General features: G+C 34.4%; 14 protein-coding genes, 1 long non-coding RNA gene and 2 pseudogenes across 27 annotated transcripts; 8 read left to right on the top strand and 9 right to left on the bottom strand.

The window, feature by feature from the left end:
• The first annotated feature begins 2,324 nt into the window (after nucleotides 1–2,324).
• Nucleotides 2,325–7,577, top strand: LOC102624731 (cysteine--tRNA ligase 2, cytoplasmic). Of its 2 annotated transcripts, XM_006468661.4 has the most exons (10): nucleotides 2,325–2,675; nucleotides 3,034–3,271; nucleotides 4,075–4,138; nucleotides 4,645–4,806; nucleotides 5,207–5,377; nucleotides 5,458–5,739; nucleotides 5,835–5,960; nucleotides 6,453–6,659; nucleotides 6,784–6,900; nucleotides 6,993–7,577. In XM_006468661.4, the coding sequence occupies exons 2-10, from the start codon at nucleotides 3,066–3,068 to the stop codon at nucleotides 7,269–7,271; spliced, it is 1,614 nt and encodes a 537-aa protein (XP_006468724.1). In that variant the 5' UTR covers nucleotides 2,325–2,675; nucleotides 3,034–3,065; the 3' UTR covers nucleotides 7,272–7,577. The 2 variants fall into 2 exon arrangements, with proteins under 2 accessions (XP_006468724.1, XP_024951397.1); XM_025095629.2 differs by lacking the exon at nucleotides 2,325–2,675 and having other exon boundaries at nucleotides 3,127–3,271; nucleotides 4,010–4,138.
• A 7,891-nt stretch (nucleotides 7,578–15,468) lies between these two features.
• LOC102625220 (zinc finger protein GIS3) lies at nucleotides 15,469–16,743 on the bottom strand. Its single transcript, XM_006468663.4, has one exon. The coding sequence runs from the start codon at nucleotides 16,377–16,379 to the stop codon at nucleotides 15,639–15,641; it is 741 nt and encodes a 246-aa protein (XP_006468726.1). The 5' UTR covers nucleotides 16,380–16,743; the 3' UTR covers nucleotides 15,469–15,638.
• A 6,549-nt stretch (nucleotides 16,744–23,292) lies between these two features.
• On the bottom strand, nucleotides 23,293–30,295 carry LOC102625496 (chaperone protein dnaJ 15). The gene is made up of 12 exons (XM_006468664.3): nucleotides 30,129–30,295; nucleotides 29,651–29,892; nucleotides 28,394–28,517; nucleotides 27,160–27,242; nucleotides 26,971–27,082; nucleotides 26,789–26,893; nucleotides 26,601–26,651; nucleotides 25,286–25,375; nucleotides 25,060–25,168; nucleotides 24,816–24,964; nucleotides 24,674–24,727; nucleotides 23,293–23,972 (listed from the first exon to the last, which is right to left on the bottom strand). The coding sequence occupies exons 2-12, from the start codon at nucleotides 29,776–29,778 to the stop codon at nucleotides 23,733–23,735; spliced, it is 1,245 nt and encodes a 414-aa protein (XP_006468727.1). The 5' UTR covers nucleotides 29,779–29,892; nucleotides 30,129–30,295; the 3' UTR covers nucleotides 23,293–23,732.
• Nucleotides 30,296–32,492: 2,197 nt separating this feature from the next.
• LOC102625966 (LEAF RUST 10 DISEASE-RESISTANCE LOCUS RECEPTOR-LIKE PROTEIN KINASE-like 2.1) lies at nucleotides 32,493–35,810 on the top strand. The gene is made up of 3 exons (XM_006468666.4): nucleotides 32,493–33,878; nucleotides 34,337–34,368; nucleotides 34,512–35,810. The coding sequence occupies exons 1-3, from the start codon at nucleotides 33,064–33,066 to the stop codon at nucleotides 35,675–35,677; spliced, it is 2,013 nt and encodes a 670-aa protein (XP_006468729.1). The 5' UTR covers nucleotides 32,493–33,063; the 3' UTR covers nucleotides 35,678–35,810.
• A 509-nt stretch (nucleotides 35,811–36,319) lies between these two features.
• On the bottom strand, nucleotides 36,320–45,946 carry LOC102626254 (zinc finger protein BRUTUS-like). Of its 3 annotated transcripts, none has more exons than XM_006468667.4 (13): nucleotides 45,382–45,946; nucleotides 43,575–43,784; nucleotides 42,169–42,689; nucleotides 41,477–41,702; nucleotides 41,122–41,290; nucleotides 39,753–41,000; nucleotides 39,423–39,594; nucleotides 39,102–39,323; nucleotides 38,887–39,024; nucleotides 38,116–38,350; nucleotides 37,942–38,001; nucleotides 36,744–36,815; nucleotides 36,320–36,664 (listed from the first exon to the last, which is right to left on the bottom strand). In XM_006468667.4, exons 1-13 carry the CDS (start codon nucleotides 45,682–45,684, stop codon nucleotides 36,521–36,523), a joined length of 3,720 nt encoding a protein of 1,239 aa, XP_006468730.1. In that variant the 5' UTR covers nucleotides 45,685–45,946; the 3' UTR covers nucleotides 36,320–36,520. The 3 variants fall into 3 exon arrangements, with proteins under 3 accessions (XP_006468730.1, XP_015382781.1, XP_024950374.1); XM_015527295.3 differs by having other exon boundaries at nucleotides 36,517–36,664; nucleotides 36,744–36,846; XM_025094606.2 differs by lacking the exons at nucleotides 36,320–36,664; nucleotides 36,744–36,815 and adding an exon at nucleotides 36,862–37,104.
• Nucleotides 45,947–55,719: 9,773 nt separating this feature from the next.
• LOC102626745 (hypothetical protein) lies at nucleotides 55,720–65,106 on the top strand. 5 transcript variants are annotated; one of them, XR_369533.4, is made up of 13 exons: nucleotides 55,724–56,161; nucleotides 56,302–56,449; nucleotides 57,186–57,340; nucleotides 58,037–58,219; nucleotides 58,866–58,941; nucleotides 60,251–60,328; nucleotides 60,815–60,900; nucleotides 61,710–61,783; nucleotides 62,582–62,627; nucleotides 63,221–63,330; nucleotides 63,673–63,847; nucleotides 64,382–64,516; nucleotides 64,781–64,930. XR_369533.4 is itself a non-coding variant. In XM_006468669.4 (12 exons), the coding sequence occupies exons 1-12, from the start codon at nucleotides 55,910–55,912 to the stop codon at nucleotides 64,964–64,966; spliced, it is 1,569 nt and encodes a 522-aa protein (XP_006468732.1). In that variant the 5' UTR covers nucleotides 55,722–55,909; the 3' UTR covers nucleotides 64,967–65,106. The 5 variants fall into 5 exon arrangements, 4 of the variants coding, with proteins under 4 accessions (XP_024950956.1, XP_052291167.1, XP_006468732.1 ...); XM_006468669.4 differs by lacking the exon at nucleotides 64,382–64,516 and having other exon boundaries at nucleotides 55,722–56,161; nucleotides 64,781–65,106; XM_052435208.1 differs by lacking the exons at nucleotides 64,382–64,516; nucleotides 64,781–64,930 and adding an exon at nucleotides 63,541–63,596 and having other exon boundaries at nucleotides 55,722–56,161; nucleotides 63,673–63,817.
• Nucleotides 65,107–65,305: 199 nt separating this feature from the next.
• Nucleotides 65,306–67,547, top strand: LOC102627718 (glycosyltransferase BC10). Its single transcript, XM_006469027.3, has 2 exons — nucleotides 65,306–66,193; nucleotides 66,847–67,547. The coding sequence occupies exons 1-2, from the start codon at nucleotides 65,603–65,605 to the stop codon at nucleotides 67,489–67,491; spliced, it is 1,236 nt and encodes a 411-aa protein (XP_006469090.2). The 5' UTR covers nucleotides 65,306–65,602; the 3' UTR covers nucleotides 67,492–67,547.
• A 524-nt stretch (nucleotides 67,548–68,071) lies between these two features.
• Nucleotides 68,072–70,118, bottom strand: LOC102627713 (uncharacterized). Its single transcript, XR_369536.4, has 3 exons — nucleotides 69,227–70,118; nucleotides 69,011–69,101; nucleotides 68,072–68,591 (listed from the first exon to the last, which is right to left on the bottom strand). It is a non-coding gene; the product is annotated as an uncharacterized LOC102627713 (long non-coding RNA).
• A 5,065-nt stretch (nucleotides 70,119–75,183) lies between these two features.
• On the top strand, nucleotides 75,184–78,189 carry LOC102627900 (hypothetical protein). The gene is made up of 2 exons (XM_006468672.4): nucleotides 75,184–76,209; nucleotides 77,371–78,189. The coding sequence occupies exons 1-2, from the start codon at nucleotides 75,652–75,654 to the stop codon at nucleotides 78,010–78,012; spliced, it is 1,200 nt and encodes a 399-aa protein (XP_006468735.1). The 5' UTR covers nucleotides 75,184–75,651; the 3' UTR covers nucleotides 78,013–78,189.
• Nucleotides 78,190–78,597: 408 nt separating this feature from the next.
• On the bottom strand, nucleotides 78,598–81,807 carry LOC102628193 (probable leucine-rich repeat receptor-like protein kinase At1g68400). The gene is made up of 2 exons (XM_006468673.4): nucleotides 80,339–81,807; nucleotides 78,598–79,549 (listed from the first exon to the last, which is right to left on the bottom strand). Exons 1-2 carry the CDS (start codon nucleotides 81,681–81,683, stop codon nucleotides 78,876–78,878), a joined length of 2,019 nt encoding a protein of 672 aa, XP_006468736.1. The 5' UTR covers nucleotides 81,684–81,807; the 3' UTR covers nucleotides 78,598–78,875.
• A 3,173-nt stretch (nucleotides 81,808–84,980) lies between these two features.
• Nucleotides 84,981–88,963, bottom strand: LOC102630601 (LEAF RUST 10 DISEASE-RESISTANCE LOCUS RECEPTOR-LIKE PROTEIN KINASE-like 2.1). Its single transcript, XM_006468681.3, has 3 exons — nucleotides 88,075–88,963; nucleotides 86,623–86,667; nucleotides 84,981–86,278 (listed from the first exon to the last, which is right to left on the bottom strand). Exons 1-3 carry the CDS (start codon nucleotides 88,877–88,879, stop codon nucleotides 85,146–85,148), a joined length of 1,983 nt encoding a protein of 660 aa, XP_006468744.1. The 5' UTR covers nucleotides 88,880–88,963; the 3' UTR covers nucleotides 84,981–85,145.
• Nucleotides 88,964–92,457: 3,494 nt separating this feature from the next.
• LOC107175647 (uncharacterized) lies at nucleotides 92,458–96,366 on the bottom strand. Of its 3 annotated transcripts, none has more exons than XR_003063845.2 (3): nucleotides 95,011–96,366; nucleotides 94,160–94,340; nucleotides 92,458–93,250 (listed from the first exon to the last, which is right to left on the bottom strand). XR_003063845.2 is itself a non-coding variant. In XM_052435070.1 (3 exons), the coding sequence occupies exons 1-3, from the start codon at nucleotides 95,212–95,214 to the stop codon at nucleotides 92,800–92,802; spliced, it is 366 nt and encodes a 121-aa protein (XP_052291030.1). In that variant the 5' UTR covers nucleotides 95,215–96,365; the 3' UTR covers nucleotides 92,458–92,799. The 3 variants fall into 3 exon arrangements, 1 of the variants encoding a protein (XP_052291030.1); XR_001507169.3 differs by having other exon boundaries at nucleotides 94,160–94,306; XM_052435070.1 differs by lacking the exon at nucleotides 94,160–94,340 and having other exon boundaries at nucleotides 92,458–92,912; nucleotides 93,202–93,250; nucleotides 95,011–96,365.
• A 4,221-nt stretch (nucleotides 96,367–100,587) lies between these two features.
• Nucleotides 100,588–104,193, top strand: LOC102630299 (rust resistance kinase Lr10-like; annotated as a pseudogene).
• Nucleotides 104,194–104,793: 600 nt separating this feature from the next.
• On the bottom strand, nucleotides 104,794–106,198 carry LOC102628006 (probable protein phosphatase 2C 3; the record flags this gene model as incomplete). Its single annotated transcript, XM_006469028.4, is given in 7 exon segments — nucleotides 104,794–105,069; nucleotides 105,194–105,319; nucleotides 105,476–105,571; nucleotides 105,696–105,749; nucleotides 105,751–105,769; nucleotides 105,846–105,999; nucleotides 106,120–106,198. Coding segments are annotated over 7 exon segments (789 nt in total), but the record flags the coding sequence as incomplete, so codon positions are not given.
• Nucleotides 106,199–106,344: 146 nt separating this feature from the next.
• Nucleotides 106,345–109,341, top strand: LOC102628299 (rust resistance kinase Lr10-like; annotated as a pseudogene).
• A 786-nt stretch (nucleotides 109,342–110,127) lies between these two features.
• On the top strand, nucleotides 110,128–117,358 carry LOC102630003 (rust resistance kinase Lr10-like). Of its 2 annotated transcripts, none has more exons than XM_052435068.1 (3): nucleotides 110,128–110,799; nucleotides 115,914–115,952; nucleotides 116,097–117,358. In XM_052435068.1, exons 1-3 carry the CDS (start codon nucleotides 110,499–110,501, stop codon nucleotides 117,215–117,217), a joined length of 1,461 nt encoding a protein of 486 aa, XP_052291028.1. In that variant the 5' UTR covers nucleotides 110,128–110,498; the 3' UTR covers nucleotides 117,218–117,358. The 2 variants fall into 2 exon arrangements, with proteins under 2 accessions (XP_052291028.1, XP_006468743.1); XM_006468680.4 differs by lacking the exon at nucleotides 110,128–110,799 and adding an exon at nucleotides 114,287–115,520.
• Nucleotides 117,359–117,470: 112 nt separating this feature from the next.
• Nucleotides 117,471–121,336, bottom strand: LOC102629522 (probable protein phosphatase 2C 15). 3 transcript variants are annotated; one of them, XM_006468678.4, is made up of 9 exons: nucleotides 120,867–121,336; nucleotides 120,063–120,295; nucleotides 119,398–119,569; nucleotides 119,124–119,277; nucleotides 118,984–119,047; nucleotides 118,752–118,859; nucleotides 118,472–118,597; nucleotides 118,097–118,329; nucleotides 117,471–117,864 (listed from the first exon to the last, which is right to left on the bottom strand). In XM_006468678.4, exons 2-9 carry the CDS (start codon nucleotides 120,270–120,272, stop codon nucleotides 117,645–117,647), a joined length of 1,287 nt encoding a protein of 428 aa, XP_006468741.1. In that variant the 5' UTR covers nucleotides 120,273–120,295; nucleotides 120,867–121,336; the 3' UTR covers nucleotides 117,471–117,644. The 3 variants fall into 3 exon arrangements, with proteins under 3 accessions (XP_006468741.1, XP_015382749.1, XP_015382748.1); XM_015527263.3 differs by having other exon boundaries at nucleotides 120,063–120,502; nucleotides 120,867–121,335; XM_015527262.3 differs by having other exon boundaries at nucleotides 120,063–121,335.
• Nucleotides 121,337–125,227: the final 3,891 nt, after the last annotated feature.

The raw sequence follows: 125,227 nt of genomic DNA, 5'->3' as shown, positions 1-125,227 counted from the left end.
ATCCCCCATTTTCCTTCCCCTTCCCTAGGGTTTTTATAGGAAATTATAGTGGTTTTTATCCTCTCCCCTAGAATTTTTAAGAAAACTACTAATTTTCAGCCCATTAAGAATATGATCCTTAATATTTCGGAGAAAATGTTTTGACTAAGTCGTGCTTCCTGGTAACCTCTTGGTCGGGATGATTTGCTTGAGGTGACCAATAACATCCTGGTCGAGGTGATGTGCTCGAGGTCACCACATATTATTTTGGTCGAGGTGACCAATAACATCCTGGTCGAGGTGATGTGCTTGAGGTCATCACATATGATTCTGGTCGAGGTGACCAATAACATATTAGTCGAGGTGATGTGCTTAAAGTCACCAAATAACATCTTAGTCGAGATGATCTGCTCAACCATTTGCTCACTTTTACTTTGAGAAGAGCACGATAATGTATGAGTAAACACCTTATCTTGGTCATCCTATTTCATTCCTCAAACATAAGCCATTGCATGTAGAAATTAGTGGTTGTTATGTGATTTCTGTGTCAATTTAGCTCTATAATCACAAATACGATTTCAAATTTATGTGATTTCTGTGTCAACTTAGCTCTGTAATCGCAAATACATTTTCAAAATTTTTAATAAAATTAATAAAAAAAAAGAGAAAGGAAATTTTTTTCCCAAATTTTTGTGGCTACGGTTGTACTTATCAAACGTATATGGCTAATTTTACACAAATACAATGAAGAGGTGTTGGATGATGTTCGTACAGAAGATTTAAGTTGTTTGTGTTATTGAAGATATCTTGTGTTTTCATTTGCAATTTCACCATTGAAAGGGCTCCGTAACCGATTAGAGGTTGAATGTGTAAGAAGAAAGCAGTAATGGCATTCCTGAGTGGGATCCATGGCATGTAATTTCCATTTTTGCTATAATTGAAAGCTATGAATCCCAGGTCTCTTGAACACTTACTTAATTTTGGGCTCCGGATGTAAAATGACATCATTTCCATCTATTGTGACTATGGCAACGCTTTAAATGAAAGGTGGCGTGGTTTTTGTGAAAATATTTTGTTGAGCACACAATGAAATGATTCCATTTGCATTGAATATACGGAAGTTCCTACATGAATAATTTGTGGTTTCATGTTATGTTCTTTCGGATGTTGCTCTCATAGAGGTTGAAAAGGAAAAGCGAGTCCTTTTTCATCAAGGCATGGGAAGAGAGTGAAAAATCAAAAGTGGAGAACAAGTAAGGCTTTTCGCTAAATTGTCTTTCTCTTAGAAAGCATGTTAGGCTGGTGTACAAACCACATTGTTACCCTTGGAGCACAAGTCACCTTTGTTTGCGACAGAATGAGTAGAAATATATTTTTATCCTTGTCCTACTGATATGTGAATTTGAATCAATTGTGCTGAAAATGTTGAACACAGCTCAAAATAAATTAGCTGCAGGTAGCGCTACCTGCAAAAACAACGCGTTTTTTTATATGGCCATAAACGATTTGGAGATCTATCTCTTTCTCGTATTTTTCCTTAACATGTAAAGACCCGTGGATGTTCGTTCATTCTGTCTATATTATGTAATAGAAAATGAAAGATCCACGGGATTGTGGGTGATGGAATTACTGAATAGCCACAACTTTCTCTTACTGTTCGTAAAAGCTAGCCGGCATACCTTCACTTGTGGATAAAATTTATTCCTGCAGTGCGTGCAGTTATCTTCATTCTTCAACAAATTTTATCATAAAATGTAAATGGTTATTTGCTCAACCTTCCTTTTTTAGGTTGGATTTATGAGAATAGAATGTGAATTGATATCATGTTATCGAATAAGCTATCAAGCGAAAGTAAAATTAAAGTGGAATTGGAATTGGATGATGATTGATGAATTTCGATAAAGCTCAAAAGTTGGTAATGGAAGTTGTTTTTAGCTGCCGACTGGGTTTTTATTGTAGAAATAAACAATCTGTAAATTAATGCCGGCAAAAATAATCAATTTCTTTTATATAAAGTGGGTGTAAATAGAATAAATTTAAAATTTTGATAATATTTGTAGTAATTGGATAAACTTAGAGTATCACTGATAATTTTTCCAAAAAAAAAAAAAATGTACTGCTTTTTAAACCCTGACGACTAGGCGTCAATTATTTTCCAACCGATTCAGCCAGTTAAAGAGTGACCCTTACACTTGCGCGCCACTGTTTTTTTAATTCACCTTAGATTTTATATAGCATTGCATAAATTTTATGCTCATCTAAATCATATATTCGCGTATCAGACAATTCTGGAACATATTAAGAAAAATGTAAAGCAAAACGAAACAACTTTTTAATATGAAATATAAAAATTATACCAAATCCATTGAATATTTGATGACCCCACGACGGAATTTTAACTAATTAGCGTACTGCGTACACTTTGAAAAAGTTCCTTACTCAAGATTGGAAATTACAAATCCCCAAATCTGGCCAAATTCAGAACCACAGACTGACAGACACCCAACAGCAATAACTTTTTCCCTTACTGAAAATTTTCCTTCTAGTTTTCTCTTAAGTCCAGCCAGCCGCATATTCCACCGTCGTGCCTGAAAGACACATTCCGAACGCTCTTCAAATTTCCTTAAAGATCGCCTCCATTGGACAGCGCATTCTTCCTAACGTGCTAGCGGAAGAAACTGTGATAAATAAACTTTGTGAGAACTGATATTTTTACTTTATATTTGGCTTATTTATTTTTTTCTTTGTTTGCGATAAATTTTAATTTCAGTAATTGTTTAATTATGGTTTGGCTTTGGACAAAGAATTAAATTTCAAAAAATTTATTTTCCGACATCGGTTTTTTTTTTTTTTTTTTTTTCTGTTATAACGGACGGACTTACTCCACGGCCTTCCCCACCTCCCCACCCCAAATATGAGGGTAAAATGGGTAATATATGAAATAACAGGGAAAAGGGTAGGCTTCTACTCTAGACCCGGCAGCAGTAGATTGTATACTCTCTTCTCAGCACAAGTGTAACGTTGAGTCTTTTCGGTGCGTTTCTGCGTAATCAGGTTTTTAGGGTTAGGGTCTCTCTAAATTCATAATGGAGGCATCGAAGGAAACCGGGACTGTTGCCGCTCCGAAAATGGACTTGACATTGAAGATTTACAATTCGATGACGCAACAGAAGGAGCTATTCACGCCGATTGTTCGCGGCAAAGTTGGCATGTATGTCTGTGGCGTCACAGCTTACGATCTCAGCCACCTCGGCCACGCTCGCGCCGCCGTTTCATTTGACCTTCTTTACAGGTATTCTTCTTTTCAGATTAATAAGCGCACTTTTTTTCTTTTCAGCTGAATTGAATTTTAATCGAATTATGATATTCATTTATATGTTAACTCTTTTGTTGATTCAACACATATAGTGAATTATTGAATAAAAGCTAATGCTACTCTGTTATTGAATTTATGGTACTTTAGCCATTCAAAAACAAAACAAAAAATTGAAACTTGATATACTAGATAAGAATGTAAAAGAAATTAAATTCTAACCCTACCATGTTATAATGACACATGAAACAAGATCAGGCGAACTCAGATAGGGAGCTGATACAATGTTACTGAACGGTTAATTATCTTTTTATGTTTCAAATGATATAAATGTTAAGCTAGAAACAATCAGGATTATGTTGTGTCAAATTATGAATAGTGTGTAAGTGGACATTAAATGGTATGATTTTGGTAGATTATTTCTGCATGGAAATGTATGCACAATTTTGGAGTTGTAGATTGCTGTGAGTTTGGTCTTTGGTGACAACTTTTATTCTCTACTTTTGTCAACCTAAAAATGTTCTTAACTTAGGTTGAAAGAAGAGCTTTTTTGGATGATTTCTTGTTGGAAAGATGTGGACCCTGAGGCTTTGAGTTCAATTCAATACTGAATTTAGTTTCATTCCTTTTTTGGGTCATTATCTGTTAGTGGATTTGTTAATTGAGTCACAATTGTTTTATCTTACTCTTTTTTTCTTTTCCATGCACTGGCAATAGTTTCAAAGGGTTTGGTGTTGATACGTGAAACTTCATCCTTGCTTAATGTGAACTGAATTCTGCAGATACTTAGAACATCTAAAGTGTGAAGTCACTTATGTTCGGAATTTCACTGATGTAGATGACAAGGTGAGAATCTCCATTCTATAGAATATGCTGGATGATTGTGTATTGTGGTTTTAAACCGAAATTTTACTTGTGGCGATTGCATGGTTTGTTCTTTGTTAATTGTAAAGAATGATTCCAGTAGGTGGTTTACATAGATTGTGACTTGAATAAATTTTGTTTATTTGTTTGCATTATTATGGAAGAAGGATACATTGTTACATGTGAAATATCAATTATGTTGTAAATGTTCGAAATCAAAGAAGATAATGTGCATTTGATGCATTAATACCATGAATATACTGAGAAGCATTTGTGAGACACTTGAATAGTTGGATCTTGCGATGCATTGACCATGCATTACCATTTTCCAATTTAAACAATTCACGGAATCCACTTTTGTGATGCATATAGGTGCTGTGCTAATAGGCACTTTTACATTTTGGCTAGGTTAATGTTCCTGAGACACTCCTCCACTATCCTTTTTCTTGATTCTTTTGTACAGATTGCTAATATCTGTAACTATGCAGATAATTCGAAGGGCAAATGACCTTGGCGAAAATCCTTTAAGTTTAAGTAACCGATATTGCCAAGAATATCTGGTTGACATGGCTGATCTGCAGTGCCTCCCTCCCACCTATCAGCCACGCGTGTCTGATCACATGGAACAAATCAAGGATATGATAACCCAGGTTTTCTTCTTGCTATTATGCTTTATTTGTCTATGAGAAATATTTGGATAATGGGAATCTAAAATTTGTAGAGATGGAATCGGGCAACAAGTGTAGAATAATACATTACTGAGTTGTTATTTATTGTAGTAAAGTATAATGCATATAAACTTTGCCTCCCCATAAACAACACGGTATGTGGAACCAACTTGGTCAGCATAGCAGTGATGTCTATTCATATGTTTGTTACTGTTTGTTTATTCTTATATTTTAGGTAAATTGTTCCTGTATTGAACTATTTTTATGTGAATCAAGAATCACAATGACTAATAATTTAATAGTCCTTCGATTTTGGGTACATAAGTCTTAAATTAATGGCATCTCAATCTATGAAATGTTAATCACCTTTTGTATTATGCAGATTATCAACAACGATTGTGCATATGTGGTTGAGGGAGATGTTTTCTTTGCTGTTGAAAAGTCTCCAAACTATGGTCGATTATCAGGACAGAGGCTGGAAAACAATAGAGCTGGTGAGCGTGTGGCTGTTGACTCTAGAAAGCGTAATCCTGCTGACTTTGCCCTGTGGAAGGTGTGAATTCCTGTTGAAGCTACTGAATGTTGACATTTTTGACATCTCACTCATAATCTGATCTTTTTCTAACTTTGCAGGCAGCGAAGGCTGGGGAGCCAAGTTGGGACAGCCCTTGGGGTCCAGGAAGACCAGGGTGGCATATAGAATGCAGTGCAATGAGTGCTCATTATTTGTCTTCCAAGTTTGATATTCATGGTGGTGGAATTGATTTAATTTTTCCGCATCATGAAAATGAGATTGCCCAGAGTTGTGCTGCATGCCAAGATAGCAATGTGAGCTACTGGATGCACAATGGGCATGTTACCAACAACAATGAGAAAATGTCAAAATCATTGGGCAATTTTTTCACAATTCGCCAGGTGAGATGGATTCCAAGGGTCTCCTTGGTTTGTTCTTTATAGCGAGCCACAGTACCGTGCCAGTATTTGTGTTTGATGCATCTCATATCTTGTAGATTACTGAACGATACCATCCACTGGCCTTGAGGCACTTCTTAATAAGTGCTCACTATCGTTCTCCCCTCAATTACTCAGTCTTGCAACTGGATAGTGCATCGGATGCTGTTTTTTACATATATCAGGTTCGGAGCTTATTTTCATTCTGAAGACTTTTCATTGGATGGTTTTTCCACTTTTTCTGGCATGTTAATCTTTGTGCACCCTCTGCTATTTTCTCTTGTGGAATTTGTAGCTGTCCTCTCACCGAGTTTAGACCAAACTGCATGATGAGTTAGTTACTTAGTGATATCTGTCTGTTATTTTGAGGTATCTGTGTGTTATTTTGATGGTTATAATTTTTAAGTGGTAAATATCTGTTGGGTGAATTTTACCGAAACTCTCCTTACTAGCAGATTTTGTTTCTTCTACAGTTCAATTTATCAATGGCTATAATATAAGAAATTTTTAATAGGATCTCTTGCTTTGTTTTCATCAATTACCACTTGATTGCATGAACAACTCATTTCCGTCTCTGAATTTCCTATTACATAGAACTGAGGGAGTAAACAAAAATTGAAATATTCGTATGCATTTTCTATCTATATTTATACATTTGAGTTTGCTGTACTTGTTAGACTTTGCAAGATTGTGAGGTTGCTTTATCACCATTCCAAGAACATGGCAAAACAGCCCGCATCAATCCTGCTGCAGAGGACTGCATCAACAAGCTACGAGATGAATTCCATGCAAGAATGTCAGATGACTTGAACACATCACATATATTAACTGGTGCCTTCCAAGATGCCTTGAAATTCATAAACAGTTCTTTGAACATGCTCAAGGTATTAGTTTGATGCCTGCTTGGACATGCCTCTCTACCCCCATCTCTCTATCTTTGTTTTTATGTGTGGAGTAATTTTTTTTTTTTTAATAAGTTAAAAAAATTCGTTTGGTTGATAATTGCAGAAGAAGCAACCCAAACAACAACAATTATCGTTGATTGAGTCTCTTCGTAAAATAGAGAATGAGGTTAAAGAAGTACTGCGTATTTTGGGATTGCTACCACCTGGGGCATACTCTGAGGTTAAGACGGCCTTTCTGGTCCTGTTGCATGTTTTCTTTGATGATTCTCCATTTGATTGAATTTAAAAGCAGAACAAAAATGTTTAAAACAGGTTTTGCAGCAGTTAAAAGACAAGGCACTGAAGAGAGCAGAACTGACAGAAGAGGATGTGTTGCAACTGATTGAGGAAAGAGCAGCAGCAAGAAAAAACAAAGATTTCTCGAAGAGTGATCAGATCAGGGCTGATCTAACCAGAAAAGGCATTGCACTCATGGACATGGGCAAGGAAACAATTTGGAGACCATGCGTTCTAGTGGAACAGGAACAGGAAGCACCTCCAGCTGAAAAAGAGAAAAAGCCAGCTGCAACTGGGGAAGAACAAAAGGCTTGATGTTGGATCTTGGAAGCCTTTCTACCGGCCCTGGTTACTTAGTCTGAATTACTACCAGTCAAAAGAATACACAAATTTTGGTTCATATATATCTACTAATGTTGTAACAAATGAGATTTGCTCAGATTCTGACCCTTTGAAGCTGTTGGGAAGTATGGGGTCAGCATTATTTAGTGGCCATATTTTCGGGTTCCAAACACAGACAGTAAGTGTACCAGAAAATTTGCATGTTCAAAAATTTTATTGCACAGGATTTTAATTGTAAAATACAGATATTCTGTTAAATCTCTATGTTCTTTTTGACTACTGTCATAGCTGCTACATGAACTTCTTGCAAATGTATTAATCTTGAGTCCAATTGTACCGGCATTTTTTTCACACCGATTGCATATTCTCGGCAGATGGTTATTAGTTGACATCTAATACATCAATCAATCTGGTAATGGTAGTGACCAAGCAAAGATTTAATTATAATCTGGTGGATTTGGGGTTTCTTTGATTGAAAGTTTGCCTGGACTGAAAAGGACTCTTCAAGTGTTGGTAAAATGCAGTTCACGGTTTAGAAAAGATGCCTGGGTCGGTTGGATTTCTTGTTGCGGCCGTTTGGGTTGATCTTTGAGAATTTGAAATTCAATCATTTCCGTGCAATTACCAAATCACTCAGATTCATCTGAAATTCAACAACACCATATGGAAAGGTTCATGATGTCAGGCCCAATTGCCCTTGAAAATAGGATGTCCGCTGTACTGTTATTGCATGGGGACGACGAATTTTACTTGTAGCAATAAACTTCCCCCGAATGCGGCCAAAACTGTAGCTACATCATCGTACTGGCTATACGTAATAATAATAAATGGGTGTACATGTTACTGTAGTATCACATGCCTGCAATATATCACGTTCATCACATGGAGCTGGCTAAGTTACAGATTCTGTAACATACAGATCCAACTTAGCCAGCTCCTGATTGGTTAGCTAGCTACCAAACAAAAACAATTGCATGCTTTTTCTCCATACGCAGGATAGGTGTGGTGCATGCATTGGGTGCGTATGTTACAGAATCTGTAAGGTAGACAGGTCCCACATGGCATTAATAGACCAGAACCTAACCTATCTTTATGTACTTGTTGCGAACGTATCTAGGAATCTTGCCAAGTAATATTGCAACTATTACAATAATTCAAGCATTGTATTTAATAACACAGAGACTTTTCACAATTAAACTTGATTGTGAAAAGTCTTGATTGGTACAATTCTTGAACTTGATTGGTACAATTCTTAAACTCGATTTAACTTGATTGGTACAATTCTTGAATTATTGTGACCCTAACTCATAACCATACTCCTTTACCTAGACTTGCAATCAACTTGTACCATAACACATCAATCAATCAGTTACAGACAAAGACTCACAGCAAAGGGTACTGGTTCGCTGCATGAGTCTATCCATTAAAAATCCAATTTGAATTGCACTTTTCTACATTGATGTAATATATCATAGTTATAAACAGAGGCAAAGGACCACACGCACTGGCTATCGTTTAAAAAAAAAAAAAAAAAAAAAAAAAAGTGATGCCCAGTTAATGTTAGGCTTTTCTGTCTCCTTTGGTTAAGGCTGATGCAGAGCCTAGCTAGCTAGCTAATTGCTTTTGTAGCACATGGACATGGCTACGGCCATGGCTGCACCTGCACGAGCAAAAAATAAAGAAAAGCCCTGATTGTGGGGACTTGACGTTGCTTGAAAAGGAACAAGCATGCGGGTTGTTCTTGCATATAGGATCTCTGAAACTTGCTTGCTTACAGATTACAGGCTGTGAACTCCCAACTTTAGACTGATCTTATCAGACAAAAAAATATAGTATTACTCTGGTACAATCTTGTTTCTGTCTGTGTTGCTGTTTCTACAATCAATTCAATTAATGTAACTCGTTTTCAACTACTTTAACAATGACTTTTCATTGGATGCATACAAAATTACAAATGTTACGGGATATTTGAATCCACTTTTTTTTTTTTTTTTACACCCACTTTCTATTTAAAAATTTTATTATCTAAATAATTTTTACAAAAATTACTTGATAATTTTGTCTGCTCTTTCTCTTCTTCATTTCACAAATTCTCATTAATTTATTTAAATGTATTATTTTAACTATAAATAATTGATATCACTAACTTAGAAGAACAAAATCCACCATTTAAAAGTAAATATCAACTAATCTTTATTAGCCAAGAAAGTTAATAAATATCAATAAATTAACTTTTACCAAATACAAAAGCTAATGAATATAAAAAAAAAAAATCTTATATAAAAAAATGAAATTTAGATAATGATCTATTAAGGTAGCGTTTACATTTTGGATTGGAGTGAGAATCCTAAAATTGAGAATGTGGAGTGGGAGTGAGAATATGTTGTTTACTTACATTGGAATGGGAGAATGGAATTGAAATTAGAATCCAATTTATGTGTTTACATTGTCTTGGATTGTGAGTAAATAGTTTTAAATTATAATTTTACCCTTATTTAAAGAATTATAATTTATAATTAAAAAATTAATAAAAAATATATTTAAAAAATAAAATAAATATTTTATTATATTTTTAAATTAATAATAATTAATAATATTCTTAATTATGTAAATAATAATTTTTTAATTAATTTTAATTTAAATAATGTGAATAAAAATTATTAATAATAGCAACACAAATGAAACAGTATTATTGATAATATAGTACAAAATTAATATTTATTATTATTAAATAAATAATTAATATTTATTAAAATTAATGTTTAATATTATTATTTTTAATGAATTTAATTTATAAAATAAATATAATATTATTATTTAAATAAATATAATATTTATTTTATTAAATTTAATAAAATAAATATGTTTATAATTATTATTATTAATAAATATGATATTATTTATTTATTTTAATTATGAGGGTAAAAAGGGAAGAGGGGGGAGTGGATTCCCACTCCCACCTCCCCCCATGGGAGTGGGAATATCCCACTCCCCCCTTAAAAATGGTAAGTAAACACTGGAGTGGGAGGAATCCACACTCCACACTCCTACTCCAAAAAGTAAATACAACATTAAGAAGAGTAAAAAAAAAAGAATTTAAAAGTTAATGAATATCAATAAATTAATTTTTACCAAAAATAAAAGCTAAGCAATATAAAAAAAATTCTTATATATATATATATATATAGACAATTATTGAGTGTCTAAAATAAAGTAAAATTGAGTATCTAGTTTATAAAATGCGAAAGTAAAGATATCTTGTATTATAGACAATTATTTATGACACAATAGTCTATTAAATCAATGAAATTAATTTGTTTAGCTGCATAACATGGATCATCCAGACCGCTTGATTTTGGCTCAACAAAATTCATAGGACATGAAATTAGAATCAGATGACTTTAAAGCAAATTAAACATCAAACACAGGAATGAGGAGTGGAAAACTAAATAATTGACGGGTGAGTGATGCATACTTTATTATAAATTTTAAGAGCAATGTTAGACATGTTTACAAGAGATGAAATATATCATCCCAATAAATGAGTGACACATAACATTGGAACCTAATTTTTTTTTTTTATGAGACTATTGCTCATAATATTTACAATTATACAATTACTGAGACTAGTTTACATTACATCTTATATAGCATCGTCCATATTTTAACCCCTCTCAAATATTCGAGGGACGTCAAACTCCACTTCTAGGAGAAAAACTATTTTTTTTTTTTTTTATAAGAGTATTGCTCATGATATTTACAATCATATAATTACTGAAACCAGTTTACATTACATCTTATATAACACTGCCTAGACTTTAACCTTCTCGAATATTCTCACTTATAGAGCTACTCCCTCACACTTGTGAGGGAGTGACTCTAGCCATTGGGGCAAGCCCTAGTGGATAACATTGGAACTCAAGTTAAAATTCAAATATCGGGATTCTTAATATTATTGTAGAATTTAAGGCTATGTTAGGAAGTAAGGATTAAGTGTTGGATTGAACTAATTTTTTGGGACAAAATGTTTTTTCCATGTTTGGCATGCTTATTTGGATTGAACTAATGGACTAAATTCAAATTTTAATCATAAATTCATAGGATTTTAGTAATCCCAATTTTCATGTGAGTTTAGTTAGGATTAGACAATAAGAAGAAAAATGTTTGTCTATTTATGATATTTTCTATAATTTATTACACTATTTTTATTTATAACTTAAAAATAATTTATTTATTTATTTATTGTTTTTAAATAAGTAATTTATTTTCTGTTATTCATGATTTACTTAAAAAATATGATTTAATTTATTATTTGAATAGTTTTATTTATTTTATTTAATGAAATGATATAACCATATGAAACAACCTATAATTTAAATAATTTATATTTCTTTATTATAATAATGACTACCCTATAACTAATTGAATATACTTTTCTTATTAGTTTTATTTTTAATTAATTACAATATTTCTTACTAAATATCCATAAATAGTTAATATCTAAATTTAAATATTAACTTAAACACTATTTAATTTCATTTTAATTTAATTTAATATAATATAATCTAATATTGTACCAAACATAAGTCAATAATATATATAATTCAAACTAATTTACTCCAATCTAATTTAGTTCAATTTTAATATTTAGTCCAATAATCCTGCGTGCCAAACGCGGCCTCCTAAACACTCATAAGTCATAAGCGGTAGTTTTCATAGGACATGTGAACTTGGAAAGAGCTAAGTTCTGGGGTCCCCGTGTTTGTTCCTCCTAGAAGGGGAGGCATCTTTAATCTTTTAATGCAAAGATCTGTATAATCTCTATGGTTGGCCCCGGAGCTTTTAACTCTTTTAACTCATGCCTCGCTTTATCTTTTGTTTTTCTTTGATTAATGGAATATTATGCCGGTTTTGTCGAGGCAGAAGATTGATTGAGATCAAGAAAATTGTGATTCCGTTACATAATTTTGAACTCAATCACGTTCATAAACAAAAAGGCAAAACAATTTCAATGTGTTTTCACATGCTTTTGCTAATATCAGTTCACATTTTCAACTCCTTTTCTGGTCTTCGACATATTTGTTCTAGTTAAAATTAACCAATTTCATGCAATGCAAGCCCACTTAAAAATTATTGCTCGAATAATATGCTTAATGAAACAAAGAGTTTCTTGCTTTAAAAAAAAAAAGTAATAATAATAATAATAATAATAAAACATTGCTCAAACCTTTTTGACCCCTTTTTTTGGTTCTTCTCTTTTTGTTATAACCACACACTTGTATCAATTTCAATATCATTATTCACGGTGCTTAAGTCTTAACTTTTACTAAAATTTAGTTATTCCAATGAAGTACCAAAAATTGCTAGCATACTAGCATCGCTATAAGAGAATTATACATGCATATGCATATATATATATATAGACTGACTAACCAGAGGAACTCCAATTAAATCGTGGTTTTGGGATAACTAAGGAAAACAAATGGGGGAAAAAAAAGGCGGCTTTGAATTGTTATTACAAAAAAAATCATCATATATTCTGTGTCCAAGTTGGAGTGAACATTATTAATAGTGGACAAAGCTTGTATATGCCAAAATGAGAGTTTCAATTGGTTATGATGTATCCCCCACAGTGCTCACATTTCCCTGTCTGAAGCTAGCGCAATTTAATTGGAAGTCTAATGAACCAACGCAATGTGATTGCTTCTCTTCTAATTTTCTCCATCAAGCTCTAGCCATTTGGCTGATAAAACAAAATTGACAGCAAAAGTCCGTAAATGGTCTCATGGCAAGTTGATTGTAAATCAATGTGCTACTAATGAATGATAACTATGTCTTCAAATTTGATTGGATCATGGTGATCACCAAGGACTGAACAAGCAATAAAAGACTCTTAAAAACCCCCATCCTGTGGCTTTAACTTTATAGAATGATCATTGATCATTGGATTCATTCCCACTCCCCACTAAGTTATTTAGAAAGAATTTGATTTCATTGGCTATGGCCTCAACGAAGTGGATGTCAACATCAGTTTCAATGGCAGTGACCAGTGAGAAGCAAAAGATTGGGACCCAATCCCCCCTATGATTTGAGGCAAAGTTGCGGGAATAAGTCTTTGATTTTAATTTCTTAATTCTAGTTTCTGCCTCATCAACCACTAAGAATTGTATACTTTCTGATTTAGTTTGTTCAGTTGTTTATGTACTGATTCATATGTCGAAAAAGGGTTTTTAAAAAGAAGAAGAAACCCTTTTCAACAAGCACAAGTTTTCAAATCGTATACACGATCATGATTATGCTTTGCACACCTTACACTAATCATTTTCTTTCTCCCTCACTTAATGAAACCAATTAACACCCATATTTGTTTTAAGCATAAAAATGGAAACTAAAGCATCCCAATACAATATTAATAATAATTCTTCTTTGTGTTATAGAATTTTCGAAGTGTCCTCAACAGTCAGAGAGCAATAACATGTACAAGAGGTGATGACACACCGACCTTTATAATATATATGATATATGTTTTAACGCTTTTATTAGATTCACTTTTGCACCGAAAAGAGGTGCAATTTTGGGGTTGCCACCTGCCCTTTTGACCATTTTTTGAGCTGTTTTTTTTTAAAAAAAAATTTGCGGCAAACCCTAAAATGATAGGCAATTGGCGCTTGCTTTTCTATGCCTTATCTTGTTTAAGTGCTTACACGTAAGCTTCTTTTTAACCCACAAGTGTCCAGCTAGCCAGTTGCTGTCGCTGATCTGCAAGAATCACTTTTCTAAGAAGCCATCGCTTGTTCACATTATTTTCTCAACAAATTCTCTCTCTCTCTCTTCTGCTAATCAATGTTTTGACAGCAACCAACCCATCTGATCACAGTATGAAAGCTTTCGTGTGTATTGACACTAAATTTGACTCGAAGACTCGGGTCCTAGTTGCATATTTTCATCCAATCAAATTGTTGCTTTCAAACTGTGAAGAAAAATGGTCTGCATGTGATTGGCCCCCATATTTTCCATAAATGCTATCAGATACAAGCCGTTTAGTCAAATATGACAAGAAGCACCAACAAACATCATGCGATTAGTTGTTGTTTTGAGGACAACGAGTCTTCAATTATAAGATATCCCGGCCCACCTTCCAGAAGCAAAATTATATATATATATATATATATATAACCAAATTAACAAAATAATGAAATACATATACACAAACTTTCTTCAATTAAGAAATTATGCCCTATATTTCTCAATCTGTCTTCTTCATGAACTTTATTTACCATTGACAAACTGAATTAACAGGTTAAATTTAATTATTCCTTTGTCATAGAAACTGATATGAAACCATCAATGCCTTTTTATATAAATAAAGTGCAAAGACGACATGAGACATAACATAACCCACTTCTTAAAGTTCTACAGAACTTTGATGCGATAAATTTGTAAAGTCTTAAATTAAATAGATAAAATCATTTATACATACATGATAACATAAACAACATGACGGAATATATTATTTTTTAAAGCACTATAAAAACACAAACATTGCTTTAAAATTCAAATTGTTTTTAATCCTTTTTACTGTAATTAGTTTTTGTTGGTTATCTAGAATTTGTGTTTTACAAAAATTTGGACATGTTTCTTCAGAGACATCAAAATAAAATTTGAACATCCGCACCTAATAATTTAACTTGAGCAAGTTTGCTCCTAAAGACCGAAAAAAAAAGGAACTCAAGCGAGCTTGCAATAGGATAAGCTCAATGTAAGCTTAATTGGCTTATTTAAATATGGTACTCGATGCATTAAAATTTGATCATGCTACGTCTTAATCCACCTACCTATAACATTAATTATAATCAAGATTGGGACTTGACATATGGGACAGTCAGAAAATTATTAGTTGGGTTGCTCAGGAAACTATTAATTAAGAGACGATCGTTTCCATTCATGCCTGGATGAATTAACAAACAACTCAGTTACGAATTAACATTGCCGAAACGTTTTACATTAACTGCTCTAGTTTTATTTTCCCATTCCGACTGAAACAAGAAGAACACTTTCGTAATTCAAAATCAACTTGCAAGTCGTATAGTTGACATTTTTAACTCAATTTCACTAACGCATACACACAGTCGTAAGAGTAAATAAGTCTCATAAAAGAGTTATATTAAGAAATTAAAAAAAAAAAAATTCATAAGGGTTGGCACTTAGCAGTAAGTAATCAATTAATGTCAGTGTCAGTGAAGAGTGAAATTTCTACCTTGGGAAAAAAATAAATAAAATAAATAGAAATGTACAAAGATCAGATCGAAGTGGCATTCACGCTAAACCAAAGAGCCCAACTCAAGACCCAGCAGGAGCAAGACTAAGATGCAAGTCCAAGCCGAATCCATCGTCAAAGCTGGGCCCACCATCACCTTTAGAAAACCTACTCAACGAGGGCCCGTCAACCCCTCTCCCGTGGGCCCTACTTTGTGCCCCCATATTATTAATGTTGTTCACATTGTTCAAATCCCCTGCCCTGGCACCGTACGGTAACCCCGCTGCACCCGCGCCTCCGCTTCTGTCATGCGGAGCGCCAGCGATGACACACCCATGCGACACGTGAAACGGAGGAGCAGCGGTGCGTGGCAAGTAGACCCAAGAGTGACCCGAGGGTGCAGCGCCGGTGGGGACCACGAGGGGGCCGGAGTGCGGGAGGAGGTGCGGCGGGGGTGCAAAAGCTGAGATGATAGGGTTTCTGGCGAAGGAAATGGCAGCGTTTCTGGTGGCTTGTAGCTGCGCTCGTTTGAGCTGCTGGCGTTCTTTCTTGTGAGCGTTTTGGTGGCCGCCGAGAGCTTGTGAGTTGGCGAATTCTCGGCAGCAGTACTGGCACTCGTACTTGCGGTCAGTGGAGGAGGTAGAAGGCGGAAACCCGTCGGGAGAACCCGATGGAGGAGTCTGGTTATTGTTATTGTTATTTGACGTTGATGATGATCTATGGTCTGATGATGAAACGTCGTCGTTGTCTTCGGAGACGTCGAAGCCAAAGAGTTTTAAGCGTGTGGCTGTTGGCTTGCTCTGGTAGTCAAGCAGCTCTGCCATGTTAAAAGTAGTGTTGTTCACAGAGAGAGAGAGAGAGAGAGAGAGAGATGAAAATGGGGAATGGATGTTGCAAGAGGAAGTGTCGGATGATTGGGGGGTATATATACAAGATAAAAAGGGATTGTAAAATGTGTACAGTAGATAGATAGATAGATTCTTAGTATATAAATAATTGTATTAGAGAAAACTAATTAATTAAAGTGAGTGATTATTGTGTCTTGTGATGATGAGAAAGCAAGAGCCAGAGAGAGAGAGAGAGAGAGAGAGAGAGAGAGATGGTTGCGGTTGCGGACATCCAAAGAAGAAGAAACTTGAGAGTTTAAATCTTGGGAACATGATCGACCACCCAACCCAAGCCAAGAAGTGAACGAATGCAATACAACATGGGGACCCTAATTGAGGATTTGCACTTGTCTCGGGTTAATTATCTTGTACATGCTTTTCTGTGTGCTGAATTACGAGAATGCCCTTTAGTTTAGACTAATGGTCAATTGCCCAATTATATTAGTTTATGATTACGATTTATGTTATTTTTTTTAATTAGTTGATTTTGCCTTTTTTTTCCTTAAAAAATTGGAGATTGAAAATGTGATGCATGTGATGAGAGTAGGAAACAGTGTTTTCATGGGATCCCGCACTTTGTTGCTTTCTTTATTCTGTCATACTATCGATAAGATAGTGCATGAATTTGACACTTTGGAGTTTTGGGTGCCCCAAATTTCTCATGAGTCGTTGATTTTGTTGATGACTAACTATAACTGTCATTGTTATTGTATACAGCTACAAGCAAGTTGAGGGACATAGACAGACAGGGATTGACTCATGGGTGATGATCATTGATCATGATCCAATGAAATAATGCGCATCTTTTGTACAAACTTGTCAAATTGATGTAATTAGGTTAGAAATCGAAAACTAATTAATGTTGTCGATGGGTAATAAAATGGTTAATACATGATCTGGGACACTTTCCTTCCACTCGATCTACTTTGATTATAAATTAAGCTAGCTACAAGCTAGAGAGAGCTGTACTACTTCAACCGACCAATCATGTCTCAACAAAGATTTTCTTTAATTAATTTAATGTACCAAATTAAACAAACCTAGCTACCCATCTTCAATTTGCCTCAACTCAACTCCCATTATGGCAGAGCTTTAAGTCCTAACCACTGCATAAACTACACGTAGCTGGCCCTTCTAAAAAATGCTCTTTGCCAGCGCCTGGGTTTCTCCATCTATGGCATGCACTCAACAACATTGTTTATAAATTAATCATGATCCACAAATTTAATATTCATTTACGCATAATGATGATCGTGTTTCAAGGGGGGCAAAATATTCTTTTAACTAAATTTATATGTAGTGGAAGTGGAACGAGCCCCAATGAATTGAATTGATCAAGATCCATTCAAGCACCTTATTATAAATTTTGAAGCTCATGTCTCTTTGCTTCCAGCTGGCCGATCGAGCTGCTATAGATTGTAAATGCCCAAATTCTCTCAACATAATTTTAATTAATAATTTCTTCCCATTTTTGGCTCTCTTATCTTACTATATATTTCTCTCTCTTACACTTCATACGTATACATTTGCTTTAGCTCAATCTATGGAGCCGACACCATAACCCACCTTTCTTAATTTTGTTTGTTTTTTTTTTCCCCTCTCTCTTCTAAAAAGTCAAAACACACATTTGATCTTTTAAACTCATGCATGCAAACAGGTCCATAATATCCACCAAGTACTACAACAACTAGATACATTTAAGATCTAACACCGTTGAGTGAGTCCCACTCATCATAACTTGTTCATGGCCCACGTGTCACTGTCTTAATTATCTTCCAAATCCGGCATTAGATACGTATGTTTCATATTATACAACCTTCTCTCTCTCTCTCTCTCTCTCTCTCTCTCTCTCTCACACACACACACACACACACAGAGAAATTATGGCGGCAGCAGCAGCCAGCAGTTTTAGTGAATTTTCAAGTCAACATGGGAAGCTAATTAAGTTAGCTTGCTTGGAAGGGTAATTTAAAAAAAATTAAAATGAAATGGATGTTCAGGTGCTTACAACTATGAATAAGGTCCCCACCATTACGTGTTGATGATGAATAATTGTTCAAATGTTTGCGTGATTGACGTTGAAATTTATATTACTATATAGTTTCTTTCTTTTTAGAGAGATCTCTCCGAATCTTACTAACTACAAGAGAAAGAGAAAGCAAGAGAGAGAGAATGAGTTTGGCTTTGTAAATTGTAATCTTCGCACTGCAAAAAAAAAAACAGCTTGATGTGTGCTAATTACTCAATATTATAATTATAATAAATAAAGTAATTATAATTATTAGTGTGTGCATGTATTATATTATTCAAAAGCTCTTAAACAAAGTCTTCATCACAACCCCAAACATGACCCACCATGTCTCTTCTTTCTCCTAATCTCATGTGTGTTCTATTCAAAGGGTTTCTATCATTTTATTAGTCAAATTTTTCCATAGAAGTATAATTAATCTTATCGATCATATATACATCTTTACTTCCAAAGCTCATATTCTTTTTCGACCGTTAGATTCGGTTTATATGCTAATCATGATTATTAGGATAAACATGTGGCGATTTTTAAACCATATAAAAGCAGATGTAAGTATCTGATCGACATGGGAGACATCAAAAGTCAAGGTATAGCTAGTTGATCATAGCAAAAGTTTGATAAAAAAATGATGGGCCCTATTCTTTTTTCCATTTTTAAACAAAGTTTTGTTATTCTTTCTTGTCATCAACTTATAGACAAGATGTGTAACCGATGAGATGTTTGTATTGAGCCAGTCATGAATCATTTTGTATATATGGGACCCATAGTATACCTCTAGCTATTAGATAACATGGGTTGTATAGCTTGTAGCTTATAGGAAGCCTGAAATAATTGTGCACATAGACTTTGGGGCACTTGGATTAGCGGATCTCCATAAATAACTCCAATATTAGTTCAGAAAAATGTTTTTACTAAACCTAACCACACCTTTTTACTCTATTAATAATTATGTGTGGATCCAATGATTTTTGTCTTCGGGAAGGTTAGAAAAACCTGCAGTATCGGGGCCACCATCACCCCCACGATGGGGCTCAAAGGAGTTTGTTTCACTCAAAAAGAAAAACTGTACTGAAGTCACCTTCTCAGTTTCAACATGAGTAGTCTTACTCACAAAGGTTCAAAGAGTTCACATACGACTGCTTGTTGGGACCAGTGGTGGCCACCAAAACTTGAAATCACAGTAGGGTTTTCATTTGCATATTAAAGCAGCAATCAAACCCTAATCTTAAACTCCTGGATTTATTTATTTATTTTTCGAAGTTGGGCAAATGTTTATATGCAAACCTAAGTGTTGATAAAAAGTTGAAACATCATAGGAAGAAAAGAAGAGGAGACTAGCTATAGGGCAATGGCTTATATATATCAAAAAGCTATGAATTGCTAGAAGGTGGGTGGACATAGGCACAAGTTTTGCTCCACTGATGAAGGATCAAATTAAACATGTGAGATGATGATGATGATACATCTAATTGGTCTCTGAAGTGTTTGATCAAACTTCGGTAGGACCCGCCCACGTTTGGGGCAATATTAAGGGACCACATGTGCAATATTTTGTGGCAAATTTTGTTCCATATGAACAACCAACCTCTCTTTGAAGAATAAATTTATTATATAAGCAAAGTAGCTAGGGTGGTGAAAGATTAATTGTCCAATCACACTTGACGAAACTTGTTGATTAGAGTAAACAACTGTCCTCTTAAGAGTGGCGTTTTTTTTCCTGTTGTATGGTTTCCACCATCTAATACTTAGAAAAGAATAAAAAACACTTTGAAATAATTAAGGGCCATAATCATGCTTTTTCTTTCATTGTTGATTGAAGTGATGCCGATAATATCGTTTTAAGATCGCCCGAATCAACACCATGGCCCACCAAGTTGTGCTTATCAAGGAAATTTAACCAATGAAAGCAACTTAATAACATATTAAACAAAAGGATTATTACGGAGACATGATACTAGCATATTAAAACTCCCCCATTAACTTTCTAATCATCTTTTGTTTCTTTTGTGAACCACATTACTTTGGAAGGATCCAAAAAGGATATAAAAGATGAATATAACCAAAGTGTGACTTAGTTTTCGAGTCGAAATCCCTTTTATGGATATGTTCAAAAGCACTTTTTTTTTTAATTAAATTATTTAATAAGCAATTAATCCCAAACAATGTGGGTGTATGCCTCAATTAATAACTAAGCTATAAATGTAGGCAGCCCCTCCATGCATTCCAAGTGACACTTCCTACTTCTTTTAATTAAAATATAAAATAAGTTGGGTGGAGTTAGCTTTAAGTCATGTGAAGTGACTTTCCCTTCTTCTCTCTAGATTAATTATATGTATTAATTATGTATAACACGGAGCTATATGGGACTAAAATATATTATTAGAATATTATAGCTTAGAATGTGTATCTACATATATATTATTTAAGAATTAGCAAAGCATATGCATTGATATGATAATTCCATCAAACTTTTGATGAGTTTAAAATGCAAAATAGAAAGTCCCGTGAATTTGGGTTAATTTGGAGAGAGGTGAGTTTGGTCAATCAATAAGACAAAATAAATGTGGATTGGTTGCTGATAAAGCGAGACACTTAGATGCCCACATAACATCTTACCCAAATAAACATTTAATTAGTCGGGGCATGTGCACATGATATGACTAACAAATTATTTTGAGATCACAATTTGTATTTGGTTCGGATTTCATCATCAATCTCCTCTTATCACGCACCATGTGTTCTAACAACATAGTCATTTGTGGTTAGCCTATGCATGTTGTCCATTTGAATTAAATTTTAGTTTTTTTTTTTAAATCCTCTCTAAACCAAAATTCTCTTAGTTTTAAAATGATTTTGTATTACATACATTTTTTTTTATATATGGTCAAATTTTCATTCATTTATTGCTGATCATATTCTTATGTAGTTGTGTTTACTTATATAAAAACTCAAATGGAGAAATTTTTTTCTTTTAAAAAAATGAATCTTTTATTTATCTTGTTACTTAAAATTTGACACTTATCAAGAAACACTATTGATTGTTTATATTAAATAGGATCATTTGATATAAATTTTTTTTTTTCAAGTTAATGGATCTAAGAACTTATCGTGTGGGAGGGGTTGCCCATACTTGACCGCCATAAGTAAAGACAATGTGACTATAATTTCACTTAACCTAATCTAACCAAAGAGAGGAATCTACTATATATAATAAAATTTCATAGCTAGAATAACATATGCATGTGGGACTTATTCTTACAAGAAGGGTGTAAACATTGCTTAATCTACATGATGTGCTTACTTTAACAATAGAGCATTAGATAAACCATGCCTTAAGTTCTGGAGGAATTTGTCTCTTGGAAAAAATCCAAGTAGATATCAGTTCTCTTAAGTCATAATAAATTAAAATAGTTCTTAAACAATTCATCATCTTCGGTCAAGACAAGTTTTGATTTAAAGTGATATGTAGTTCCGCAAGGAAGTGAGTTGTGTGTGTGCATTAAGTCATCCCTAACCTTTTTAATAAATAGTTGCCTGATTCGTGGTGTTTAAGCTTAAACTAGTCCAAAGACAGATAACCTAAGACTGTTTTCTGGTCTATTAATTATTTTCTAGTATACTAGCAAAGCATTATTTGCTCTTATCTTTGTTTGTTTGAATCATAATAGCACGTGATTCTATGCTCATTAAGTCCTCTCTCGCCATCACAGAATAAGTTGTTCTTGGAATTAATTGTCGAGCCAGAGAAGAAAAATAGGTGATCCAATAGATCTTGACCTCATGAAATGCCCCTTTCAAAACGATAAATTAGAACCTCAAATGAAGTTCAAAGATTCCAAATTATTATTAGTTTTTTTTTTTGGGATAAAAAGGACCAGGATTTAGCTTTTGGGTTTTTTTTGTTCCTTTAAATCATATTTTTCCTTTTTCATGAATTTTTTTATTTATTTTAAGTATAGAGGACAATGAAAAAGATTGATTTCTAAATGTTCTGCATAAGTTAAATGTTGATTGTATAATAGGCATGAGTCTCAAATTCTTATTTAGTCTCTTTGCCTGGACAAGGGGTGGGTACAATTTGGTTCGGTTCTGAATTGAACTGAATCAATCAATTATATATATATTAATCTGAACCGAATTTGATTCTTTGTTTGGTTAGGTTTTTTTTTTATTTTGTACCGTAAATTCTTTTGTGTTTTCTAATTTTTTCAGTTTTTCTCATATAAATCGATCATTTTTTTTATTTAATTTTTTAAACCAACCCTAGTAAGGGCCCTATCTTATAATGATGAGGCTTGGGTTTCTTGTGTGTTTATTTTACGTTGTCTTTTTTCTAATTTATTATTTGCTTATCATGAATGAGAGGTCATGCTCTCCATATATGTCTTAGGATAAATATCTCCCAACTAATCGTGAGAGTAGATTTATGAACACTATTACTTGACATCTTTTTAAGATGTACTATAAATGTAGGTGACTAAACTCCAAATAACATTTTCAAATCATAATATATTTTGGATGCACTATACTAAACTCCTAGTAAATTTCAAATCACAATATACCTATTAATGTAACAATTCAAAAAAAAGAGATTTATTATTGGCCCAAGTGTCTAAAGCCATATCTCCATTGTATCACAGATGCAGCAGGAAGTACAATAATTGTGATTTATATAATAATTGCAAATTTATTAACATCATTGAGGTAGTTGAAGATCTAGTCACTGATCATTATATTTAAGCCCTTAAAGAAAAGACAAGTTGTTTTACACTTAATAATAGAATAGTCGTAAATTAAATAAAATACATCATGCAACAATAATTTTACAAAACTGAAACATGCATCCTCTGCTTTTTCTTATTGGCATGTTCAAATCAACCACATTTGGCAAAAAGATACAGGGTTTAGAAGCATGGGTTACTAAGAAGACAATTTTTTTTTTTCCCTATCAAAATAAATTAAGCAATAAATTTTGTTACACTTAACAGAAATACAAGTATGTTTATGTTGCTACATGGACCTAGGAGATGACCACACTTGAATGGAAACAAGAATATGAAGACATACATACAAATACCTTCAAACTGGGGATGGTCTCTAAAAAGAACCTAGTGTCACCACTGAAAACCCTTGGCAACCCAAGAAATAAATAAAAGAAAAGGAGAAAAAAGGAAGAAGCAAATAATACAAGGCAAGCTTTTTGCAGGCTGCAAGTAACCCTAGTACAAATCTAATACAAACTAATCCAAAAATCTTTTCAATCAGACAGCCTTTTTATCAGATCCTTTAAGGTTCAAGTTGAACCATTTCTTTTTAGCAGATTTATCCTTTCCGTCCGAGCTTCCATCTTCAGCCGGACTCTCACCCTTTGAATCTTCACCAGGAACTTTGCTACTACTTCCATTACTTAGATTGTTACCACTCACACTACTGGTACTGAGAGTCTTGGTTACGGTGAATGAAGAATGGATAGCGTCACGTTGTTTCAATAGTTCATCCACCTAAGTTACATAAGAAAAACTTAAGTCGAATAAACAATTAACATATATGATTTCAGAGATGGTTTGTTTGTTACAATTGACAATAAGATCATGAGAACCAGATAGGCAATTGTCATTTCTGATTTCACTTGGAGAAGGATGCTGGGAGAACAAACCTTGTAGATTTGGGTCATGTTTTCCAGTTTTGCTTTTACATTTGAGGAAATATATATAGAATAAACCATGAAAGTGTGAAACTAAAACTCATTAAATGAGTATTTCTCTCTAAGAAAACTTATTTATTCTTTCAATAGGTAAAGTCTGGGACATCAACAACATCCTCATTCCTTGATGGTCTCATTATCACAATACCACACATCCGAAAGATGACCTTATTATACTCAACATAAATCCAGCTCAGACACTAAATTGCCCAGGCATTTTTTTCATGTTCGACGCATATGTGCTTCCTCACAACATAGTAAAATGAACTTGTGCATTATTATGTATGCATGCAAATCCGTCGGTATTGTGAAGGGAATGGCCCAATTGGTCTGGCCTCTTGTAATGGAGGTCAAAGAATTGATCCGCCTCACACCAACCTTGAAGGGGATTTATTTAATTTATGCTTGTGCAAGGGGTGGGCAGGGTGTGTATTAACCTTGTTAAAGAAGGAAAAATGTAAGTCAGTTGAAAAGAGACATTAAAGTTTCAGAACATACAGATTGCTTCTCCTGACTATATCTATTGGTCGCTTCTTGAAAACGTGCCAATGCCTACAAAACATCAGAAGAGAATTGTAAGAGCAATTTCGTATTACTGACAATCTAAAATTACAGATACCTGCAAAATACGGAACAATACCTTTCTGTACTCTATCTCAAATTCCCGTAACTCCTTTCTCTTTCTCAAAATCTGAGCCTCAATATCCTTGAGCTTTTGTGAGTTATCTTCATATGACTTCGCACAAAGTGCCTCAATCGTATAGGTAGCAGTCTTGAAAAAATTATCTCCTGAGAAAATTATGGCAGATGTCAGTAAAAGCAATTACATTAACCATTTCTGTTATAGCTCTCAAAGGTGAAAATATAAAATTTACAGTTCAGACCATAAACAGCGAATATATGAGTGCCAGCTTTTAGTTCTGAAACCTCACAAGGTTGTAGACCTTCCAATCGTTTAAAGAAAGCAGATTCAGGGTCTTTAGCGATTGCAATCTGCACCACAGGCATGTGGATAAATCACCAGTTCTTGGGTCATAAGAAAATGCAAAATATGTAACCAAGGAAAAAGGAAGCTAGAACAAAAATAAAGAAGTGAAGGAACTGGCTTACCGCATTCAGTGTTGAATCCATTCTGTAAACTTGAAAATGTAAGAAATACATCCCCGCTGATGTCACCTTGCCTGTCTTCTCACTGTCCTCCTGTATTGTTACATCCATAAAGATATATCGCCTTTATTCATTCATACAGATTGGAATATTCCAGAGTAGTTACACTGGATAGATGCCCCCGCAGCTGAGAGGAAAGTTAAAATAACAATACCTACTTGCATCATCTTCAATAGAAAATAAAAGCAACAGCGTTGGCCTACAGTTATTTTACAGGGCCTTTTTTTTTTTTAACCCTCCAAAATAAGTAACTAACTATTTCAATCTCACTTATGCTTGAAATCATTGCTAATAAAAAAGCTTATTCCACATTTTGATGCTTACTGTAGCAGAAATAGAAATTAACTCAAATTTTCGATATAGTATTTGAAGAATATATGTTCGTAATTGTAATAAACCCTTTATTCTATTAAGTTTTTTGTTGTTTTTGAGTAGAAGCAAGAGGTTAAGGGCTCGAATCTCTCTATTGGACCAACTAAGCACTTGCCCCAAACATTATAGTTTTGGGGAGTGTTAGCAAGGTTCAAGCTATATGCATGTTTCCAATTAGCCATTGTCACAAAACAGACTTGCCTTGGTCTATGGTGCATGTCACTTACTCTAGCATATGGGAATTAAGTGCAGGTCAATTTAGCACATCCTTTTAGAGAAATGATTTGAAAATGTGAAAATGTGTATCATAGTGGTATATAGAATGGAATGAGATACACAAGGTGCAACGATTATCAGCTATATGCAATACACAAGGCAGTAAAACATTTCAGGGGCTCTAAAAGCAGACACTTTGCTTGAATGACCTGAGAGTACATCTGCTAAGTACCCGAATGAATTTCATTTAGTTTGGCCTCCAAGATGCAAAATAAGGATCAAGATGCAGGAGATGAAATTTTACAAAAGGTAGCAGTAGATAGTGATGGATTGAACCTAAATACTAGGTGCAGCCGTACTTGATCAAATCCCAACTTAAGTCCATATTGAGTGACAATGTTATAGCTAACTCATGAAGTTCACTTATAATTGTAGGACTCTGTCATATGACAATAGATTCAGCATCCGAATCTCATTCTGGTAACGAACCAATACACAAAAGAAAAGCAGCAAATAAAGGACATTGGTAAGAAGTATTAAACCTAAATTTAGCTTCCATCAATCTCTTGAACCAATGAAACAAAAAAAGGTAAAAGCATCCACTTCAAGTAAAAGAAGTTACATATAAGGAAAGTAATAAGGAGAACTGTCACAGAAGAATGCACATCACCTGCAAGGCCAGACCATAGCCACCATTGGTATCTTGCTCAAAATAAAGTAACTGGAAAGTCACAGAAAGATTTATATTGTTTAGTAGAAAGCAGAAGAAGAAAAGTAAGAGGGGGCAAATAACAGCCTCATATTGATTACAAAATATAGCTGAAATCTTCAGAACAAGGTTTTGACATGCAATATTACCTTAAATTTGCTTTGTGCAGTTGAAGTCACTCTCACAACAATCCCTGCCTCAGCTTGTTGGTCATTTATTGTTACGCCAAAGAAGTGGGCACATTGCTTCTCTACCTGCAGTGAAATAAAAAGCAAGTTTTAGGTATGTACCTCAAAAGTGTGGCTATGTGAAGTAGAAACCTTGTAGGCACCTTTCCACTAACTGATGTTCCAATAGGGAGTGGTCTGACTGTGACGGTTCCATTCAAAGCTTCTTCAAGAACATTAGCAGAAATTGTAGTCTTGATAGGTACTCCCAACTTGCTATGGAAAATAGAATGGAGATTTAAAAATAGCTTAATGGCACTAAATGCCCCATGTACAACAACTACAATATTTACCTGAATAATGCCGCAAACATTGTATTGACTGTTCCCAGATTTGACAAGTCTATCTCCATATCCATGCCTTCAGCATCAATTGCCTGAAAAGATTTATAATTGAATATCGACAAATCAAGATGCCTCGACATGAAAGGGAAAGAGTATGTACATGGGAAACAAGAAAGAGAAAACAAATAGCATTGGCAAAAAAGAACTCCCAACTTGTATGCATGATAAAGATAATATTGCAGAAATTTTGTGAGAATCAGATTGTAAGAATCGAATTAGCACATGCCATGGTAAGTACAATGGGGACGGATAAAATGAAAGTTTAATATCTCAGTCATATGCTTGTGAGATGGCAAGTGTTTTCATGCGTGAGAAAGGGGAAAGCCCAAGACCAAGCAATTAGGTGATGTTACCCATCCTCCTTTATACGCCAAAGACCAACTCAGTTTCTAACTCGTGTGGAACGGTGAGTTTCTCCCCCACCCAATCACATGACACTTTTTTCACGTTAGGCCCGTTCCCGGAAAACCAACATCCAACATGGAAAACCCTTAATAGGGCGCATAGCACAAGTTCTTGGGCACCCAAATGCGAATAAGAACCTGATCTTCTATAGATGGAATTTTGTGATAATCCAGCATCACACGGAAAATAGACAACAAATGCCAGTCCACAATAGAATAATGCCCTGGTGAACCTCAGAGCCCATCTGACCTTACAAACTAATCCAATGGTGTAAGACTTTTATCTTGAAAGTTAAAAAATACGTCAAGGAAATGCAGCTTACGAAAAGTGATAAAATGGAAAGAGTTGCCAACTGTTTCTCCCAAGGAGCAACCTAATACGAACTTAAACTTGGAAACATGCAAACCCTAAGTTCCTATCAATACACAGGGCAGGACCATTAATAGCAACACTGATATTTCAATCCAGCTTGTACTTCATGGTCCTTTGACATTAATAGCCTAAAAAGTTTAGGGTGCAATTTATTGTGACAGGTTTTAACCCCTATGTATTGGTCAATTATTGAGATTTTGACATCTTTTATCAAACAATTATATTATAGTTTGAATGTCTTCAGCATGAAATTTTAGTTTATATAAACACAGATTAAAAGTTCAAACAAATCGCCACAAACTCTGGATTGTAACTTTGACTTTTACAACACAGACAGCAATAAGTTTGATCTAACACATAAAGGCATGATGTCAGAAAGAGAGAGGCGGGGAAGGAAGAGACGCACCTCAAACCCTGCATTGTCATAGTGCCTTCTCTTCTCAGGGTCAGATAAGATGCTATAAGAATATGCGACCTCCTTAAATAGTTCAGCGGCTTCAGGATTGCTGACATTCTTGTCAGGATGATACCTGTCCAAGATTAAGGATACATCAGTGCACAAATGATTAAGCAAACCCAGTAAAAGAAGGAAGCAATAATGCAACAGAACAAAGTGACATAAATGCAATGATGAATCAGACATATAAGATTTATGGCTCAGATTGAATTTTCTTTTTCCCCTTTTCAAATGAAACAAAAGAAAACTTTATCCATGTACAAATCAAGGATAAGGAAACATCTGCATGTCAAATAACAAATTAAATGATTCCATTTCAATTTTCGTAGCTTTAAACCTATAATCACGATTGGTCCAACAGGAAACAGGCAGTGCAACTGCTAAAAGTGATGGTATTGATTCTAAACAGACTTTTCCATTTTGGCTGCCTGTATTGCAGTGAACTTAGCTTAGAAGTTGGATTTAAACACAAAATTATTTGTAAGACAGAATTGAGCAATTCAATTCCAATGGGACAACGAAACATACATTCAAAACGGCAGGTGTCGTATGCAGTAGAATACTTCAACACTAGCAGACTCAGCAAATTAAATCCAAATTTAACCAACAAACAAATGAATATAACAGAGCGAGCAAACTTAAACTAAGCATCTGCCTTTAATTGATTTTCGACCCCACCGATACTAGTACATGAATCATTTGAAACAGAACTTCCCATACTGAAGTGAGCTCTCCACAATTGCAGCTCAATATGCCATATCATACCAAGCCCACTGCAGATCCAAGAAATCCATTTCACAATTCACAGGCATATTTTCTTTTTAACACCAACAACCTCAATGGAGCTATATATTCAGCTAGAATCCCAACTAAATTTAGCAATCCTTGAACAAGTATACAAATTTAATAACACCCATTATTCTTGCACAACAAAGAGAAGCTCAAACACAGCGGCCATCAGACAAGTCACAAGTCATATCCTCTTTTCAACACCAACAACCCTAATGAGCTATGATTCAGCTAAAAACCCTACTAAATATCTCAAATTTACTAATCATAGAGCAAGTAAGCAAATTCAGCAACACCAGTTACACCAAAATACCAGCACAGCGGAAAGAAGCTCAAACAAGCACCAAATTCTACCATTTCCAGCCCTAACGATTGGAAAAAAACAAAAAACTTTAATCTAAAGATAAACAAACTTACTTGAGAGCAAGCTTTCGATAAGCCGTTTTAATCTCCTGATCAGAAGAATCCCTTGACACGCACAAAACCTCATAAGGGTCTCTTCGAATTGTTGGAGCCGATGAGCCCTCCATCTTGTTTGAACCCATTAAAATTTAACCAAAATTTCTCTCCCTACTTCTCAAAGACCTTTCTTTTTATCTTCAACCTCTCAATGAATGAACCCACCTGGCCGCAATCACAAAGAGCCTCCCTTTCGAAATCTATTCAATCAAAATAGTCAAAACTACACACAATTCAAAATTTTATCGGATCCCTCTACATAACGTAATCCTTTAACCTTGGGAAAAACAAAAATCTATCATAAAAAATGAAAATAAAACCAACCCATTTCATCAAAAGCTAAGATCTATCTAACAAAGCTTGAAAAAAAAACGTTAAAATACATTTTACATTCACTTAAAAATAAAAAAACAAAGCTTATATTTTTGAAACTTACAGATATTTCTTGCGAATGTACAAAATGATGACGAAAAGCGGCTGTTCCTTTGATTCCTGTTCTCGTCTTACGCTCTGTTCCTCTCCCGTCGGTTTACGTTATTTTTATTTTTTATTTATTGTAATTATTGTTGAATTTTTATTTGCCAATCATATTAATGTATACTGCTTTACAGTTTACAAATTGAAATTTTACGAACCTTTTGGTTCACTTTTATTTTAAAAAGGAATATTATTTATTTAGTTTTATTTATCTATTCTGTTTCCTAAATAAAAGAAAATTTCGAACAGAATCTCAAAGTGTCCTGAAGTGAACTGTACACGTCAGTTAAACTCATAAGTTTCCTGCATGTCCGAATAGCAATGAGTTGGTTAAATAGATAATATGCACTAAAATTACAATTTTATTTTATTTTTTTTATGTGTACCAAATTTATTTCAGATAAATAAAATAAGATAATTTGAATTTATGTTTATATTTTTAAAAAAAAGAAGAAAAAATAGCAACATATTTTAGTAAACACCTTGATTTTACCAGCTACGATGATTTCAAACTGTGTCTTCAATTAATTAGACAAACAAATACGTATTACTAGGTGACACTTAAGTAGGCCAGCCCCGAATACATAGTGGAACAATAAAACAAATGGGTTATTTTTAGAGACCTCCCCTGAGGTTTGGTGTATTGACAGTCTAATAGAAAGTATTCACGTAATTACAGGGACCTCCCCTGACGTTACTACATGGCTAACTTGACTGTTAGTGGACTGATGAAAAGCCAAAACTGCCCTTGGCCTCAAAAATGCTTTGGCAGTTAACAATTTCTTTAATGATAGTAATTACAGTTTGGCGTTAAACATCACACTAAAACACTAAAAAGTCTAAACTGACCATTTAAAACAAATCATTGACATTACATAATATTAAAAAAAAGGAGAAAAATATAAATTGAGAAAATCAACAAAGCTATCAATGTAGTGAATATTTGCAGCAACATTGGCTGTAAATACAGCCATTGTCAAGTTAAAATCACCATTACAACCATTGCTTCTTTAGCTTTCATCTCACAATTTCTTCCTTCATTATTCAACATCTCAAAAGCTCAATAATTAGTAAGCTGCTTCAATAAAACAATAAACAAACCATAATTCACTTTTCAATGCATTCAAAATACACAACCAATATTCCTTAGCCATTTAAATTGAAGCCAAAGAAGAAAAAAAAAATCTTCCTTTGTTATTCCAAGTTTCACGCCACTAGCCATATGAAGAAGGCAGACTAGAGCGTAAGAAAATGCTACTACCACAGCAAAAGTCTAGATCAATTGGGTAATGATACCTGCCATGCCAATTTCAAGGCAAGCAAAAATCAATTATCATCCCCATACCAAAATACAGCAAACCTACCTTTTAAATTTAAATAATAAATAAATAAATCAAAGATTTCAACTCATTTAAGTTTGAAATCAATTAAAATAACCAAAAAGAAATAATTTCTTTTTCGTCCAACATAACTTATCCAGCAACTTCTTCAACACATATTTTCATTCTTAATCATCACAACAATTAAAAAAGAAAAACAATGAGCCCATGTGACTGATCTTGCCATAATGTACTCCTACCAGCAACCGAAGTCGAGCATACATACGATGATCTTCGTGCGTGAATAGCCGGGAGGATAGAAAGGGCGGTAGATGATAATGAAAAAGATGCGATCGAGGTTGCGGTAGAAATTTCGACTCTCCGATTAGACCCAAAGCTTGTTCAAAAGGGTCTCCTTTTCCTCCGTTGAGATCAAATCCCTACCGCCGAGCTGCCAACAACTAACAAGGGTCACTACGGATAGCTAACAGCTGCTTTGCTACTACTGGCTCACTCTGAACGAGATTCTGATCCCCTTTCTCATGAGCAAAGCCTTCGATTCCTTCACGTAGGGCGGGACGGATTGGTTCAAAACTCAAAAGCTTCTCCAGAGCTTTTCAACCTTGAAAATGGTTGTGGGTTTCGTTTAATGAGAGAGAAAATAGCGTTTTGGTTCTTTGATTTTTTTAATTTATGAAATCACTAATTTACCCTCATATACTAACATATACGAAAACGTGTACTAACGTTAGGGGAAGTCTCTGTAATTACACGAATACTTTCTATCAGACTGTCAATACACTATAGCTCAGGGGAGGTCCTTAAAAATAACCCTAAAACAAATATAAGTAACTGAGACAAGACCACTTATGATAGTACTCCTCCTTTCATTTGTGACTTTAAATGACAATATTATTCTATTTTACAGGACATCCATTTTGTAGGGAAGATTTTCTAACAACAAAACGAAAAATACACAGACGCAGTTGCTCTTCCGACTTGGTGGCAAAGAGACCGAGTCAAACACGGTACTTACCGTACTCTCCAGTTTACAAGTCGTCGCAAAAGCTGAAATATCACCTTTTTTTAAACGATACGATGAGCTTGCACATCATTAAGAGATAATGGAATGGTGGTGACCATTGATATTCCTGCTCCTTCCTCCATAATATCACTCTCAAAAAGAATTAGTACTCCTAAATGTTTTGGTTCTTAAATTGTCATCCCCAAATGGAACTATAAAAAGAATTAGTACTCCTCCTTTCATTGGTGACTTACTTTATAATGATAACATTATTCTATTTTACATCCATTTTGTCGGAAAGATTTTTTCTTAAATGTTTTGGTTAAAATAAGTTGTTGCATTACAGAGTTTTTTTTTTTTTGGTTGAGAAGGCATTACAGAGTTTCAAACAACAAAACGAAAAATACACAGACGCAGTTGCTCTTCCAACTTGGTGGCAAAGAGACCGAGTCAAACACGGTACTTTCCAGTTTACAAGTCGTCGCAAAAGCTGGAATATCACCTTTTTTTAAACGATACGATGAGCTTGCAGATCATTAAGAGATAATGGTATGGTGGTGACCATTGATATTCCTGCTCCTTCCTCCATAATATCAGTCTCACTTATGATCATCGCCATGGGCATGGCTACCTTCCCGGACTTTATCCACTCTCAGAGTCAGAACGACACGTCGTACGAAGATTGCTCTCCATTCAAATGCGGAAACCTCACCTTCTCCTTCCCATTCTCGTCGTCTTCAACCTCTGGTTACTGTGGCCTCCCTAACTACCAAATCACCTGTGACTCTTCCTCTGTTCCCAAGCTCTTGCTCTCCGGCAGACTCTACCAAGTCAGAAACTTTTTCTCTTCTCAAGACGATCGTTTGATCACCGTCGTTGACACTCAACTCATCAAAGACTTGAGTTCTGGCTCATGTGAATCTCTCTACAATCTGTCTGTTGCCATTAATTCTTATTCTATAGGCTCTCTCACCCTTCCTTCAGGGAACCTTAACTTAACATTTTTCAAGTGCCCCCGTAGGTTATCTCTTTCTCAAAATTTCACTGATAAGGGTGTGAGCAATGTCAGTTGCAACGATGGGCATGTGCTGTATCTCTGGAGAAATAGAACTCAATCAGGCAGGCCTTCGTTCGATCCTGTTTCGGCACCAAGTGGATGTGACTCAGTGGTGGTGCCTGTGTCTAGCGTCACCTCTTTGTATCTGGGCGCTGATGTTTTTGACACTTTGAGACAAGGGTTTCCATTGGAGTGGCCTAAACTCGATGACTGTGAGAAGTGTCAGAATCGTAGTGGCCGCTGTGGATACAACGGAAGCTTGAAGAAAATTACTTGCTTTTGCAAGGGTGGCCGCTGTGACTCGGTCAAGTTAGTTTCTTCTTCATTTTTTTTTCCCCAATCTAGTTATGATATTAATTTCTTTTTTCTTATACCGTTATACGTTTACATTTTAATTATTATTTCAGAGAAATACTTCAAAGACAAAAGAATGATTAGACAACCTATGAAAATCATCTATGCCCATCACCTAATCCGAAAGAGATACGGAGATTATTTCAAAAGAATTTTAGCATATAGTTGCGTTCGATATGACTGTATTGCAAGTTTAGGGCTATGTAAACTCGAATCATGAGCAAACAAGCCCTCAATTGATGTTAATAAAAATATGTTGCTTCGTTTGGAATAGTTGTAAGCTGAATGGTAGCTGCCAACATTAATTAATTGCTTCCAACTACATCAGAGTCCAGAGATACCTTTGATGATTGTAAATACCTGTGATTAGATGAAAATTTCACTATTTTTTTTTTTCATTTTCAACATTGCAGGCGGAGGAAATCTAGACTGCCGCTCATTATAGGTAAAATTAAAAAATAAAATAAAAAGTTTGCAATCTGCAGAAGTAATCTGGTTTCATAATAAGTTGGAATTTGTTCATTTTAACTTCTCCGTTATGGTGTATTTGTTGAAACTTCTGATCACCAATCTTCAACTTGTTTAAAGGTGCTACAGCTGGAAGCTGTTCTATGGTGCTCGTTGCAGTTGCACTACTCGTTTTCAGAAAAAGAATCCCTTCATTCTTTAAGAAACCCTTTTCTGAAGAGCGTCAAAATATTGGAGATGGACTAAACGTCAAGCAGTTCATCAAAACATACAGATCAGCCTTGCTGTCCAATTATTCATACAATGATATAAAGAAGATGACCAATGGTTTCAAAGAAAAGTTAGGTACAGGAGGGTATGGTAATGTGTACAAGGGAAAGTTCCCCGACGGTCGTCTGGTTGCTGTTAAAGTGCTGGAGAAAACCAGCAACTTTAGTGACAACTTCATCAATGAAGTTGCCACCATTGGCAGGATTCACCATGTTAACATCATTCACTTACTGGGTTTCTGCTGCGATGGTTCAACGCGAGCTCTGATATATGAGTACATGCCCAATGGATCACTGGGGGATTTGTTGTCCAGAGAGAAGGAAAATCTTTCTCTGAAACCGGCAAGGCTGCTTGAAATTGCCCTCGGAGTTGCTCATGCAATAGAGTATTTGCACAATGGCTGTGAGCTACGGATCCTGCATCTCGACATAAAGCCACAAAATGTCTTGCTGGATCCTGATTTCACTCCCAAAGTTTCTGATTTTGGATTGGCGAAAGCTCACTCTCGAAACAGAAGCGTCGTCACCATGACAGGACCCAGAGGAACCATTGGTTACATTGCTCCTGAGATTTTCATGAGAAATCTGGGAAATCCGTCTGGTAAATCCGATGTTTATAGCTACGGAATGTTACTATTAGAGATGATTGAAGAGAAAAAACATCTGAGACCCACGGAGACAACGAGCGGTTCAAATACCACCGAAGCATACTTTCCAGATTGGATTTACGACAAGCTCATTCAGCCAGAAAAGGAAGATTTTGTGGAAGAAGAAGATGATTGCATAGCCAGAAAGATGATTATAGTTGGTTTATGGTGCATCCAGATAAATCCAAAAGATCGTCCTTCAATGACAAGAGTAGTTGAAATGCTATCATCAGCAAGTGCGGAAGCCATTGAGATGCCCCCCAAGCCCTTGTTCCCATCTCCTCCTCAGTTACAGACGCAAAACGAAATCATCTCCTTTGATAGCATTACTAGTGAATTGCCTCTTCAACATGATAGTCAAGAACTGTAATTGTAACACCAACTCTTATCCCTTGTTATTTCTTCAACTAAGATGACAGCGACTGCATTCACAATCACGACTAGGCAAGCTACCCTTGATAGCTCCAATTCAAATAACTTAAATCGTCAAAACAGAAGTAATAACTTACATCGTCAAAGCAACTGCTAGCCAACACTACGCCGCCAGATGCCCTAAATCATCCACTTCAAATGATGATTTTACAAATGTATAAAACAGGAAAGAGAATAGGAATTAAAAGCGTAATATCAAATCACATCATCAACAACTTTTAAGTGAATGGATTGTCCATCTGTAATTGGGAGTTTTTCTGCTGCTTGCTCCACATCAACTTGACTCAGAACTCAATGTGTATACATGAATACTACCTAGCATAAAAACTGACACATATGAAGCAATCGCACAACGAAGTTGGAAGTAGATTACTGAAAGTTACGGGCATGTTACCATCCTATAACTTAAGTATGCAGAATCAGATCAAGAACAAACTTGAGAGTTTGAGGATTAAAAAAAAAATGGCGAATTCAAAGTCTAAATATTAAGAAGAGTTTCATTTCTCTGATTCTAGAAAATTTCAATTTCACTATATATTTCTTTCACGAAATTATTTTTTTGGTAGCATTACCAGGAAACTAAGAATACCGAAATTTTCATTATAATATGAAGCTGAGGGGACAGATAACAAGTTCCAAGGTATACAATACTGAAAGAACAAAGATATAAATAATTGGGAAAATTGAATTGCCTAATGTAATGGAATGCGATTTACAAAGCCATGCAAATTGCCGTTATTGCTCTGACGTATTTACACACGTAAATGAACCAAAAGGATCCTCACGGATTTGAGGTTGAGCAGTAGGTGTTTGTCGACTCGACCTTAATTACCCTGGTATTATATGATCCACAGAACCCACATTTGTGGTACAGCCAGTGAAAGGGTGCGCTCCCCTTCTTATCACAGTCATTACAAAGTATTTCCTGGATGCCATAATCAAAGTTGCCGTTGTTATAAAAGCTTAAAAGAACCAAGTAGTTTAAAGATATGCAGAATCTTTACCTGGCAGCGATCCCTATATTCTTCTGGAAGTTGCTCAGAAGCCAAAAGTGCGTCCAGCATGCCAAAATAAACCTGAAAATAAGGAACAGAAACCTTCATATAACTAATGAAGGTTTTTTTTTTCCCAATAGGACCAAAAAGAAAAAAAAAAGAATAGTCAACACCAATTTGCAGGGTTTTTCTGTCCTCCTCCTCCCCTCTTTTTCTCTTTTTGTTAGGAAACAACAATTCCTCTTCTTTTTTATGCTCATCCAATTTTTCTCATGCAGAAGGAGTGTCTCAGTATTCTCCTCACCCAAGCGGTAAATTCTTGTTCTAAGCAAATAGCATTTTACTCAAATGGGATGGGTAAATGCAATACCTATGTTCAACCAAATCTAGTTAATAGCTATGAACACCTACAACAGGAGGAAGGAAATTGAAAAAAGAAAACCTTACGTTCGTTCAGCACTCTAGAAACATTGAATGATCGGCTCAAATATGTATTATGACCAAATTCTAATCCTCATTTTACAATAGTTAATACATCTATCTGGTACTTCAAGAACCCTAATCGTGAAATCGAACTAGGGGTTGGATGATCTAAATTTAGTTTATGATCACTGCATAGAATGGCAAGGCAATGAAAAAGTCCATCAAACGAGTATTTATCAATTGATGCTTTCACATGATGTTAATATCAACCCACAGGTTAGCAAACATTACTACATTCCAGAAAAATATTAAGTTGATCATCTTATGCAACATGTTTTTTAGCATATAAAACTGATTCAAAACCTTCATCTAGTATGTAATTTGGAAAACTATATGTACAGACTGATTCGTTGCAACAAGGAAAAATACATCAAGGTCTCTTATGCATAAATGTTATCTAAATGGTTAATTTCTTGGGGTTTCAGTTTCTCTACCACCAAATGCTAAAACACGCCTCACACAGAAAGTCATTCAACAGCCAGAGAAAAATAGATGATAGACAAAATCAATAAAGCAAAAAAAAAAAAAAAAGGAAAACCAGAAAAGCGCTCACTGCATTTTGGTCATCAAATGCCTTAAGTTGATACTTTTCAATTTCATTTCAGACAAAGAGGTTATACACTAGTTTAAGTGAAAAAATTGCCGCCTCAATTTGCCATATATAACAATTTATTTAAAGAATTCCCAACAGTACTACAGAAGTTGTTCTGAAGAGAGGACTTACTGCCATATCTCCCAAGGATTTGCTACAAATTGGACAGATGTAGTGACTGCAGGTGTATGCCTAAAAGAATAAGAGTGAAAGCATAAATTTAGTAATAAAGCATTCTGAAGAATGCTCTGTATATTAAGGCCACAAACATCCAAAAAAGAAAGCAAAACATAGAACCGAACAGACCTGAAAGCAATCTGAATGCATGAAGTGGCCACAGGGGAGTGCCCTAACAGTTGCACTTGATGTGAATAAAAAATCACAGCAAATGGGACAGTTTGTTTCTAGACCTTTCTCCCGGCACTTGTGGTCCACTAACTTCTTTGCCAGGCAGCAATTGCATGTCATGCAATGGAAAAAATCAACACCAAGGCCCCTCCCAACACGACATAAGTTGCAAAAAGGGCAATGATAAACAACCCTGAAATAGATGGGAGAAATTAGCATACTTCCAACTTGAGGAAACACTTTCATAGCAATTTCCGCATACATTCCAAGACAATTATCAACAAAAAGGAACTGGATTTTTAAACTATTAAGATTAGGTTGTCAGTTTCTTCCAAAGACAACAAAAGAGAAGGCCTGTGAGCTGAGACAGTCAAGTATGACTTCATAAATGCCTTCATGAACTGGAATTCTTTTATTTCTTTCAAGAGTTCTCACATGGTTTGAAGCAGTTCCAACAAAATATTGATTCTTTATGCAGCCTCTTGAAATAATTATAGGGAACTTAAACAAGCAATTAAGAGATACAGCACATTTAAAAACTTTGGAGCAACAAACAAATAATAGATATTGAAATACTTATCATCTCTTAAACGCACCGCCCACAGAGGTTTCATCTAAGAAATAGAGTATTTTGCCAAAGCTAAATCATATTGCACTCTCTATTAAACTCTCAGTTACCTAAACCTTCAAACACCAATAATTACAGTGACAGAAGAACAAGACTTCTACCTTTCATCGTCAAAAAATTTGCAGATGCCACAATAATACTTTGCCATTGAGAGCCCACTGCAGGACAGTGTTGTACAAACTGGCCCAACAGGCTGAACTTTCAGGCAACGCATGCACATCATTTCAGTAGTTGCCTTCCTGAAATTAAATAAACATACCATCAAGTATATAGAAGCCAACCAGAACTAAGCATGCAGCAAATGGCACACAATTACCTGTCCATTGAGTGGTCACTGACTTTATCATGGCAAAACCTGCACGTAAACAACTTGCCACAGCAAGCAGCACGAAGTTTGCAATTCCTCTTGTAATGCTCGCATCCAAAAACTTGTTTCTCGGCATCTCGAAATGATGGGGAGCATCCAAATAAATCTTCACCATTTGAAATTTCACTATCTCTTGCTTGAAGCGACTTCTGCTGAGAAGCAATCCAGCGGCTGACAGAATTTTAATAATGTCAGAGTAAGGAGAATGGAATAATTACTAATGCTGCAAGCATACTAAGGGATCACAAGAAAATAATAACAGGACAAAACCTGGTCATAAGATTTTGAATAAGATAAGCTTTTCTTCTGGGATCTAGAGTAGAATCTCGAGAAACTTTCCGTATCTCTGCTTCTAGTTCATTTTGATTCATGCGGAAAATATCATTCCAACCTGGCTTAAAAGTATGGTCGCTATGATCCAGACTTTCATGGACATCAGAGCCTAAAGAATGCAATAAACTTAACCTTAGAAAGAGATCCTCACAAAAGCAATCTTCATAATTTAACATCTCACAAGGCAACAATACAAAATATATTTGAATTTTGCATAAAATTGAGATAGAATAAAGCAGTGAAGTCACAAAAAAGAATTGCACGAACCTAGAGATATACAACTCTCTGATGTTGCCTTATGTGCAGCTGCTGCAGGTGCAGGAGGTCCTTCCCACCATTCATTAAGCCACTCACTGAACATCGTGTTCTTAGTTGCCTGCTTCCACGTGTCCATCATTGTATTCTGCTCCTCCTGGGTAAGAGCAGAAGTCACCCATGGAAGCATTGACTGAAGCACTTCTGCACCTGTAGTACCTATAATACGACCAACAATTTTGTCCTGTTCTTCCACAGAAAAATGTCTATCAAATAAAGGCCAGAGCTCAAGTTCTTCCCGAAAGACATGTTGATCCAGTGTTACTCTAATGGATTTACACATGCCCTGAAGTTCCGTGGCTTTCTCATTGTACTTTCTCACAGTTTCATTTTGGTCACAAGATTCTAAACTATTTCTAGTTAAATCACCAGTAAGATCGGTACTCAAGCATTCATGAAGTTCAGTAAGCTCAGAAAGAGCTGATGAAATATCTTCAAATAATTTCTCCTCCTGCTTATGGTCCAGAGTGTACGAGTGACTAACATTAGAAAGAGTCTCTTTGGACTCTAATGCTGGAAATACTATGTCATCCTCTGCATTACTGTGAGCTCTATATAAACCCCACAACAGCCGAAATCTACCAGTAAACTGCCTAAGAAAAGTCTCGTTGCAATCATTAAGTTTTCCAGATTCACCATCCAAATACTCCAAATCTTTACGGATGGCTTTATGAAACTTAAATATATTATCAATAGGTCGAGATGCGCATCCAATGTCAGCTGAACTTAAATCTGTTTCCCAATTAAAAAGACTGGAGTTGAGGGAAGGAGCAGAAGGACTGAAAGACAAGGATCGCAGAGATTTTGCAGCAGCAAGGGAACTTCCAAGATTACTGCTACTCACTCCTAAGCCAGGGACACAGCAAGATTGATTGCTGCGAGATGAACTAGGAGTATTTACCGATTTTGCACCAGAACAAGCATCACAATCTTCCAATAGCATTGAGTTTCCACGTTTGACTGGCCTTTTCTCATCATCTGCTTCATCTTCTTGAACCAGCATAAGCTTTTCATCAGCAGAGGACTTACAAGTGCAAGCACAGAATGGTTGTTTAATATCTTCTTTCAGTTCTTTGCTTGCGGCCAGGGTTTTTGCAGGACAACAGCCAATAGCACTTGAAGACAAACAGACATTCCTAGAATGACCTTTGCATGCCCAACCAGCAAAAAGTGTAATCAAGGCAGAATCTGATGCTGGAGCTGCATCAAATAACTCTGGAAGTTAGAAACTGACACAATATGAAACAAGAAGAACCCAGCAAAAAGGAATTTGAGATAAAAAAAAGTAATAGAAAATCAAGAGAAACAATCAGAACAGAACCTGCCATATAAATATTTTGAAGAAAAGACCTTGCTTCTTCTTCACTAAGGGATCCTACCAACCATGGTAAGACGCACTCAATCAATTTCAAAGGCATAACACATAGACTTTGGTACAGAAGTTCTCTCTGTCTTTTGGGACTAAAATGCCTTCGAGCAAGTGGAAGAACCTGCCAAAACACAGTAAACTAATTACACTGCTTAAATTGTAATTTTAAAAGTAATACATGTGATCAAAATGTAGGAGACATTACAGAGGCATTCCATTCATATAACTTAAGAAATTAAGAAAAAATTTATCAAGCACCACCACTTGTAGGAAGGCTGAGGTACTAGTTATAGAGCAAAATGCTCACCTGAACTTCCTCATTGCGAAAGTGCTTCTGTATGCTGGCCATTATTAGATCAGCCTGTGAACACAATTTTGTATAGAATTCAGCAGTAGATGAGTTGGCTCCGGCACTTTGAATACTTTCGATTAAGCATCTCAGCTTGTCAAATTGAATTTCTTCTTCTGCATGTTCCTGAGCAAAAGAGAGTTCTACATCTACAGCAGGGAATATAACTTTGTCCTCAGCAATACTGCAATCAGAGAAAAAGAAGAAATTTACTTCATAATACGTAAGCAGTCATAAGATAGAAGTATAATTATCATACGCTTCTCCTCTACCACTTATTATCCTTCCTCATCACAATATATTTATATTTACACACACACACAAAAATAAATAAATAAATAATAATAAAAATAAAATAAATAAATAAAACCTTTTAATAAAAGGAGGGGGAAAACAAGAGAAGATGAAGATCCAATGAGATATAGAAGGATTTAGTAACCAAAAGGATTTTTACGCAAAGCTTTATATACTTTGCAGAGTTGATAGGCACTCTTCTCATTCCTAGCTAAGTTAGAGATAGAATCATTCTACAACCAATTGTCCTTGATTACAGGAAAATTAGTTTCATACACTGCTTTGAAGCATAGAACTTGCAGCAACTTGTGAACGTGAAGATCAAAATACAAGAATCAAGAAGGAAACACACATACCTATGAAATATACAGACTTCCGCAATGAACTGCAGCCTCTTGTTGAATGCCGACAAGTCAGAAAAATCTCCAGAAAGTTGTATCTTTCTAGCTGCCTCAGCTATATCATTCAACTCTCTTTTTATGGCATTATGCCAAAGCATAATTTCATCTATAGGACAAGACATAGAAGAATCGGTAAGATCATAACTTAGCTCCACATATTTTCTTTTACTACTTCTGGAAGATTCACAAGCACAGGAGAACCATCTCTGACATCTGTGCTCCAGATTATCTTCACAACTTTTATCAGACACTTTGACTCCTTCCATCCAGGCAAAGATAACCTGCCGCAGAAGTTTCTCTTTTGGAATTATCTTGCACAAGCACTTGCGCATGTCCTGATGTTCATCGGATGATATAGAGGAGGAAAGCCATGGAAGAAACTCTGCCATCATGTTAACAGGAATGCTGCAAAGAAACTGCCACACCAATGATGCCTGCTCTTCAAATGAAAACTTCTCAATCAACAAGGGAAATACCTGCAAAATCCAATCAAAAAGCTGGTGAGACTCAAATACATTCTCAACTAAGCTTTATAGAACTGAATATACAACATGAGTCAGGAAAATTCAAGAAACTGAAATAACAAAGAAAAATATTGTACACTAATGGCAGATAGCATATCATCGATTGCTGACTCCACTGAGTAGTATCATTTCTCACCAAAAAGAATATTTAATACACACACACACACGTGAGTAAGTAAATCTAAGGTTCTCTATTTGCACCGTGGTGTCACAGAGCAATACCTTGAAAGACTAACCTACCAAACAACTTGTAAATAATGTCAGAGTCATGAACAATTTATAGAGTAAAGATTTTAGCTTTTACACTTTTATGGACTACTCCTAATGCTTGAACTCATGGTATTACTCATCAAAAAAAAAAAAATTATCCTCCCTTGCTATTTAATTTAGAGCTATGTCAGTCAGAATATACTATTTAATTTAAATTTTCTAAAAGCAAGCAGGTTTTCATCTTGAAGATATGAAGTATATCCAGATACTCCAGAAATCAGGTAAAACAATTGGCCAAACAGATCACAGGTATGACTTTATCCAAAAATCATTCGTTACAGAGGATGCCTAGCCTCAACTATTGCTACCTTGCTATCCCATGGTAGTGGGGCGTAGTAAAGGGAGCTTCTTTCAACTCAACAAAAGATATCATTTTATTAGCAATTCATCCAAAAAAGAGAAGACTAAAGTGGAAATAGTAGCATCGAGATGGATTATATTGTGGAATTCATATCCATAACCTCAGGATCCAACATTACCACTGCCATGCAAGTTCCTCAACCTTGTAATTACGTTTATATTCAGCAGATTCTAAGCTACCACCACGTGGAAAACTTAAATAAGTACCTGTTCTTCTTCCTTGGACATATGTTGGCTGATTGATGTCTGAAGGGCCCCTGTACAAGAGGCTAACTCCCTCCGATAACTTTCTTCATTTCGCATGCTGGAATTCAGCAACTCAAACAATTGATCAAAAAGAACACTCTCTCCCTCATGTTCAAGGGAATAAGTCCGTGCAATGTTCTTCACACGTCTGTCAAGAGCTGGAAAGATCACCTGCAATTTTTCAATAACACATTGTGACTGATTCTATCATTTGCATATTAATTTTGAAATAAACAAGGGAAAATAATACATCTTCTGTTATCTAATTTGAGGATTGGAACATCATAATAACAATCATTTGCTTCAAATGATCTGATCTGATACTGATAGTGGTAAAGACCCAGGTCTTTTGCCAAATACCTTGAGGAATATGCTTAAGACAGAGTTAATGTTTTGCACATTACATTCAGCCACTATTATCTTTATAGCGCATGAAAATAAGGAGGTGAGCTCAAATCAAACAAGGACACGAGATTATAAGAAGGAAAAATGAATAAAAAACATATATGGCATATTTACAACATTACGGAAATTTGATCTTGGTGTAATTAGTTGAATCATGTAGCAAGAACCACCACCTATAGAATCTCTTTATGGCAAACGTTTACGGAAAGAGATTCTAAATAAATTATGAATGAGAATGAGATCATTTAAGGCGAGATCAACTAGATTTTGAGAATTAAATGAATATAACTAGGAGAAACTTAAAGCATTAATTTCCTGATTTAGGTTTTGAAAGTACAAAGATAACATATTGTAGAAATTTAAAGGAAAAAACCACGTATATTAGTTACAATTTTTTCTTTCTTTGTTCAATTTTCTCTATTATTTTCCTTCAGTTTTATTTAATCAGAAGTATCTTGTAGCTGATAACAAGAAACCGGTTCGGCAAGATTTTCAGCCAAGATAAATATACAAAGTAAGCCCAGGAAACCATAAATTTGTAAAATTGTGGTGAGATTATATTTGCCACACTGGTCAGATTATATCTGGAAGTCCTAAATGACATCTCAAAAAACAAGCACTTTAGGATGAATCATATTGTCTGTGGCGCTTGGCTAGTGTTAGTTCATGCTCTCTCAAGTTGGCAGCAAATGCAAAACATACAAAAGCGTTATGTGAAGGTTCAATGTTGTAAAGTAAACCGTTAGGAAGCCGTTATAACATATATGAATATTCCACCTGCTTCTACTTCTAGAGTATAACAAATGGATACTACTGAATTATTAAGTTATAACCAATCCCATCAACACAAATCCGTACAAATGAAATTGGTCAGTCTGTGCCACTGCAAAATTATGAAAGCGTATCAGCTAATGTGTTTGGTAAAAACCCATTTTAACTTGAGGGATATTATTTGCCAACCAGCAACCACTGCTTATTAACAGCTTGTGATTCCAATCCAAAACAGCTCTTGATTAAAATCTGCAGCAACTCAATCCCAAGTATATCCTTAGCTTCTAATTCTAACTGGTAGTTTCCAATTTCCTACTTTTTATTGAGCAAACTCGACCAAGAAACTTTACACACCAGCTCCAGTGATGAACATTATATAGTCTCATCTCATGCAATCAACAAGCAGCTTGCAATTCATAAATCAATGTTTTAAATGATGAAAAAATTCCTCCCAAGTTAGCAAGACGAAAACGAGAGAAATGAAAAATGGAAATTATTCAACACAAAGGAAACCTACAAATAAAAATATAAAAAGAAAAATCTTAATTAATTCCGAAACTGTTGACCCACAAATTCAAATTAAACGACTTACCTCGTCCTCAGCATTGCAGTGGTGCTTATAAATAGCGCGAAAGAAGTGATACCGCTCCAGCAACTTATTAATATCGCCGCCGCCGCCTAAATTCGTCGCAAATGCCATGGCAGCGCGATGAAGGACATCGAGCTCCGACTTAATCGCTTTGTGGAAGAACAAGAAGATGAGAATAGGCGATTTCAACGCCGAGTGTTTCAAACAAGTTTTCGATTGCGTAGAAGCATCGATTGGATTCACCGGACCTGGCATTACCGCCACGCCGCCTCCGCATCCGCCTCCCTCCGCAAATGGCGCCGCCATTTTTATGAGATAAATAGTGAAGATCTGTTGATTGTGATTCAGAGGTTTAGGTCTTAGATTGAAATAAATAGTTTATTTCATTTCCATTATCTGAATAACGTGAAATTTAGTTTCAATTTAATTTCAACTTATTTGGATGTACGTGTGTGAAAATCCTCTCTTCTATTTGTCTTTCTCGTCCTCGGTTAGTAAAGGAGAAACGAGGAGGTAGAGCAACCAAAAAGTACAAAGAAAGACTCACTGAATACGGTAGAATAGATAAACAATGAAAGGATTCAGTTTTATAGGTGGTCCACGTGGCAACCATTGCACACAGGGTTCCCGAACGCTCTTTTTTTTTTAAAACAAAAAAAAAAAAAACAAATTATTGACAACATTTTTCGAATTCATCGAAATTTGGCTCATCCTTATAGTTCTATGGCATGAGAAAATGTATGCAATAAATATTAATTTAATTAGCCATCATGAAAATAAAATTCAATTTTTGTTTCTAAATGATTTCATAAGAATTTTCCGTTTTTAATATTTTAATTAAAAATTTCAATATCAGGTGAATGTATACTTAAACAAGAATTTTAATTAATAATAATTTTTTGTCGGTGCAAATTAGCTCATCCAATGGTTTTTTTTTTTTAGTAATAAGGGTGAAACTATACGAGCAATTTGATTTGATTTACAAGTTTGGAATGCGAAAAGAAATAATGTAATTTAAGCATGTTATTTACAGATTACAGTATCGTAATGTTGCAGCTTGCTCAAATATTATGCTATTAATATTAATGTAAATCAATTTCCATTTTGCACAAATTCAGAGGTAAAATGAGAGAAAGAGCTGGAGAGTGCCAGGTAAAGCGGAACGATGGCGGAGAGTCTTAAAAAAAATGTGACATGTGTGGCTGACACGTGAGAGTTAAGGCTTGGCCTCGGACAAGCTTGGACGGGAGCATCTGGCTGTTCCACTACACGTGTCGCGTGCCACGTCAGCTTCCACCGATAATGGATAGATTTTTATAGATTCAGGGTGGTGACGTGTTCCTACGAAGGCAAAGCAAACAAAGCAAAGCGACAGCTACAAGTACTGAAAAGGGCATGTTAGTAATTCTAGTCCGGTAGTCAATAAGACGAGTAGCAGAAAGTGATTTCCAGATGATACAAAATTCAAAGAAGCAGCATTTGGATATACATGAAAAGTTTATATAATTGGCGTCGGTCATTCAAAGCAGTCAACCATTCCAAAATGACGGAACAATATAGTAGTAATGTAGTATCCCATTTCCACCGGCAAGATAATGTTTCTTTTCTAAGATTACTAATTATGACAAGCGTCACCAGTCTCATATTTATTTGCCAAACTTCCCTATAAGGACGAGTTCATTAAAAATAAGTTTCATAGTATTTTTAAATTCATTGTTCTAAATCCATTAATTTTGATTTAGAGTAATGATACAGCCACAAACTATTGTACAAACTGACGTCGCACTAATTCATTGGTTGAATGAAAATATAAAATAATAAAAATAAATCATGTGGGTCAAGTGATATTTAATTCAACCAATCTTATCATGCCACATAAGTTTGTACAAAATAAATTTGTACAAGAGTTTGTGGCTATATCATTACTTTTTTATTTAAGGTCCGGTTGAAAATTTATAAAGTAATTATGTTATAATTTTTAATGAAAAGAGTGTTTGGTAAGTTTTTTTAAAATTATTTATTTATTTATTATCTTCATCTTAATAATAGTTTTATAAGTAGGTATGAGATTATTTTTTTATAAACAACTTATTAAATAAGTCACCACACTTTTTAATAATTTTATTATTTTAACAAAAAGATAATTATGCCCTTTTTTTAATAAACTTTAATATATAAACTATTATATGTTATATTACTGCCACAAGTACTATACATGTTTTGTAATATCAAAGTTTTGATCCAGTAAATTTATATTTTCTATACTTTATGTTTAGTTTCTAGCATAAGAATCGACAAGAGTTGCTATGATTGCATATAATTTTTTATTGCAACCATAGCATTGCACAATATACACGGAGCCATGCACAAAATGATCTCCATTTTGACAACATCGATCCTAGTTCAATTTTTTATGAAGAAATAGAAAGAAATAATGACATTCAAAAAGTGTTTCACAATACTAATACCTTTGGATCACAAGAAACAAAAAATTTAAGGAATATCATTACAATAAGCTTAATATGAATGTAATACATATTATTTTTTATTTTATTTGGATGTACGTAATAGTATGAATTTTCATCATATTGTGTGGAACATATTATAAAGTTCACTAGATTTCATTTGATTAAATTTTTCACCTCATAAATTTTACGTATTTTAAACAAAAGAAAAAGGCATGTCTACATAAGTTTATAAAACTTGATCCAAAAAATAAAAGACTATTTAAATGTACATATATTTTAGTCAATATATATTATAAAACAGCACTTTCGTAATAATTACAATTTACTAAATACATGTACTCTACTTTTCGAAGTCACAACAATTGCAATAACACAATTTACGAAACATCAAACTGTTTTGTTAATCAATAGCGCATTTTATTAGTCACAGCAATACCAAACTAACCCTTATTAAAATATGATAGTACAATATTACATTATATATGTGATCCATGTGTTGCAAGAAACTGGCTTTGTTGCTGCTTTTCCTTAGTGTAAATAAAATTGATTATCCAATTTAATTTATGGTTTATGGTAATTTTGACTGAAAGTCTAAGAAAAAAAGAGTTGTTAATATTTTATGGTGAAGATTGACATTAATGCTCATAAGTTAAAAAACTAAATTATGAACGTGATAGTCCAAATTTAGGGTTGGAAATTATTTTTTTATGATTGATGTCTTCACCTTCAAACTCCTGAATTAATCACCCCGTATAAACTTATGATTTATTGATAATTGATATAATCCCATTTTTGTTAAATGAGAGTTCCACTCCCACAATTTGGAGTGGGTAAGGGTGGGATGCAGTGAAACTTAAAAAAAAAAAAAAAAAAAAAAAAAGCGAAATTGCTCTAATTTTCACTAAGGCCATGTTTGCTTGGGGGTAGAAAAGTGGGGAGAGGAAAATAATTTGATTTCTTTTCTACTTTCCACTGTTTGGTAAAACCAAGTTTAATAGAATTTACTTTTCATTGAAATTCAATTTCCATCAAATTGAAGAATTTGTATTCCTTATCAATGGTTGTGAATTTCAAATTCCTTATCTATTAGAACACAAAAATTCCAATATTATCCTCTAAACAAAATTAATTTAAAATAAATTAAAGTGCAAATAATTTATATTTATTTTCTTAAATTAATAGGATAAACTTATTTGAAAAAAGAAAAAATAGTAAAGTGAATCGTTGGACAGTCACCGAAGACTCGCTTTACCATTAAAATCGGTACCAATGGAATCGTTATGAGCCGATCTACAACTTTACGGTGTTAGAAATGCTAATATAAATTGTTATTTACCTCAAGTCTTGTTTAAATACTTGGAAAAATTTTAACTCTCATATTTCTGACTATATAGTGTGTTTTCTGCAAAATTAACATTTCCAATGAGTAAATCGTCAATTTCTGATCATTATTATGCATTTAACGCAATGAAAAATGGTGGCCAATAGCGTCAATCAATGACGGTCAACATTAATGCCCTGATACTGTAATTTTAAAAATTAAAATTCTCTATTTAACGAGGTAATTTCTATATTAAATTAATTTATAGTTTAATTTTTTTATTAACAATATTAACATTAAAGATAGTGGGTATATTTGTCTAAATAAAAAATATGTAATTTTTTTCTTTCAAATTTAATGTGAAAACCAAATAATAATAATTAATTTTTGCACTATTCTCCTCTCATCACCTCTCCACTGCTCTCCTTTTTTCTTCCTTCCTCTTCTCCCCTTTCTTAAAACCAAATACCTCCTAAGAGGATTGAATAGGGTGAATTTGCAAAGACTATGAAACGTCTCAAGGCAGAATTGAAAGATCATTATTTAGTTTCAAATATTATGGTAGCATCAACTCTAAAGTTGCCCGGGCTAACGATCTTAGGAAACAAGTCTTTGATCCTATTAGCAATCTACTCGGTAAATCGGTAAAAAAGTAAAAAGTTGAAAAGTGAATTTGATAAAAAGCTTAAGGCTTCCTCCACCAGTCCACCTCAAAAAAATAATAATAAATAAATAAAAAGCAAAAAACTTAAAGTAGTCGTTATATAATTAGCGTGCGCGGTAAGCCCCCATAAAAATCAACGCAAGAGGAAATCGCAAAAGGGCACGGAGAGAGCGCAGGAGAGGAAGGTCGAGTGTGTGCCAGTCGTCCGTTGGCACGCGACAGACCCGCGGCATCACAAGTTCATAATTCGCAAGTCATCAAATTCATTATTTCCCAAAGCTTTTGGAAATCAACATTGACATTTACATTCATGGGCAGGGGACCATTGAACTCTGAGTTATCGTGATCTCGACGGGTGGTTGAATTCTAGGTATCCGCTTAATTATTACACCGTAACACATGCAACTTTTCTAATCAATGTAAAACGATGAGTATTAGGCAAGGGGGTCCCACGGACAGATCACGGTATTACTCATGCGTCATTGATGACCTAGTAAAGGGTGCGACAATTTTCTTGTTTCGTTTTAAACCGTGGAATATTCATCATGTTTGAAATACTTCTACTCTTCGAATTAATTCTTCATCAACTACTTTTTTTTCTTCTTCTTTATTTTCAATATTTTAATTACAGAAAAATAATTTATATTAACAAAAGTGCGGGTTGTTCGGAAACAAGACGGTGGGCCGTCTATGTTGATTAACGACTTAAATTTTTTTTAATAATGTTTAGGATATTTAAAAGTACTAAGTATTTGACAAATGTTTTAAGTATCTAATTAATTTATTTTGTAATAATTTATGTCGATGGTAATCCATGCATTGGATCAAGCCATATATACCTGTAGTAGCGTAGCCACATGGAAACTTGAGGTTAATTTTTTGCAGAAACCCAACTAAAAGTTTTATTTACTCCCAATAAAATTTTTAATTTGTTCCCATCAATTTTGAATAGTATATAAAAATATAGACTTAAAATTAAATTATGATCGTTAAAGCACTTTAAGTGAGTATGTAAAATCTAAAATTATATATTAACACTTGAGGAAAATCAATTTCTTAAAAAAAAAAATTAAATTTATCCTGGCCATACCACTGTATACGTGAAAAAAGTTTTAAAATTATTTGTAAAACTAAGCATTACGAGTTAATATTTAACCTAGCACAAAATAAACTCTTTTTTTTTTTTCAACCAAGTTAATGATTACAAAAATTGCGCTAGATTAAACGTTTTTCATTCTACTACTAATCTATTTTATATATATATATATACTACTAATCTATTTTTAATCAACATAATTGAATAAACAAGTATATTTCTAATTTATTGATGTATAGTTAGATTCCGTCAACAAATAGAATTTACTACATATTTAAGTAGTACTCAGATAAATAATCTTATAAATAGACCCACCAACAAAAAAATAAATAACTGCGCTTTCTTTCTTACTTTTATTATTAATCATGGTTTACTTATTTATTTATTTTTCCCGTTAGGAGAAAAGAATCAGTCATGATCTTCATATTCGATTGACTGTTATTAATTTTCCATTGAAAACAAAACTACACGTCACCCACGCATCGTGCCGTAGCAAAAGGTCATTTGACACGACGAATATTCAATGACGTTCGGTGAGTGAATTGAATGAACGGCCATGGTACTGGGAATTATTAAGGAATCATACGTCTTCATATGCGTCATGGATATTCATTTCACTGTAAGAAACCAAACGAGCATTCTTTTTCGTTTGCGGTGTGATCCGTTATCTGATCCTTAATCCTTTCGTAAAAGTAAAATCTTCATCTTAATGGATACTAATTAAATTATTATTAGTGACTTAACATGCATGCGCTTGGCATAAAAGAAAACAAAGTATCTTCTTTTCTTATATATATATTTTTTATGGTCTGGCTGTGTGTGTACCTGATTTGAGTCGAGGATAACTTCTCTCTTAATTAATGGTGAAGAAGAATCTGTAAATCGTTTTTAAACTTGCCCACCAAGAATAGAGAGAGTTAAAAAAAATTTCGTGCGACTATTTGCTTGAATACACATCGGAAACATGGACTAAATTAATTAGTAATCACCACTACCATCAAAAGGGTCACTTTGTAAGTGGGAGAGAGAGTATGTTTTGGCATTAAATAAATTAGGTAAGTGTGTTATCCGTATGTTTGGCACGCATCATCCAATTTAAAAACTCATTTAATCCGTCTCTTTATGGATAATCCACCATTGGTGAAAGTTATTAGCACTAACTTTACATTAGCTCGTGTCATTTTCATGGCTAGCTTTTAGGTTCTTTGGGTGCACCTTGCACCTTCTTCATTTCCACGATTGCGTTTAACTAAAACATTATCGTATCGTAATTAATACCCTACACTTGATCAACTCGAAAGGTTTCCATATTTGTAAAAGTTTAATGTTAGTTCATGTTTATATAATTAACAAATTTAATGGCATTATAAACCAAACTAAACCAAACTTCGAAGAAATTTATTGATAATGTTTATACAAATAGGTACGCATACTGCATACAATATACAAATGATAATATAGGTTTGTACAATAAAATTTTAATAAATATACGTGTGATATATGAAATTAACAAATCATATGATTGAAGAAAAGAAATACAATAATACAATATACGGATGATAATATAGGTATTTATATTAAAATTTTGATAAATATATGTGTGATATATAAAATTAACAAATCATATGATTAGAGAAAAAATACAATAATACAATATATGGATGATAATATAGGTTTGTATATTAAAATTTTGATAAATATATGTGTGATATATGAAATTAACAAATCATATGATTGGAGAAAAAAAATACAGTTAAGGACTGATGGCAAATTTTGATTAGCCGATCCAAATTATGTAAATTTCTCTCACGATATAAAACTTTGGATCTAAATACATATTGGTTAGATATCCTGTTCAGTCTTAACAAATACGTCATATTTTGGACCACCATCGAAACTTAAGAATCATTGGTCACTTTACCCATGTAACATATTACTACTAGGTAATTCGAATCCATCAATAAGGTATGGTGCGTATGGTTGATAAGTTGTGGAGCATATTAAGCACGCAGATTTCTTTAGATTCGGAATGCTTTAATTAAATTATGCCCTCCTATGATGGCATCCACTTCCAATATTAGGACACACAAGTGCAATATAAGTCAAACACTGTATATAAAGGTCAGTGGCAGAAGCTTTCTAAGCATCTTTTGAGTCATATATATGAAAAGGACAATTCCAGTTTTCGCTCAAGGCATGCCTCACTATTGTCCTCGATATCGATCGATCCCCAGAAAAAACCCTGCTCCAGTTATGCTCAATTTTATTATAAAGGAGCCAAAAAAAAAACCTATTTCTGTGCCTACTAATGAGGGGGAAAAAAAGGCTTAGAGAAGAACTTCATTATCAGTATAAACAAACAAAAAGAAACTAAAATAAATTTTAATGGAATGCATACCACAAAATTAAAGATAGGTCTCATCACAGTAGAAATCAAGTCGATATGTATATGCATATATCCATGACTCAGCTTGCATTGCAAGACTAGCTTTTGCAAGTTGTAACCACAAGTAAGGTAGCGTTTACTTTTTGGATTGGATTGGAAATCCAGAGGAGTGGGAATCCTAGGATTGAGAGTGTGGAGTGGGAGTGGGAGTGGGAGTAGGTTGTTTACTTACACTGGAATGAAAGCATGTAATAGAGATCAGAATCCAATTTATGTGTTTACTTTGTCTTGGATTGGAAGTAAATTGTTTCAAATTATAATTTTATCCTTATTTAAAGAATTATAATTTTTAATTACAAAACTAATAAAAAATATATTTAATGAATAATATTTATTTTATTATATTTGTAAATTTATTATAATTATTAATATTCTTAATTATGAACAATAAATTATTAATTTTAATACAAAATGAAACCTTATTTTATTTTATATAATTATATTAAATTTATTATTATATAAAATAATAATATAATATTATTTAGTACAAAATTAATATTTTCTTAGAATAAACTATTTATTATTATTAATATTAAATAAATATAGTACTATTATTTTTAAAATAAATATAATAATATTATATTTATTAATTCTCTATTAATATAATAATATTATTTTAAAATAATTTTAATTTATAATCAATGTAAATTATTATTTAGTTAAATATAATATTATTATTCAAATAAATATAATAATATTATTCAAATAAATATAATAATATTTATTTTATTTTATTAATTATAAAATATTAAATTAAATTAAATTAAATTAAAAAATAAAAGGGTAAAAAAGGGGGAGGTGGGAGTGGGAATGGGAGTCCCACTCCCACTCCCCACTCTAAAAATGAGTGGGGCCCACGGAGTGGGATTCCCACTCCCTTCTCATTTAGAGGAAGTAAACGCTGGAGTGGGAGGAATCCACACTCCTCACTCCCACTCCAGCAAGTAAACACAGCATAAATGTCTCAAGACTTTTCTTCAAGGGACTTGTTATGCATTGCCAAAAAACGAAAAAAAAAACAAAGAAGAAAAAAAAGGAAAAAATTTACTATGCATGGTATTCGACTAATGGGAATGCGAGTTGACTGGATAATGCATAATCCTTTACCATAAGTTGCTGCCCATTATAGGGCAAAATTGGAGGCCAAATGGGTTGCCTAAATCGGGACATCCGGTAAATATCTCAATCCATTTTTTTGGCCCCTCGCTGTGGCTGCTAACGTGCTTACTGCAATGAATACACTCCCATTCACCTCACTTTTTTATAAATTTAACAATACTCTTTTTTTTTTTTTTAATTTTCTATTAAAATATTTTTGATAGTGTTGAAAACAGTTTCAAGCATGCCATTTTAGATGTCGAGATTGATCGTGCTTCTTCGTGTATTCTCTCATTTTTTCTCCAACGCGATCATCACCTTATTTGCTCCTCAATGATTAAGCCATACAGATGGACGGGCCTTCCCTTTGCACTAATTCATTATGGCAGGCAGCATTGTACCAATTTTGTTTTTGTTTAATTGTCCTGTATTGGTGCGAGAAGACTCATAACACGTACACCCCCGGCCCCCACTGTGACTCTATCCAAAATTCAGTTGCTTGCTTTTGAAAACTTATCCTAACTTGTTTGGTTTCACATCACAAGGGATTGGACCGTATTGGCGTGTTCAAATAAAACAAATTAATTAATTAACCCAATCGAAAATGTGAACGAATGGTCAAAATCCTGGAGTGAAAGACGGTCAAACAACCTAAATTAAAAAGACAAAAATTATAAAATATATAATTGATGATTGATTGTGCAAAACTAATTTTTCATGAGTGATGATACAACTACAAACTCTTGTATAAATTGGTGTGACATAAATTCATTAGATGAATGAAAATATAAAATAATAAAAACAAATTATGCAGGCCAATTGATATTTAATTCAACTAATTTTATCATACTGTATGAGTTTGTACAAAATAAATTTGTAGAAAAATTTATAACTCTATCATTACTCATTTAAACATTTGGAAAGCAATAAAGACTGCTGCAAATTACTTGGCGGAATATCACCAGGCACCACCACCCTTTTCTTATGTAAATTAACGAAGAGTACGCGAATTTGGAGTCCAAGTTAGGGCCTCCAATACTGGGCTTTTTTGAAACAAGGACAAAGCCCAAATAGATTCTCAGGAATATGGGCTTAAACACTTGCCAATGGCCCACGGATCCTTTTTCGTCGTTATATTGTCCGAAAATGAAGCAAAGCATCTGGATGATGTAATTACATAAATGCCCCCATAACGGTCAAAGTTCAAACCAACCAAAGTCCAAACCCGCCAGTTCTGTCTGTGTTATTACTGTAACTACTATGCTGGCATTCATTTCGAGCACAACTGACCCACCCGGTCTTCAGACAATCATTACATGCACAGAATCACTTCTTACAACAAGCCACATTAAAAAAAATCCGCCTGTCCGAAACCCCAAGCCTAGAATCTAAAACCCTTTAATATTTTTTTTTTTAACTATTATCTTTCCTAAAAGGAATGGCCAATTACAATGTTGCTTTGATTCTCAAGAACCCACTCAATGATTCCGAATTCCTGCTCGTGAAGCAAACCCCACCTCCAAAATTCAACGACGAAGAGTATGATTCGTACGTTGATTCTGATCTCTGGGACTTGCCAGCGATTAAATTGAACCACATACAAGGGGAAAAATCTGAACCCACAATCTCCATCCAGGGCTCAGAGAAGATCAATCTCGGTAAATTTGATATCGAATCGGCTCTTAATCAGGTAATTTATAATTTACATTACCAACTCAAAGAAAATTTTGGATTTGCTTCTTGTATATTTGTTATTGCCATTTGTCACTTAGTGGGCTCCTACTAATAATAAATAGTCGGTGTTATTTATTCATTTATTTTTTTTAATAGATACTTGAGCAATTGGGGTTTGGGGTGCGAGATGGGGGTGAATGGAAATTGTGGAAATGTGTGGAAGAACCTGAGTTTGGACCGGGATTGACGATTCATACGGTGTACATTATGGGTAAATTGTTGGACGGGAATCAAATTTTGCAAGGTTTGTTCATGTTAGCGCAAATTAATTTTATAATTGAATTGTAGAATGGTGTGTCTTTGAATATCAAACCTTTTTTTTAGATAGTTTTCATCATGTTACCTTGGATAGGCAACCGTATCTAATCATACATCTCAAATGGTTAATTTTTATTGAACTGGGTGTTTTGCACAACTCATATGCCAATTAATTGTTATATTATGATAAATTTTTTGATCTTCAGTTGACTTGATTGAAAAGAAAGTAATTTGACTCAATTCATCCAACCCAAAATGGAGATAGTCAGGTTTTTATGAAATGTGTTCATTGGATTTTACATGGCACATATGGAAAATTTTGAAACTGAACAAACAGCTTTAACTACAGCAAATTGCTCTAGTTTGTAAAGTCATTGGATATATATATATTTTTTTAATGTTTGTGATGATTATGGGTATGTTTGGAATTGAGGTGTGGTGGTTTTGAATCCACAACCACTATATAGCTGTCAAGTATAAGTGTGTGGGTGAGTGGTAAAACAGTAGCTATCAAGTAAAAGCTGGTGTTTACTGATCGTTCTATCTTCTTTGGTTTCAAAATTAAGCTGAAGAAAACCTGTCCTGAACATACCATATAAGAATCTTATTGGTTTTGGACTCAATGAATAGGGAGACTAGAACTGATTTACTACTTATATTACTTCTTAAATTCCTTCTTTTGCTGGCTTGTCTGATGTTCGAGAACCATATTATGCATGCAGAAGGATGTAAGTGGATGTCTACACAAAGTTGTATAAATTGTCTTGCTGAGGTGAAGCCGAGCACTGATCGTGTGGGCCCTTTGGTTGTTATCGGTCTTCTAAATGACTTGGTGCAATGGAGAAAGTGGAAAGTACCGCCAACCTTGAGCTACCAGGTTTACTACCTTTTCACTTTGGCTCTTTCATGAATTCAAACCAAGGATAATGTTAAGCTGAAACAAAGGTCAATGCTAGGAATTAAAGAATACTAGGATAAGAATGAAGCAGTTATGGAAAAACGTTAGTCCTCAGTCACTGGATTTGATTCTTAAGGGCCTATCAATATACTCCTAGATTATCTATTTATTTATTTTTTAACTTTTTTTTTTTTATAGTGAATGTTTCAGAATTGAAAATCTAGTATTTGCACGCAATTAAGTTTCAAATCTCAGCGTGATCTCTTTTACTTTTAAGTTTTATGAACTGTTTTAAACTTTATGTCAGGAGTGGCTAAAAAACCACTTTTGGTTGAATTGTATAAAGAAAATGATGGATAAAAATTAATGTAGCAGGGTGGCATACAATGTAATTTCCAGAGTTCTTGACTTAATATTCTTCCACAACAAGTTTGATTTTAGATCTGCCTATTCCCATAACCATGTGTTCTGACTCAGCAAATATGTTGAGGGAGCCAATTTGGTTTAAGATGCATGTAATGCTTAACTGCCACCCTGTGCTATCTGATTCTGTTTCAGAATTTTAGTAAAATTCTATTGCTATATGTAGTTGTCTGTCACTTCTAGCAGTTCCAGTCTGATGCACGTGTATCGTCTATATATTTCTGCAGAACTAAGCTAATTTCTCATTTTCAGGAGTACCCTCCCGGTGTAATACTTGTACCCATGCAGAGTAGGACGGCAAAGCCATTTCTCACAACAAACTTAATCGTATTTGCACCTGACAGTGTTTCAGATGACTGTGGGAATCATAGATTTGTTGCTCAAGGAGAGGCATTGATAGTGGATCCTGGATGCCGATCTGAATTTCATGAAGAGGTAAAAGAATATCAATGTATCATGCTGTTTGTTGCTGATAGATGATTTTCTTTTTAGAATAAAAATTCATAACTCTATTCGGTAGAAATCTGTACTGATTTAAGAGCCATTCAAATTTATCAGTTAACAAAATTTAGTTGGTATCTCTCCTTGGATTTTAAAAAAATTATGCATGCTGTATCATGCTCAGGCAATGTCAAGATTTCATCCCATAGACATAACACGGTCAGTTGTTGTTATATGTATGATGTCAATGAATGGACTTGCAGTCTCTGCTAAGTGGTCTTTTAGCTCAGACTGTAGAAGCCATTTTCCTAATTGTACTCTAGCATATTGAGCAGAGTTCTACTTAGATGAACTTAGTTTGACTACTTACAACCAGTCATCCAAAAAAAAAAGTGTAAATATATATGAGCTTTACTTTATTGTAACAAAATAGTTTTTCTGACACGAAGTTTGTTTTGTGGTAGAAAAAGTATCTTTCATGATAAATTACCCGTAAAAAAGCGAAATGAAAGAGATATTTTAATGGTTGGGTATCTATGATGTTACTCAGACTCCAGACTGTGGCTTAAACATGTCAATCGTTGTGATTATGGCATCAATTTCTGTGCTAAAGTTGATAACGTTGCATTTGCTTGATCAGCTCCTGAAAGTTGTTGCTTCGTTGCCCAGAAAGTTAATTGTCTTTGTCACCCATCATCACCGCGACCATGTTGATGGTGAGTTCATACGTGGTAAAACTACCACTCATTCTAGGTTTTACTTTGTTTAATCATTATGTTTTTCCAAATTTAGTTGAATGCTTAGCTTAGGTATTGTTTGATACACAAATAAGATGATAAATCAGGCTTATTTTAAAGCTGTTGGAACTCTGAAATAGTAACAAATTTTGATGATGTTCAGATCAAATTCTTAGAAACTGAGAAGAAATGAATGCATAGGATTGTTTTCTATGCTGTAGACTTGTAGTATTCGAGGAAAATGGTGGGAGTCTTTTCTTAGTTTCCTAAGGCACAGCATAAAAGGAATTAAAAAGTTACAAAGCTTTCTATGAGATGCAAAGTTCAATGTATTTCTTTTCTGTATGTTGACCCTTCGGTTCTTCATGGTTAAGTCTCCACCCTCAATCTACGTCCTTGCAAAGTATAATGTCTGGCTCCTGTTGTCATAAGCCTGTTTCTTTCGTGTGATATACTATTTCTGGTTAGACCAAAATTTCTCCTTGTTTATCTCACTCAAGGTTTTGGTAAAAGAGGCTACATGTTGTCTATCATATGTTCAAATCCCTATGTTGCTTCTGTTGACCCCTTTACTAGGATACAAGTGATCTGAGTGACACAAAATGCATTATTTTATTCACTTGGACTTCCTCTTTTATCATCAGTGATAATGCAGAAGATAATCTTTATAAATTCTTTCATATGCATGATGAGGTCTTGATTAGGTTGTCAGCTATAATGAGCGACCAGGTGGTTGTTAGCTATAATGAGGTTCAGGCATTTGTTTTTGTCTATATCATGAGATTACTGGTAATACATTGGATTTTAGACTGCCTGGTTCAGACATACATTTGTATGGAAAAACTTGTTGACATTGAAGATTTTGCTATTGATTTTGGAACCACAAATTATTCATTCCTGCCCATAATGATGAAAGAGAACCAACCTCTTTGGCTGGTCAAGCAACAGCCGCAAAAAAAGTTCACAGTTGTGAGTTATAGGTCAAGAGAACAATGATGGTGATACCCTTCACAAAATGATTAAAGATTCAAGAGTAGAAATCTAGATTTCTGGCAAATTAGTGCACTGATTCAAGTGGACTACTGTAACCACTGGACTTTGGACAGCTTTTTAGATGCTTCTGCATCTCCATGTCTCCCTAATATGCCCATGTGCTAGATACTTTCAAGTTGCATCTTTATGTTCTGAAGTGTTTTTCTACCTTGCTTTTAATGAATATATGATTTTGTATGCCTTTTATTTTGAAATGGATCTATATTGGTTATAATATTTTGTTTGTTTGTTTCAGGTCTTTCTATTATCCAAAAATGCAATCCTGATGCTATTCTATTAGCTCATGAAAACACCATGCGCCGCATTGGAAAAGGTTATGATTGTTGACTAAAAAGAATATATGTGTCTGATAATTGAAATGACCCTATCTTATAACCATTCGTTTTCAATCAAGCATGTTTAAGGCGTCAGAGTTAAATCTTTTTGAAGGAGGAGATTAACAGTGTATTGTATGGAAATAACAAAACGAAAATTAGGGAACAGAGCAGTTTTGATCTGTTTTAACGTGTTGTGTGTGATCCTGATGTAATATTTTTAGTTTTTCCCCAGCGCTTAGTTTGTGGTTGACATGCTGATCTTTCCAGTTAATGATTCATGGAGGTGTTCTTATTATATTTTGTACAAATTTACATGTAAACTTTTGCCTAATTTAATCTCATACTTTTTTCCTGAGTCAGCAGGAAGAAAAGATCAACTTCAGTGATCGCTTTTTCTTTTTATGTACTTTTAAAGAAGCGTATATTTATTTAAGCAACTTTATTAAGTTCATGAGCTTTTAACTTGATTAATATGATGGCAGATGACTGGTCTCTTGGGTACACCTCGGTTTCTGGATCAGAAGACATTTGTGTTGGTGGTCAGAGATTGACTGTTGTTTTTTCTCCGGTATTTCCCATTTCACAATTGCTCCTTTTTGTAATTGTTGTCATGACTTGAGGAATTGTCATTTAGTTTAGAGCCATTGGTCCTTCAAAAAGCATTTTGAAGGCTCACTTGGTCTTGGCTTGATGCAAATATGCAGCTAAGGGTGTAATTCATGTAATTGTATTGTGTTTGTGTTATGTTTTTTTGGTCCCGTGGCACATTTAAGCAAACACAGATACAACCCATTTACTAATTTTGTCAAAACGTCAAAATACGGATACAATCCGTTTATTAATCGTGTTGACTCGTTTAACATATTTAATACACAAATTAAAAATAAATTTAAAAATTAACAAATATGTCAAATACTATTCTTCAGAATAGGTCATAAATAAGTTAACATGATATAAATATGACATGAAGCAGTTTATAACATAATATGAATATGACACAAATAATTAATTTAGTTTTCAGTAAATATGTTAGTTAATTTTTTCAGTAATATTACCACATATTAATTGATTCTCATGTCATAAATGTCTAATTGTGTTGAGGTGATCCAACTCGGATATGACATAGATATTTATCGTTTAGTGTCAACCCATTTATTAATCATGTCCATACTTGTCAACATGAATATGAAAAAGTCGTGTTGCATTCGTGTCGTAACCCATTTTGCCACCACCTCTATATGCAGCCACCATGAAATGCCTTGGGGCATAGGTGATAAAGTTCTTGTTTCCTTCCGTGTTGTTTAGTTGGCTGTATACTATTTCAGTTATGTAAACTCTGAATATTATGGCTTTGAAATGACAATTTTCTTAATTCAGGGACATACTGATGGGCATGTAGCACTTCTTCATGCTAGCACTAACTCCTTGATTGTTGGTGATCATTGTGTGGGGTAAGATTCTGTAGAGTACTACACTTTTATGTTAAAAGCATCCACAATCAAAAGGAACTAGAAGGAGCTGCTTAAGATTCTATATAACAGAATGAATTTATATTCGAAGCATCTCAAGTTGACTTTTGCTTTTAGCAAACGTAAGATTAAAGATTCAACTATCAGAAGGACAGCAATCCATAATAAAGAGAATCCAGAAAAGAGATGTTTTTCAATATACCTCAAAGGTTTTTTTGGTTGTTTATAAATATGATATGTGCAATGAAGATTACAAAGATTTAATATTTACTGTAGTTCATGCAAAGAAGTTGAAAATAAGGCATGTGGAACTCATATTGAGTGCAGAATTAGGATTCAGGAAAATTGTGTTCTAAAGATTTTAGGGACCTCAAGTATTTATCCAAATTTGCATTTTTTTCATCATTCTTTTTTTGATTTATGAATACGGCACTGACTTTTGGGCTGGAGGCAATGTTATAAGGTCTGTGCTTCAATAGCTTAAGATTAATGAATTGAACTGCAGAAGACCATGTGGTAGTAGTGAAGAATTAACAACCTGACATGAGCTGATTATAAGACCAAGTTGTTTCTTTTTCTTTCTTTGGGTTTTTCATTAAATTTCAAATTAGACGGTCTCTCAATTTCTCTCTTATATAATTTACAGAGAATGCTATTTTCTGATTGAGTAGTATCTTCTCACCGGCTCTTTACTTTCTTCCGTTTTATTCATCAATTTAGGTTTTGGCTTTTTACATTTACTTCATAAACTATTCTGCTGATGCATCTGTGGTCTTGCAGTCAGGGAAGTGCCGTTTTGGACATAACTGCTGGTGGAAATATGACTGTAAGTGTATATAGAAGCACTGAAGTATTTTTTTCAGATCCTTGTACACTCAAAAGTGGAGTATGATAAGGAAAAATATCGGTGTGCTATTTACAAGGCTTCCGTGGTTTCTGTTGACACTGCATTTCCATCTCTTCTTTCTAGTTACACTGGAATTTAGTTAAAGCTGTATTTGCATTTAAGTTATAATAGTTGGCAATATCTGAGAAAGTCATTCAAAATTTGCTATTAGGTCCCTTTATTTTATAACATTGCTTTCTAGGAGTACCAATCTCATATGCTAAGGGCATTGAATCTGCAATTCCTCGGATAGGAGAGATTATTATACATTAGTTTATCTTTTCAGTCTTTTTGTCTTCCTCTGTTCTACACCTGACAACCCAAAAGGAGAAAAAATATATATACCTTCTATTCCCCCCCTCACACCCTAATAAAATAGTCTATGTATGCTTGTAGCTGTGATTGACGTTTTTGGTTTACTGTTATTATTCTTTTTATTATTATTTTATTATTATTATTTTTGTGTGTACATGTGGGTCCCCCCCCAAATTTCAACGTCTCAGGAATTGTGGAAAACTCTGTTGTTTATGCAGGATTACTTTCAGTCAACATACAAATTCTTGGAGCTTTCGCCACATGCTTTGATCCCAATGCACGGGAGAGTCAATTTGTGGCCGAAACACATGCTCTGTGGATATCTCAAGTATGAAAGACAATTGTTTTTGTTTTTTCCTTCTCATCACAGCATTCTCTCCATGGGTTTACTTCACTGTAGGGAACTCTCCTATTATAAGATTTCTTGCCTTACACTTTGATTGATATCCCAGCATCTTGTCAACTTTTTATCATGTCCATATGTTCATTTTTAAGCTCTAACCCGGTTTGACATACTTTGCTATTGTTATTTACCAAGTGAACAAATGGGGCTGCAAGTCATGATAATGGCCTACTTGATCCTCTAGTGTTGAGGTTGTATTATTGTATATGGTATGTAACAATAAGATATTTGACCAAATGCTATTATGACTTTGTTCCTACTTTTTAGGAACCGAAGAGCTAGAGAAGCAGCCATCCTGCAGGCCATAGAAAATGGAGTTGAAACATTGTTTGATATAGTTGCAAATGTATATTCTGAGGTTCCTCGCAGTTTCTGGATTCCTGCTGCCTCAAATGTCAGGCTTCATGTAGATCATCTGGCGGACCAAAACAAGTTACCAAAGGTACGTGTCGCCATTGTTTTAAAGATTTTTTCCATGCGATATGGCGATGCTTATACTCATGCATGTTTCTGGAACTTTATTCCTAATATATGGCATTTTTTTGTTATGCTCATCATTCTCTCTTTAATATTGGTGGCTTTTTTTTTTTTTTTTTAATTAAATCATATTGGAAAAAAGTTCAAACCAACTAGTTGAAGAGAATTCAAGAGGAAAAAGAGTACACAGAGAGGAAGCACTAGAAAGATGAAGCTTAGCTACCACTTAGAAATCCAATAGGTTACAAAAGCTGCAAACTTTTATTTTGTTCAAAATAATACATTATAGCCTTCTACTATTATGCACAAAAAGTCCTATCTTCTCATCATCTTTTGAAGTTATTCCTTGTGCGTCTTAAATGCCCTCAAGAAATAGGCACTAAATTATGACAATTTGGAGGGTATTCAAATTTAAAATTGCGGGTATATGTGGTTATTTATCCTCTAGAAATGTGGATATACATTTGAGTTGGATTCCAACAATTCCTCTTGACTGCAGGGCTTCTCTCTAGAATCTTTCAATTCCAGTTTGGTTGAATTTGATGACAAGGTGGGCAAATTTGATCCCAAATGAAGAAGCTGCACTCAGTGACTCGGTCACTTGATACTTCACTTTTTGATACTTTACTTTTAGGTTAGATCACATCCCTTGATTTTTTATCAAAGTTTTATAGCTTTATATGCAACTCTATATCAAATCAATCAAATCACTGATATAATAAATAACCTTAAAAGGAACAATCTCAAACCAATGATCCTGATACCTTCCAATTAATTTCCATTATGTAGCGGCAGAACATTGCTTACATTTCCATTATGTAGTGACAGAAGATCTTTTACGATATTGATTGCTAAGTTGCAGTTTCGCTGATCATGCACGCTGTATTCCTTCATGCAGGAATTTTCAATTCTGAAGTTCCGAAAGACTTGTGGGCTGCATTTCCTGTTGAGGTGGGCGTGGACATACCTTAGGTTTCAGGTTAGGTATCAGAAGCTAAGTATGTCTAAGTTACTTATTGGCGGTGCAGCAGTGGCAGGCTTTGCTGTATTCTTCTCTATCAGAAACAAGCTTATTTCCCAATAATCCTCCTCTAAAGCGATTTATTGTGTGCATGCTGTAACTGCATGATACTAGACAAGGCATTGATATAAGATCATTCAACAAGCAAACACCATGTTTATATTCTAATTATTGTGTTATATGAGGTAGTTTCATTCCAAGTAGAGATTTAGTTATGTAGCATGACCAAATAAATACTAATTAACTAAGAATAAATCAAAAACACTTGAGAATCTCACTTGCTATAGTACTTCAGAGTAGCCCTATACAAGTTGAAATTCTCTGGAAACTGCTTGTCTATCACATTATGTTTGCCTTTACCCGCTGCTTTTGTGTGAATGAAACCATAACATCCGCCACCCGACTCGTTCACTTCATGTCTTTATCCATCATTTGCCTTGCAACGCCTTATCCCTGGTAGCAGTAATTTCTCAGGCATACATATGGCTTGTGGTTCACATTTTTGATAATTCCATGCAGGGCGCTTTGCATGTGCCCTTAGCTTGATTCAAAACGTTTGAGCTTGCTCCTCACCAATTGTAAGGCATTAAGTAGGGCTAGGCATTAATTAAGGCTTTTTTCTTTTATTATCTCCCACATTGTACCTATAAAAACGATTAAGCCCCTCAATTACATGAATGAAATAAGTAAACAGCTCAAATGAAGAAATGCAAGATAATTGTGTTTGCAAAAGAACTCACAATACAATTCAAAAGAGAGGTTGGAAAGGGAAGCTTTCATGTGACAACAACAATTATACTTCTCCTGTCAATGGCATCTTTTGTTGTCCTTTTGAGCATGTTCGTTAGAGAACGCGTTAGAAAATTCTTGGTCTCAGAAGAAATTTACTTCACTAGTCAACTACCCAAATTGTCTCCTCTGTCGCCATATTCATATTTTCTATTCAACTCTTCGTCTCCGTTGCCTTTATCAAGATTTCAGAATGGTTGCAGGAACCTGAGAGATTGGATATCTCCGCCTAATAAGGGGGTATGGCATTCAATGAACGACGATGAACTGATGTGGCGTGCCTCAATGGTGCCAAAGATTGAAGAGTACCCATATAATCGAAAACCAAAGGTGGCATTCATGTTCTTAATTAGAGGAATATTGCCATTGGCTCCACTTTGGGAAAAGTTTTTCAAGGGATATGAAGGACTTTATTCAATCTATCTCCATTCATCAAAGCCGGGATTCACTCAAGAATCACTAAATTCTTCAGTGTTCTACAATCGCAGGATTCCAAGTAAGGTAGAAGTGTTAGAAGTTGTGACATGGGATCATTACAAAATTGTGAAATTAGCTAGTATGTACTTATGTGTAGATGATGCTTTCATAATTTGAGCTTTTTATGCCGCGCGTTCTCATGAATCTTCCGTAGCATAAGCCCAGATTAAGAGGGATTTATTCGTTTGGTATAGCTTTTCAAATAGAGCTTATTTAAGTAAAGCTTTTCGCAATAGAGATTTTACAAATAGAACTTTTATCTAAAAAAATTTAGTTGTTTGGTCGTCAATAGGAGTTTTTATTAAAAATCTATGAAATTACTTTAATAGAAAAGTTTTTTTAAGTTATGTTATGAAAATAATAAAATAAGATTGTCAAATAAATAGATGATATTTTAGATATTTTAACATTTAAAAAAAGTTTTTCAACCTCTATTCCAAAAAATCTTAAATTTGAGCTTTTGCTAGTAGATGTAAAATAGCTTATTTAAGCTCTAAAAGCTCTACAAAAAAAAATAATCAAACAACAATAAAAATTATAATAAGAGCTTATGCGATTGAATAAGTACTTATGACTATTAAATAAATCATACCAAACAGACACTTAAATCATGTTTCCGTAAAAGATATATGTAATTGAATAATATTTTAATGCATTTTCATTTGTAATTTTCACAGCCAGCCGAATGGGGAAAAGCATCAATGATTGATGCTGAGAGGCGCCTTTTAGCAAACGCTCTACTTGATTTCTCCAATGAAAGATTTGTTCTATTATCCGAAACATGCATTCCTCTGTTCAACTTCACAACAGTCTACAACTACCTCATCAATTCCAGACACAGCAACCAGGGCTCAATTGATGATCCTAGACCAATGGGTCGTGGCCGGTACAACAAGCGGATGCTCCCCTCCGTGTCATTATCCGATTGGCGGAAAGGCTCGCAATGGTTCGAGGTTCACCGCAAGGTTGCCGTCGAGATAATATCCGACGTGACATATTATCCTGTCCTCAGGGACCATTGCAGGCCTCCGTGTTACATGGACGAGCATTATTTTGCAACTCTAGTGTCGAAAATTTGCCCGGAATTGAACTCAAATCGGAGCATTACTTGGGTTGATTGGTCAAGAGGTGGTTCTCATCCTGCCACGTTTGTCAGAAAAGATGTCTCGGAGAAATTTCTGAACCGGATTCGGCATGGGTTTAACTGTAGTTATAATGGTTTCAGGACCACAATGTGCTTCCTTTTTGCTAGGAAGTTTCATCCCAATACTCTTGAACCATTGCTAAGGATAGCTCCCGCTTTGCTTGGATTTGATCCCTAGCAACATCTTTGTTCTTTAGTTACAATAATTTTAATTTTAACTTTCTTTTATTTTTATTTTTTATTTAAAGATGACTGTTTATTACTATTAATTTACCAAGTTTTAATAAGACTATTAAAATTTATTTTGAATTTAACATAATTTTGGGAAAAAAATATTTCTGCTGGTCTTGATAAACGGAGAAACGATTAACTTAGTCAAACAATCAGTGGAGTTTTGGGCCAAACTTATAGAGATTTCAGAAGCTTTGAGGTTAGATGAAAGGAACAAGGGGTGTTATTAACTATTTTTTGTCAAAGTAGCATTGTCATTTAAGATATGGTATTCCTTGACTAGCTAAATGCTATTTGGACACTCGGGTGAAAAAATCACCACCAACATGACGTCGTTTTACCTTTTCAAATCGTCATATTTCTTCAGTAAGTATAGGTAAACGGTTTTCAGGTGAAAATCTTTCCTCAAGAATCCTTTCCCTTGCCTTACTCGCTTGCAATACCAAAATACCGCATGGTAAGAAATATCATCTTTTTTTTAAAAAAAAAAAATAGTAAGAAATATCATCTTAAATTGGCATAATGAGACCAGATATGTAGAATAAAATATCAGTTCCACAATCCAAGATATTTTTATGACTGATTTAGCAAAAGCATCTCTTACTCTCAAGGAAAAATAATTTCATGGCTTAGCAAATAAAGACTGATATATAACAATACTTCTAATGTAATCATCTCAGTAAGATTTTTATAAGAAAATTAAAGAGAACAAGGAAAAAAAAATAGGGCCCCTGCAAAGGGAAGGACTTGTGTGTGCACTTGGGGCTAATCAAATAGAGGTTCCATTGCTGCAAAGCAAATGAGAGTGTTGGTTTAGGACAGCAACATCAAGTCGTTTTAATGGAGATAAAAGAGTAGACCTGTTTTTCCCAATTTGTACGATTTGTTATGATAAAAAGCAAAATTGTTTGCAAGAAAGCACCAGCTTGTAGTCCAATCCAAGGGGCTGGTCCTCTCAGCTTGAACAAGAAACCCAAGGCCGCAGCAACTGGAATTCCAAAGACATAGTATGTGCCAAGATCGACGTAAGCTCTTAATGCTTGCCAGCTGATCATTTGAAAAAAAACACCAGATTAATAATGAAGCTGGCCCATAAATTCAAAATACGATGAAAACAGACAAGTGGGGATGGACAACAATTAACCAGAAAGCACAGTTTTCAAGCTGTCCAATACAACTGATAAACACATCAGAGTAGCCATGGTTCTGACGTGGTCCACAACTTCCTTTGTGTTGCTAAGAACATAAAAAAATACATGCCGACTGTTTAACAAAGTCGCAATTACTATCATAGACTCTGAGTTTGCCAGAAAGATCACAGCTTTAACAGCCACAGAAGCTGCTTTCAGCTTTCCTGCTCCTAATGTGTTCGAAAATCTAGTGGTACATAAAGGTTACAGGAAAATAGGAAAATGAAAAACGAAAAAAAAAATCAAATAAACAATGAATAGATAAGTGCAGTATACATGGATTTGAATGTAGGTTGAAGCTAGCAAGAACCTTGCTGCAGCACCAAGTCCATCCGGTATTGTATTCAGAGTGTAGACAGTTGCTAAGCTGTACGTTCAACAAAGATAATATATGGCAATTACAAAGCTGTTGAATTTGGAATATTAATTCAGGTTCTCATTTCTATTTTAGCAGTTGTTATGAATCTGAAATGATCTGGACAGAGCATATACCATACTGACGGAGCCGAAGTTTCAAGCTTTGGATTTGGAAGAAACCCAGACAGCAGTGTGAGAAGCTCAAACGCGGTTCAAGGCTTCATTTTATTATATATATGCCACCAAACCTCTTCACTTCCAGAAAAAAACAATGCAACATTGCCCTCTCTTAAGCTTTCCTCTTTTTTCTCTTCATCTAACGTATCCTTTTCCTCCAAAAGCAAAGTGCCATCATCATCACCCACTTCCAGTTCCAGAACTTGGAAATCTGGCATTACAAGTTCTCTGACTTCCCTGCAGCTAGCAACATATCCGACCCTTGAATTGAGTTTGACTGATACTGCCGTCTCTTCTGAAAGCGGAGCCAAATGAAACTGTGTCTCAATTTTATTTTATTTTCAATTTTATTTTGAATTCATAAACTATATACAACATTCATGGTACGGCATTAGATGAGTAAACCATGGGTTAAACAGAAGCACAAACAGACTTCAAATAGGTCAAGTACTCGCAACCACAAATTGTGATGATTATATTTCTTAATAGTCAGCAGATAAATAGATTTGTTGTTTTTTTTTTTTTTGGGGGTCAAAAGACTTGGCTGATTCAAAGTACCATTTTACAGAAATTTATTTAGGAAAGAGCATATTAGAAAAGTGGGAGAAACAAAGGCAAATTCAAAATCTGAAAGGACATTTCTGGAGTGAATCCAGTCCTGCATATGTGTGACTGAAGGGTAATTAATTTAATATTGGTAATTAAATTATGAATATTCATAATTTCATATTGGTAAAAAATCATCCATCCACCCTGCGATGTTAGTTATTGTCAAATACTGGTTTATTCATCTAGACGTTTTACTTCCGTCCATGTGTTTGCTAATGCCGATTGGATTAGACTAAATTGAAGTAGATTTATTACCATCTTGTATCTGAATAATTATAAGTTAAATTAGATAAGTTATCACTCCAAAAAAAAAAAAATTATAAAATAAATTAAATGATATAGATAAATTATCTCAAGTTATTCCACGAGAGCTAATTATCCAATAACTTAAGGGTTGTTTGTTTTATGTTTGAAATCTTAATTTGGCTTAATTTAAGATGTTTCGATAGTTTCAGCTTATTTGATTTTGTATTTAAAGTCTTATTATAAGACATTTTTGTCTTATTAAGAAAAGCAAAATTTCTTGAATTTTCAGTCCTCTATTTAAAGAATAATTGGTGCAGATTCTGTGCTACTCATTGAATCATTGGCTATTATTTATTTTTCATTTATCTTCCCTAATAGTAATATGGTCATTGCTTTCGTGCATAATACAAAATATCCTCGACCTTATTTACTTTGAAAAAGATCCAAACATGTCATGAACTTGGGTTGGATGAAAACGACTCATATTTTATCCTACAACCAAACATGGTATTAAATAAAGCTAGAGATGATCAGTAAACACTTGTAAGTAGTAGGTTAAGATCCCCGATCCAGCGCGAAAAAGGGAGCAGTTAATCATATATCTTTTTGTACATTAATATTCACTTAAGCTATGTTTGGTACGCAAGATTGAATTAGACTAACTATTAGAATTGGACTAAATTAGAATGAATTATATTAGGTTGGATTATATATAGTGCTGACTTATATTTGATATGGTATCGGATTGGATTATGCTAAATTAAATTTACATGAAATTAAATAGTATTTACATTAATATTTGAATTTAAATATCAACTATTTATAGATATTTAACAAGAAATAATATAAGTAATTAAAAATAAAACTAATAAGAAATATATACACACACAAATAAAGAAGTATAAATTATTTAAATTATACATTATTTCAAATGAGATATATCATTTCATTAAATAAAATAAATAAAATTATTCAAATAATAAATTAATTAATAACTAAGTAAATCATGAATAAAAATAAATTACTTAATTAAAAACAATAAATAAACAATTTTTTTAAGTTATAAATAAAATGGTGTAATAAATTATGGGGGATATTATAAATGGACAAATATTTTTCTTGACGTTATCTAGTCCCAACTAAACCCACGTGAAAATTAGGATTAACAATCCCATGAATTTAAGATTAAAATTTGAATCTATTCCATTAGTCCAATCCAAGTGAGCATGCCAAACATGATTAATATTTTATCCCAATAATTAGTCCAATCCTACACTTAATCCTATCTCTCAAACATAGCCTTAGAGTATGACCATCTGAATGTAATCAAAATCTTCTTGATGCCTGTACTTAGTAACATACAAATCCTTCGAGTTTAGCATGAATCAATCAAATTGGATAAGATCGTATATGTTATTATAATGTGTTTGCGTACAAGTTTTCGCCCTGCACTCACTCTTAAAGTTACTGGGAATAGCTCCAACTTTGTTCGAATTCTATCCTTAGCAACATGGTTAATTAGTAACTATAGTGATTTCAAATTTAATTTTTTCATTCAAAGAAAACTGCCTTGTAAGAATATTGTCAAAATTAATTTACTCTTCTGACGAGCCACTTGGACAATGGGAATGATGTCATTTGAGATATTTTCATAAATAGTTACTCAAAATTGATTTATTTTCTAGAATACAATACAAGAACTATCGGCGTATGGTATTGTATTAGATATGAAAAACTAAAATTCTTATTTCTTGAATAAATTTGTTATTTATCAAAAGCACAGTAAACAATTTTCTAATTCACCCGGTTCAAATCTCTTTTAAAAGGGATTAATAAAAAAATTAAGGTATTAATAAGAACTAAATTAATTTTTAAGCTAGAAAAAAAAAAAAAAAGAATTTACGGGTATGAATGGGGAAATTTGGTCCAAAATAATATGGGTTCAGTGATCTTCAGCTGTACACCACATATTGCCGTGTGATTTTGAAGTAAAAAATGGAAAGTGCTTAACAGGCTTTTTGCGAAAAAAAGTTATTCAGGGAATTGTAGAACAAATTGATTGGATTAATAAACCTAAGTCCAGTGTGGTATATTTTAAAACGCAGAATCCCATCAGATGATCTCTGCATCATCATATTTCTTCCAAAAATTTGTTTTAACTTAAATGGCATAATTGAGGAATCTTTCCTCCACCTCAAACGAAGTTAATTTTGTATTTAATTGCATTTATTTGATAAGAGTTCCTTAACCACCAAGTGGAAGTTTTGTAATTAAGTTCATTTAGATGCATTAGCCCTTTGAATACCAATTTAAAAGGTTTGTAACTGCATTTATTTGTACAAATAACTCCTATATTCTCCCCCATTGATTTTCCTTTCTCTCTCTCTCTCTCTCTCTTTGTTTAATTAATCATAATTATGTACTTTCAAAGAATGTATGGTTAAAGAATAAAAATTAACTATCGAAGTGCTTATCTATAATACACTTTGGAAATACTAAGAATTAGACAATCTCTAAACTACATTTAGCATAACTTATGATTAGTAAAAATGAGATAAAATGAGTAATAAGTAAGTTTAGGGCCAGTGTCTTGTATTTACCTTATTTTTATTGTGTTAAGTTACACAAATGTAACTTTGGGAATTCCAAAAAAATTAAGAATTAGCTATAATGTAATTAGATTGAATAATGTACATCAAATCCTTATTTTGTAATTAAAAATAATAATCTAATTACAGAAAAAAAATCCTCCGAGATTATTCGGATCATTAATATATTCATATTTATGGGGGGGCAGCTAGAAAAAGAAAAAGAAAGAAGTTCAATTTATTGATTCTTGCTGTAGCGTATTAGATTTATAAAAGGTCATAGTCACTTGCATGCCTTAATGGATAACAAAATTGGAAAGTTAACAGAGATCTTGTGGGTGTTGGAGTGTCCTTGTCTCACTTTAGAGTAGCTTGTGAAATGTAAATTATGATAATGGAGTTACTAATTAATGAAAATGAAGGCAGACTAATATATGTATATAATTGTCATAATGGTGAAGGTATCTTTGTATAATATTTTCCATCAATCATGTTACACTTTAACTTGCATCTGTTTAATGGTATCTATAGGTGAAGGAGTTATTTGTTTCATGTCTAGGTGCTAAATATTTTTCAATTTCTATGTAGTTTAGTTGAAATTTAATTCAAAAATATGTTGTAATAAAACATATTTCAATAGATCCAATGTGGTCTACGGATACCAGATGGTTTAATACACAAAAAAAAAAAAAATTTCAATACATTCATATTTATTTAGAATATTTTATTGTCTTACTAATAACATTTATAAGGACATAATTATGTAATGATATTATTTTAACATATGCTATTCACATGTGACAAAAATATAAACAAACATATGATATTCAAAATGTATAAATTCAGATTCAGATTTAAAACAAATAGACGCCACCTAAAAGCTTAAAAATCGTGGGACTAAATTGACTTGAAATGTTATATCTTACACGAGTAGTTATTCTTCAATGTTTAAACCTAATGGATGCGAGCGAGAGACTGTTGAGGAATATGCAAGATTGCAACGCGTAGAATTATTTATTTTAGACTATTGTAATTTCTTCAATACTGATTTGCGATAATTAAGGAGTTGCAGTGTGTGAATCAGATAATTTTTAATATTAAATTATCAGAATTTCAGACCCAAAAAAAGAAATTATCATTAAAATCAAGAAATTTAATTTTATTCAAAATTTCGACTAATACAAATTTACTCAGAATTATAAAGAAAAAAAAAACCCACAAGTATAACCACTTTGGAAGCCACTGCCATTCTGCCACGTGTAGACCACGACCCCAACAGCGTTCACACAAATTCTTTGACTTGAACTAAATCTAAAATCAAGGGGGGACGTCATCGCATGCAACGCAGGCGTGATTGGTATTCATGCGCGCGACCTCCATCTTGTCGGCTCCATGGAAATTTCATGCGCTACTTGTCGTTTGTTTCGTGGAGTTTTTCTTTTCTCTTCCCTTCTCTTATTCGTTGTTGTTCCAATTTCTAGAAATCAAAGTCAAGTCTGAAATTGACAGTTCAAAATTTTACAACTCTGAGTAAGCAAAACACGGAAACTACCCTTTGTTTTTTTTTTCCTGTTTCTTGTTAATTTCGAATTAAAAGGAGGAATTATTTGTTATTATTACACTATTCGTTGGCGGCCATTCTTTTTCTTTTTCTTGACTTTCTTTAAACAACGTTCAAAGTCCAACATGAAATGAAACACCTTTGCATGTTCAAAATACGGTGGCTTTTAGAAACACCTACACACGGCCCACATGATGATAAATCGAATTGGCTGCTTTTGCACGTATAATTCGATGCTTCCACCCTTTATTTATTTATTTATTTATTTTGGTTATATCATTATCAATTGTGTGGTAAATGAATTTTTTTTACATTCAATCAACTCTGTTAGATGCATAAGACTCCCCCATGTGTATTAAAAGACCCCTCATGTGTAATAAAAATATTTTTCAATATTAATATTACTATTATATTTGTTGGTATTTGCAATCAACAATTATTTTAGATCAATTATTTTGTTATAATGTAGTCTAAATATTTGAGTCTAAATTAAATCAGTTCTAATTTTGAATATTCAGAATAAAATCGTTCTTCACTAATGCGCATGAAGAAGCTCAAACCAATTTCTCATTCCTTAAAAAAAAGATCTTATCCAATGGATGAAATTGAGATGTAAATTAACAGTTTAATTAAAAAAGAATAAAAGGTGTATTTCCTTGAGATGTTTAAGAGAATAAAAAAATAAATGATAAATATATATATGTTTTCAATTTTTTTTTGGGAGTAAATTTGTGATTATCTATATTAATTAAAACCGACTAAGTTGCATATGAACTTGGAAGAACTGTTTTAAAACACCTCCCTAAAGAAACTGACCATTATTGTTAAATTTCAATTTGACAAGAAACTCTCTGATAATAAAAACCATAGTAAATTGTTGGAGTCAAAGAGAAATTAAACCCCGGAAAAAGCGTTATAAAATCCGAACACGACATAAAAGCTCTTCTCAAGTTGTTATCACTGCAAAGACAATTATAATTCTAACCCATGCATCACGTCTCTCTCCCCATCTCTTTTCTCTTAGCCTCCCGACTTTCTTGGCTAATCAATTCTGGGTTTGAATCTTCTTCACCAATGATGTTCAGTTCCATGTATAAGAATCACCAACTGTGATTCATATTCTGTTTCTATTCCAATAGTGTCCAATTGACATCTCTTGGCACCAAAGAAAAGAACTGTTTATAATTTATATTGAAGAATCATCCTCTTTTCACTCAAAGTTTAAGCTTTCTTGAGAATCAAACAACATCCCTTCTTCTTTTTGTATAGTTTCTGTTCAACACTTCCTCTTTCCGTTGCACCAAACTGATCTAACAAACTCCAAAAACTTTAAACTTTAAACCCACTAAAAAGGCCACAAAACTTTCTCTCAAAAAAATATGAAGAGCCAAAACCAAAACCAGAACCAAAACCAGAACTTATCAACTTCATTCACCAAACTCTTTAACGCACAGCTGCATATCTTCAATCTGCTTTCGTTCTTTATCTTCTTTGGCTGTGGTCTAATTTTTGGGATCGTTCTAAGTTTCTCTTTGAAAGATTTTTCTTTTAATCTTCACATCACGCAGTTCTCTCTTTCTCCTCCTTCAACATCAATAAAAGTGGCAGCTTCGTCACAAAAGTTGTCAAATTCCAGTCGAGTTGGACTTGCTGAATTTCTGAAGCCACCGAATACAACACATGATATGGAAGATGCAGAGCTGTTGTGGAGAGCTTCAGTGGTTCCTAAAATTCCTGAGTATCCATTCAAGAGAGTTCCAAAAGTTGCTTTCTTGTTCCTGACAAGGGGTCCTGTTCTGTTGGCTCCATTGTGGGAGAAATTCTTCAAAGGCCATGAAGGTTTTTATTCAATTTATGTTCACTCTAGTCCGTCCTTCAACCAATCTGATGCAGAGCCCGAAGGTTCTGTGTTCTACGGGAGAAGAATTCCCAGCCGGGTCAGTTTTTTTTTTTTTTTTTTTTTTAAAGTTTCATATTTAGTTGATGTTTCTGTAGCATTAATCTTGCAAATATGGACAAAATGAATTATTGGTATCATTAAAAGATGTGTTTCAAGCTTTTACAGAGCCAAAAACTTTTAAATATCAAATAATGTTATAGGGATATTAGGGGGCTTAATTGATGCTTAAGAGAGAGTAAATCAAAAGCCTATTTTGTCTCTCAAGTATTCTGGTAATTCCATATGCCAAGACCAAGCAACACGTGTTGCATTAGTGGAAATTTTATATGCTTACCATGGAGTGTAGACTACGTCAAATTGCTGGAAATAGTTAAGTTTGAGTTGAAGCCAGTTAGGTTCTGATTAAAATATTAAGAGGTCAAGCCCAATTTGGGTTAGAATGTTTCTAAGTAAATAAAATATTATTTTGAGTTTTTTTCTAATGACTTTGAATTTTCAGTCTTCAACTACTATTTTTTAACGTGATAACCAAATGTCATAACAATCTATCCCCAACATCACGCAAGTTGTGTAGCCAAGATGGATACGCATCACGTGTATCACTATCAGATTTGAGTCGATCTTTTATCTTATATGCTTCACATTCATAAGTCATTAATTTCTTTTCCAGTTATATGAGGAACCCATGTGTCCTGATCAATGATCAGGGGTGATGCCACAGGTCTCACTGTTGATCAAACAGACCCATGTTTCGTCAACCGAAATTCAGCATTTAAAACTTCAAAAAGAGTGGCTTATGCACCAAACCAAGGCACCCTATTAATTGTGGCGCCAATAAGATTCCTAATTTTGGCAGGAAAAGCCTTAGCTTTCTACACTGCCATTGTGCAATATGATGCTTTACACACATTTTTTGTTCACAAACTCCACAGACCTAACTCTCAGCTGAAAGGCGCATAAAAATGATGAAGAAACGGGGGGAGGTCTAGCTTAATTAGAAGATTTTCTCATTGTGGGTCATTATGATTTAGCATTATCTTTCAATCAACCTCCTGTGGCGTCGGTTGATGTTAGCTTTACCACTTAGTAACAATAATGGCTAAGCCACAACACAGAAATGTTCATTCTTATTAGATGCAAATTAGCATAGTTTAATACTTGCATAATGTGTTTTCTAATGTTCTTCTAAATGATGCAGGAGGTTAAATGGGGAGGTGTTAATATGATAGAAGCCGAGCGCCGGCTATTAGCCAACGCACTGTTAGATTTCTCAAATGAACGTTTTGTTCTCTTATCAGAATCCTGCATTCCTCTCTTCAACTTCTCCGTCATTTATTCACACCTTATGAACTCCACCCAGAACTTTGTTGAGGTCTATGATCTAGAGGGTCCTGTGGGCCGCGGCCGATACAGCTTTAGAATGGCTCCAAAGATCAAAATTTTTCAATGGAGGAAAGGCTCCCAATGGTTCCAAATGGACAGAAACCTTGCCACTGAAGTTGTATCAGACACAACTTATTTCCCCTTGTTCCAAAAGTACTGCAAAGGCTCATGCTACGCAGATGAGCATTACTTGCCAACATTTGTGAATATGAAATTTGGTGCGAAGAATGCAAATAGGACGTTAACTTGGGTTGATTGGTCACATGGTGGGCCTCATCCAACAAGATTCGTAAGATCGAGTATCACTGTTCAGTTTTTGCAGAAGTTGAGAAGTGGAAGCAGATGTGAGTACAATGGAAAAAGGACCAACATTTGTCACTTGTTTGCGAGGAAGTTCTTGCCCAATACTTTGGATAGGCTGTTGAGGTATGCACCAACAGTGTTGCACATCAGCTAATATACATACATACAGCTTCTGAAAAAGAAACCATTCTTTATTTCTTTCTATGTAAGAATTTTGCATAGAGAACATGATCAAACTTTCTAAGGTGACAGTTTATTGTTGTTAGTAAAATTTATACAATGATGTCGTTTGATCAGGAATGCATTTGCCTTGCGGCATATGAATTTTTCACTTCAAGTCTCAAGAGACTCAGAACCACATACAGCTTTGCTCAAACTCAGATTTTGAGCAAGGCTACAACTTAAAACCAATATAAATTTGGTCACTCTCTGTCGCATATGAAGAGGAAATTAATTGACCTGTCCCAAGGTGTAATTTTGGACTTACTCCATTAGACTTTTCGCAAAAAGTTGGATCTGAACAATCTTATAAATGAAACTCTGACAGTATCATCGACACTAGTAAATTAAAAAGTAAACAATAGTTCCAAGCAGAATAGACAAAATGAAGGATCAGTTTTAGTTAAGTAGACATTCTCTAATTATAAAAAATAGGCTGCTTCCATGAGATTAGCTGACAAATTGAATTGTTCTGTGCACATGGACACTATATTATCTTTGACGAGAGGGAAACTGATCCTTCCTGCAATTATCTGAACAACTTTGATTAAACAACAATTCCTCTGCCACAATTTGTTCTTATAGGGTCAAAACATGGCTTCCAACGTTCATAAAACTCTAAAATAACTATCTCCAACTTCGCTCAATTACCCCAAGGCAAAACCCCAGATTGAAAATGACAATAAAATTGCAGAAAATGCATCCCCAAATTTACAATATTTTAATTACTCAAAAGTGATTTAAAGAACTTATAATTAACCAAATAAATTCTCTGTTAATCTACTCACCATCAGAGCATCACTGACTCAGTCCCCCCAATGTGTCTTCAGACAAGCAAGGTGAGTCAGACACCGAGTCAAAGTTCTCATGACACGGTGACACTTCCACTCCACGTAACTCCTCAATCAATTTCACCACGTGGCTCATGTTAGGCCGTTGATCAGGCGAAGCCGAGGTACAAGCCATGGCAACTTGCAACAATCCCACCATTTCCTCCTCAATATCCTTATACCTCATCAACTCCAAATCAAAAACCTCAGCCGTCCACTCTTCCCTCACAACTGACTGGACCCACCTAGGCAAATCCACGGCCCCACCACATCCCATCCCGGCCCCACCTCCATCAATAACAGACGGGCACTTTCCAGTTAACAACTCCAACAAAAGTACCCCAAATGAGTACACGTCAGATTTCTGCGATTGTTTTCGGCCGTCTGATGATGATAGTTCAGGTGCACGGTACCCGTTTGATCTTGGGACAGTACTCGGAGGTGCAAAGATGGAAAGGCCGAAGTCCGATACACGTGCATTTCCGGTTTTGTCCAGGAGGACGTTTGTCGACTTGATGTTACCGTGGGTGAGTTTAAGCGATTTACATGTGAAGTGTATGAAGGCTAGCCCACGTGCCGCGCCCGCTGCTATTTTCAGCCTAGTGGTCCAGTCGAGTGGGGTTCGCCCCGGCCCCCGGTTACCTGCAAGAATAAACAAATAAAACCACTTAATTAACCTATCAACTTAACAAAACTACATTTTCGCCCCTAATGTCACGATCAATAAAATACGGGGCCTGTGGGTCCCGTACAAGTTATGATGTGATCGACGGACGGAGAGCTACAAAAATGGGTAATGCTTTTACTTTTTGATCATATTAGCTGGGATGGAGCAAGAACCAAAACACAGTAAAGGAACAAAAAGAAGAGGCTGTATTAAAGAGAGATTCAAAAAAGAAAAAGAAAAGAAAAAGTCGAAAACTCAATATTGTCTGCTGTAAACAGCAGATGGCTGAGGTGCTCTAGTAACAGTAATCCCAATTCCCAAATCGTAATTAAATGGCAGCTGCTGCTTTTCTGAATTTCTGTCATTTTGTCATCGAATATAACAGTACCTTGTCTCCTAAAAGCGTGATAGCTCATAGCGATAACGCTAGACGCAAAGCCAGAGCTATCAAATATTTGTGATACTGTTGTGAGAGGGACTGCCAAGAACAATAAGGCAAAAGCAGTTTTTGTATTTCCACCACCAAATGCAGAAACACTATTATGAAGTTTTAGCTCACATGAGATGGTAGTAAGCAAAATATCATTTTATGCCAATTAGTTCCCAAAAATCTTAAATTCGAAACTAAATAATCAAACCTACAACTACTGCAAAATAATAAACAAACAAAAATAAAAGAAAGATATTATATTTTCAACAAAAATTAAGGTAAATGTGCAAGAAAAACTAAAGCTAGCATTCAAAAATTAAAAATTGCAACGTACCATGGAGAAGCCAAAACAAGCTGCCATTGGGCATGTATTCAGAAACAAGCAATTTCTCCTCTCTAGCAAAATAATAAGCCTTCAACCCAACCAAATTCGGATGCCTTAATCTCCCAAGAACCTCCATGTGTTGTTCAAATTCTCTCTTGCCACCAATACTCGCATCTTTTAATCTCTTAACAGCCACCACGCTCCCGTCATCAAGCACCGCTTTGTACGCAGTCCCAAACCCTCCTTTGCCCAGCATCTCTGCCGACGCTCTGAGCAAATCCTCCAGCTCAAACCGCTTCGTCCCTTCAAAAAACACCATGCTCCCTCGCTCGTACCCCGCCTGTTGTGCTGGATATGGGCTTGAAGAGTAAACAATTTTCTCGCTTTCAAGCAGTTTTGATCTCGTCTTGTTCTTGACGTAGTTTCTCCAAAAGTAACAGTAGAGCAAGAGTGAGATTATTGCGAGAACTAAGAAGTCTCCCACTACTATTGCAATTACTGCAACTGAACTTATCTTCGACGAGCTTGTCTTCTGTGGGCTTGCCGGTTTGTTGTTCGGGTCTGTGTTTGTGGGTATTGAGCTTGGAGTGGATGAAACTACGTTCGTTGGGTTGTTTCCTGGGTTTAATGGCGAAGCTATGGCCCCGTCGGATCCGGGTTTTTTCGGGTCGGTTACCATGGTTTTGCATGCCTGCATTGGGGAACCGCATAGAGCTGCATTTTGTGTGAATGCAGAGTCCGGAAAACCCGATAAAGATTTGGGTATTTGACCAGATAGATGGTTACCGGAGACGTTGAAGTCTTGAAGATTCCGGAGATCCAGACCCGTAATCGGACCCGAGAACCGGTTTGCTTCAAGTTTGAGAGTCAAAAGATGAGTCAAATGGTTGACTGTCAACGGAATCTGACCAGAGAAGTTGTTAAAGGAGAGATCGAGGCGGTAAAGTCTAAACAGGGAGCTTACGGAGTCGGGAAACTCGCCGTTAAAATTGTTGTGTGAAAGGAAGAGAAGTTTTAATGCCGTGAGGTTGGAGAGGCTAGGAACTGGACCGGTGAAACGGTTGTACTTGAGGCTTAAAACACGGAGCTGAGTGAGGGAAGTGAGCGGCTGGAGCGAGCCGCTAAGTTGGAGGTTTTCCAACACGAGGTGCGAAACTCGGTTCTGAAGACATGAAACGCCGGTCCAAGAACACGGGTCCGAGGTTGAGTTCCATGTGGTGAGCTTGTTGGCTTCGTCTGAAGAAGCTTTGAAGTCTAGAAGTGCGTTCAAATCTGGGCTTGTAGAGGCTTTGAGGAGCGAAAAATGGACGGCTAAGATTAAGAGAGTGAAATGCAGCGTTTTGTGTGCGTCCATTGCTGCTGCAAAGAGAAGAAGAGACAGAAAGAGAGAGGCGAAGGGTTTCGGCTCAGTGTGCTTTGTGACTTGTGAGTTCGTAGAGGAGAAAAGTGTTGGTGGAGGAGGGTATTTGTGTAATTAGTGGGAAGGTGGAGGGCTTTTTTTTGAGTTAGTAAATTAATGCGAGTATTAATGTATTTTATGGTACAATGACTTGATTGAGTTGGTGAACTGAAAAGCTTGTAACGTGTACAGTGAGTACTGCAGGTCTGTAGGGGAATTATTGATTAAAATTATTTGTTACTGTCTAAAACGATCATCTGCTTAGCGGTTTCAGGATCGACTAATCTAAGACCGTGAGATGGGCTGAGTAGCGCTGAGTTTTGGGAACCTTCGTAAAATGGACGGCAAAGATTCAAGGATTTGGAGCCCCTTTTACAGTTTTATCATATAATTTTCGTCTTGGTTATTTTGTACAGTTGGATTGAAATTGGAAAACAAATTTCAAACGAAAAAAGAAAAAATTACCAACGACTAGTAGAGAAGTGTTGTCAAGTGTTATGATGAAAATTGAAAAATATTATAGAAAATAAATATTTCTTACGAAATATAATTTCTCTTTTAAATATGTTTAAAAAAATAAATTTTATGAATTCAATTAAACTCATTTCATTTTCCCCATTTTATAGATTAAGTTATAAAGAAAAATACAATCCAATCAATTGAAGAACGAGGCTACTGTCATTTTTATATAAAGTTTTAGTTAAGAAATTAATAGATTGAAATATGAGTAAAATTATTTATGATAATTGAAAATAAAATTAAGTTTTTTTTTTTTCTTCGGAGAAAAATAAAACGAATGTTAAATGTAACACTTCATAATCATAGTAGCATGCAGGCAGCAGCCAACGGGCTACGGACCCGTGGGAACCCGTTGCGATATTTTTGGTGATTAAGACGAGGGAGCGTGGGAGCAATCATGCAAAACGATTGATTTTGCCTTTAATCAGGCAATCTTCTTCCGAACTTGCACCGCTGACAGGCGCGTGCCCAAACCTCACATGTTTCACCCCCCTGTATTAATTAACGGAGGTCTTCGCTCCTTGGTTTTGTAATTTAAGATTAAAAAGTAAAATCTGGTGAATCATTCGAAGTTGAGGAATGATAACGAAGAGAGGGACAAACTGGTAATTTAAATGTAAAAGGCCTTGACTGGACTACGGCCAGAATAAAGTGTTGTTCTTTCTTCGGCTCTTCTCGAAGTGCTTCCGGATCAAATTCAAAGAGATCAGCTTTAGCTTTTGGGCTTTGGCTTTCGGCTTTTGCTTTCTCTTCGTTTTTGAACTGTTAAGAGGAAATCGGTCATTTTCTTGCTTTGCTGCTGAAGAATGTGCTTTCGGAGTACCTTTTCCCCAAATTATGAGTTGGTGGCCTTCGGTCCGCAATCTTATATCATAATATATATAGAGTTTTTGAATACTTCCGAAAATGTATTAGAAACCCGGCCCTAAATTGTAAATGGCATTGTCCTCTCAATGTGTATGTCGGGTCTAACATTTAACCATCGCCATGAGCTGTTGTTGAACTTTACAAAATTTTATCAAACTCGTAACTTGATGCATGGTAGATTTTCTAATAATAAATATATGGCAAGCGTATATGCATTCAAACAAAGCATGAATACAATACATACTTAGAATCATATTAATTAGTAATTTTTATCTCATTAGGATCATCGAATATAATATTCATTGATTTAATTAATTAGGCACTAGAAAATTTATGAGGTACTGCCACTGGGTTTGGTCAATGGTAAATCAAACTGAGTATAAAGTTGGCGTATTGAAACAAAATAAAACTTACTGAATGTATAGAAATGCAGAAACAATTGGGAGAGAAGACTTTACTTGTATGTTCCCAACGTGGGATCAATTATGGGACACAAAATTAAAGAGATTCCTTCAACGGGTTTCAATAAACTAGAAACAATAATGAATTAGGAGCCTTGAGCTCCCAACTCAAATTTGGAGCGGGAGATAGAGGAGAATAGGACCCATGTAAGATGCCATCGGCATCAGCCCCTCACAAAAGTGTATAAATATGCTGGGAAGTGCAAATATCGAGCATTTCAGCAACTTTCATTGCATGGTTTATTACAGAGTAATCATTCACAAAGTTAGAGCCCTTGTAAGATCTAGGATAAGTGAATAGGAAAGATAGATATGGAGGTAAAGTGTGAAATCGAGGGAACCGCTCAATGGTTTAATGGTAAATTACTTTTCTTTCCACCCCTATGCACAGGGTTTGAGTGCCTCTAATTTGTATTCTAGAGTTTGTACCAATCATTTATGGATGTAGATTTGGTACGTTTAGTCCAAGGATCGAAGTAGTACCATCACATGGTTGATAAAAAAGAAACGAGTAACACATGACTGTCTAGGCATTTGCTCATAATTGGTTACTTTTCTTGGACTTTCCATTCAGTTTTGCATTCGTTAATTGTGCTTGGTTCTTTTTCTTGGGCCGCTCACCAGGCCTAATGCCTTCCTGAGAGTAGTGGTCCAACAAAATAAGCAACTTGCTCAAATACTATAACTGGTCTTGAGTTAATCTTATTTTTGTCACTCTATTATTGCCTCGAGTTCTTGTCTTTCCTTGAAGTACTTGTTGGCCACAATGCAGTGTGTTTACAGTATCTTAAGTTATAGAGTCGGACTAGTAGCACCCCTCCAAAATTCTATTAAAATCCTTTTTTTTTAATTATATTTCATTTAATACTAAAAATATCCTATTTTTTAAACGAACACTCTTTTCATTTATGAATTTTTTAATTTCTAATAATTTTCTCCCTCTTTCAGCCTTAATATTTATATTCCTCTCTTCAAACTTTCTTTATTATTTAATTTCTAAAGAAAAAATTCTAAAAGAAAAAGTAAGAAAAACATTATACTTAGAAAATAATGAATATTTTGTGGGTTTAATACAATTTTATCCTACCAAATTTTGGGTTCATTGGGTTCAGCATTTAATTTGAGAATTCTTAAAAAATTAGTTACAATGAGATAAAATCCTACCTACAAATTTTGGGTTCATTGGGTTTAGCATTTAATTTGAGAATTCTTAAAAAATTAGTTGCAATGAGATAAAATTTTATTTAATTTATTTTTCTACTATATTGTATCTTAATTAAGTTGTTATGTTTATTACAAGAATTTTATTTTGGCTTAGAGGATTACTTCTTAAATTCAAATTATTTTAATGATAATAAAAAAAGTTATATTGTGCAAGCAAAATAAAACTAAGGAGAGAAAAAAATATATAAATAGTTTAATTTTATTTATTTTTGTCCTTAAATATAATTGTATTATAATAGGAGTTTTATAAGATTAATGAAGGGGTGTTAATAGTTCAACTCTAAGTTATAACATAAACAGCCGATAAGCTATCATGCTAAAGAAATGGCAAAAGGTTCATTAAGTTTTAACATGTGGCCATTGAAGGCTCTGTCTGGCGCACTAGGGTACCTGAAGAATCTGGCTGTGATCCTGAAGAAAGCAAGAAAGGCCTGGGGGGAATTCGTAAGGAATCAAGGCTTCCTTCCAACATTTCCACCACCCGATTCATTGCTGGCCGGTCCGAGGGGTTGTTCTGTATGCACCACAAACTCACTAGTATCATCTTCCTTGCATATTCTTTATCCTCTTCATTTTCAATGCCTTGCAATCCAAGGTCCTCCTCTAGTTCAAGACGCTTGTAAACCCAATGTGGAAAATATATTTCACTGCTACGATCAACTGCAACATTGGCATTGTTTTTTACACCAGTCATTTCAAAAACCATCATTCCATAGCTATAGACATCCGACTTGTAAGAGACTTCTCCAAAGTTCCTGCAGAAAACTTCTGGTGCAATATAGCCAACAGTACCTCGTGCACCTGTCATCGACACAATACTCTCTCTTCCGTGACAGATTTTAGCTAGGCCAAAATCAGAGATCTTTGGACAGAAGTCTTCATCTAGGAGTATGTTGTGAGGCTTGATGTCAAAGTGCAGAATCCGGGTGTTGCAACCACGGTGTAAGTACTCTAACCCTCGGGCAATGCCAACTGCAATTTTGTACAACACTTCCCACTTCAATTTTTGATTTGTCTCCAATGGATGCTTTTCATAAATGAACTTCTCAAGAGATCCATTGGACACAAACTCATAGATGAGAGCTCTTCTGTGACCCTCAAAACAGAATCCTAGAAGAGTGACAATGTTAACATGGGAAGTCCTGCTAATGCTAGCAACCTCGTTGATAAAATCTTCACCATTACCTTTGGTTTCATTTAAGACCTTTATAGCCACATTCCGGCCATCAAGTAGCTTGCCTTTGTAAACCCCTCCATAGCCTCCTTGGCCAAGTTTGTTTTTGAATGAATTGGTCATTTTCTTAATATCTGCATAACTATATCTTTTAGGAGCTAGAGATCCATAGTTCCTTAAAAATGCCTCAATGTTTCGATGGTTGTCAGTTTTTTTCTTCCAGAATATCACTGAGTTATCTGATGATACTTTTTTCTTTACAGCTATAATTATCAATATGACGCAAATTGCAGAGACAGGCAATCCTGCAATCAAAGAAAGGAGTCATCAAAACTAAGGTGGCACTCAAAAGTGCATTCTCTAACAACTGAAGACGGATGGAGTTTCCTAAGAAGTAGAAATTGAAGAACAAGCAGAAAGATTCAAATTATTCCACAAATTGTGCTAGCAGATTGAGGATCCTCAGTGTCTTAAATGGTTCCTTATTTCCACAGAAGGTTGCGAAGAAGTATTTGCGACAGAGAATAAATTTGAAGTGATTTGAAGGCAGAACAGCAGCAAAAATACAAAAAGGACAGACTAAACACTTGCCTTAATTAATTATAATTACCATATACCAATAACAGTTTTGATTAAAAGGATACATTACCTATTATCAGGGCCACCTTGGCCTTCAATTTCAGTTTGCCATCTCCTGTAACAAAGTAAAAACAAAGTTGCGTTAGTTGAGACTATAGAAATTGATATAATTTGTTGAAATAAACCAGCCGCCTTCTCCAAACCCAGGTAAAGAGCCAGAAGAAATCTAGAAAATAAAGAAAACCATGTAGAACGAGAGTGACTTGTTTTGTGGCATGTTATTAGATTGTATGCAGCTTATCTAGTTTATTGGCTTTCTATGGAAAAAAACACATAGATAAGTGTAAACGGATTTAGAAGATAAATACTCGGCTTTTCGAGGGCCCTCCCCTCTCTTCTATTACTTGTTGGAGTTCCCCTGTCTCCCATCCTCTTTTCAATTTCCCGGTTAACAACCGAGGACCCCTTTTGTTGAATAGAGTCCCTCCAAGGAAACAGAAAATTGAACATCAGAGAGTTGAATGGCGTTCTTGGTATTCTTGAATGCATGATACAAAGATGACCTTGGTCATGAGGAAATGTTTATACTGTTGCTCGCTATACTACTCAGTACTGACAGAACTCAATATACACCAAAGCAAGCTCCCGAGAGCCTGATTTGCCAAATTTCATAACACTATCTCATCATTCAAAACTGTTTATTCCAGAAACTGATCAGATATGCTGATAACATGATAATAATCTGGAGTCAGTTCCATGGTGGACGGGGGCGGACCCTGCGGCATTAATTTTTCCTTCACAGTATATTTCGAACCCCTTCTGAGAGAATCAAGTAAAAAGAAATTGACCATATTTGACGTAAATCTAAATGTCTATAATTTAGTTATAAAAGTGTCATTAGACGGTTCAAATCCCAACAGTAGATTTCAATGAGTCTAATATTCAAAATAAATAATTTGTTATTATTATTTTTTAAATTTTATGAGAAAAGAATAGAATTTGAGTTTTTGAGATTTCAAATATGTTCAAATAAATCTAAATAAATTGTTTAGACTAAGCTCCAAAAATTTAAATGTGTGGGTCAACCACTTTTGATGGATGATAAGTACTCTATTTAAGGTAGAGTAATATTTATAAATTTTTATACAAATTACTTTTATTCAAACTTATGTGTTAATCTTTAAGTTTGTGACTGCCCCCTCAGTTCACTCACTCAAAAATATTTCCCATTTGAGTTCCTACCCTGTATAATGTGAATCTATCCTTTGCTCTGCCTATATAAACATATAAACCTTCAAGAAAAGTTAATCAACTCATAAGACTAGCTCATCAATATAAGAAAATCCTTGACTGATCTTAATCCAGCCACTTCCAAACCGTTACAGATTTCGCCATTTGTTATGCGTCTAAATTTGACAGCCGTTATTTCCATGTAATCATGTTTTTTAATTAAGAGTTAGCTTCAGATTTCACAATGGCTGTAAGTTAACAATTTGAGTAATTCTTTTGAGAAGAGAATTACCAGAAGCGGTACAGAATTTTGCGTGACGCCTGTCGGGGCAATAACACTGGAAATGGAAAGTATCCGCATCGAAGCCACAGCTGCCGCCACTTTCCTTACAAGCGCGGCAGTCACTCGCTTTCCATTTCAACAAAAACCCTTTTCTCACCATTTCTTCAATCCCAATATGATCACCTATCCCCTCACCATTCATATCCACGGCCACCGGTGCCACCGCAGATTCTTTACATTGCTTGGAAGCAGAATCCAAATCAGAATCATCCTCAAACATTCCCAAAACTGTATCATCACCTGAACAATTACCAGCCAGCAGCTTATGCCGTAACAGTTTCTCAGGCGATGAGCTGTTGCAGTTGTACAGCAACACCGCCTGTTTTTGGTCGGGAGCCAGCTGGAAATCTGCGGGAAGAGACACGTTTTTTATGCGAGGAAAAGTACAAGCAGGGTCGCTGTTTGTTTCAGAAAAGGCTGCGTTTGATACAAGAACAGAGTGATTATCGTATAAAATTTTCTCAACAATGTAGTTGGTATCACTGGAGAGTTTGAGAACTGGGTTCCCTTTGTCATTGCATGAGAGATTGAATCCTGGGTACCCACAATAGGCTTCTTGTTGATTTTCGATGTAGAATGGGAAGCTTATGCTTTGGCCATCGCCACAGGTTTTTGCAACACAGGCTAGATATTGAGGGTCGATTTTTCCTGAGACTGTTCTTGCTAGCAGTAAGTAAAGAATGAACATACAGAAGCTTGTTAATGGAGAAAACTTGGAAATGATAAGCTGGCCAAACTTGAAGTTTTGATCCATATGGATATGTTGAATTTTGTTGAGTGAATGTGATGACTAATACCAGGATAAGATTGACTTCGTCAGAGCCCGTGATATATTGATCCCAATGGCTCCAAAACTTGGCTTAATTCCACAATTGAAAAAATATATATATAACCAACAAAGCGTTGGCTTCACTGGCAATGGAGTCCCTTTAAGTGGCTTGATTGGGTTTGCTCCCCAGTTCGAGTCGCACGGAAGTCGCCTTTGTTGGGAGAACCTATGCCTCCCGGTTCGAGCGGGGACTTCTAGTCTGGGTTGTGGTACGGGCTTAAAGGTGTCTCCCACAGTTGGGGTCCTCCCCAAGATACCTCGTGATTAATATCAAAAATATATATATATATATATATATATATTATTTTTTTTTGCAATTATAGCCATCAAGTCCCGGAGGTGCAGCGGTAGCAGGGTATCACCGTTGCACCGTAGTCGGACCCGTTAAGTCCCATCTAATTTTCAAATATTTATATAGGACATTTGAGAATACTTGTATAAAAGGACAAGAATTGACATGTGGTGATGCATATTGAAAAAATTTTAAATTCTTGTTTTCATCATTCCTCCAAAATTTTTGAATTTCAAAAAACTGCAGACAATCCATGTTATATTCTCTCTCTTCATTATATCATTCTAATTATTATTATTTTTTCTCTCTTCAATCTTTGTCTATAATTTAGTTGCCACCATTTTTTGAAACCTAGTGAAGAAGAAGAAGATTTTTTATGAAGAAGATGATTTTGCCAGTAAACTTGTGCTCCATTGTTACAGTCCCACTTTTCTCACCGGCTTGCAACCATGGCTTTGCTGTGCCGCCATAAATGAATTGAAAAAAAAAAAGAGAATCCCATGTAGCTGTTTGAGTTAAAGATTTGAACAAATGCTGAGTCTAAGTCATCTTATGCTGTGTTTATTTGCTGGAGTGGGAGCGAGGAATGTGGATTCCTCCCACTCTAGCGTTTACTTCCTCTAAATGGAAAGGGAGTGGGAATCACACTCCGTAGGCCCCACTTATTTTTGGAGTGGGGAGTGGGAGTGGGACTCCCATTGGGGGAGGTGGCTCCCTTTTTTACCCTTTTATTTTTTTAATTTAATTTAATTTAATATTTTATAATTAATAAAATAAAATAAATATTATTATATTTATTTGAATAATATTATTATATTTATTTGAATAATATTATTATATTTATTTGAATAATATTATTATATTTATTTGAATAATAATATTATATTTAACTAAATAATAATTTGCATTGATTCTAAGTTAAAATTATTTTAAAATAATATTATTATATTAATAGAGAATTAATAAATATAATATTATTATATTTATTTTAAAAATAATAGTACTATATTTATTTAATAATAATAATAATAAATAGTTTATTCTAAGAAAATATTAATTTTGTACTAAATAATATTATTTTATTATTTTATATAATAATAAATTTAATATAATTATATTAAATAAAATAAAATAAGGTTTCATTTTGTATTAAAATTAATAATTTATTGTTCATAATTAAGAATATTAATAATTATAATAAATTTAAAAATATAATAAAATAAATATTATTCATTAAATATATTTTTTATTAGTTTTGTAATTAAAAACTATAATTTTTTAAATAAGGATAAAATTGTAATTTAAAACTATTTACTCTCAATCCAAGACAAAGTAAATACATAAATTAGATTCTGATCTCTATTACATGCTTCTATTCCAGTGTAAGTAAACAACCTACTCTCACTCCCACTCCACACTCCCAATCCTAGGATTCCCACTCCTCATGATTCCCAATCTATTCCAAAAAGTAAACGCTATCTTAGAGTAAATTTTAGCCACGACGGAGGGAATCAATGACCAAATCTACTGGCAAGATCATGCCTATCAAAGAAGAAAGAAGGCTTTTTTTTTGGTTTTGTTTTGTCTTTTATTATTATTATTATTATGTTTTTGTTACTGTCAATAATTTATCTCGATCAATTGAGTTCTGTTACGGATTTTTTAAGCAGTTATTAATCTGTCTAATTATTCTTGTTTAGTTTATCTTAGACTAACTCTCTCCAAAATGGTATATACGAATGTAACACCATTGAGTAAATTATATTAAAATAAATTTTATAATAAATAGAAACATAAATTTAAAATTTATGTATTAAAATTTAAATTATTTTGAATAATATGTAAAATAATAATTTTAACAATATTAGTATGTGAGAATTTTTTAATTGTAAAATGCATTTAATAAAATATTTATTTAAAATCTTTACAATAAATACAAATATATTATTAAAATAAATTAATAATTTACATATTTAAATTTACTTAAGTATTGCAATATTTTATATTGTTAGTCTACTATATAGATTATATTATTATTTATATAATATTCTTACTTATTAAAGATTTTAAAGTCAATCTTTTAATTATTATTTTCAAAGGTATTGCAATTAAAAAGGAGTCTTGATATTTTCTTTTTTAAAACTTAGGGATCTGTATGATTATTTCTCTAAATTTTAAGAGTATAAATATCATTTTCCTATTCATTATAAAGTAAAGGATAAGCTTAGAACATATCCAAAAATCTCTATTAATTTTACTCTTCAAATATCTATTTGCTCACCTATGTAGTAAAAATGAGAGTGAGAAAATTTATTATTCTTTAAAAGGCTCTTCAAATAGAAATAAATTAATATTATTTTAATCAAATAAATATTTTTTCAAAGGAATAATAAATGGTAATTAAAACACCTCTGTCTCCATAAAAACTAATAAAATATAAATTGAAGAGGGAGAAAGCAACTCTACAAAATTAAAGAGAGAATTATTTTTTATTTAAAGAATCTTAATTAGAGTGTCTTTTAGAGTTTAAAATGTTAATGTGACTCTTTGAATAAGTAATAAAATTTTATTTGAAAAAATTTTAGAGATGCTCTTAAAAATTTCTAAGTTGACCAGCTTATTATTGTATTTTATTTATTATTATTATTATTTTACTTTATGAATGGTGATTGGTGTGTTTCACTTTCAAATTAAAGTATTGAGAAGAAGAAACAATAACAGAGCTGACTCTACTAAACAAGTGCCCGCAAATGCCCCACCATTGTTTATTATTATACATATCAGGAAAGAAATGGAATACTTGAAGAAATCAAAGTTGTTCTATTCAACAATTCTTTAATGGAATATTTTCTGTTCAACAATTCTTAGTGAAATAATCCCTTTGGATTGATTATTTTAAGGCTAATGATCATGATTTAATACAAATCTACTTTAAAAGGAAAAAGAAAGACGTTAATAGGGGGACTTATAAGGAAGAAGTGAATTAAGAATATTTATGACATTAAGTGCATTAAAATTAAAATAAAAATAAAAATCGTTTAATTATTAGGTGCATTATTTGAACCACAAAATTACTTTTTTTTTTATCGAATTACTCAATAAATTCCTTGCCATATTTGAAAATTAAAAAGTTTTTCTCGATACACAAAGTGTATGTGAAATATATCCTCAATTTTGTCCCAACACTATACCATATTACTAAATAGACCCATTAAAATTATTACCAAGTCTATTAATCAAATTTCCGAAATAGGTAAAAACAAATCACTTGATTCTAGATCAGAATTCCACAATCGAAAAAAAAACATTCTTATACATTTCTGAAAAAAAAAAAATCCATATAAATTTCTTAACATGCGAAATCCTGCTAATGCTATAGCAACCTCATTGAAAGAATCTTCACCATTACTTTGGTAATATTTAAGACCTTAATGCCACATTACGGCCATCAAGTAGCTAGTTTTGTTAACCCCTCCATAGCCTCCTTGGCCAAGTTTGTGGTTGAATGAATTGGTCACTTTCTTAATATCTGCATAACTATATCTTTTATGACCTATAGATCCATAGTTCCATAAAAATCCCTCAATGCTCCGATAGTTCTCTGTTTTATTCGTCCATAAGCTCGTTGAGTTATCAATACGATGCAAATTCCAGAGCCAAGCACGCGTACAGATGGAAGTAAGTAGAAGTTGAAAAACAAGCAGAAAGATTTGAAATAGCCCAAAAAGTTTGCTGGTAGATAGAGACCAACGTCTTTCAGAGGTTCTCTGAATCTTTGAAGGTTTCAAAGAAATATTTGTGGCAGAGAAGAAATTTGAAGTGTTTATAAGGTACTGAGATGTTTTTTAGAGCTGAATAGGGGCAAAATGGAAAAACTGCAGACTAAAAGCTTGAATGCCATACCAAATTACCAATGATAAATTGATAGATTTGATTAAGATGATACATACTTTACCTGGTCCCAGGCCTACCTCCAATTTCCGATTTCTATCTGCAGCAACAGCCTAAGACAATAAAATGGTGTTAGTTGAGCCTATTAAAAACTGTAGTGATGTGATCAAATCATTCAAAATTCTTGTCAGTTAAGATTGATATTGTGAAAGTCAAACCAAGCTTTTTTTGACTATGATAAAGGCTTGACAAATTTAACAAAACGTGTCGAAAAATTGGCGCCAAAGCTTGGAAATTTGGCATACGCATGTGGAGCTTGAAGGGTTGGCACCGATTGGCACCGACCTTGACAATTTGAATGGAGCTCAAGATTTTTGCTTTAAAAATGACAAGCATGAATGGCAAGGCTCAACTATAAATAGAGGAGCGATCATTCATTGAAATTATCCTAAAAATTTGTTAAGCTTATAATTTTTTAAATTTTTAAGAAAAGTGAGAGAAGTGTATATTAAAATTTATCTTTCTTGCATAATGTGGGAGTAATGGGTATATTTAGATTTCTGAGAAGTGAGATTCGTTACTCAAATATTATACTTTAATAATTGTTAGTAATACAATTATTTTTCTCTTGCTCCCGTGGACGTAAGCATATTGCCGAACCACATTAAATTTTGTGTCTTTTATTTTTTTATAATTATTTGGTGCGCTTGATTCCGTATTCCGCGCACAACAGATATACAACTTGTCCCATTATTCTTTCTTATCTAAACAACCACCCATAGGGTAAACAAATGGGATAATATTATTTATCAAAATAGTTTACGAAAAACATGACAAGACCTGTTTATTTATAATAAGATAAACTTATTTTCTTAAGTTAGCTTAAATAAGAAAATTAAATTACCTAATTTCACTTGAATTAAATAGTAAAATATAAAAATAAATAAAATGATCTTCTAATAACATCCTACATTACAAATCAATCCCTTTCTCAAAACCTAGAGAAAGAATTAGAAGGAAACCTCAAAATGAAGAAACCACGTAGAATGAGAGGAAATTGTTTTTTGGCATGGTATTGAATTAGGTGCAGCGTCATGACAAGCTTCAAGTTTGTGACTGGCCCCTCAGTGCACTCATTCTCAAGGAAATTGCCCTTTAAGTTATCTAACCTGTATAACGTAAATCTATCCTTTGCTGAATGCCCTTCAATAAACATAAATGTTAAAAAATAACGTAAATCTATCATTTGCTGAATGGTCTTCAATAAACATATTATATCACCAAAAATCAATAATCGAATATGCAAAAACGTACTTGAATTCATAATACCTAATTACTTTCTAGAATCACATAGTTTGCATTCTAGATGAATACGTTTTTTAAAGAATTTTTTAACTTTCTTTCTGATGATGAGATGTCAAAAAAATAGAATAATATGTGTAACATAGGGACTATAACTACTTGTATAGAATACTTTTAATATTTCTATTTTAACCCATCACAAAAATAGAAATTACATTTAAGTTTCTACACATTAAAAACGCACACCTTATCATTATTGAAGAACCTTAATATGTAAATCATTTTTAACCAGATTTAATTTTATATGACAATTTGTAGCATATAATTATTTACATATGAACCAAACTTTGAACTAAGAATCCAATGATATAATCTTTCAGAAAAAGGTAATTGATCTAACAAATTCATAAGCCTAACTGATCCATATAAGCTGATCCTTGATTGTTCCTAATTTAGCAACTTCAAAATCCTCGTGGACTTCACCATCGATTATGTTTCTTATTTACTAAATTAAGAGTTGGATTTAAATTTCAATAAGCCTATAAGTTAATTCGTTTGAGAAGAGTCTTACCAGAAGTACAGAAAGTTGCGTGAGGCCTGTCAGGGCAATAGACTCATCGAAGCCACACTTGCCACCACTTTCTCCATAGAGGCTGAGGCTGCAGTGGCTTTCCATCCACATCAGTGAAAACCCTCTTTTCAATATTTCTTCAATTCCAATCACTTTCATTTCCATATTCACATTCCTTGAAGGCAGAAACAAAAGTGGGTTCATTCACAAGCATGCCCAAAACTGTACTGTGGTTTCATTTGACAGTTACCAGTCCTGTACGCGCTAAAAGATTCTCAGGCAATGAAGAGATATTGCGATTGAATAGCAACCGATATCTGTTTGATCTTCAGGAAGAGAGACAGGGGCCAATGGGGTATGTGTGTTTAGTAAGAGAGACGTTTTGGATTACAGAAAACTTGCAAGAATGATTGTTTGTTTCAGAGACGACTGCGTTTGACACACGAAGAGACTGGTTATTATAGATATAGTGATTTGATTGCCTAATTTACTTGTTAGCAATAAACCACTGCCTAAGAATCTTATCAAAATCTATTCAAGTTGCAATTAAACCAACAACTGATCTGTAGCTTCAATGTCGAAAAAAAGCCTTAGTTCTACGTTGATGGAAATTTAGAATACAGGATTAACTGATCAAGAAGCAAAACACACTCATACAAAAACAGGATTTAACGTGGTTCGATTGTGCATGAAATGCACAATCTACATCCACGGGAGAAGCCACAAAAAAAGCTTTATTGATGATTCAAGATGGATTTTACAGTGTTAATACAAAGAAAGATACAAGGAACAAGATGACTCTCTCTCACTTTCTTGGAACTCTCTAGAATGCTCACAAAATCACTCACCATCTGCTTCAACAATCAGCCTTTAATACACCTGATATAAAACCCAGATGGCACCAGTTTGTGACGCGTGTGTAACGGCTTTTAACTGTTTTGATTCTCAGCTCACATGCCTGATCACGTGAGTCACTTAAGCTTTGCCCAAAACGCGGTCGTATCAGATGCTTGAGTTTTGAATTCATTGCAATCCAGTCCACAATAGATAATGTTGTGAATAATGTAGAAATGTAAAATATACATATAGTTCCAATCCAATGTCACTTCTCTAAACATTTGATGTCGAAAATTTGAGAAGTATTTGTATAAAAGTGTTGTTCATGAATGCAGAATCAATAGGCATCAAATATTTTTGTGACTTATATTAAATAGTTTACTTATCTCAAGACTCGAACTCTCTGTGCTCTCACTCTTGCTGCTTCGAGATGATTTGCTATCTCAAACGAGAGTTCTATTTGTAGCCAAAAAGTGGTTTGACATGTCTAAGAAGATGGAACAAATCCTTCATTTGCAGCCACCAGATCTACTTGAGAATTTAGACCATGCAAACATATTAAAACAATGATTTTGGTGTTGCATTTATTGGGTGTGAAAACATATCAAGACAGGTAGCATCCTTTATCCTGGAAACTTCTGTTCCACACCAAATTAGTAAACATGCAATAATAACTTTGAAAGCATTCTAGATTTATCGTTTGTGGTATATAAATAGATCTCTCTTTTGTAACCACGAAAAAAGTGGGGTAAAAAATAACAATAGATATAAAATTGCTCTGAAAAATTAACAAATAATTTATTTGTTTTTCATAATCTAAGGTAGTGAGTATTATAAGAATTGATAATATATGATTCACGTGATATTGACTAATTAATTAACTAAAGTAAATAAACTTATAATTATTATCCGATTAAGAGATGATATTATTTAACTAAGCCATAAATCTATATCTATCTATATATCTATATAAAGCCGGGACTTGAGGAGGTGATGTAGCATCACCATTTCTCATCTTTGTATATTATCTATTATTTAATAAATAGAGAATTTTTTTTTTAGATTTTGTTTTTCATTTTCTCATAATTAATTTAATTGTTATTACACAATAACAATTATGTAAAGATTTTAATGAGGCATATTCTTTGTAATGAACATCCAAGGGGGAGTGTTATGAATTTATTAAAATAAATGTAGATGTTCATAACATATATCTCTTAGTCTCCCCACTATCTCCCATTAGCAACCTTTAGCTTCCCTATAACTCTCACTATCTCACAAGGAATTATGATCCATAATTTTTCATTAATTTCATGGAGTGATTATGTAACTATAAAAGGAGAGCTCATCTTTTTATTTTGTACACACACAATTAGAATGAATAAAATCACTCTATAATATATTCTCTCATTTTATTCTTTATCTTGTGTTGATTCTTTATTTGTATTGCTAGCTAATAGCTTTTTTTGTTTTTTATAAGGCTGTCTCATCTTAAAAAAAATCAATTCATATTTTTTATCAGTTTCATCAAGTGTAAAGTAAGAAAAAAAGATAATACTAAATTCTTTTTTCAAAGCCGCGTGAAGCGCAGTTCTATTTTCTAGTTAGAGTATATAACTTATTCATGTCTTTGATGAAAGGAAGTGAAAGAGATATGTTAATCTCACTTGTTTAATAGTAGGAGTTCCAGAGTCTTAAATTGTATCTTAAAGCTAATTATAAAAGGTTCCCTATTCTAACGAATTTGCTCGCACTTAGTTTTGTTATCCATCACAAAGAAGCTACAAGTAGAACAGGTAAAGAAACCTTGCGTCATGCATAGAATGTAAGAGAGATTGTAACATCTTTCAAGTTTTTTGGTTTGATATTCTGGACGAAAACGGTTTGCCGTTTATTGAGAAAACGGCTAACCGTTTAAGTCCAGAGAGCATGTTTTCTGTTCTGGGTAAAACAACGTACCATTTATGGAGAAAACGGCTAACCGTTTAAGTCCAGAGAGCATGTTTTCTATTCTGGGTAAAACAGCGTACCGTTTATGGAGAAAACGGCTAACCGTTTAACTCCAGAGAGCATGTTTTATGGTCTAGAGAAAACGACTCACCGTTTATGGAGAAAACGGCTAACCGTTTAAATCCAGAGAGCATGTTTTATGGTCTAGAGAAAACGGCTCACCGGTTATTGAGAAAACGGTTAACCGTTTATGTACAGAGAGCAACATATTTGACATTCTGGAATAAAACGGCTCACTGTTTATTGAGAAAACGGTGAACCATTTATTTCTAGAAAGGCGTCAACTAGAAACGGTTGACAAGCTTGAAAATTTCAAGTGTTGATCGTTGCAAATTCAAACCAAAAGAGTTTTTTGAAGAAGTACCATTTCGAATGGTTGCATTCTTTTGAATTAACATCTTCTTCATAAAGGAAACATATACAATTAAAAAAATAAATCAGATTTTGAACGTTTCATATATGTTCTGGAAATACAATCTTATTTGCTAGAAATTGTATTCAGGATTTGATATATCTTGGGGGTAATTTGCCATTAAAACTCTATAGCAAACCAAGATTGGTGAGGGCAAATAAAACTTTAAAGCAAAGTGTGCAAACACGTCTCAAATCCTAAGAAAACTTCTTTGTTCTTTGCCTCCATATTCTTATTATTCTCTAACATAGAAAATACTTAGATCTTGAACATTATATTAGAGATACGGCCCTTTCCATACTTTATTATATAAGAGCATGAAACTTTCGCTTCGTATTTTATGCAGCCTATATCACAGAGACGTAAAAACGAAGAATATTAGGTAATTCACAGCAGCATTTATTTTTAAGGTAAAAAAACATTCTTACTTCAAGGGCCACTTCTCCTGGACGAGTAAACACTCTTTGAATGAGTCAAGTGTTTCACGTCCTACAGCTACAAAGTGTCCAGTAGAATGCAGTCATGCGCAGCTCGAACTTCTTTCAGTATCTCTTAATTCATGGCCGGCTCAATCATATTTGAGGCCTTCGACATATGGTTTTAATTAGTTCTTATTGAAATTTAGGACAAAGAATATATATTAGTTATGTATTATTTATTGAAAATCGATTACACTTGAAGACCTAGTGTTTCAAAGTCACTTGAACGAACGTAGCTGTGAATCTTTCAAAAATTTCTCTCCTCAGCTCTGCTTATCTCTCTTTTCGTATCAAATCCGAACAACTAATTCTCTTCAGATGCACCCACAAGCTTGACAATAACCTCACAAGTTTCCATTTTACCTGCAACAATGGCTCCTTTATTTATTACAATCACCCGGATGATGATTTACCAAGTATTCTTCCACCTATCTGTTCACTGATTCAGCTCCCAGTGCATAAGACTCGAAAATCTAATGACTTGTTCCATAGTTTTGAAGGGAGCATATATTTGTCTTTAATTGGAGAAAGAAATTTTAGGTTTCTATCAAACAGATTACGTCTGTTTAATTTCTCTTTATGTTTTTCTTTCATTTTATTAACAAAAGTCAAATAATAAATTAAGAAAGAACGGGGGAAGATTTTTCCAAGTCATGCATTATTTGATCACCATCAATCAAGAAACTGACCAAATTAATTTCCCTCCAAGATTTCCAAAAGTTAGAAAATTTTGTTATTTTAAAATAACATCATTAATTATAGAGTGGATCAAACCGTGTAATTATCTTTCATAAAATTAATGTCTTTTTAAGAGTCAAACTTTTTACTTACGCAAGCCAGTGGACATCTACTTAACTTTTTTTTATTTTTGTTATTATTATGCTATTTATTTCAATCCCCAATAACTTGATTAGCAACCATCAAGAAATGACTTCCGAAAACTAGAATTTTGTCATTTGATAATAACATCATAAATTGGAGTTGATCAAACTGCGTTATTTTCTTTCATGAAATTAAAGCCTATTAGTGTCATGCTTTTTTTTTAAAAAAAAAAAAACAGGTCAACATTAACTCTTTTTTTAAATTGTATAAATTAAGAAGATCATTGAATAGCCTATGTCCTTTACTTTGGGGAGTCTGCGTTCCTACTAGTTGAGTTAGCGTTTGCCTCAACTCGAACTTTATTATTTTTTTGCACCATTAGTCCCATAAGTTAGAAGTACAACCCCTGAAAGAGTTATGTTAAACTCACTTGTTTAAAAGTAGGAGTTCGAGAATTTTAAATTGTATCTTAAAGCTAATTATAAAAGGGTCCCTATTCTAACCACTTTGCTTGCACTCAGTTTTATTATCCATCACAAAAAAGTTATAAGCAGAATAAAGTAGAAGAAATCTTACATCAACTAGAGTGTATCAAATAGAGTGTATAGATACTTAGACCTTGAACAACTATTTTTATAGACACGGCCCTATCCATAATTTATTATATATTTTTTTCTTTTTATTAAGAATGATTTTTTTCCCTTAAAAAAAAATGCAGCTGCAAATTACCTAATATTCTTCGTTTTTACGTCTCTGTGATATAGGCTGCATAAAATACGAAGCGAATGGGGCCCTTCTCCTGGACGAGTTAAACACTCATCCATCATTTTGAACGAGTCAATTGTTTCACGTCCTACAGCGACAAAGTGTCTAGTAGAAAGCAGTCTACAAGTCTTTCCAAGTCAACTGGCGTGTTCTACGGATATAGCAACCAAACACGCGGACAAGGAAAAAAAGCAGAAATTGCAAGATAATTTGACGTATTACAAAGATTATTCTTAGTAGTCTATTAGTTGACTAAGAATATTATTGGTAGTTTATTAGTTGATTTCTCCAGCCATATTGGGAATTCGGAATATTAATGGCTTGTTACTCGTTTCTTGTGTTCTTTGTTATCTCCCAACTTTTACTTCTTTCTTCGGCTGAAGAAGAACGTGAACTGAATAAAACATGTCCATTTTCTTTTCCCCCCTGTGGAAATCTCAGTCAATTTACCTTTCCTTTCACCAATCGGACGCACCCTGAATGTGGGTTGATGGTAGTAGATAACTGCAACGAGCCAGTTCAGAGAATTCGATTGGGGAAGGCCGGGCCGTTTTATAATATTTTAAACATCGCTCAGGATGTTTCAATTACACTTGAAGACCAGGTGTTTCAAAGTCACTTGAACGAACGTAGCTCTGAATCCTTCAAAAATTTATCTCTCCCCAGCTCTGCTTCTCTCTCTTTTGAGATCAAATCCAAGCTAAGCCTCTTCCGATGCACTGACAAGCTTGACAACAACCTCACAAGTTTCCATTCTACCTGCAACAATAGTTCCTTTATTTATTACAATCACCCGGATGATGCTTTACCAAGTATTCTTCCACCTAACTGTTCACTGATTCAGCTCCCAGTGAATAAGACTAGAAAACCTGATGTCTTGTTCAATATGTTAACTTCAGTTTTCTCTCTTCAAGTGGAAGTACAGAGGATTTGTGATGAATGTCACCGGAGAGGGGGCCAGTGTCAAAATGATAGCAAGGGAAATTTTCAATGTGAAAACGAACGGACAGGTATCAAAATTACATTAGGACGTATAATATACACATATTCGTTCTTATTCCTGTAATATCCCAAATTACTAGCAAGCCAGTGTCTGAGCTAATCTATAAGTTTTGAATTCTCCTAGAGCTGGCAAAACGGGTCATCGGGTCGTGTTCGTGTCGTGTCAGCTTCGTGTCGTGTCAAATTTAGGTCGACCCAAACCCGACCCATTTAATAATCGTGTCAAAATATTGAGACCCAAACCCGACACGGAAAAATAATCGGGTTACCCAATAACCCGTTTAATATCTATATATTGAACAAAAGTTACATCAAATATTTACACACTATCATGCATACATACATACATACATACATACAGACATACATACATACATGCATAATTTATCGATATTATAAAATATACATATCTACCAATATATTACACATGTACACTATTGAGGTTTTAATTTTATATATATATATAATATTATATATCAATATTATAAAATATACATGTCTATCAATTTTTACACATTTACACTATTGAAGCTCTAAATGTATGTAAAATTTTATAAATAAAACATTGTGTTTATATTCACCCTTTTAAAGAATAAAAAAAAGAAAATTATCTCTAATATTTGAGTTTTAATTATAAGAATATGTAAATTATTTTAAAATAGAAAATATAATCGGGTCATTGATCGGGTAAATGGGTCAAGAATTTTAACCCAAACCCGACACAGAAAAAAATCATATTGACCCGGACCCGACCCATTTAATAATCGTGTTAAATTTGACGACTCATACCCATTTATTTATGTCGTGTTCGTGTCGGATAATCGGGTCGTGTCAAATTTTGCCAGCTCTAAATTCCCCTATCCAAATACTTCTTTTTGTATCACAAAATCCAAGAACAAAACACTTTTTTTTTTACTCACCGAGTCAGTAGCTAATTTTTTTTTTCTCGTTTTTGTACATTTATATAAGCTACGTCTAATCTAATAACATGCAAGAAAACGAGTTCCTATTTTTCAGTCTCTTTTTATTTATTTGGTGGATTTTGGCTGTCCCTTTACCTGCATTTGGAGAAAGCAGCAGACTTGTTGGAGCAAGTTCTGTATCTGGTTGAGATAGGCTATTCTGTCAGTTGCCTCTCCAATTTGGTCAAAATTTGGATGATTTGAGAACATCATTACATTTTTTAACAGTCTCAACTAACACCAGTCTTTGTTTAATTCTGTTGCAGGAAACAGAAAACTTAGATTGAAGCTTCTGCCAGGACTAGGTAATGTATCTTTTTAATCAAATTCATTATTGGTGTATTGCTACTTGACTAAGGCAAGTGTCCGGCTTAGGTCCGTCCTTTATTACATTTTTGCTATTGTTCTACATTCAAATAAATTCGGATACCTTATAATCGCTTCAAATTTCTTCTCTGCCACTCGTGTTTTTTTGCAACCCTCAATAGAATCAAGGAGCATCTGCTAGCACAATTTTTGGACCATCCAAAATTTGCTGAACTATTTTTTGGCTTCTACTCATAGTTTTGAAGGAAGCATCCATCTGTCTTTAATTAGAGAAAGAAATTTTAGGTTGACAGCGACTCCTTTCTCTGGTTGCAGGAGCATCAGCCTTTGCAATTGGCATATTGATATTTATAGCCTTTTACTTCAAGAGAAAACTTTCATCATACAATTCCACTGCAAGTTGTCTGAACATTGAGACATTTTTAAGGAATTATCGATCTCTATCTCCTAAAAGATATGGCTATGCAGATATTAAGAAAATGACCAATTCTTTCAAATATAAACTCGGCCAAGGAGGCTATGGAAGTGTTTACAAAGGAAAACTACTTGACGGTAGTAATGTGGCGGTAAAAGTCTTAAATGATTCAAAAGGAAATGGTAAAGAATTCATCAACGAGGTTGCTAGCATTAGCAGGACTTCCCATGTTAACGTTGTCGCTCTTTTAGGATTCTGTTTGAGGGTCGCAGAAGAGCTCTCATCTACGAGTTTGTGTCCAATGGATCTCTGGAGAAGTTCATTTATAGAAACAGCTCATCGATAGAAAATCATAAATTGACCTGGGAAACGTTGCTCCAAATTGCAGTAGGCATAGCTCGAGGATTAGAGTACTTGCACCTTGGCTGCAGTACACGAATTCTGCATTTTGACATCAAGCCTCATAACATTCTTCTAGATGAAGACTTCTGTCCCAAGATCTCTGATTTCGGCCTAGCTAAAATCTGCAACAGGAAAGAGAGTATCATCTCAATGACAGGTGCACGGGGAACTGTTGGGTATATTGCTCCAGAAGTATTCTGTAGAAATATTGGGGAAGTCTCTTACAAGTCGGATGTTTATAACTACGGAATGATGATTTTCGAAATGACTGGAGGAAGAAAGAACGTTGATGTTGTGGATAATGGAAGCACCGCATTGGATTTACAAGCGTCTAGAAAAGGATGAAGAACTTGGACTGCAAGGCATTGAAAATGAAGAAGATATAGAATATGCAAGGAAGATGATAATTGTATGCTTGTGGTGTACACAGACTAACCCCTCAAGCCAGCCAACAATGAATAGAGTAGTGGAAATGTTGGAAGCAAGCCACCATTCCTTGCAAATCCCACCCAAACCTTTCTTATCTTCGCCGGGCTCACCAGCAGACTCTTCAACTAACAAAGTATAGCAGACTCTTCAACTATACAAAGTATACTAATAACATTGTAAAAATACCATTAGGTATCAGAATGCACTGTTTTCCTCCCTCTCTCTACTTTGTAAATTGGTGCAATTTTCGATAAATATGGAATTAGAGACGTCCATTTCAATAAATATCAGGCAACAAAGAATGACGCAGTTTTCACTAGAGTTCCACTGCTTTGGCACATAGTAATCTTTATTTGTAATCTTCGTGGTTTAGTTAGCACTAACGCAAAATACAAGACCGCCAAAAGTTTTGGAATTCCAAAGGAACACTCAATAATCAATCAGCTCTCCCTGAGGCGCTAAAACTCATTTTACATTATTTGCATATATTACATATACAATTGATGTAGCACTATGGTAAGATTCAAACAATTCACTAGCCTAATGGAAAGTGGGCACAAAAAAATAGAATGAAGTGGGAAAGAATAAGGAGGTTACAATAACGGAGTTATGCTACTTTAACTCCACTAGGGCGTTTTCCTTCCATGGCATCCTTCTTATTTCGGCAATCAGCGCAGAAGAAAGGCCCTTGCCTGGGCTTTGAGCTAGTGGAGAAGATGGAACCAGCATGAACAGAGATTCCCTCACTCGGAGCAAGGTCGATTTGGCATACAGCACATGTAAAAAGACCAGATGTTGACTGCAACACAGGTTCTTCATTACCCAGTCTGCAAAATGCATTAAAAATTATGACAAAGTGAACATTTAAGCGATTGAGAACTAGATTTAGAAAATCAGAGCAATACTTTTGAGCCTTTCCAATGACAAAGTGAACATTTACACATGCAAAGGAGACAGCATTAACCTTTCGGCAAGCATTGCCGAGCCTTCTTCGAACAGTTCTTCAACTATTCCTACAGCTGAAAGCTTCTTTGTTAGTTTATTTGCTGAATCAAGGGACTTCTTCCTAAATAGCAGCGCTCTCAGCTTATTCTGCTTTTTGGGAGGAGGCTGAGGCTGCATCGTATTGTCAGGAGGAATTATGTCAACAACTATGCAAGTTGTATCATCCTTCAGTCCCCTTGTCCTTAATGCTTCCTAAATAGTGATCCATCAAATACAGTGAGAAAACATTCTAAGCAATCATCTGAAAAGCTATGTTAGCACGTTCTTCTAAAAAGAACTGGCAACAAATACGTAGTAAAACAACAAATTAAATTACCTTCACCACTTGTCTGGCAGCGAGTTCAGCCGGCAATCCACGGCAACATTGTGCAGCCATTTCTGAGGATAAGGCATCCCAGATTCCATCAGAAGCAATAATAAGCCTTCCACCTGCATTTGATAGCTTTTAAAACAATGAAGAAAGTAAGAGTTCATGCTGAAGATAGAACAAGCAATTCCATCTCAAAATCACGGGTAACACAGTCGAAAGATGGAAAAGAATCACAAGTGAAAAACATGATGTAGAAACCCCCCCAAAAAAAGGGGGGAGGGCGGATACCTTTACCTGTTTGACGTATGGTAATTCCCCAACATCCATGTCTCCAATTGACCTAGAAATGCATAAACCACCAGGCCAGCAACGGAGGGGACCAATCTGTCAAGGTTATGCAAATTTTGTTACAAACTGCAGGATAGATTTTTTCTATTTTGTAGAAATTCTGCCCTTTACTTTAAGACCAATGAATAACACTTGAGACCAATATGTTAAAACACCTTACCTCAGCACCTCCAACAATGCTAAGCCTCCCAACTTCCCCCCCCCCCCCCCCCCCTTGCAGTAACGCGTTCCCTCCTGCAGTTGCAGCATAACTAATTAAAGAGTCTATCCAGAATAAGGGAAGAAATAAAGCTTTGATACAGAAACGCACTCTTCCACATTCTCTTCAAGCCTGTGATCTACAGTCAAGGTGGAAACAGCCCCACCCTGAGCATCCAATATACAACGAGAATCTCCAACAGATGCAACAGTCACAGTCCATCTGTCAACTATAACAAATGTAGCTGTGGTCCCAGATGTTTCTCCTGAAGATGATTGAACAAGTATAGCAAAATTACTTTTGCTTGATTTACAACATAAAGTCAAAGATGGGAAATAAAAAAGAAGTGCAAGAATGAAAATAAGAACAAGGGACAGTTCCATGCCTCTACTCTGAAATTCCTTGTCAGTCTTCACAAATCCAGCAACTAAGGCTCGAGGTAGAGCCTGAAGCCATTCCAAAGATTATTCAGAATTACAAAGATTATTCTGAGTAGTTTATGTTACGTAAATAAGAGCACCAGCTCGGCCATGCCATCATCCCCACCCCGGGGTGGATCACCTCAGCCGAATAGTACGAGCAGAACACTGATAGTGAGCCTTCTATAAACATGGGCCGACCCGAGACGAGTACCAGCCAGAGGAATATACCGACCAGAGACATATACCGAGCCGATACCTGTCCCCCAAAGAGCGGGAACACGATCTCACAGAATCACGATAGTTGCGTTTTTCCCAGAACCGTTGAAGGAGATGCGATATCCCACGTTTGCCCACAATGTAGCAGTTAGAGTCCCATGAGGGGTTGCCACTACCCGGAAAAGGGGGGATGAAAGGTGAACGGAAACGTGGGACAGCGGCTATAAAGAGGAAGAAATCGATAAAAAAATGGATGAAAAAACTGAGAGAGAAGGGAAAACTCTGCCAAATTGAAACTAGACTGTTTTTCTGCCTAAATTGAGAGTGAATCATAAGCCATTCCGAAATCTAAATTGAACCGTTTTCCCGTAAACACCTTGTGCTAACTTAGGCATCAGGGGGTTTACGCCGGTAAAACCACCGGCGTCTCTGATCCATTTCTTTGTGAACGCAGAATTAGCAAGATAAAAAGGGGTGATTTCAATCTAGTGACATAAGCAATCGTTAAGACGAGAAGGTAGCGATATCGTTCCATCAAACATATAAACGTTGGTGAAAAATCTGATCGGATAAAGGGCGAGCAAATTTCAGCATCAACAGTTTATTAGTTGATTAAGAATATTCTTAGTAGTTTATTAGTTGATTTCTCCAGCCATATTGGGAATTCGGAATATTAATGGCTTCTTACTCGTTTGTTGTGTTCTTTGTTATTCTAAGAACAAAACACTATCTGCTCCGAGTTAGTAATTTTTTTTTTCTTTTTGTACATTTACATAAGCTATGTCTAATCTAATAACATGCAACAAAACGAGTTCCTATTTTTCAGTCTCTTTTTATTTATTTGTTGGATTTCGGCCGTCCCTTTACCTGTATTTGGAGAAAGCAGCAGATTTGTTGCAGCAAGTTCTGTATCTGGTTGAGATTGGCTATTCTGTCAGTTGCCTGTCCAATTTTGTCAAAATTTGGATGATTTGAGAACATCGTGACATTTTTTCGTAGTCTCAACTAACACCAGTCTTTGTTTAATTCTGTTGCAGGAAACAGAAAACTCAGAAAACAGTAATGTATCTTTTTAATCAAATACATTAATGGTGTATTGCTACTTGACTAAGGCAAGTGTCCGGCTTAGGTCCGTCGTTTATTATATTTTTGCTATTGTTCTACATTCAAATAAATTCCGATACCTTATAATCGCTTCAAATTTCTTCTCTGCCACTTGTGTTTTCCTGCAACTCTCAATAGAATCAAGGGACATCTGCTAGCACAATTTTTGGACCATCCAAAATTTTCTGAACTATTTTTTGGCTTCTACTCATGGTTTTGAGGGAAGCATCCATCTGTCTTTAAGTAGAGAAAGAAATTTTAAGTTGACAGTGACTCCTTTCTCTGGTTGCAGGAGCATCAGCCATTGCAATTGGCATATTGATATTTATAGCCTTTTACTTCAGGAGAAAACTTTCATCATACAATTCCACTGAAAGTTGTCTGAACATTGAGACATTTTTATGGAATTATGAATCTCAGGCTCCTAAAAGATATTGTTATGTAGATATTAAGAAAATGACCAATTATTTCAAACATCAACTTGGCCAAGGAGGCTATGGAGGTGTTTACAAAGGAAAACTACTTTGACGGTCGTAATGTGGCAGTAAAGCTCTTAAATAATTCAAAAGGCAATGGTGAAGAATTCATCAACGAGGTTGCTAGAATTAGCAGGACTTCCCATGTTAACATTGTCACTCTTTTAGGATTCTGTTTCGAGGGTCGCAGAAGAGCTCTGATCTACGAGTTTGTGTCCAAATGGATCCTCTTGAGAAGTTCATTTATAGAAACAGCTTATCCACGGAAAATCATGAATTGGCACGAGAAACATTGCTACAAATTGTAGTAGGCGTAGCTCGAGGATTAGAGCACTTGCACCTTGGCTGCAGTACATGAATTCTGCATTTTGACATCAAGCCTCATAACATTCTCCTAGATGAAGACTTCTGTCCCAAGATCTCTGATTTCGGCCCGTGAGGAAATAAGTTGCTGGTTCGTTGGGTTTAAATGCAAGTTTGGAAGAATTCTTGGAGCAGTGTGCAGATCGACTTCAGTTGGAGGGGTCTAGTTGAAAAACTTATGCTGATGTGGCAGAATTCGTTGAGAGTTCGTTATGACTTTTTCCAGAAATATCAGAATAAAAGGCACTTGTGACTAGCCTCTGATATCATATCGATATCTTCTTCATTTCTTGTTCATTTTGCTTGCAATTTGGTTCATTGTGATCCTTGTAATTTCTTCTTTGTGATTAGGTTGTAATTCGATTGTTGAGATCAATGAAAGAGCAGTTTTTTCCTTCATCAATTTGTGTACTTGAAACTGTGCTCTGAATCTGTTTCTTGTGATTTTTTTCTTGATTGGTTTACTCTGATCAGTTCTTTCAAGTCCAATTATCAAAGTGCTTCTTGAAATTTCTTGTGTAGCTGTTATGAGTTATAACACGGCCTATATAAAATCTGCAACAGGAAAGAAAGTATCATCTCAATGACAGGGGCACGGGGGAATGTTGGGTATATTGCTCCAGAAGTGTCTGTAGAAATATTGGAGAAGTCTCTTACAAGTCACATGTTTATAGCTACGGAATGATGATTTTCGAAATGACTGGAGCAAGAAAGAACGTAGATGCTCGGGATAATGGAAGCAGTGACGTATATTTTCTGCATTGGATTTACAAACGTCTTGAAAAGGATGAAGCGCTTGGATTGCACGGCAGTGAAAATGAAGAAGGTATAGAATGTGCAAGGAAGATGATAATTGTAAGCTTGTGGTGCATACAGACTAACCCCTCAAGCAGGCCAACAATGAGTAGATTGGTGGAAATGTTGAAAGGAACCCTTGGTTCCTTGCAAATTCCTCCCAAGCCTTTCTTGTCTTCTCCAGGATCACCAGCAGATTCTTCAACCATCCACGGTATACTAACTTTGTAATCCCATTAGCTATGAAAAGGCACATTTTCCTGCTTAGGAATTAATACGTCCATTTCGATAAATATCAGCGTATAACACTGATACAATTTTCAATTTTTCACTCATTGAAGGCGTGAGTTGCACTTCTTTGGGACAGTAAACTTTCGTTAGTAATCTTGGTGGTATAGTTAGCACTATAGCTAAAAAATGCCTAATAAAACCTTGATTTATTTGTGGAAAGTGACGTGAGAAAGATAAGGCGAGATATGGAGAGTGCAAAAGTCATATTAAAATTAATCAAAAGCCAAGTCATCTTCTATAATTAAATCTCAGCTATTTATACAACTAAGAGATGAGAGCCCATATGACATGTCTTACAAGATTTAGGTCTATGTAAATTTCAAGCATAGCAACATCAAGTAAAGAGCTTTATCAAATGTTAAGATTTCTCCAAAAACGTGAACAACGTTTGAAGGCCCCTTTTTATTAGCATTTTCGTTATTATTACTATTCTTACTTCAAGAGGAGAATTACAGCGTCAAGCTTTCTTAGTCCTAGTTGTGGAAAGGGAGTTTGGAAATTTTTCATTTAATCACGGGTCAACCATTTACGTCCTTCAAATTCATTTTTCCAAGTCAACTGACTTGTTCAAGACGATAAACAACTGAAAGAAATAGCAAAGATGACTGGGATAAAAGATGCAATGCGGACAGAGATTATTCTTAGTTGATCTCTCTTGCCATTCAGGGATTCTTCTAATGGCTCACGTCTCTTATCTTATGTTCTTCATTCTCTCGTATCTTTTGCTTCTTTCCTTAGCTCAAGAACAAATGAGATTCAATCTAAGTTGTCCATCTTTTTCTTGTGAAAAATTCCGCAATATCAACTTCCCCTACTCTATACGAACACACCCTGAGTGTGGATTCTGCTTAGTGGATGACTGCGACAAGCCAGTTCAAAAGATTCAACTGGGAAAGAATGAGCCATGGTTATCTGTCACTAGCATCTCTGCGGATCAAACTGTTACACTTTATGATCAAGTGTTTTAAAGGCACTTGGACAACCGCAGCTGTGAATCCTTCAAAAATATTTCTCTTCCCAGCTCTCCTTCCATCTCTTTTAAAATCCTATCAAATTTAACCCTGTTCAAATGCCCCACAATTCTTGGCAACATTCCCATGAATTTCAATATGTCCTGTGATGACTCCACGATCTTTTACAATCACCCAGATGACGATGATCTACCAAGTCTTCCACCTCAGTGTTCACTTATTCAGCTCCCAGTGGCAGCGAGTAAGACTCGCTACGCGTCTGACTTGTTTCGTCTGTTAACTGGCAATTTCTCTCTAAAAGTACTCCCTAACTGGCGTGCAAGACGACAATGTATTGACTGTCCTTCGAGAGGAGGAGGCCAATGCCTAATTAACAGCAAGGGGTATCTTCACTGTTCAAATGGAATAGTAGCTACAGCAAGTTACGGTAAGGTTCTCACAACTTCTCAAGTTTTACTTATCATTTCTTTACGATCTATACAAAATTCATTCATAGAAACAGTCATGTCATAACCATTAAGCTTGTTTAACACCTAACTACATCAAAGTTTAGTTCATGATAGGTGATAAAATGGTAGCAACACACGTTTTTGCCGTCAAATATATTCCCATAAAGAGATGAAAACATGCAAATAAAGATGAGGAATTGAGATTCACTAAATTCAAGATGTCCCGCTCCTAGGTTTTGCGATGTCTCCTACTTTTTCTTTGAAATCCCTTGTTGGAACCCCCAACTCTCTCTTATTCTCTTATTTTTCTTTTTCTCTTCGTTGCTTCTATGTGTCGGCCCCCTCCCTCTTGTTTCTTTCACGTGTGCTTTTTTTATATCTTAGAATTAGGGCAATCAAAAGCATGTGGCCACGTGTCTCTTTTTTTGAAAACTTGGATCGCATATCTTTTTGTGCCGCCTGTCACTGCTTTGTCAATTAATATGCGGGTAGTCTTGCCAGTATTTGCTCTTGGATTGCTGCAACAATTGCTACAACATCTTCTCTTATTCAAATTTGTTTTAGTTCATCTGCAGATAAGTTTTTTGTCATTTCTGCAAGTCTACTACTGCAACAATCCATCCATAAAGTTTGAGTTTTTTGGTCACCTACAATCATGCACATAATCATAACACAAAATGATATAAAATATAATCAATTTAGTAAAATTAAACTTATATAGATGCTCATGCAAAATGTAACTAAAGATGTAATAAAAACATATAATTTACTCTCTAAGTAATGCTAGTTTAAGTTTAGAAATGTCATGATAATTCTCATTTCATGAAGTTATCAATACATAATCAATAGACATCAAATATTTTTGTGACTTGAACTCTTTGTGCTCTCACTCGTGCTGCTTCGGGATGATTTGCTATGTCAAACGAGGGTTCTATTTGTAGCCAAAAAGTGGTTTGATGACATGTCAAAGAAAATGGACCAAATCCTTCATTTGCAGCCTCCATATCTACTTGAGAATTTAGACCATGCAAACATATTAAAACAATGATTTTGGTGTTGCATTTTGGTAGTGTCGTTAAGGTGCACAAAATTTAAAACCTTACCACTAATATAAATAATTAGTACATAACGAGTAAGGATCGATCCCACAGAAACTATGCTAGTTATATTTATTATTAACTCCAAAGCAAGATTTAAAATAAAATAATAGTAATAGTAATAATAATATAAATTAGTCTAACTAAAGAAAATACCAATTAAAAATAAAAGAGGGGTTTATGAATTTTTAACTAAATAGTAAGAAATAGAGAAATTAAAATTACGAACAATAATTTAATAAAAACTCTAATTAAAGGAGAAAGAAATAATAATGATGAAAACTTTGGTTAAAGGATCATTCGCCACCACCAAACATGCACATAATATATCAATTCTATTATCAATTTATATTGAAACTATCAACCATAGACAACAATAAGCTCTGTTAGTCTCAATCTTTCCTTAGTGTGTCGTTAGGTAAAATAATCTCTTCACCTAATCTCTAACCATTAAATAATTTAAAATAAGCTCTTTAAATTTAAGATAATGGAAGCATTAAACAAAGAAATATATTAGATTGATCTAGGCAATAAACACACAAGCTCGGATTATTTAACCTAGGTTATGTTCTCCAATTGAAATCATTAATTCCAACCTGCTACTAATGATTAAAATATCAAGACAATTACGGATCAAGAATTTTAATCTAGCAATAAAATTTATTCAAGTTCTATCTAATTGGCCACTTAAATAAAACAAGAATAAACCATGAACATTAATTATAGAAGAACATAAACAATCTCAATTAAATAAATTGAATGATAGAATTTAAATTTAATTGCATATCATGTTTAGGGTTTTGAATTCACCCTCAACCAAATAAAAATTTAGCCTAACATAATTGAATTGGGAATAAGGAAATTGATAAAATCAGTCATGAAAATTAATTCAAGCGGCTGCCTTTTTCTTCAATTGAATTCCGGCTGCTGATTTTTTTCTTCTTCTTGCCGAATTGGATCAGTTTTGCTCCAAACCTGCAGCTGCTGCTCTACTCTTCTCCCGATTCTCCTTTTTTTTCTCTCTGGCAGCTCTCCTTTTATAATGCTCTAAATCCTCTCACGAAAAGGATTAAAAACAAAAGTAAAGCCGCCACTTTTCTTTTCCGTCCAGCGTCTGTTGGCTTCTTTGGCGGCTACCCCCTTTCTAAAACCAAAGTTTGGCTTTTATATTTAGTCTTCAAATGGGCTCCACCGACTTTTCCAACTCTTAAGCCAAAGGCCAAGCCTTTTAATTTGCTTTGGCTTCCCTCACGTGCACTCTTTAATTTGGCTAATATTTCTCATGTCCTTTAGCTAATAATTCAGCCAATCAATCTAATTGTTTCTTCTTCTCCTTTCGACTTTATCACCACGGCAGCGAGCATCAACAATCTTCAACTCTCTCTAGCTTTGATCCCTTTAAGCACAAATTATTCCCAAAATGCACCTAAAATAACAAAATATAAAAATTAACATAAAATTAACATAATAAAATATAATTTACTAAATTAAAAATTGACTAAAATAACTAGAATATTTAAGACCAAAATAAGAAAAAGATAGAGAAATTAATAGTAAAATATATGAAAAATATGCACTTATCACATTTATTGGGTATGAAAACATATCTCCGAAAGTTACCTACATCAGTTGAATTTCTAGCATAAAATGGCTATTCTTCTAATTAACCATTAATGCATGTAATATCCACTTTATTATTCATTCATGCACTACTTTTTCAACAAAAAGGCCAAGAATTGAATTAACTTGGGATTCAAGATAGGTAGCATCCTGAAAACTTCTGTTCCACACTAAATTAGTAAACATGCAATAATAACTTTGAAAGCATTCCAGATTTATCGTTTGTGGTAGATAAATAGATCTCTCTGTTGTAACCACGAAAAAAGTGGGGGGGGAACAACAATAGATATATAATTGCTTTGAAAAATTAACAAATAATTTCTTTGTTTTTCATAATCTAAGGTAGTGAGTATTATAAGAATTGACAATATATGGTACACGTGACATTGACTAATTAATTAACTAAAGTAAATCAATTTATAATTATTATCCAATTAAGAGATGATATTATTTAATTAAGCCATAAATTAAAGTATATAACTTATTCATGTCTTTGACAAAAGGAAGTGAAAGAGTTATGTTAATCTCACTTGTTTAATAGTAGGAGTTCAAGAGTCTTAAATTGTATCTTAAGGCTAATTATAAAAAGGGTCCCTACTCTAACCAATTCGCTCGCACTCAATTTTGTTATCCCTCACAAAGAAGCTATAAGTAGAATTGGGTAAAAGAAACCTTACGTCAACTGTAGTGTATGGAGAATACTTAGATCTTGAACAATTATATTTAGAGATACGGCCCTATCCACAATTTATTATATAAGAGCATGAAACTTTCCCTTCGTATTTTATGCAGCCTATATCACAGAGACGTAAAAACGGAGAACATTAGGTAATTCACAGCTGCATTTATTTTTAAGGAAAAAAAAAAAAAACATTCTTACTTCAAGGGGCCCTTCTCCTGGACGAGTTAAACACTTATCCATCATTTTGAATAAGAATTTCACGTCCTACAGCTGCAAAGTGTGCAGTAGAATGCAGTCATGCGCAGCTCGAACTTCTTTCAGTATCACTACATCTACAAGTCTTTCCAAGTCAACTGGGGTGTTCTATGGATTTAGCAACAAAACATGTGGACAAGGAAAAATAGCAGAAATTGCAAGATAATTTGAAGAATTACAAAGATTATTCTTAGTAGTTTATTAGTTGATTAAGAATATTCTTAGCAGTTTATTAGTTGATTTCTCCAGCCATATTGGGAATTCGGAATATTAATGGCTTGTTACTCGTTTCTTGTGTTCTTTGTTATCTCTCAACTTTTACTTCTTTCTTCGGCTGAAGAAGAAAGTGAACTGAATAAAACATGTCCATCTTTTTTTCCCTCATGTGGAAATCTCGGTCAATTTTTCTTTCCTTTCACCAATAGGACGCATCCTGAATGTGGGTTGATGTTAGTAGATAACTGCAACAAACCAGTTCAGAGAATTCGATTGGGGAAGGCCGGGCCGTTTTATAATATTTTAAACATAGCCCAGGATGCTTCAATCACTCTTGAAGACCAAGTGTTTCAAAATCACTTGGGCAACTCTAGCTGTGAATCCTTCGAAAATTTGACTCTCCCCACCTCTGCTTCTCTCTCTTTTCATATCAAATCAAATCCGAGCCTCTTCAGATGCACCCACAAGCTTGAGAAAAACCTCCCGAGTTTCCATTTTACCTGCAACCATAACTCCTTTATTTATTACAATCACCCGGATGATGCTTTACCACGTATTGTTCCACCTAACTGTTCACTGATTCAGCTCCCAGTGAATAAGACTAGAAAATCTGATGACTTGTTCAATATGTTAACTTCAGTTTTCTCTCTTCAAGTGGAAATACCCTGGTTTTGTTGGGAATGTGGCTGGAGAGGGGGCCAGTGTCGAAGTGATAGCGAGGGAAAGTTTCAATGTGCTGAATCAAGAGAATGTAATGATTGTCTTAAGAAACGAGGCCACTGTCATTTTGATGACAAGGAAAATTTTCAATGTGAAAACGAACGGACAGGTATCAAAAGTTACATAAGGTATTAGGACTAGTTCATCTTCATGAACATATACACGTTCGTTCATAGTCTTTCTGCTCTGTACTACTCACATTATTAAACAGTTGTAAAAGCTAGGTCTATTTCGATAACATGCCACAAACGAATTCCTCTCTTTATACACTGATTTCTTTATTTGGTTATTTCAACTGACTTCTCAAAAAAAAAAAAAAACTGACTCCTTACCCGGGATTGGAAGAAGCCGCTAATTCATCTCAGGAAGACAAAAATATAAGTTTGAGATGTGCAGTCTCTCTGTTTCTGTGCGATGCTGTCAAGAATTTGGATGCTCTAATTACATAACTGCTGTATTTATTGTCTAAACTAACACCATTTTCTTTGTATTTGTGTTGCAGGACATGAAAAATCGGAATTAAAGCTAGGCCTGGGACTAGGTAATATACCTCTCTAATCTCTGCTGCATAAATTTCTCTGCAGCCTTCAATGGGAATTGAAAAGAAATTTCATTTGTAATTTGTGTTTTCCAGCACAGCACCATGTTGGTGAAAAAAATTAAAGCTTTTCATTTTGCACATTAGGTGGCGGATCAATTGTCCTGATTGCACTTTTGTCCTTCTGGATCATGTTCTATAGAAAATTTTCATCATACGATTCCACTGGAAGTTGTCTGAACATTGAGACATTTTTAAGGAATCATGGATCTCTAGCTCCTAGAAGATATAGCTATGCAGATATTAAGAAAATGACCAATTCTTTCAAATATAAACTCGGCCAAGGAGGCTATGGAAGTGTTTACAAAGGAAAACTAATTGACGGTAGTAATGTGGCAGTAAAAGTCTTAAATGATTCAAAAGGAAATGGTGAAGAATTCATCAATGAGGTTGCTAGCATTAGCAGGACTTCCCATGTTAACGTCGTCACTCTTTTAGGATTCTGTTTTGAGGGTCGCAGAAGAGCTCTCATCTACGAGTTTGTGTCCAATGGATCTCTGGAGAAGTTCATTTATAGAAACAGCTCATCGATAGAAAATCATAAATTGACCTGGGAAACGTTGCTCCAAATTGCAGTAGGCATAGCTCGAGGATTAGAGTACTTGCACCTTGGCTGCAGTACACGAATTCTGCATTTTGACATCAAGCCTCATAACATTCTCCTAGATGAAGACTTCTGTCCTAAGATCTCTGATTTCGGCCTAGCTAAAATCTGCAACAGGAAAGAGAGTATCATCTCAATGACAGGTGCACGGGGGACTGTTGGGTATATTGCTCCAGAAGTGTTCTGTAGAAATATTGGGGAAGTCTCTTACAAGTCGGATGTTTATAGCTACGGAATGATGATTTTCAAAATGACTGGAGGAAGAAAGAACGTTGATGTTGGGGATAATGGAAGCAGTGACATATATTTTCCGCATTGGATTTACAAGCGTCTAGAAAAGGATGAAGAACTTGGACTGCAAGGCATTGAAAATGAACAAGATAAAGAATATGCAAGGAAGATGATAATTGTAAGCTTGTGGTGCATACAGACTAACCCCTCAAGCCGGCCAACAATGAATAGAGTAGTGGAAATGTTGGAAGCAAGCCTCGATTCCTTGCAAATCCCACCCAAGCCCTTCTTATCTTCGCCGGGCTCACCAGCAGACTCTTCAACTATACAAAGTATAGCAGACTCTTCAAAAAGTATACTAATAACATTGTAAAAATACCATTAGGTATCAGAATGCACTGTTTTCCTCCCCCTTTCTACTTTGTAAATTGGTGCAATTTTCGATAAATATGGAATTAGAGACGTCCATTTCAATAAATATCAGGCAACAAAGAATGACGCAGTTTTCACTAGAGTTCCACTGCTTTGGCACATAGTAATCTTTATTTGTAATCTTCGTGGCTTGGTTAGCACTAACGCAAAAAACAAGACCGCCAAAAGTTTTGGAATTCTAAAGGAACACCCAATAATCAATCAGCTCTCCCTGAGGCGCTAAAACTCATTTTACATTATTTGCATATATTACATATACAATTGATGTAGCACTATGGTAAGATTCAAACAATTCACTAGCCTAATGGAAAGTGGGCACAAAAAAATAGAATGAAGTGGGAAAGAATAAGGAGGTTACAATAAAGGAGTTATGCTACTTTAACTCCACTAGGGCGTTTTCCTTCCATGGCATCCTTCTTATTTCGGCAATCAGCGCAGAGGAAAGGCCCTTGCCAGGGCTTTGAGCTAGTGGAGAAGATGGAACCAGCATGAACAGAGATTCCCTCACTCGGAGCAAGGTCGATTTGGCATACAGCACATGTAAAAAGACCAGATGTTGATTGCACCACAGGTTCTTCATTACCCAGTCTGCAAAATGCATTAAAAATTATGACATAGATGCAACCAAATATATGTGAGAAAGTTCTCACACATTGAAGTACAAATGGAAACAAACTTGGTGAATAATTAAATGCCCAAATTTAAGTTGCAACTGAAGTACTAAGCGATTGAGAACTAGATTTAGAAAATCGAAGCAATACTTTTGAGCCTTTCCAATGACAAAATGAACATTTACACATGCAAAGGAGACAGCATTAACCTTTCGGCGAGCATTGCCGAGCCTTCTTCGAACAGTTCTTCAACTATTCCTACAGCTGAAAGTTTCTTTGATAGTTTATTTGCAGAATCAAGGGACTTCTTCCTAAATAGCAGCGCTCTCAGCTTATTCTGCTTTTTGGGAGGAGGCTGAGGCTGCATTGTATTGTCAGGAGGAATTATGTCAACAACTATGCAAGTTGTATCATCTTTCAGTCCCCTTGTCCTTAATGCTTCCTAAATAGTGATCCATCAAATGCAGTGAGAAAACATTCTAAGCAATCGTCTAAACGACAATCAACTACTCAAAAGCTATGTTAACACGTTCTTCTAAAAAGAACTGGCAACAAATACGTAGTAAAACAACAAATTAAATTACCTTCACCACTTGTCTGGCAGCGAGTTCAGCCGGCAATCCACGGCAACATTGTGCAGCCATTTCTGAGGACAGGGCATCCCAGATTCCATCAGAAGCAATAATAAGCCTTCCACCTGCATTTGATAGCTTTTAAAACAATGAAGAAAGTAAGAGTTCACGGTGAAGATAGACCTGGCAATTTCCATCTCAAAATCATGGGTAACAAAGTCAAAGATGGAAAAGAATCACAAGTGAAAAACATGATCTAGAAACCCCCAAAAAAAAGGGGGAGGGCAGATACCTTTACTTGTTTGACATATGGTATGGGTACTATAAATTCCCCAACATCCATGTCTCCAATTGACCTAGAAAGGCATAAACCACCAGGCCAGCAACGGAGGGGACCAATCTGTCAAGATTATGCAAATTCTGTTACAAACTGCAGGATAGATTTTTTCCATTTTGTAGAAATTATGCCCTTTAGTTTAAGGCCAATGAGTAAGACTTCTGAACAATATGTTAAAACACCTTACCTCAGCACCTCCAACAATGCTAAGCCTCCCAACTTCACCCCCACTTGCAGTAACGCGTTCCCTCCTGCAGTTGCAGCATAACTAATTAAAGAGTCTATCCAGAATAAGGGAAGAAATAAAGCTTTGATACAGAAACACACTCTTCCACATTCTCTTCAAGCCTGTGATCTACAGTCAAGGTGGAAACAGCCCCACCCTGAGCATCCAATATACAACGAGAATCTCCAACAGATGCAACAGTCACAGTCCATCTGTCAACTATAACAAATGTAGCTGTGGTCCCAGATGTTTCTCCTGAAGATGATTGAACAAGTATAGCAACATTACTTTTGCTTGATTTACAACAAAAAGTCAAAGATGGGAAATAAAAAAGAACTGAAAGAATGAAAATAAGAACAAGGGAAAGTTCCATGCCTCTACTCTGAAATTCCTTGTCAGTCTTCACAAATCCAGCGACTAAGGCTCGAGGTAAAGCCTGAAGCCATTCATCCCGCCCAAGTCCGCGGGGAATAGCACCCAACACATGATTCAACAAATTCTCCTTTGTATAAATTGCAGCAGCATTCCCATTGTGCCCATCAAATATCTGAAATTAGCAACAAAAGAAGAAGGGTAAGTTTTATAAAACAATAAAAGATGCAGCCTAACACTCTGCGACCTAGAAAAATAATGTTACATTCAAGAAACCATAAAGTATAAAATGAAATGCATTTCAATCATCCCATAAGTTAGAAGTACAACCCTTGTTTTTGAGTTTTATACTAATAAATTAAGCCATGGAAGGCTTGAAATGTGAAAGAAGATTTATGGTGACAAGGACAAAAGAAGATTACGAGCAAATTACTCCAGCTCAGAGGCCATTATAGCCACTATCATCAGCAGAACAAACTGACCATTTTTCTACCCAAGTCATTAAACTTGCAGATAAGAAGGTCTCATAAGAAACCAGCACTAGAACTTTAAGTTGACTATGGACAAATGAAAAGATGCATGCAGGTAGATTGCGAAGTACCAGTCCTTGAAGCAAGGCACTCATCACATAAAGTAAAGATATCAACGAGTGAGAGAGCAAGATTTACCGCAAACACAGAGAAAGTAGATGAAGGATTTCCTGGTACTCTTTGACAATCTGTCTTAATCAAGAAATAATCCTCCCCTTTCCGTGACTGAGCTGCCTGCCCAAAGCTAACATTAGGCTTCTCCATCTTCTCATTCCTCATCTCTCTGCTGATCAAAGCAGCAAGGGGCACAAGATCATGATGATGACGCCTCCCTTCTCTAGATGCCATGTGTACCACTCGAATGTCTCCGGCTGCAGCCCAAGACCTCAAATTTACCAAACCTTTATATTCAAAGCCATATTATTCCTTAACCCTCAATAACTTGCGGCCATTCTCAGTCCCGACTCAATCAAAAGACAGATTCTTTGTACTCAACAAAATCTTCTTATATTTCCAAATCTCAACTCAAATGCAATTATGCTAAAAAAATCAACACTAAATAAAGTTTTCAACTTGATCTGCAACCGTCAGCAACAAACCAGACAAAAGGTAAGCTATAAGATTCAGTAAAAGAACATCTCACCCAAAACACAAAGCAGGTAACTAATTCAAAGTAATCAGCATACAAATGCAAACCACCCCATTAATTTTGTTAGCTAAAATATCTAACTCATCAACAACAACAAATTAACAACTGAAAGTTCAACAAGCCGAAAACTTTGTTGAAAAAGAGTAAAGATGAAAATTTTAAACAACAAAAATACTAAGCATCAAACAGAACTAAAGCTTCACATTTTCTTATCCTTGGTGTTCTCACAGCAAGCAAACACAAAGCAAAGGAAGTTGCAACTGACAAAGGGACAGAACAAGAACGTGAATTACCAGAGAGAATGTCAGTTTGGAGTTTGGACCAAAGCCCAAATGCAGATCTGATTGCGACAACAAGCAACAACAAACAAAACAACTTAATTAACTTCAGCCCACGTTTAAGCAAGCAAGCAAATGGAAGCAAGAGGCAGATATTAACACGGGAAGGCAACGCGTTTTGATGACAGCATATGAACTGTAAGCAACCCCATCAACATTAAAAAAATGAAAATAAAAATTATTTATTTGTCTTCAATTAAACAAACCCAGTTCCTAGATTAAACAAAGCATTGAACTTTCTTCCTCTACCAAAAAACAGAATCAAAGTATTGGCTTTGAATTTAAAATCCCAGAAATTAATTTTTGATTTGCCTGAAAAGGCCGGATTTTTCCTTTAAATAAAAAATGAAAAATTATGATGCCGGGACAAGAAAGGGGAACTTGAAAGCGAGCTTGCTGACAATATAAAGTGATCTGTCTACACACACCCACATTCTGCTCTGTTAAAAGTCGGTTTCATTTTTTATATTCTTTTTGGTTTTCAAGGGAAAAAAAAATTAATTTTCCAGGAAAAGTTTTCCAGCAACAAATAAAAAGAAGAGAGAGCTAATAAAATGCGAGTTCAATAATTAAATATTGGTATAAATCTCATTTACCTCATATAATGTAAGTGGGTTTCTAGTCCTTTTTTTTTTAAAGAAAAATCTTATTATGTAGTAGTGTTTTTAATTATTACAGTTTCTTTAAAAGAGGCTTGATGAATTTTGAAAATGATTGGAATTATCTCCGAAATATAATATAAGAATATTGAGAGTCATCATATTAAACAAAACTTTTGAATTAGAGTTTAATCAGAAAATAATGTCTTTAGAAAGTCAATTAGCTAGACTTGTGTAAATACGCCTTAGAATTATATCGCTTGAGGCCGCACTTTATTTTCGAACTTAAAATAAGTTGAGCTTTGAAGAAAAAAATTACTATTACTTATAAAATAAATGTTAATTTACTTATTCAGTAAATACTATTTTAACCATTTAATTAGTTCTTAATTAGCATACCACAAATAATTTTTGCTACTATTTATTAGGATAATATCATTTTAATATGTTAAGAGTTTGGTTTTATTCGTGCATAATAAATTAATCATATACAGTAATGCAAATTGAGTACTAACTAAAATGAAATTCTAAACTTTCTATAATTTCATCAACCTATGGTTTCAGTAAAAAAGATTTTGAAAATTCAAAATTCAAATATGAAAATACAAAATCTAAAATATAAAGTTATATATGAGCCGACACGTGAGAGAGGAGAAACGCATGTGTTTCTGCGATCGCAATGAAGTGGCCAACATATGTACGATTTTGCCCTCTGCTTTTTACTTTTAGTTATAAGCGGTCCCACATCTTGACCTTTCCTCACTGTTTATATAGGGACCACTAAATTGTGTGGCTTGATATATTTTTGTCATTTTTTTAATAATATTATCAAAATTATTATTTAAAATTTATATTTATTAAATATTATTAATTTTTATTTTATAATTACCGTTTTTTTTTCCACAATAATTATAGTTTAAAAGCTACATCACCTCAATTCTAAATAGATCTAAATCTTTAATTTTATTTTTAAGTACTCTTATCATTAATCATATATATATTAATGATATAAATTGGGAGTGATGTCACACTTAGAATATTTACATTGTACAAATTTATGGGACATTTTAATCAAATGTAACAATGAGCTCGGAATAAAATATAAAGTATAAACTTTAAGTTATGTTAAATATGTGGAGTGAACTTTTTTTCAAGTGAAAGATAGTTTCGTTAAAAATTTTCTTTAATACATAGTTTTAAGTTTAAATTTCAAATAGAGATCAAATTGTATAAAAAATATTAAGTGAACCGATAAAGTACATAATTGTTATCTTAATTCTTAGACTAATTTTACGCCAATCAACTATTATTATTAGAGAATAAATCTAGGAAAAGTATTAATTAAGAATTAAATCTCTCGTGTTAAGGAGGATGTACATTTTAATAATTTTTCTGGACTAATTATCAAAACCAGTTAATGTGCATTAATTACCTAATTAGCAGACATGGAAGTAAAGCAATTTGCAAGGGATAAAAATCAAAATGATAATGAACTTCCAAGACTACAAGTGTAACAAGCCCCTGCCCGCATCTATATGTTGTGTATGATTTGCGAATAAGGCAATGACTATCTTTGAGCTGCTCTAAAGTTGAGCACGAATCACAGTCACACACGCAAAGTGATAAATAATAAAAAAAATACGTTATATTTTTAATCGTGTAGTTATGAAGGTATGTTCTATCTTAGAGTAGGGATGTTAAAATCCTCAACGGGTTTGGGGTTTTATGGAGCTCCATCCCAAATGGGGAAAATTTTGAATAATTTTTGGGGAATAGGGTGGGGACTGGGGAGTAAAAAAAATAATCTCCAAATTCTTAACGGGGTGGGGTTTGGTTTTGCACTCCCCAGTCCCCACCCCACCCCCACTCCAATTCCAATTCCCATTATATATAAATAATTTTTAATTCTTATTTAATAATTTTTATTTTATCAACTATAATCTCAATTAATATTTTTTTAATTTTTATGTAATATAAACAGGATATGAATAAAATAAAACCCTATAATATTTTTTTATTCTAAAACATTATTATGTTTTCTTTTCTCTTTTAAGGTGTTGCCTCTTTAAATATTTTTCATTTTTAATATCATTTTAAGATATTGTTTCAAACTTTTAGAGATTTTTTAAAAATAATTTAAATACTTTATAATATGGTGATGATTTTATTTTAAGTTTCTAATTTTTAAGTTACTGAAATCATATATTTATACTTACTATAAAATAAGTAAATGGGGAATGGGATGAGGATGAGAAAATCATTCCCCACGTGGGAATTCCTCATCCTCACCCCACTAAATTTATTGGGGAATGAGGTGGGGAATGGAGGCAAAAATTTTTAATGGGGTGGGGAATGGGATAGGCCTCCCCACCCCACCCCACCCCATTGCCATCCCTATCTTAAGTCATCTCCATTGTGACACTAAAACTAACACTAAGGGTATCTCCAATGTAGCACTAAATCTAACAGCAAATCATTTTTTACACCATTTTTAGTGTAAAATGTTTTTCTCCAATGTAACACCAAAATGGTGTTATGAATAGTATTGCACCAAATATGGTGCAACACTATTCATTTGGTGCTAGGGAAAAAATACTTAAATATCTTTATTACTTTTTCTTATTTATATATATGTCCTATTTTATATAATATTTTAAGTTATTATTATTATTTTTGTTATTATTTTAATTTCATTTTTTATTTTTTGAATATTATACTAATATTTTAAATAAAAAAATATTCAACACAAAAATTAATAATAAAAATAAAATGCCAATAACATTAATTAGTAGATTACATATTACAAAATTAAATTAACACAAATTAAAAAAGCTACTACTACTAGCATAAATTAGAACAATTATTTAGTAATTTAGGAGATCATTATTAGATCCTCCAATATCATCAAAATATTAGCCAATATTACTAGAGTATTATTATTGTTATTGTATTTTTCTATATTAATGTAATGTTTAATTTTCATAATGTCATAATTTAGTTAATTAAATGCAAATTTAATAATTTTCTATATTTTTTTGTTAATCGATATAAAATTACTTATTACTTAATTATCTATATTAATAGTAATATTTATTGTGTTAATTGAATTAATTCTTGAGAATTAAAAGAATAAAAATAAGAATATTCTTTTTTGTATAAAATTTAGTGTAAATGGGTTGGAGATGAAATAGTAATTTGGTGTGAAAAAAATATATTTTTTGTGTTGGTGTTACACTAAAATAGTGTTTTAAGCATTGGAGATGCCCTTAGAGCCGTTGTAACATATTTAGACCCAATAATAAAGGCAACAAAATCAAGAGTGATGCAAGTACTTGGACATATCACTTATTATATTGATCATCTTTGGGTATTTGTGTGTTCACAAATTGATATATCTGCCAAGCAATTAATTCATGCCAAAAATAAACAAACAAATTAATAACACACACATCTCTTTGGTCGTTAGTCAAAGGGTCCAGCAAAGCAGCATGTGGCGATGCTGCAACTTCAAAATTATCTCAAGTAGGGTTAGGGCTGCTTTTACTTTCTAGCTCTTGCATGCATGTCCACTTCAAAATGCCACGCCGCTTGATTATAAAACTAAAGATTAAGCTAATATTAACTCAGCGATAAAAAGTATGTATGCCTTTTGCTAAATTCTATGTGCTAGCCAGCCAGCCAGCGCAGGCCTGACATTAGAATTTACATTTGTATTGA

Source organism: Citrus sinensis, chromosome 2, assembly GCF_022201045.2.
Source record: "Citrus sinensis cultivar Valencia sweet orange chromosome 2, DVS_A1.0, whole genome shotgun sequence".
Lineage (NCBI taxonomy): Eukaryota > Viridiplantae > Streptophyta > Magnoliopsida > Sapindales > Rutaceae > Citrus > Citrus sinensis.
This window is presented reverse-complemented; position numbering and strand designations above follow the sequence as displayed.

Excerpts from the sequence above, each read along its gene's own strand:
- LOC102626254 (XM_006468667.4), bottom strand. The coding sequence starts at position 45,684 with ATGGCGGCGCCATTTGCGGAGGGAGGCGGATGCGGAGGCGGCGTGGCG. Across the intron at positions 41,703-42,168 it reads GAAGTCTGTATATTTCATAG|TATTGCTGAGGACAAAGTTA; the intron begins GTATGTGTGTTT and ends CTCTGATTGCAG. Across the intron at positions 39,025-39,101 it reads AGTGACCACTCAATGGACAG|GAAGGCAACTACTGAAATGA; the intron begins GTAATTGTGTGC and ends ATTTAATTTCAG.
- LOC102625220 (XM_006468663.4), bottom strand. The coding sequence starts at position 16,379 with ATGGCAGAGCTGCTTGACTACCAGAGCAAGCCAACAGCCACACGCTTA.
- LOC102627900 (XM_006468672.4), top strand. The coding sequence starts at position 75,652 with ATGAAGAGCCAAAACCAAAACCAGAACCAAAACCAGAACTTATCAACT. Across the intron at positions 76,210-77,370 it reads GGAGAAGAATTCCCAGCCGG|GAGGTTAAATGGGGAGGTGT; the intron begins GTCAGTTTTTTT and ends TAAATGATGCAG.
- LOC102630601 (XM_006468681.3), bottom strand. The coding sequence starts at position 88,879 with ATGGATCAAAACTTCAAGTTTGGCCAGCTTATCATTTCCAAGTTTTCT. Across the intron at positions 86,668-88,074 it reads AAAATTCTGTACCGCTTCTG|GAGATGGCAAACTGAAATTG; the intron begins GTAATTCTCTTC and ends ACTTTGTTACAG. Across the intron at positions 86,279-86,622 it reads CAAGGTGGCCCTGATAATAG|GATTGCCTGTCTCTGCAATT; the intron begins GTAATGTATCCT and ends CTTTGATTGCAG.
- LOC102624731 (XM_006468661.4), top strand. The coding sequence starts at position 3,066 with ATGGAGGCATCGAAGGAAACCGGGACTGTTGCCGCTCCGAAAATGGAC. Across the intron at positions 4,139-4,644 it reads TCACTGATGTAGATGACAAG|ATAATTCGAAGGGCAAATGA; the intron begins GTGAGAATCTCC and ends GTAACTATGCAG. Across the intron at positions 6,901-6,992 it reads CACCTGGGGCATACTCTGAG|GTTTTGCAGCAGTTAAAAGA; the intron begins GTTAAGACGGCC and ends TGTTTAAAACAG.
- LOC102627718 (XM_006469027.3), top strand. The coding sequence starts at position 65,603 with ATGAAGAAATGCAAGATAATTGTGTTTGCAAAAGAACTCACAATACAA. Across the intron at positions 66,194-66,846 it reads ATCGCAGGATTCCAAGTAAG|CCAGCCGAATGGGGAAAAGC; the intron begins GTAGAAGTGTTA and ends TAATTTTCACAG.
- LOC107175647 (XM_052435070.1), bottom strand. The coding sequence starts at position 95,214 with ATGAACCCACTTTTGTTTCTGCCTTCAAGGAATGTGAATATGGAAATG. Across the intron at positions 93,251-95,010 it reads CGCAACTTTCTGTACTTCTG|GCTGTTGCTGCAGATAGAAA; the intron begins GTAAGACTCTTC and ends TTATTGTCTTAG. Across the intron at positions 92,913-93,201 it reads GGAGGTAGGCCTGGGACCAG|GCGTGCTTGGCTCTGGAATT; the intron begins GTAAAGTATGTA and ends TTCCATCTGTAC.
- LOC102626745 (XM_006468669.4), top strand. The coding sequence starts at position 55,910 with ATGGCCAATTACAATGTTGCTTTGATTCTCAAGAACCCACTCAATGAT. Across the intron at positions 60,901-61,709 it reads TGACTGTTGTTTTTTCTCCG|GGACATACTGATGGGCATGT; the intron begins GTATTTCCCATT and ends TTCTTAATTCAG. Across the intron at positions 63,848-64,780 it reads ACCAAAACAAGTTACCAAAG|GAATTTTCAATTCTGAAGTT; the intron begins GTACGTGTCGCC and ends TCCTTCATGCAG.
- LOC102625496 (XM_006468664.3), bottom strand. The coding sequence starts at position 29,778 with ATGGGTTCAAACAAGATGGAGGGCTCATCGGCTCCAACAATTCGAAGA. Across the intron at positions 25,169-25,285 it reads TGGATTCAACACTGAATGCG|ATTGCAATCGCTAAAGACCC; the intron begins GTAAGCCAGTTC and ends CCTGTGGTGCAG. Across the intron at positions 24,728-24,815 it reads TTGAGATAGAGTACAGAAAG|GCATTGGCACGTTTTCAAGA; the intron begins GTATTGTTCCGT and ends GATGTTTTGTAG.
- LOC102630003 (XM_006468680.4), top strand. The coding sequence starts at position 114,749 with ATGGCTTGTTACTCGTTTCTTGTGTTCTTTGTTATCTCTCAACTTTTA. Across the intron at positions 115,521-115,913 it reads ATGTGAAAACGAACGGACAG|GACATGAAAAATCGGAATTA; the intron begins GTATCAAAAGTT and ends TTTGTGTTGCAG. Across the intron at positions 115,953-116,096 it reads AAAGCTAGGCCTGGGACTAG|GTGGCGGATCAATTGTCCTG; the intron begins GTAATATACCTC and ends TTTGCACATTAG.
- LOC102629522 (XM_006468678.4), bottom strand. The coding sequence starts at position 120,272 with ATGGCATCTAGAGAAGGGAGGCGTCATCATCATGATCTTGTGCCCCTT. Across the intron at positions 119,048-119,123 it reads CTTGAAGAGAATGTGGAAGA|GAGGGAACGCGTTACTGCAA; the intron begins GTGTGTTTCTGT and ends CTGCAACTGCAG. Across the intron at positions 118,598-118,751 it reads CATATGTCAAACAAGTAAAG|CTATCAAATGCAGGTGGAAG; the intron begins GTATCTGCCCTC and ends TTGTTTTAAAAG.
- LOC102625966 (XM_006468666.4), top strand. The coding sequence starts at position 33,064 with ATGGTGGTGACCATTGATATTCCTGCTCCTTCCTCCATAATATCAGTC. Across the intron at positions 33,879-34,336 it reads GGCCGCTGTGACTCGGTCAA|GCGGAGGAAATCTAGACTGC; the intron begins GTTAGTTTCTTC and ends TCAACATTGCAG. Across the intron at positions 34,369-34,511 it reads TAGACTGCCGCTCATTATAG|GTGCTACAGCTGGAAGCTGT; the intron begins GTAAAATTAAAA and ends ACTTGTTTAAAG.
- LOC102628193 (XM_006468673.4), bottom strand. The coding sequence starts at position 81,683 with ATGGACGCACACAAAACGCTGCATTTCACTCTCTTAATCTTAGCCGTC. Across the intron at positions 79,550-80,338 it reads CTTGTTTTGGCTTCTCCATG|GTAACCGGGGGCCGGGGCGA; the intron begins GTACGTTGCAAT and ends TTATTCTTGCAG.